Here is a 118,118-nt window from a genome sequence, read left to right on the forward strand (position 1 = left end):
GCAAAATTTTTCATACATTTTCTGGTTATTTCACATCTATTGGGCGGTAGGTACTCGCGCGTGGTAAACGGGTTCCGCGTAAATCCCCCTTTCGCGAGAATCCCGGGACAAAAAGTAGTCTTCATATTGCACATTATCCACAACCTACTCTATCTTTCAGTAAAAATCCCATAAAAATCGGTTTAGTCGATGATTCGAAAACATTTTAAAATCGTTTTTCAGTTTTTTAGTATCTAAATAACTATATACACCTGAAAAAACAGTTATTTTGATATCACAGACAGATACTTTAATTTTACTCATATGTATAGATCAAAATAGTCCTGCTACTTCGTATTTTTCGCTAATACTTAAAAAATTCCTTATCAATATTTATACATACAATTGACCGAATTCTGTCAATAATATCAACTACAAAGATTCCATTCAAAAGAGTAATTCTTTATCAATACAGATAAATAATAAAATTGATAAAAACTAATAGTACAAGCTTTATAACTAAAAAAAAAACATGTTTTGTAAACTAATTCCAATGCTCTATTTATTTTATACTTTTCAAACCGACTTCGTAAAAGGAGGCTCTCGATTCGACTGTACTTTTTCATATGTTGTTACCTCATAACTTTCTCCCGGATGTACCGATTTTGATGATTCTTTTTTTAATCGAAAGCCGGTGCTTGTCGTGTGGTGCCAATTAAATTAAATCGAGGTCTGACGAGTACTTTTTTATTTATCTCTAACAATGTGTATGTGACTGTATATCCGACTACCTACGTTGTATTACTGTTCCACGTAGTTTTTGAAGTAAAGTTGCAGATGAGCGTTTAATATCCGTGCCTATTGAAGACTAGAGTATTTTTAACCGACTTTTAAAAGGAGGAGGTTTCTCAATTCGACTGTATACTATATTTCAATTTTTTCGTGTGTATTCGCGGATAACTTTGTCGTTTATGAACCGATTTTGATAACTCTTTTTTTTTTGTTTGAAAGGAGATATTCTATGGGTGGTACCATGATAATAAAACCAGGATCTGATGATGGCATCTCAGAGAAATCGAGATTTTTGCCGTCTACTTACGTTTTGTATTACGTGTCGATGTAATTGAAATCTATTTTTTTTTTTCGTTTGCTAGCTCAATCTTAAGTCTTGTTGCTCAAATGTTAGGCATTGTGAAGATAATTGTTGTATAAACACAGGCGTATTTCTGTGTTACGTAATCTTGATGGACTGACAAACGGTTTGTAAATATTATTACTATCTTTGTTTATGCCATGTATTGTATGTGCCATGCGGCATTACGTTAATATGAAGAAAAAAAAATAACATAAAAAATAGCTTATAAGCCTCGGTAAATGAGCCACCAAACACAAAAATAATTTTTCAAATTGATTCAGTAACTTCTAAGATTAGCGCGTTTAAATAAACTTTTCAGCTTTATAATATTACTAGCTGTGCCTAGCGATGTCCCTCGGTTTCACCTGTGTTAATTTGAGGCTTACTTGGTAAATGGGTTATTCAACACGAAAATAATTTTTCGATTCCAACCAGTTGTACCGGATATTAGTGCATTTAAACCAATAAACAAACTTCAACTTTATAATATTAGTACAGATAGATCGTAGTTCAGATTTACCCACTAAAAACCTAGAACAGTAATATAAACTTAAAAAAAAACCACTTATTTCTTTTGAAAGAGATTAAAAAAAATATATAATTATAATATTTGACCTCGTTTGCTCGTGCTTCCTTTTTATTAATTATTTTTAAGATATTTTTAAAACAGTTTCATTTTAATTTTTAAATTCCAATTTCAAAATATTGTACAAAATTTTTCATCTATTAATATTACCAATGCAACTGATTACAATTTTTTATCACTGACGCACACAACCACACACTTGTATACCTACATATACATACGCAAACACATTAACACAAAACCTACACGCTCATCACTATTTTACGCGTTCCAAATTCAATTAATTTTTATAAATATTTTATTAATACACTCAACACTATTCAATACGTTCGAAATTCAAATTTAATTAACATGACAAATCTAGCGTCCACAGCGGTGTACACCTGTAAACTGACTGAACGATAAACAGATAAGGCGAGTTGATATCATTTGTACACAAAACATTGTGTATGTTAGGACTTGTTTACACTTACGGTACGTATTTATTACAATATAAAAAAAACTAGCTCTGTCCCGCGGTTTCACCCGCGTTGTTATAAAGCCTATTATATATATTATAGGCTCCCTTCTGGTCTCTGGCTAGGCAGTCTATAGCCTTCCTCGGGAATTGGACTATTTTTATTCAGGAAATGGAATTTTTCAATTTGAACCAGTAATTCCTGAGATTAGCGCGTTTAAACAAACACAATTTTTTTGTGTTTCATCTTCAGATTTATAATAATATTAAAATTATTTTACTATTATTTATTTATTATTTGTGTACTTTAAGCGACTTCAAAAAAAAAAAAGAAAAAAATGAGGAGAGGGTTCCCAATTCAAGTGCATTTTTTTTTATATTCTTTATACAACTAGGTCGGTAAGCGTACAGCTCATCTTATGGTAAGCGATTATCGTAGCTTATAGGCGTCTGCAACACCAGAAGCCTAACCTAACCCTCGACGCTCCCTAGGAACTTTCAGAACTCACACAGGAACATCACACTACTTGAAAACAGAATTATTTAGCTGTAATCTTTTGTAAGATCGAGGTACTTTCACAGTCGGGCAGCACTAGATTTTCAGCAGCTCTTCTTTCTGCTGTGCCCTTCAATTTTTATTAATACGATTGTGAGTTACAATGATTGATGATGATTACTTTTTATTTTAGTATTTATTTTAAAATACTATAAGAATTTAGGCACTCAATTGATTACCTGCACTCTCTCCTCTGGTCTCGCTCTCCTATTGGCTAGCGACAACCAATCAGAATTGAGTGTGGTGGTAGTGTTGAGTTGGTATTTTTCGTTCAAAGATTCGGAGACGGTTAACTAGTTAGTATTCTGGTACCAGAGCTCGTAACGAGCAGTATTCTAATATATTCTATTATATACTGCATTGGATTAAATTTAATCTTCTTATATATAAAATTCTCGTGTCACAATGTTAGTTACAATACTCCTCCAAAACGACTGGACCGATTTTTATGAAATTTTGTGTGCATATCGGGTAGCTCTGAGAATCGGCCAACGTTTATTTTTATACCCCTAAGTTATAGTAGGGGGGGGGGGGGGGGGTTAAGGGAGTTTATAACATATATGGCAAATAACGTTTGCGGGTTCAGCTAGTAAGTTTATATTAAGGTGTTTCATTTCATAAAACTAGTATGCTAAATAACCGTACGATCCGCCTGTGAGGTAACGGTAACCAACCATAGACTGCACCCAACACTACGACCATCAAAGGGAGTTACTGCTCTTGACAACATAGCGCATCTCCAGAAGCTGTCCACAACACCACAGGAATACAACGCTACTTGAGGAGCAGTTTTATTTAGCTGTGATCTTTTGTAAGTTGGAGGTACTTCATCAGTTGGGTCACTCCAGATATCGAGCAAGATATAACTTGCTGGGCATGTACCCATGATTTATAGAGTGCCAAAGTTAACTCGAAGAAGTCCGACATAGCTGTCTGTATGCTTAGATCTTTAAACTACTCAACGGATTTTGATACCGTTTTCTTTAGTAAATAGAGTGATTCTAAAGGAACATTTATATGTATAATACATGCATAATATAGTACAGGAACACTGATAGTTTTTACAACCGTGCGCAGCTGGGGTATGTCTATAGTGAAATATAAATTGCCATTAAAATACTTAAATAATCTACATACTTTTTGTTATTGTAAAAGATCCTATATTCTACGTGCCCAAGGGCTCCATAGATGGCAACACAAGAACAGACAACAGACGACAAGCACAGTTTTACCACGCCATAAAACATGTCTACCGAATCTTAAGTCCCCACTTCCATTGTATTCTTTATAAGTAAAATGAATGGCTATATTAATGTTATGTCTCTGTACATAATATATTTATACATAAATAGCTGGCCTGGCGAACTTCGTATCGCTTTTTTTTCTTAAATATAATAATTACATATATCAAAATAAAATATAGCCTATCTTTCAAGTTGGATCAAACCGCGCACGGTGTGCAAATTTGATTCAAATCGGTTAAGTAGTTGAGGAGTCCATTGCGAACAAACAACGTGACGCGTATATATTAAGATGTCTGTCATAAGTTAGTGTTATCAGGGGCGGCTTTACGGCACTCAGGGGCGCAGACACATCCACATACATACATAAAAGTAAAAAAAAAACATATAATATATTGTTGATATTTGCGTCGCAGATTTTAGACTGAGCTTTTCATTCAACAAAAGCCAAGGCGCCAAGGAATAAAGTGCATTTCCGAGCGCTACATAGGTCAACCCCTGTGTTTTGTGGCAGTTTTAATTATTATATTGATTTTATTTTGTATTATATTGTATTCAAGCTTATAAGATGCTGCCAGGGCCGGATTTAGAGGTCTGGAGACCACGGGGTAACAAAGAAGTGGAGCCCCCTTGGTCCCAAATTATTTTCCAAATAAAATAAACAATTTTTTTAAATGTAAAATGCGAAAGAAATATGAAAGGAAAAATTGTTTACTAGTGTTTACTAGTCTGAATTTAAATTTTTTTCCGAAGTCGGGTAAATTGTAGGGTCTCTAATTGTCTCTTTTATGGAGGACCCGGGCTGCCCCGGTTGCCCTAAGTAATTGAATATACTTCAAGTTGGAACTTCAGATGGCCAAGCATTTAGAAAAAAATGTTTTAATGCAGCTCTAGTTAAATAAAGAAAATCAATTATAAGCCCTTTGCTAACGAGTGGTATATATGTATACAGAACATGTACTATTATCTCTTTAGTTGGTGTATTATTCAATATAAAAAAAAAATTATATAAAGTGTACTTACAAAGCCGCTTTTTGCTTTCTCATGGCGGGACATTTTTTTTCTGTTGACATTCAGGTGCACCATTCTAAAAACAGAAAAAATATAATATTGTCAAAAAAAAAAATACATTACAGTAGCCATTTTAAATGTTTTTAGTGACAATAAAAATCGATCTTATATTTCTAATAAAAAATGTGGCCAGTTCTTATTACGTATTATGGTTTTACAAGTTTTTAAAAGAATAACAGTTGAGAGTTTTATCCAATCTTCTCTGCAGAATCTACATTCCGAATTGGTTACTACATTAACTATAATCTTATATTATTATCTTTTTTTGGCTTGATTCGGCCTGTAACATCCCACAGCTGGGCGTAGGCCTTTCTCCGTGCAGAAGGGTCTGAGCTCACCTCGTTGTTTCAAATTGTACATATTAATTGTAACGAAAATATAGTATCGTCAAAACTTTACAATAGTGTCTGAATGGATATACAGGAGTCTGTGAAGGATATCTAGTGTAACATAACATTATTTGAACATAATCTGGTATGTTCTAATGCAGTGGCAAGATTCACGCCTATTTCGCACATATACTTAATTCGTTGTTTGAATTGTCATACATTGTTTTTGTGTGGTTGTCATTTTAAAGATTTTAAAAGATGTTAGTCATAATATAAGTGTACATTTTGGATAATCGTGATTCGTTCGTTGGCACTGTTTATAGTGGTCCTGTTTTCTGCTCCGGGGGTTGTGGGTCCGATTCACTCTTAAACAAATTCTTCAGCTTTACAATATCTATTATATTAGTATAGATTTATCTATTCATTCTTATATTGAATATTAGCCATTCTTATGATGAGGAAAAAGGATAATTTGTGACTTATTTATATATCTTAAAATTAATTAATAATAAGCTAATCATGCTAACTATGACTGTTTTGTCATTATGTTTATTTGTATGTTTATTTGCAAACTAGACGTCCAGTACAGTTTTACATATGTTTACAAGTCTTAAGTTTAATTTTTAGTCATTTATAAAATAAGATTCATTTAAAAATAATACTTTTTCATATTAAAAACTTAAGTCTATTTATTTAGGATGTTTCAATGATAGTAAACATACTTTGACCTTTGAATAAAATTCTGTGTATTTTAAATATTTGTTTGTAAGATATTTATAAATTTTATAGCAAAATCCAACAAAATAATATAAATATATAAACGAATTCCGATGCTAATAAAATATGACATTAATATATAGCGTCGAAATCTTTATTTATTTAATTTGCATCGCATCAATAAATAAAGTTTTGTAATAAAAAGTTGCAATATCGTTTAATTGACGCAACCGAAGGCTATGGTCCCGCCAAATGTTCGTACAAATCGAGGTCGAAACGTAAACGACCAACAAAACTTCATATCCTACTGACAGAAAACTAGGTTGTATATCTCAAAATATACTATATAACAGCAAAAAAGAAAGAGCTAAAGAAGTATATACGGGTCTATTATCATCTAACGGCCTCGCCCGTTAAGTAACGCTGTGTTTTCTATACTAAAAACCTAAAAACACGACTACATACTCGACTCAGGACTAACCCAGTCATAACCTAAACAAACTTTCTTGAACAAAGTATTTATCATATCACTAGATAAAGGCTAGATAGTATGTGTACTTTACCACTAAATAAAGCGTGATTTAATTTTAAATAACTTCACAAACATCACTTTTTGATAAAAACATGATAGATAACACAAACAACGGTTAGATTACACACATAAGCACGAACTAGTGATGTCATACTTTTTTTTTCATTACGAATTTACGATACGATTTCTGATTCGTCAACCGTCATCGACTTCATAGTGACATTGCATAGTGATGTCTCTCATGTCAAATTACGTCAGTATGTCAAATTAGTGTATTTGTGAAGATTGTTACTATTTCAGAAAAAAGAAAATAATTTTTATAGCGTTAAATATTTTTCTTTTGTATTGGATACTTTATTAATAGGTTTTCTTTTGTTTTGTCGCTAAAAGCAAATTTTCCTTTTATTTAATTATATATGTTACTAGCTGTGCCCGCGGCTTCGCCCGCGTTGAAAATAATATGTCACAAAGTTTTCCCAGCAAACTTCCAGTGAAACTCTCATCAAAATCGGCTTAGCCGTTCCGTAAATCTTCCTCTTGCCGATGGTGGAGCCCTCTCTCCAATGGTGCAACCGCATCAAAATCCGTTCAGTAAATTTAGAACGAATCGATCACATACACTTTTAGGGACTTTGTTTTATAATACACTAACAGTTGCCCGCGACTACGTCCGCGTGGTTATGAAGATATGCATTACTATTACGATGCTTAACGCAACTTATTTTTTTATTTCAGTCACTTAAAATGCTTATCAAACGGAATAACTTTTTAAAAGGCACAATTTAGTATAATTTAATAGTTATTTTTATAAAACCTCTCGATACACCACATTTTTGTTTTATTTTTAGGCTGTATAGGTTTCATACAAACTATCAACCCCAATTAAACCCCCTTAGCGGTGGAATATCGTAAAATCCGTTCTTAGCGGAAGTCTGCTAACTATAATCTACCTCCCTGAAAAATTTTATATTCGTCCAACCTGAATGGATAGACCATCCAAAGGTTTTGGAGTTCTCGTTATGAGTGAGTTAGTGACCTTTCTCTTTTATATATATAGATTACGATGCATTATTTGGATACCTCCTCACCATCTACAGAGCATATATTTTTTTAAATATCAAGTCTCTTACTTCAAAAACATAAGACTTTCATACAAACTTCCGACCCCCGTTTTATCCCTTTAGGTGTCGATTTTCGTAAAATCAGTTCTTAGCGGATGGCCCTATAAGGAACCTACCTGCCAAATTTCAACTTTGTAGCTGTTATAGTTTTGGAGATTTCGTGATGAGTGAGTGACCTTTCGCTTTTATATATATTATAGATTATAGATTATTCAGACATAATAAACTCTTTACAGAATAAGATTCTCTTTTTAAAAAACTTCTCAAGATTTTTCTTTTGTTCTATTTCAATTCTTTCATTAGATAGAAATTATTTGCTGATTCACAATTTTTCGGATTAGATTGTTTTTATAAATTTTAAAATGGATAACACTAATCAAGAAACCAAAAAATGTTATTGTGCCCGATGTTTTCTCCCAATAAATTCAGAAGATAAGGTTGATATTGAAGATCAGAATTTCCACAGAATCTGTAGTATGTGCTGTAAGTTTAACAAAAGATTTTATTTTATTTTTTGATTATCATGTACAATATAGGTACATTTTTTTATCGGAGGTTAAATTTTTGTTAAACCCCGCTGTAACCTTTAAGGTTAGAGTAACGCTTGGCTCCGGCGCTGCGGGAAGTGCAGCCCTTCCGCCCTTGCGTGCGAAAGCACGCTCACTCATGCTCCGTTCCGCAGTGACTTCAGCGACCAGCCTCAGCCGCTCCTCTACGCATTCGTTCGCGCGCTTTCGCACCTCGGGCGAGGGCTGCCCTCCCTCCGCGCCTCCGGCTTAAAAAAAAACACTCTAGGGGTAGGGCAGACCAAGACCACGTGGACAGTGGGGTGCTCCGATTCGGTTTTGGGTATTTTTCGAATTTCTAAACCTATATTCTAGCACGCAATGTTACTAATTTTATTGATATATTATGTCTGGCGCGTTATTTTGTTTAAAAGTGTCAATATGTCAGTCGTTAAAGGTCAGTTCGTATCGTATTTTGATCTTGCAGTAAAGATCGTTTTTACGTAAATATGTTCGAAAATAACGCGTGATAGTCGCAGTACGGAGCATGAGTACACTTACCGCAGCACCGGAATTAAGGTAAAGTCAGAAATAACAAAAATTTAACCTCCGATAAAAAAATCTACCTATACTCGTATTGTACATCATAGCCTTTTTTTATATATTGTTTCTAGGAATTACGATACTTATAATATTTTATAAAAAATACATCTACATATGTATTACATGTATTTATTTACATTGTGTATATGGTCAAAAAACTTTAGTCAAACTATATGCTATTAAAATAATAGTGCATATGTATGACGCCGCGTTGGCGCAACGGCAACAGCCATGGATTGTACCTGTTGCACTGGCGGTTGCGGGTATTGGCTCTACAGGTGTTTGCTGTGGTCTGCGTGTTTACGCAGTCCTTGTGGGTCTTCCCCACCGTGCCTCGAAAAGCACGTTAAGCCGTCGGTCCTGATTGTTATCATGTACACCTGATAGCGATCGTTACTCATAGTAGGGAATATATCTGTCAACCCGCATTGGAGCAGCGTGGTGGATTAAGCTCTGAGCTCTCTCCTTCTCTTACATTGGGAAATGTAAACTTAAAGGTCCTTTTCATCGGTTGATAATAAATTTAAAAATGTTCAAATGTTTTAATAATAATAATGTTCTTTTTTGTATGCCATACAGAAAATTTTAACAATACAAAACGCTTATACCGTATTTAGTGAGCCCTGAGATAAAAGATAAATAGAACATAAAAGGGCACTTCAAAGGTGCCGACTCTCCATAAGAGCTGTGCCAACCTTACTCACCACAGGAACACTTTTTTTACATACAGTCACGGTCTTTTATTCCTAAGGTAATTATACAAACAAATAAAACACCCAGACTCAGGCCAGAATCGAACCCACAATCCCCGGTCTATAAAGTAGGGCCACTACAAACTGCGCCAATGGGCTAGTCATAATAGTAAGATTAGAATACCTTTGCAGGTGTTTGTCGTACCATACCAAACTCATTAAAAATGTTTTACGGGCACGTATTTTGTAATGACTGTTTTAAAATCCACGTGATGTCAAGGTTTAAGAATGACAACCCTCAGATGACCTCCAATAGCTGGTGGACGCAAGACGCCCCAGGACCTCAACCTCAAGAAAGTGAAAATAAAATAAACGAAGGTAAAATAAAATTATTTTTGTGCTCGATAGCCCATCTACCGAGGAAGCCTAAAGATCTTTCCCCTTAAAGTAACGCGTGTGAAATCGCGGGGCACAGCTAGTAATATTATAAAGCTGAAAAGTTTATTTGTTTGAACGCGCAAATCTTAGAAAATATTGGTTCAAATTGAAAAATTATTTTTCTGTTGGTTAGGTTAATTTAAAGAGCAGCTTAAGTTCGTTTGTAGACACATTTTACCTCCAAATCAGTTGGGGTACTTTTTTTTGTATATTACGTTAACTGATAATGCACAAAAACTAATCATTACGATTTTTGTTTTTTAAGATAATGTTCCTGAAAAACCAATGGACGAGCCACCAAAGCGTTTTATATGCGCTCGGTGCTTGCAATCGGTGGAAGAGAACCACAGAGTTACGATTGGTGATCAGAGCTTTCACGGGCAATGTGCTAAGTGCTGTGAGTTATTAGACCTTTTTATGTATGAATATAAAGAGACTGACTGATTAAAAAAAGAACAAAGTTCTAAATTGGACTGTATTTTTTCACGTGTTTTCTCATAACGTCATCACTTTTTTACCAATTTTGATTATTCTTTTTGTATTCGAAAGTTTATTATTTACTTGAAAAATGAAAACTTGAAACTAATCATGCATTCAGTAATAATTAAGCAACTTACATCCAAAGATAGAGAGGGAGTCGTGAAAAATGTCTTATTTATGTAATTATTAATTTATCCAGATTTCTGCCACAAAGTCCCAACATCAAATTTGAAAATATACTACGGCCAAGTATTTTGTGAGGAATGTTTCCACCGCAACGTTCTCAATCGCAACCAAGACAATCCATCTGAATTCTTTAAGAACTGCTTCGAGCAGTGGCAAAATAACGCCCAGTTCGCTGAGAGCATGAGGGAATTTATGTCTGGTAATAAGGACACGACGCCCTTCATATTCATGATGCAAGGACATCAGCCCCCGTTCTGTCGATGTGGTACTGGTCCTAAAGAGTGGTGTCAACAAAATGAACCTCGTAAATGTAAGTATTAATTTGTTTACTTAAAATTTTTGTCGTAAAACGGATACGTGATCCTTCTAAATGCAACTGTTCTTTTTTTTGTTTTTTTTTTACCGATTTTGATGATTTTTATTCTTAAGTTGGTGTTTTTTTTTTTTGTGCCCACTTAAATATGAACGAAATCATACAAGTAGTATTTGAGTTGTCCCAAGTAATTTAAATAGTTTGTATTGTACTATACGTGACCGTGTAAATTGCAGTCGGTTTTTTTTGGTTGAGAACAAACCCAACTATTCATCATGAAACTGTTTCACACCCAAAAAGAGTAAGCTTAATTTATTGCGTTGATCCACGATCCAATTTTAAAATATGAAATAATAAAACAACTTAAGCAGTTATACAAATAAATAAAATTGGAGTGTCTGTTTGTAATATTAAAATAACTGCTTTTTACTAAATGCATATGATGTATACACGATGCATATACCAAAATAACATTTTTTACAATTTTTATATGTCTCTCTGTCTGTTTGTTCCGGCTAACCTCTGAAACGGCTGGACCGATTTTGTCGGGACTTTCACTTGCAGATAGTTGATATAGTAAGGAGTAACTTGGGCTACTTTTATTTTAGAAATTTACTTAGTTTATTACTCTGCTAACTAAATAATAACTTTTTGTTAAATTCCATGCGGACGAAGTCACGGGCATAGCTAGTTGTATAGTAAATCTTCAATTTATCATTCACTTGTAAAAGGAATATTATTGTATTCTAGGTGCGTAAGCGCTGATAAACGAAAAATATTTACAGCTGCTACACTAAACACACCATTTTTGGTGCAAGATTTCATCGAAAACTCCATTTTCAATGGAAAAAATATAGAAAATTCATTACCCGTTGATGGATCAGCAAATCAAAAGAATTTTAATACGGAGGCAGCTGAAAAAATTGAAAAATTAACAAAATATCTACATAACAGAGGCATGCGACAAGATGTCGACAAAGCATGGGAATTTGTAGAGAAAAAGTCAAAAAATGTCACTTCCTCTCATTGGACAAATTTACAAAATAATAAGCTAAATTCATTCGAATGTCCGAAATGTTTGTGGCAATGTGGCACTATTTACGTTGATCATAAAATTTGGAAGCAACTATTGTTTGCGAATATAGACAAGTTTGAATAAATTGTGTTGTCAACAGTTTATTTTTATTTAGCAGTTAAACTGTACATGCAAAACAATTTAACTTTAGGTTCTTAATTTATTTTGTTAGTTATTGTCCTTTATTTAAATAATTCTACTATAGAGTAATCTATACTAATATTATAAAGAGGTAACGTTTCTAACTTGTTTGTTTGTGGTGGGTTATCTTCGTAAATACTGATCCGATCATGAAAAATCTTTCACTAAAAACTTAACAGAAAGCTAGACTATCCAGGAGTTTTAAAGGTTACATTTATTCTTATTGAACAAAATATTCAGTAAAAATAATAGTAAGTATATGTAAATCAAGTCGGAGAAATACGGGCGAGATGAAAACTTTACTATCTATTTACATCAAAAATAATAACGCCCAACGAAAGGGGCGCGGGTCGGCTAGTGTAATAGAAGACGTTAAGGTGGGCGAAGTTTTTCGTTTTGTTGATAGTGAACAACCAATGAATCTAGTGTATATAAAAACGAATAGTCGATATGTGTGTACACGCTTCCGAACTACTAAGCCATATTGAAAAATACTTTTTAATAGTATAAGGTTTGCAATAAGAGAAAAAAAAACGAGTTTGTCTTAGACTACACGACTGAAGTAAGCTTGTTTAGCAATAGACTTGCACTATGTCTTAGATATACGAAACGTAACTGGCTATGAGAGAAAAAGAAAGAAAATGTGTGCTCGCACCTCTCTCGTTACGCATTCACCTGCTTACCATAGCTGCTTACTCTTCAGTCACCAAGTCAAGCATGCGCAAACAAGTTTTATTTCAAAAACTATATTTGAGAACAAAAAAAAAACGGTACTGCCCTATTGAAAAATTCCAAACGGATCCCATAAGATAAGATAAAGAACCAATAAATATTTATTGGTTTCCAAGTGATTTTTCTTCTGGCTTTTGTCGCTTTCGATGGGATCCTATTTGAATTTTTTTTATAAGGCGCGTTAGCTTTTGCGTTATCAGACGATTAAAAAAGAAAAGTAATCCTTCTTAACCTGTATAACTAGTACAAAGTCAATTTTATTGTTGCGTAGGCATACAAAATCAACCAATTCAAGAGTAAAATAGCTTTACGTTATTTTCTACCTACTTCAATTTAAAAAACTGGATAAATATAGAATGAAAGTGTGAATTGTCAAATTAAATTTGTATTTTTTAACGGTTACTAAAAGTTTTAATACTATCTGTGTTGTGTTCTGTATATCTGACAAGTCACAAATACCAAACAATCCGCAGGTGTGGCTAGCGAAATTTTAAAACGATGAATTTTAATTAAAAATTGCAATAATAAATTAATCAATAGATGCAAGCGACGTAAAATTATCTATAAATTCGCGGGTAACGCTGTGATGCTACTTATATATCGCTTAAAATAATATTCGAAGTTAAGGAGTTTGTTTTGGGCGTTAACCGTCTAAAAGCTTACAAGCAAACATGTACGGAAGAAAAACACCAACAACATACCGCTCCACACCATCAGTGTACTCTCATTACACTGGAAAGTAAGTTTAATTCGTGTATTTTGTTTTAGTTTATAGATAATTTCAATTTTTATATCTTTATCGTTATATGTGTATGTCATAATCGAAGTTTGTAATGAAAGCTACATTTATGCAGAAAATTACACATTTATCAAGTATTGGAGACTTTGATATAATTACAGATATTCCATATTTTACAATATATCCTTTTATATATTGTACAGTGCACTGTTAAACTGCTAATTGTTTTTGCTGCACTGTTTATAACAAATTGTATCTACTTTTTTTCTGTAAATAAATAAATGCAATTAATATGAATTACCTCAATTTTCGATTTTGTAACACCTACAATCATACACTCTTGTATGTCCTAAGGACTGGTAGAAAATAAATATTCTTAGCATTAAGCCGGCCTTTCATACAATTTAATTAATTCTGTGGATTTAACAAAGCATGAAAGATAAGTGTTTTTAAAATAAGAATAGAAAAGTTTGCTTGGAAACTACAATGAAATAAAGAGAAAAATAGGAACATTCTAAATATGAGCTGTAAAAAAAAGAAAACCAACTAGTGTAACGTCTTTGAAAAGGAATGTCACTCAGTTCTATACATACTTCATACTTCATCAACTTATAATGATTAAAATATTTTTTTTTAACTATTATATATTTTATGTGGTTATTTTAAGATCATCAACGAATTTGCGATCATCAAAATCAGTGAGGTCACTAAGAGTGCCATGGTATCAGAAGCCCATTCTGCATGATGCATTCGTGCTGGACCTGCAGAGGGGATCCTTACTGACTGCTAGTATATCTGTTGTAAGTTTTAATTTGCTATACATAAAAATGACTTAATTGTTAATTTTCAATTTCAGAATACGTTTCTTAGAAATTATGATTTGCTGGACCTTGTTTCTAATTCACACATTTAGTATTAATTTACTAGAACATTCTTGATTCGTGATGCATAAATGAAATTTTTTTTTTTTGAAATGAAATTTTAGGTACATTAGGGTAAAATTTTTACAGATGAAACGCAATAATAATAATATCAGTGTCACAAAGATGTGCCACATTTTTGTCAAACAACAGAGCCACCTAGCGTGTTCTGTAGAAACTACAAAGGTTGTTACATTAATATCAATAGTATTACATTGCAAACTAAATAGATGGCGCTGGAACAGAAATCTAAAGCTTTAGATTTTGTATAAATATAAACGAGACTTATAAATTAGTTTGCCAAAGAAGTTCAACTTCTGACATGTGTAATCTGTACGCATGCACTTGCATGCACTTTCTTATTTCTAAATGACTTTTAAAAAAAAGGAGATTTTCAATTTGACTGTATTTTTCATGCATGTTAACTTTTTACTGGGTGTAACAATTTTAATTATTCATATGGTATTTGAAAAGCTATATATAAGCATATTACATAATACATTCTGTAATTTTTTGTATAGTTAATATTGTTTATGATGTGTATGTATGTATGCATGTATATTTGGTTTTCTTCCTGTTTTCTTTTATTTTAATTCTGTACACCTTTCCACTTTTTTCACATAATCTCCTCCAAGCTGGTTGTCTGGAAGAGATCGCTGTTTAGCGATAAGACCGCTTGTTGTACATTTCTTATTGTGAATTATTTTATAAAATGTAAACTTCTTTTTATGTGTACAATAAAGAGTAAATTAAATTAAGCTAGTGCTTGTCGTATAAGTAGTTCTTGAATTATCTGCTATAGAGTATTTAAAGTTGGTTTTTTTACTTTAACTATTTTGATGATGTTTACATTTTGTTACTTGTGTATGTAATTAGTCATTTTTTTTTGAGAACAGACATTCAAGGTAGGAAATGTATCCATCAACCCACAGTGGAGTAGCAGGGTGGATTAACCTCTGTCCCTTCTCCTACATGGAGAGAGTGCCCACCACAGAGATGATATAGGGGGACATCCATTAATTATGTGAGCTCAGACTAGGGGGGAGGGGTCTAATGAAATCTGATCAAATCTTATTTAAACCGAGGATGGGATAGTCGAAAATCACACCTCTACTTCAAAATCTGTTTTTGCTTTAAATTTTATTTAATTTAAATTAACTATAGTATACCTGAACGGCTTATTATTTTCCCGAATAGTAAAAGTAAATTTAGTTTCAAGTGTTTTAGTGTCAATCTCACGTAACCCCTTAGGGGGGTCCAAGCAAATCTCAATAAATCTCACCTAAGCGGGTGGGGGGGGGGGACTGGGAGGGTCTAAACTTATCGAAAATAGCTCACGTATTTAATGGCTCTAAGGCTGAATCAATCAATCATACTAATTATAATTATTTCTTATTTCAGTTCATAGCATTATTCACATTCGCACAGAGTGTGTTTGATTTGTACTGCATGGTGCTGGCCACCCCCGGGGCAGTTCACTCGGGCTACTATGTGATAAGTTTTCAGTTTGTTTACGTCGGCAGTGCGCCTGGTAATTATTGTTATTTACTATTATTTGACTTAACTGCTTAAGAACGGTATAAAGCAGTGGTATAACGAATATGCTGAGTGAAATCTAATACTTAATGTGATGAGAGTGGTATTTTACAGTACCTCTCCTTTGTCATCAAAAATAAGCCAAACAAAGACCCTCCACCTCCCTTTGGTGTTATGTAATTGGTGAATTTATTTACTCTTTGCATGAAAGAGTAACAAATATGCATGTATACGCTTCAGCCTGTAATATCCTACTACTGGGCATAGCCCTCTTTCCCCATGTAAGAGAAGGATCAGAGCTTAATCCACCACGCTGCTCCAATGCGGGTTGGGGGATATATTCCCTACTATGAGTAACGATCGCTATCAGGTGTACATGATAACAACCGGGACCGACGGCTTAACGTGCTCTCCGAGGCACAGTGGGGAGACCCACAAGGACTGCACAAACACCCAGACCACGGCAACACCCGTATGGCCAAAACAAATGTTTGTCATGTGCGGGGATCGAACCCGCAACCGCCATCGCAACAGGTACTATCAATGGCTGTAACCGTTGCGCCAACGCGGCGCATGTATACATACTTATTTCATTAATTTTTGTAATTTTTCTCAATATAAATAAATATAAATTTGTTAAATGTCTTGCCAAGCAGAAAACTCGAGAACGATTGGAACAATTTGGCATATTCTTTTTTTAAAGTTTTCAAATCTGTGAAGGGCTCTTGTTGAAAGATAACAAGCGTACAACTCACCTGATGGTAAGCGATTACCTAGCCTATAGACGACTGCAACACCAGAAGCATTGTAAGCACGTTGCTGACCCTACCCCCAATTCCCCCCAGGAGCTATGTCTGCCGTCTGGTCATCTTACCAACAGAAACATAACACTGCTTGAAAACATTATTCTTTAGTTGCGATTTTCTGATCTGTAAGGTCGAGGTACTATCAAATGTAATATTAAGTATAGATTTATCTATCCATCCTTATGTTAAACACTAACTATCCTTGTGAAGAGTATGAAGTGTTATTTGTGACTTAACCTTATTCAAACAAACGTTTCAACTTTATAATATTAGTATATATAATGTGTAAATGATATTTTGTTTACAGTTCGTAACGTTCTCATCGTATTCTCTCTCTTCTCTTGGATCGGTTCAGTAGCAGTGTTGGTGACAAGCATCATACTGATCATAGCACTGAGGAAGGTAATATAGCCTGATCAATATATGAATGTAGATCTCTTACATAAGTTCTAACGTGATGGCTTCTAGTCTATAATGTTCATGAGTTTTTTAAATATTTTGTATTATAAATGCACTGGGATAAGTAATTATTATAGTCTGATCATTATATGAGCGTAGAGCTCTTATATAAGTTGTAACATGATGTTTTATAGCCTATAGCCATAGTAAGAACTAATCGAAAAAAGAAATTGTACTTGATTTTGAGATTATCAATTTTAAATGCTAAAGAAATCATTATAAAGCTTTGTTATGAATTTGAAATAACACTTTTCAATAGTTGTTAAGATATTAATATTAAAATAAAAATAGTACAGATCAGATTTATTTTGTAACTTACCAAGGTTGTCATTTTCGAATCGGGACAATGTAATTTTAAATCAGGCAAAAATATCGGCAGGTACAAAATGACAATCGGCAGTAAGTTCCATTGAATGAAGAAAGTGTTAAATTCTAATACAGCTGAGATTCAATCAACCGATATATCAAATTATTAATTTTATAGTCACATACACACAGGGGCGAATCCAATGTTGTAGAAATGGTGGGCATGCCCACAACTGAAACTTAGCCGTCAGCTGAAACTTTTATCCATTATTTTAATTTTATGGAATTATGCAATGTCTGGTCTAAAATAAAAGGTCAGCGGGAATATATTCCAGATATATCCCTCGATTATCGTATCGACCCGGATCTCCCCACAACTCTAAATTAGGTCTGACTTCCTCCAATGATTATTTCCATATCTAAGATGCGCGATAAAAATGAAATAAACAAATTCAAAGTCTATTTTATGTCATGATTGTTCGTGAGCGGGTTCTTACTCCGACTAGTACTTCGCTGATCTTAGGCTGTGACGAAAACCTTTTCAAAGGAATCCACTCCTGTATACATTGAAAACCTAGCAGATATCATACAACCTCAAAAAAAAAAAAAAAAAAAAAAACTAGAAGCCATTTCTAACTTTCAAATCGTAAATCCTTCTCTAATATTCTTCAATTATTGTTATTTAATTAAATATTCAGGTCTTGGGGCCGTCTGTGAAATACGTCACGTAATTGTGTCGCAAAAGCTAGACCCCCCCTCCCTCCTATAAATGATTTATTTTTAATCGAAAGGTGGTGCGTGTCGTTTGCTCCCATTTAAATTTGATCGAGATCTGACAAGTGCCTTCTGAGCTATCTCTAATAATACGTAGTTAATTGTCAATTTTTTCGTCTCCCTACTTGTCGATGTAGTCGAAGTCGGTTTTTTTGTATATCACTAGGTCGGCAAACAAGCGTACGGCTCACCTGATGGTAAGCGATTACCGTAGCTTATAGACGCCTGCAACACCAGAAGCATCGCAAGCGCGTTGCCGACCCAATCCCCCTCCCCCAGGAGCTCTGGTCACCTTACTCACCACACTGCTTGAAAACAGTATTATTTAGCTGTGGTCTTCTGTAAGGTCGAGGTACTACCCCAGTCTGTTCGTCAGTTCTGCTCCAGATTTTGAGCAGGAAATTCCTGCTGTGCCCTACCTCAGTTATTTGCGATCAAACACAATTATGTAAATTATATTTTTTCGAATCATGAAATTCGTTATATGTGGTTAAATGCATCCCTGCTGTATGTTAAAAAAATGCTTTTTTTCTCAATAACTAAATTTAATCCATTGAATTAAATCATTCATAATTCCTGTTTTTTTTTTTAATGCTACCATTCTGTAGTTAGTTCTGACAGGCAAAAATAAGGTATAAATGTCATACATTCATTACATTGGCTTTCTATGGTTTTTTTTATTATTATTATTTATCAATAAGTTTTCATTATGTGTGTGATTGTGTGCTTTTCATTATTATTTTTTTTGCATGAAATTTCAATTCTCTTTAGTTTTCTAATTTTTTTTTACTCATTAAAAGTTGTGTTAACAAAAAATTATCGTAAATTTTGCATAAAAAATCTAATCAACAGTAATGATAAAGATTAGAAAAGTTGTTTTCCTGTCTTTGGAATAGTTTTGAAATAACTAAGCTTCGTTTACCCCGCTTTAATAGGAAAATAGTTCTTTGCCCGACTCTTGGACGTTTTCAGGAACAATTTAAAACTTGAAAGTAGTAACTTTATATTAAACTAATAAAGACGTTTATAATGAAATATTTTCCGTCACCATTTTGCTATCAATTACACGACAAGCCCCATATTATTTTTCGAACTGGGGCAGAAACTTGTCATGGTAGTTTTTAGCTATTGAGATTAATTTTTGAAAAAAAATGTTCTGTCCACTCAGACACGGACTAAAGTTAAAACAGTCTGAATAGTAAGACTTTTAACTAATAATTAATTAAACCGCTCCATTGCGGTTTTTAAGCCGCTATACTTCGAGTGGTGTACCAATAACCCCCCCCCATTTTCGGGGACTGTACTTAAATAATACCATTTCGTCGTCTAACTCCTTAAATTTTTACGTTACAGGAATACGAAAAGCGAATAGTTCCCTGGTTGTACACATTCGGTGTGTTCATTCTGTTTCGCACTGTTGCGTTCATATTCGCGTCAATTGTGAATGATATGATATTCGCATATAATATATTTATATGTCTCTGTTGGATCGTGTTCTGTGCGGTTGGAGTGTATGGCTGGCTGCTGGTGTACAGCCTGTACTTGGAGTTAGCCGATTTGACGAAATTGGAGGATTTGGCGCATTTGAGGGTATGTTGGTTTTTTTACGACTTAGTTAACAAACAAGGCGTACGGTTGACCTTATGGTGGGCGGTTACCGTAGGCTATAGACGCATGCAACACCAGGGTACTGCCCCCGAGCCTGTCTATCTTATACAGAAACACGACACTGCTTGAATGCAGTGCTATTTATATTTATTTGTGCTGTGATAGTTTGTCAGATTTTGAACAAGACATTTCCTGCTGTGTGGATAAATGTGTATAATTAAATATATAAAAAAATGCATTTATTTTTTATAATTCACCAGTGTTGTGATACAACAAAATACAATATTTAGATAAGCCAATTAATCTGAATGAATGAATAGATTACGTCATTGACGACCGCTCTGGTGTAATGCGCCTAAACACCGAACGGCCGCGGATTCAATTCCCGCTCGGAGTGGATGATTGTATTTACACAAACATTTATTTTCGGTCTGGTTGTTAGTCCATGTGGGGTCTCCCCACGGTGCCTCGGACAGCACGTTAAGCTGTCGGTCCCGGTTCTTATTATAAATACCTGATAGTAATCATTACTCAGGGAACATATTCGCTAATCCGCATTGAAGCAGCATGGTGGTTTAAGCTCTGATCCTTCTCACACATGGGGAAAGAGGCCTATAGGAGTGAGATATTATAGGCTTAAGTTAGCATTAACAGCAACCTGTGAAACCGTTTCTTAATATTAAAAACATACTAAAACATATAATTATTATTTCAGATGGGAACGATGGCGTCACTGAACGCTTCTTTAGCTGGCTCCAGACCGACAACTCCACACTCGACTGTGTCTACGATGCCTGCCTCACAGATATGACCCCTCGAGGAAGCCGTGCCTCTAACAGAGACCCTGGAAACGCCCGTGTGATAGACAAACACACAAACATAGTTACATCATAGAACGTTTATAGTGCAGTGATCAAGATATAATAACATTTATTGTTTATATTTATATATATATTAACTGTACTTATATATATTATAAAGTTGCAGAGTTTGTTTGTTTGAACGCGCTAATTTCATGAACAATGGGTTCCAATTGTAAAATTCTTTTCGTGTTTGTTAGTCCAGTTATAGAGAAAGACTATAGGCTACATAATATTATAGTATGTATTTTCCTTAAATCAAAGCAGCTGAAACCGTCGGGTACAGCTAGTATTAATATTAAGACAATTTTGTTACTCAACTAGTAATCACGAGATGGAATCATCTGCGGTTTTAATGTTTATAAGAATCTATGGTCTAAATAACATCACGGTAATATTATTTAAGAATAGGGGCCACCTATAAGTTACGTCACACCATAAGGGGTAGGGGTCCATGAAGTGTGTTAAGGGATGGGGTGGGGTACAATATTTTATTACATTAAATATCGAAAAATAATATAAATAACTGTTAGTATTAAAATAATTATTAATTCATACTTATATTGGATTAATAATGATTTTATTGAAATTAAATGGAAATAAATACAATACTGAAACTAATGATTTAATTTAATAAATAATAATTTATATTGGTAACACTAGGTAGGTGTGTCTAATAAATGTGACCATATCTGACACATACATCCGTGTGACGTCATTTATGGACCACCACTTATGACAAGTTAATCAAAGTATACACTAATGTTGTTTTAAAAACAAATCTTTTATCATTAAATGTCGGAAGTGGAGTCATAATCGCAACTATTAGGAACGCCAGCTCTTTCGGGGCTCAACAATTACTATGACTCATGTGATGATATAATGTGGAATTTTAATATTAGAATATATACAAAGAATATTTAGAAAATCAATATATTAACGAGATATAAAGGTGTTAAGTCTTATCAAATATGTTCAAAACATTAATATTTTACTTAAATTAAGTCCTTATTTGTTATATCTTCGTCCATTAGTTTTTAAAAATTTATCTTATTTTAGATTTTAATTTTTATACATATATTTTTTTTAATCTATATGTTTTAAACATAATTACTATATTATGTATGAGTAAGAATTAATAACTATATGTAATACTAAGTGCAAAACTAGAGAACGACTAGATCAATTTGTCTTACGTTTTTATAAAATTATTCTAAGAATGAATGAAAAATGGAAGAAATTGAAAAAAGAAATTATTTAAACTACATATCTTTTACAGTTAGCAAGACATGAGAACACCTCTGGTTAGATAGAGTTGTAAATTAAATAGGAATATACAACGTATTGTTAAACTGACGTCCTTCCGTTTAGCACCATATGTATGTTGTATGTAAGGCATACCATAGTCGAAATTAGACATGCAAAAATTTGAGTAGTACAGCTAGTTATTACGTTACTTTAAAATCGTCACATTTGAAAAAAAAAGTGCGTGCGTATAAAGTACACATGTCAGAAGTGAAACTGGTAAACTAATTGAAAAAAAAAAAAAAATTAAAAACGAATTGAAGGTGTAGCGGGACACGAGGCGGGTGACGCCTGTACCAGACGAAATAGGCGGTATCATAATTAAAAAACGTTGCACATCAAAACGTCGCACATCTTCGTGACGTTTCATTCGTAAAAAAAATTACCCTCAAGAAGTTTCACTTCAAAAAAATGTTGAGAGTACATGGGAAAATTTGCTATAAATAACCGTTTTAACTGTAAAACTCAGGTGACTCGGTCATCACGACACTAACGTACACACGACGGTAACTTTATTATTTTTAGTAAAGCGTTTGAGCGAGTAAGTTCCATATGAGGTTATAATATCGATTCTGATATCGCAGTTAAATGGAAGGACGCCAGTTTAATAACACGTATATGCGCACTTTTTCAATTTTTTAACCGACTTCAAAAAAGGAGGAGGTTACTCAATTCGACCGTGTATATATATATATATATATATATATATATATATATATATATATATATATATGATGTATGTTCGGGGATAATTTCGTCGTTTATGAACCGATTTTGATAGGAGATATCCCAAGTGTGGTACCATGATAAGGAAACCAGGATCTGATGATGGAATCCCAGAGAAATCGAGGGAAAACCTCGAAAATCATAGTGACGACTAGTGCGCTTGTTAATTTTTTTCGTCTACTTACGTTGTATTACTTGTCGATGTAATTGAAGTCGGTTTTTCTTTTCGTTTGCGAGCAAACACAATTATAATAACTATAATTGATAATTTTATCTGAGCGTTTACATATAGAAATATAAAAAGAATACAAGTATATTTATTTACCTGTAATTCTAGGATAATGTACATTTTTTCATTTTAAAAGACTTAAAAACTCCGTCCATATATTATAAATATGTTTTATGTTGTTGATTTACAGATAAAAATAAAGTTATATGTAATATATACATATATCCAACAGATAAATGGTATTTATAAATTATTCTTTTTACCATCAAATACTACGATATTTATGAGATATTTCTATTTACAAATGTAAATTTAAAATTTGCAGTTTATTTATTGACGTGAAACGGGTCCTAATGACCTCTTTTACTACTAAAACCTATTCGTAACTTATGTGCTGGATAAACTTTATACACAATATCGATTGTGACACAATGTCGAAACAGGCCCTGATAAATAATTGTATTTATGATATATTTCGTTTAATGTTATGTATAAAGAGTTGATGAAAGCGAGAGTCATTAACCGTATTATGCGTATATAATTATATTGCTAGAAGAAAGGAATGGTACTTGTCGCGCTCATCACTGAAAATCAGCGTTGGTTTTTGCTTTTATGAAAGCCAACTCCAAGCTGAGTGATATACCTTTTTGGGGCACAGCACTTAGCCGCAGGCGGTATTATTTTGGTCATATAATCACACATTTTCACATTTCTTGTCTACTCGTCTTTTTTTCCATAACTTTTTTGGAATTTTTTATTCACATTTTTTTTTACTTTTTTTGATGTTATAGTTTTTTGTAGTCTATATTACTGGTCTTGTAAATTTCTTTTTTCTATATGTACTTATTTATTAATTATTATTATGTCTATTTAACTGTGATTTTTTTGTGTAAAAACTGTCTGCGTTTTTGAGTGATGCTCCGAATAAATGTGTTTCTTACTTTCTTAACAACATATACATACCATTTACAAGCCATGTACAAAGCATCAGTCATATAGATGTCGTTTACGTTCACTCGTAAACCTATTTTCTTAAAAGTGGTATGTAGTATGTGTGTTTTAATTTAATACCTCTAGAATCTAGATTGTATTCACTCTGTATACAAGTATCTGTATGTTATTGGAGTTTACTCCTTTGAACAATGTGACTGTGGTATTAAATTAATATCAGGAGTGGAGTCGAGTGAAACTACAACACTGTCCAGTCTTGAGAGTGACGCTACTGTACAGCCTCTTGCGAGACAGAGTTAAACATATTTTTAAATATTATAATCGTTCTTAAGGAGCTGGCATATAGTTTTTTAAATGAAATCTCAATACTTATGAAATATATTTTATTTCATAGAATTTACACTGCCTTAATGTGTGCCTTTTTAGCACTTATAACTTAGAAATTATGGTTAGTTAATATATATATATATATATGTGATAATGTTAGGAAATATTGTCATATAGTTGCATTTTCTTAAGTTAAGAGGCCTGTATCACCGATTGTGAGTAAAGTGTTAAGTGTAACATGCACGTAATCACGAAATATACCATAAATATACCGGAATCAGATGGCTAAAAATAATAATATATCATAAACTTTTATCCGTTGAATACTACAATCTGTCAAATAGCGTCGACAACCTGTGAAACAGGTCCCGATTGAGTGATAGAATGCTTGTTTATATAAATAAAGTCAAAATTATTTAAGATTGTTTTCTCGACCGTACCGATCAATTTCCTCCGTGTGAACTCCACACTACGTGACATTGGCGGAATTAACCGTGTTCCACTGGCTAGTGGCGTAGGGGGGAGGGGGGTCAAGGAGCTTCATGTCCCGGGCGCACAATGAGGCGCACAAATGGTCCGCAAAACAGAAAATTGCTGGGCATGTAGGGGGGGGGGGGTTAAGCCCACTACGTTACTGCAACTGGCACAACTGAAAGCCATTAAAAATAATCTATATAAGAATACTTTACAATAAGAATAATTATTATTAATAGTTTGTGTAATGTGTGTTGACTTACTGTAAACCGTCCGTAGAAATAAATTTTTTACACCAATTAATGTTTTTTGTTTCATTTCATTCTAGGTATTTTCACTCTTTAATTGAAATAAAGTTTTTTCGAGTATAATTCATTTTTATTACAGCACATAGGTTTCGATCCACATTCCATTAAATAGAATCGGCTTCCTAATGAAGAAATATGATTCGCCATTGTGCACGGAATGCGACCGAGTAAATGATACATATCACATGTTTTAAGAATGTGTGCGAATCGAAACTGAAATAAATTTGATTATTATTCAGTACCCAGTTTATAATTTAAATAATGTGGGGGTATTCAATGGTATCTTGGCTTCACCAACTTCTGAAGAGGCTAGAAATGTTTATAATGAATCCTAATATATTTAAAGAGACGGTGATTTAGTTAAGAACGATGGAGGCGATATGGTCACTGTTTGACAAATCCTATTTTTTTAAAGAATAAAAAAAAACATTGGTTTTTATTATACTTTGTTTATTTGAGAAACAGACACTGTAACAGAGTTATGAGTAAGTATAAAAACTATTACATAACTTCCTACGTAAAAAGTTTCCATAATATATCTATTACAATGGCGATCTCTGTCTGTCCATATTTTCTTACACAATAAGTAATCACCAACATATCATATACTTAAACCTTATCCAGAACACGCTGTACTAATGGTATAAATATTATTCCGGTCGGTTCAATAGTTGTCCCAGTATAACTGAACAAAAAAACCAACTCCATTTATTAGTATCTAATACCTATAGATATAAATAAAATTGAAGTGTCTGTGTATTTTCAAAATAACTGTTTTTTCAAGTGAATATGGTTATTTACACGATACCAAACAACTAACAAACGATTTTAAATTTTTTGTCTGTCTGTGAAGATAGAGGAGGTTGTTTAGCAATAGGAAGGAATTATGCGAGAAAACGTGTTTACCGCGCTCGAGTACCTACCGCCCAGATATGAAATAACCAAACGTTATCTATTATATACGATAATTTTTGCGAGGAAATCTCAACACATTTAAAGTAATATTATAAAACTGAAAAGATCGTTTGTTTGATTAAACGCTGTATACCCGCTATACTCAAACTGCGGCCCGCCGGGCTCTTGTTGTTGGCCCATCTGAAGTTACCCATTTATAGTAAACCAATTTAAATTTTGTGCCCATTAGAAAATGGGCGTTCGAATCAAAAATTTGAGACGATCCAAATTGTAATTACTCTGACTTGTTCGATGAGTTCATTGAGTTTAAAAACGACACTAATCTTGAAGTTGTGTTTAAAGAAAAAAAGGGAAAAATAGAGAATATGTAGAATTTTTGAGAACCAAAAGTATAAAAACTTCCAAAGATGTGCGCAAATCCTACTAACATTTTTTTATCTACGATCTACGTATGTGTGTGATCGTCTTTTTCAAAAATGAAATACACAAAGGACATTTATAGAAACAAACTTACAGATTCTCATCTGGAAGATGTAATAAGAATAGCAAGTAGCGCTAAACCAGACTTTAAAAAAGTTTAAAAAGTGTTCATAAATACAAAAATCGCAATAAAATACGTAAAGATCTCTCAAAAGATCAAAAAAAAAAATCAAAAGTAAAGATCTTTGTCAAAGCTTATTTTTTCATTAATAAAGTAACTACATTATGGAATTACGTTTTAATTGAAACCTAAATAGTTTTTGCTTGCGGCCCGCGACACCATGACTAAAACGTGTTTGTGGCCCATATAAAAAAATGGTTGAGTATGGCTGCTGTATACAAACGTGATATAAGAGAAAATAACTTTTCTATGGCACCTTAGAAAGCTATAAACGTAAAATAGAATGCATTAAAAGTTTAATTCATAAAACTCAAATTATAAACTTAAATTTTGCTACAAATAAATCGTTTTCGTTATTCCGACAGCAAACGGATAATACAAAATTAGTCTAACTATTACTCAATAGATGTCGCTGTGCAATTAAACACGAATTCTACATCGCGCTGGCTAGATTCTATTCTATATAATGACGTCTCCTAAATAAAGTAACTTGGGTATCGCTTCTCGGCCTTTTGGCTAAGATCAAAGTGTAGTATCTGTTCTTTTCAGCTTAATATCTGAAAGTTCCCGCACTGTGGGACCAGTATATTAAACTGATTTTTGGAAAATGACGGGAATTTAGGGGCTCGCTCCACTCCTGTCACGGGTCGGCCCGGCATTGCAGTGTCGCCGGGATTGGCCCACACATATTATGCTATGAAACGTCATTAGAACTGAATAAATATCCCTTAGTTTTCGTCATGTAACTTCAGATAAATTTGATATTTAAGTTGATCACACTATGGCGATGTAAAAAAAAGTCCGCCTGATTATTTGAAAGAAATTTGAATTTAAATATTAAAGCCTTTTCAATTTTAGTTTGTTTCAGAAACTGCCCAATTTTAATGGGCTTGATAAGCACCAGTTTTCGATCAATATAATTATATCAAAGTTATGAGGTAGGTGCAAACCAACGACGGTCTACGAAAAAATAGTCTATTAATTTATTAATATGCATTATTAGAGATAGCTCAAAAAGTACCCTGCAGGTCTCGATCAAATTTAAATAACCACATGACAAGCACCACCCTTCGAAAGTTTTGAGGTAACTAACATACATAAAAAAATAGTCGAATTGAGAACCTCCTTCTTTGGAAGTTACTTAAAAAGTTGAAAAGTTAAAGTTGTAAGTAAGTAAACAACGTATGTTTTTATTTTATAACTAGTTGCCCGGACAGACTTCGTTCTGTTAAAAGTTAATATTACAATTATTTTTTTTTATTTTTTAATCGACGTCAAAAAAAGGAGGAGGTATTCGACCGTATTATATATTTTTTTATGTATGTTCGGGGACAACTTCGTCGTTTATGAAGCGATTTTAATAATTCTTTTTTTGTAGGAAAGGAGATATTCCTAGTTTGGTACCATGATAAGGAAACCAGGATCTGATGATCAGATCCCAGAGAAATCGAGGGAAACTCGAAAATCCGCATAACTTTTTACTGGGTGTACCGATTTTGATGATTTTTAATTAAATTGAAAGCCGATGTTTATCATGTAGTCACATTTGTATTACTTGACAATTTTTTCGTTTACCTCGGTACGTTGTATTACTTGTCGATATAATTGAAGTCGGTTTTTCTTCGTTTGCCTGCAAACACAATAATTTAATATTAAAACCCTCCGTGGGTCTTAAGGAACATACAAAAAAAAAAAAAAATTAGCCGAATTGGTCGAGCCATTCTCGAGTTATGCGCTTAGCAACATTCATTTTTATTTATATAGATATAGATGAAAATATTTTCTTTGTAGGTTTGATGAACATATTATTATAATGATGTCAAATAAAGCAGACTGAAATAACTTTTTCAACATGTAACTAGGTATATTAGTCCGGTCAATTTAGACATTCGAAGTTACCTAAATTCCCACCAAGCTAAAAATCGGTAAGATTGTTTAAAATATCATTAAAAACAAAATTTGAAAGTTCCCCATCTTTCCCCTGTAAGGAATTTTTTTTATTCAAGGTCAAAGGTAAAAAAATGAGTTTTTCGCGATTTTTAGCAAAACGGTAAGTTTTATCATAAAAATATTTCAAACAAAAATTGTAGATCATAAAATTATCTACAAAAAATTAACTAATACTTTTTTTTCTACGAGCCACCGTTTTTGAGATATAACGATTCAAAAAGTTGTAAAAGTTGTAATCGTCATAATATGCACACGTTTCCTCGCCACCTATGAGGTAGTGTACGTAGCGCGTTTTTTTTTTGTGGTTTCCCCAGTAGGCCTATTCCACGGGTCAGTTTTGATCCTGTTTAATTTAAAACTATTGAAAAATAATGGATATTAGCAGAGATTGAAAAGATAAAAGCAATTTAAGTTAAAAAAAAAGTAGTGAAATTTAATCGTCCGAGTCGTAACTTTCAAAATCTTCTTCTTGTTCTTGATCTTCTTGTTCTTGTTCGTCTTGTTCTTGTTCTTCTTGTTCTTGTTCTTCTTCATCTTCATCCTGAGTGCATGTAAACTGCGCGTAGCGATGTATCGCATGTTGCCTCGTTGGGATCAAACGGATCCTCTACTGTTGGTGATTCAATATTAGAGCACAACCGGCCTTGACAATGTGTACATGCCGGAGAACAGAACAGTCCGACTTTTTTGCAACCACATTTAGCACTGCATCCCTTTTTGCAGTTGCAAAAAATCGAGTTCAGCAGTTTTTCCGGCGCAAGTGGAAGTAAAGTGTACACTGGTTCTAATAAATTGTTAACCAACTTCCAACCCCAGTCTGTAGGGTCTAGCTGATAACCAAGCCATACTTGAACTTGGTAATATATCCTAAAAAGATGTTGATGAGCAGCAACTGAGGTTGTTTGAACAGGGGACAGATGTTTTCTCAAGGTTTCAATGGCGTATAAATTAAGGGACTGGGCTTCATTTTACCTGATATTCTTATAGTTATAACTTATGTATATTTTATATTAGTAGTGTAAGTTACAATAACCGATAGAAAAATATTTTAACATATATTAAAACTTTAGAGATGTATATATACGTGGCGTATTCATGCATATTATGACGATTACAACTTTTACAACTTTTTGAATCGTTATATCTCAAAAACGGTGGCTAGTAGAAAAAAAAGTATTAATTATTTTTTTGTAGATAATTTTATGATCTACAGTTTTTGTTTAAAATATTTTTATGATAAAACTTACCGTTTTGCTGAAAATCGCGAAAAACTCATTTTTTTTTTACCTTTGATCTTGAATAAAAAAATTTCCTTACAGGGGAAAGATGGGGAACTTTCAAATTTTGTTTTTAATGATATTTCAAACAATCTTACCGATTTTCAGCTTGGTGGGAATTTAGGTAACTTTACTCTTATTTTTGGTCTAATTTGACCGGACTATATGTATTTGTTTTTGGCTTTAATTCTACGGCCAATATACAGATTGCTATTTCGCGATTGCTTCAGTTGCCCACAAGTGAGTTTTGAAGTAAATTTTTTTTACGTACGCTTGACTTGGGGAGTAAACTGGTGAATTCGTGACGGTTACGAAAAGTGTGATCGGGCGAGGCGAACGGAAGTAGGGAGCGGGATATTAGTTAGTGAAGATAAAAAGAGTTACGTTTCGTAAGTTTTACTTCAGTCGTGTGCTTGTGTTCCTATTATATCCGAAAAAGACAGTAGAAGATTCTGGATCTTTTTCACCGGTTATGGATAAAGTTTATCTTGCACATAAGTTACGAATAGACTTCAACAGCAGAAGGTAGAATAGGCTAATAAGATCTGATTTTCCTCAATAAATAAACTACCACTTTAGGTTCACATTTGTGAATAGAAATATCTCATAAATGTAGTGAAATTCGTTGGAAAAAAATTATAAAATATTATAATTTTTTATCTGTTGGATACCATATCCGTCAAATAGCGTTATCACAATCGGTGAAACTGGCCCTTATTACTATGTTTTACGTTTGCCTTTTTTGTTTGTTGAAGACGTTTGTTTGAAGAAGAAGAGATTGTCCTCCCTTCTACCTTATTATGCTTCTGGTGTGGTATACAATAAAAGACAATATTATTTAAATCTATACTAATATTATAAAGCTGAAAAGTTTGTTTGTTTGTTTGTTGTTTGTTTGAACGCGCTAATCTAAGAAACTACTGGTCCGATTTGAAAAATTCTTTTAGTGTTAGATAGCCCATTTATCGAGGAAGGTTAGAGGCTATATATCATCACGCTAAGACCAAAAGGAGTGGAGCGCCAATGAAGAATGTTTTTAAATCGGGGGTTTTCTTTTCCTTTTGAGAGCTTCCGCTGCGTGCGTTGTGAAAAAAGTTAAAGTTTCGCAAAAATCATGTATAACAGAATTGATCCTATAGCATATATCTATCTTTTAAGGTTGGCTCACTATAACCTTTTTTAAGCTAACTAAGTTCGTTCTAAAATAATGCATTATTTGCGAAGATGTTTTTATAAACGTGATATTAATCCTTATCTAAATAAATACGTTATTCATCACAAGTATTTAATTCAAAACAAAAAAGCCTGTTACATAATTCGATTTCGATGAGTATCTCAGGAGATATCGCAGTTTTAAAATAACATCGCAGCAAAATAATGATCAAGTATTGCACGCGCCTCTGTTCCACGCGGATGAAGTCGCGCGCAGAAGCTAGTTATTTATAAAATCCGTAAAACATTTAACCGTGATAAGACAATTTTACAACGTGTTCTTATTTAAATTATAGTGCTAATTTCAATCGTTAATTAATAATTTACACGCTTTATATATCATTAATTTTAACATTTTTACTAGGATAGCAGGAATATTTAACAAAATCGTTTGATTTACAATAATTCTAAACGCGATGTTCGCCGTCATTGTGACATTTTTTCCTATCTCTGACGTTGACGTTCACGGCTTAAGCCAAAGAGTATAAAAGGTAAGCGAGAGCGACTTGAATTCTGTCGTCTTGTAATCATTTCGGATTTGTCGCTACTCACTAATTCTCTAATTCTCTATCGAAATTCGGTACCGGTCGGTCGTAGTTATATATCTCTGGACGCTCTAGAAAAGGGCGTAGCACTATTTATTTAAAAGCAATATTTTCCCTTATTGCGATTCGCCGCGTTGTGGGCTATTTTGAAGTAGTGAATAAAGTTTTCTGTTAAATATGGGTGCAAAAGTATCTAGAGACGATTTTGAGTGGGTACATACAGAGGAACCACATGCCACTCGCCGGAAGATCATCCTTGGTAACAAAATTACGTCATTTATACATATTTAAATTAGTTGATACCATTTTTAAGATATTTAATCGCCTTTAGACATCACCAATTAAGCATGGGAGATTAAGTTCAAGCGTACATTTTATGAAATAGAGTGATGTATAAAAAGTACACTAGGTACGCTAGGATTTAACAATTTTTACCGTATTGTAGGAATACCTATTCAATATATATATTTTATTATTAGTATAATAACACGACGACGCACCGCTGATAGTATGGACTTTGGATGCAACAACTTTTTAGAAAAAAAAAGGAAATAAACGTTGTATTTATTATGAATTAATATATAAACTATGTAGTGACCCCTATTAAAAGTATTTCTGATAAAAAAAAATATATCAATAATTCTATAATATAAAAATAAAATAAATATGAACAATACATACATTTAAAATACATACATACATATATTTGTTTGAAAATTTATTGTTACTATGTTTTTTTTCAATTAGAGAGATAGCTATATTCGTTTTCCTCTAACTAAATTATCTTAAACTAAGGAAAAGTCACCGTGTGTGACATCAGTTTAAACAAATAAGTATTTAATGGATTCTTGTTACACCTTGTGTCAATGTAAAAAAAAAAATAATGAAATGCTATGTTTTTAAAAATAAAAAATAAATTTACAATCTTTATAAAAAACTTTTACTTAGCCTTGCATTTATGTATTATTTGGATATGTATATCTTATTTTTTACTAAATTATTGTATATTAATATTAAAAGTAGTTTGTATAAAAAAAAAACTAAAAAACAAAAATATCTATTCAAGAAGGCTTGAAAGCACTTGAATCACTTTACACTTTACAATTGTATAATTGAAATAATCTTTAAAGAATAAATTATTTTTAATATAAAGCCACCACCAGTTCATAATGTAGATTCTGGAGAGGATCTCAGCATGAAACTTAGTAGTTAATGAATACTGTCTATTGTTATAAATTCTGATATGTCTTGCAAGATATACAGCGACATATCAACACATCTTTATTAATAATCCTACTACTAATATCATTGTATTAAGTATTATATTGGCTAATTACTTCAACCTATCGCAGTCCACTGCTGGACATATGCTTCCCTAAGTTCGCACTAGACATTATAGCACGAACTCAGGTCACTCGAAGTTCCAAGGTGGTAGTGGAACTTTGTTATCCCTTAGTCATCTCTTACGACTTTCTATTTCAAAGTATCTCAAGACTCAAGCATTCTTGTGCTATTCCAAAAAACCCTGTATCAAAACTCTTTTGAGATCTTATTAGCCTTTCATTGTGGTTACGACAGTAAAGAATATAGCCACCCCCTATTCCTGTGGGTGTGGTAAGAGGCAACTAAGGGATAACAAAGCCCCACTACCACCTTGAAACTTAAGCTGACTGAGTGACCTGAGTTTGTGCCATAATGTCTAGTGCGAACTTGGAGAGGTTCATGTCCAGCAGTGGACTGCGACAGGTTGAAGTGAAGTGAGTATATTGTGAGTGATAGCTCAAAATTACTTGTCACATCTCAATCAAATTTAAATGGGACCACATGACAGTCACCAGATTATATTTAAAAAAAAAATTATCATATTGAATCACCTGTGAGATGTTATGAGGTAACATACATGAGACAAAAAATTACAGACATATTGAGAACCTTAAAATATATACAGATATATGTAATGATAATTTTATCTTATATTTGCTAAATAATTGTGATAACAACAAGTTTACTTTGACCTTGTGGGTAATGTAAAGGACATACTAGGCTAGGCTACATATAACTGAATCACTTGGAGGGACTTCAGATTATAAGTAGATATATATATATATATATGCTAGGTTTGGTCATCTATTAATCACATTGGTGATATGTGGTGAGGTTTACGACTATTCCTTCCTCTGCCTATATCCAAAAATCACGTGTACTTTTTTGTGGCAAGTAAATTGAAGAATTTAATTCTAGAATTGATTTGATGTAAAGCTTTATAACAATAGGCAACTAGGGTTCATAACACGAGTTTCAAGATTTTTTTTAGTTCAAAGATGGCACACAAGCTTACGACCCTCTTGATGGTAAGCGGTTACTTCAACTGACTGTTTTGTTTAGTGTGTTTTACCTAATAAGTTTCTATTGGATGTACGAATTTTGATGATTTTTTTTTTGAATCAAAAGCTTTGCCAAAGACAAACACCAGTTTTCGATTAAAACAAGAATCATCAAAATCGGTACACTCAGTAAAAAGTTATGAGGCATAATACAACGTAGATGAACGAAAAAATTGTAAAGTAAATACGCGTGAGATATAACTCGAAAAGTACTTGTCAGATCTCATCTAAATTTAAATAGGGCCGCACCGCCACCACCTTTCGGTTGAAAAGAATCATCAGAATCGGTCGACCCAGTATACAGTTCTAAGGTAACATAAATAAAGTTATAGTCTAAATGAGAATGTCCTCCCTTTTTTTGAAGTTGGTAAAAAACCATAAAATGAAAGAAACCTTTGTAACTAAGTACAATTTAAACATACACATACAAACACACAAACATAGTATAATAACACATAAATATTTTCATTATGAATTTATTACTTGCGGTCACGTACAACTTCGCGCTAGTATTACGCCTTTTGTACATTCCTTTTTTTTTGTTATTATTATTATTATTTTTTCTCGCTTGTTTCTTTTTCTTTTATGTTACTTGTATTGTTTTTGGTTGTACAATAAAGTATATTTGTATTTTTTTTTTCTACTGGCCTACCCGCGTGGTTTCCGCACTTCGGCTATAATGTCAATTGCTTCTAAATGTCATAGCTCGATATTAATAACAAACAACTGTTATTTTAACCGACATAAAAAGGAGGATGTTTTTTTAATTGGATTGTATTTTTTGTGTTACCTAAAGCTTTAATTTTTACCCGACTGCCAAGGAAGGGTTATGTTTTTCGCGCGTATCTTGTATGTATGTATATTTGTATGTAATATTCTTTACTACCTCATATTTCCAGAACCACTGAACGGATTTACATAATTGAGGTATCGTTAGGTTCGTCTTAGCTGCCCAAGTGTTCTTAGATAGGTGACATTAAAAAAAAATCAAACATGGCGGCTGCGCGAAGCCATTGTAGTTAATGAAAAAAAAATTTGTGATTCTTTTTTTAATCGAAAGTTAGTGCTTGTCAAGTCCAATTTGAATTAGAGCGACATCTGACGAATACTTTCCCAAACAATTCGTGTTTTAATTGACTATTTTGACACTAGCGAAGTTGTATTGCTTGTCTATGTAAAAAAATTGTTAAAACAGTATTACGTGTTTCCAAATTACCTCCCACATACTTACAGTCTGTTGTTATCAATATAGTTATGTTGGACCAAAGCATGAGAACAGTAGAAGTAAATGCTTAATCAGCGGAATAGGAATAACAAATGATTTCTCACGTTGTCTCATGCTTTGGGATCATATGTCTTGAGAAAGTATTATTAGAATTAAATCGGTGATTAATCCAGAGCATGTAATTCTGTTCGGACGTGTCCATTGTAATTTTAATTAATTTTTAATTAAATAGTTTTAGTTTAATTAATGTAATATTTTTTTAAAAAGCCCTTTCGCGCTCCCGTAAACTTGTCTGGCGCAGCCGGTAGGATTGTTTCAAAATAATTACAGCCTTCGTTCTTAAGAATTCGTCTTCAAAATCAGCGAATAATTGGGCTTTCGAAGGTCTGTAAGAAACAATCCCGAACCAAATAAATAAGACAGTGATCGAGGAGTCCAGGAGCTGGCGATGCTGGTGACCGGTTGGTGAGTAGAACTTTTCACCTTCCTTCTGTCTCTTGTTATTTTGGGATAAGACTTCTCCTATTATAACGTTTTCTGGTTTTCTTATGTTTTTTTGTTGATAATTAATTTAAATATAAAAAAATATACTTGTGATAAAAAGAATTTGAATAAATTGTTTAATATATTAATTTAATATTTCAATTCAAAATCATTGAAATATTATTAACATAATTTGTGTGTAAAATTAATAATTTTAGTTATAAAACTTTTTATTATAAATAATTTTAATTTTTATTAATAAAAAAAAAAATGGAACAAATAACTCTGATTCCAAACGAAATATTAAAATTAATCCCTCTTTTTGGTGGCGATAAACGTCAATTAAACTTATTTATAAGAAAATGTGAATATGTAATCAATAAATTTCAAGGCAGTGAGGAGCAAAATATCTATATTATGCATAGTATCACGAGTCGCTTAGTCGATGACGCTGCCGCGCTTATCAGTGAGCGTGAGGATATTGTTTCATGGAGTGAATTTAAAGATTTATTAATACAACATTTTGGAGATCCGCGAAGCGAAGAATGTATCGCAATAGAATTAGAAAATTTAAAAATAAAATCAGGAGAAAGTTACCTTGATTTTTGTAATAGAATTCAATCAGTGCGTTCTGTTTTATTATCTAAGGTTAATCAAATATTAAACGAGGATATTAGGCAAAGTAAAATAGTCATTTACAATAATACATCCCTTAACGTTTTTCTTTATAATTTACCCGAAAATATGGTTAGAATAGTTAGATTAAAATCACCGACATCGTTAGAATCTGCGTTAAGTATTGTTTTAGAAGAATTAAACTTTTACGAACAGTATAATCAACGTAACGAATTTTCAAATTTATTAAATTCAAAATTAAATTTTGCTACTAAACCTAATATACCTATGCCATTTAATTCATACAATCAACAACCTCAATATAAATTTGGAATACCTCAAGGAAATCAAAAGGCACATATGCCAATGCTTACAGGCTTTAGTCCAAATTTTTATCAATTTAAAGATGAAATTCCGAAAGAACCACAAATACCAACACCAAGAGTTAATCCTCAGTACGGACATCGTCCTGTACAACAATTAGGGTATCGTCCTTCATTTAATAATAATCATTATAAACCCCCGACACAATTTGGTTATAAGCATAATTTTAGAACAGACGGACAAGGACTAAATGACGTTTCAAGGAGAACGGTAACTAATAATAAACCGAGTTTCCCGATTAATAAAACATATATTCATGATTATAACTACAACATGTATGACGTAACATACAATATAGAACAAATAGACGAGCTGACTGACGAAGGAAATTCTAGTGACTTTGATAATGATGAACAGGAAGAAAATTTTTCCATATGTATAAACTTAAATGCAATAGAGTCAGATGATAATACTTCTTTGTCAGTAAATGTTGATGATAGAGAATCTCAACTCCAAGAACACTTACGTGACGTGACAGAGACAGACACAATGTTAGAATTATTCCCAAAATGTAATACAGACGATTCTAGAACTTTGACTGGACCTGACTCGGAGGCGACAATATCAGCAAGTCCTAGAGATTTATCTGAAATCGAACCTCCAGATCATTCTGATTCTAGCACTAGTATTGAGACAGTCCACTCAAATGTAGAACGTGATTCTTTTAGTATTCCAATTTTACATGAAGCTATCAATACTAAGTCTAATCAGATATTAGTATTTTCGTGGCTTAAAAACGAAATTCAGGTTAAAGATTTAATAAGGTCAAAACAGAAAATCCTTGAAGTTTTCTTACCCTTAAATAATTTACAATTAATAAAACAATTCCTTAAAGAGTATATCCGGCCCAAAATTAAATATTTTATATATTTTGAACACCAGGAACATAGGAAAGATTTTGCAAATATAATAGTTTCCTTATTTAAGAAAGGTACTATTAATATAAAAGAATGTATCAAACGTATAATTAATCGTAATTTAGTGCCTGTAAAGATTAGAAAGCGGAGAACTAAGGTTCCATTAAAAAATATAAAACGACCTCCACAGGTTGTGTTTAATCGCCCTGGCGATGATGAAGGAGACCCAATCCCTTCAACTTCAAAAGATTGAAGGTAACCCAGGCCTGTTACCTGTCAAACAAGGTCAGGCCTATAAACAAGAAAATAAGTGGTTAATTATAAAAGTATTAGATTTAAGTTCTATATTTGTCGATTTAGAGTTTAATATAAATAAGTATAATGATTTTAATAGAGTAATTAATATAGATAAACCTTATATGTATGAATTTAGTAATATGAAAATGCAAGTAGAATATTTAAAAGATATAACTATAGAAAAGACAAAACAGATAGCACCAACAAAAAGATTTCGAAGAGGTTTGCTTAATCCCGTAGGTTCTATTATAAAATCGATAACTGGTAACTTAGATCACGAAGACGCGCTTTACTATGATAACCTTATTAACAAATTATATAACAAACAAAATTTAATCGATAATAAAATTACCCTGGTTTCCAAAATGTTGGATTATTCTATTAATAGTACAGAAATTTTATATAACAATTCTTTAATTATTAATGAACGTTTAAAACGCGTAGAAAGTATGTTGAAAGACATGGTGACAAAAGAAGAAAACTCAATATATTCCACTTATGTTTTGAGTATATATAATACGTTTATTAATAATTTCCGTTCAATATATATAACACTCAGTGAAATTGAGACAGCCTTAGCCTTTAGTAAAATTTCTGTGCTACATCAATCAATAATTAATTCTACAGAATTGTTTTACATATTTTCTTCTATAGAAAAATATCATAGTTTATTGTATCCTGTAACAGAAAGTAATATAATTAAAATAGAGCGAACATTGTCTGTTAAGGCGTATGTAAAAGGAAACCAGATAACATTTATAATAGAAGTTCCTCTTACAGATAATAATACGTATAATTATTATAAAATTTATCCATTGCCTATTTTTGATCAAATTAAAAACAAAACTTTCATTATTATTCCCGAATATCCCTTCCTTATGGTGAAAGGTTCGAAGTACTTGCCGGTCGCGTCTCCGTGTCAACATGTGTTCGGCGATAATCAGTACATATGCACTGAACATAATTTTATCCCTTACTCAACGATAACGTGTATGGAACAATTGATGCAGTTTCACAATGACTTAACTCAATGTCATAGACGAGTAGTTCATATCGAAGAAGTTAAAGCACAACGTCTTTCTTCTGCCCGTTGGATAATATATTCACGAAATAAGGAAGTAATGTCTTACAAATGTTGAAACGATATAACAAAAACATCTATGATGGGAACTTATCTCGTTCAAATAGATCCTGGCTGCGAGATTCTACTTAATGATCTTCATTTATATTATCTTCAACACACATTGGAAAAATTTGAATACAAGGTGACACCTATTATTAATTTACCTCAGCCAAAGAAGGAAATCCCTATTCCTGTCGATCCGATTGATATTAAGGGAATTAATTTGGATGACATAAAGTATCTATCTGCGGCCTTAAAAATGAAAAGTTCAAGTGAAAGTGAAAGTGAAATTAAATCAATAATAAAAGTTAACAGTGTCAGTGTAGGAACTCTAATTTTATATCTTATATTAATTACTATTTGTTTAATTTTAGTTATAAAAAGTGTTAAGAATAAAATTTTAAGCAAGGGTCGAAACCTTCAGAAGTCAAATTCTTCCGACGGTTTCGAACTTAAGGGGGGAAGAGTTATGTTGGACCAAAGCATGAGAACAGTAGAAGTAAATGCTTAATCAGCGGAATAGGAATAACAAATGATTTCTCACGTTGTCTCATGCTTTGGGATCATATGTCTTGAGAAAGTATTATTAGAATTAAATCGGTGATTAATCCAGAGCATGTAATTCTGTTCGGACGTGTCCATTGTAATTTTAATTAATTTTTAATTAAATAGTTTTAGTTTAATTAATGTAATATTTTTTTAAAAAGCCCTTTCGCGCTCCCGTAAACTTGTCTATATACACTAATAAAATAACATTTTGTATTTGATTGAGTGAGTCACTATTGCTGAACGCGAAAAAAATTTAAATTAGGTAGAGGGTATGGTTCATGATTTCCTTAATTCAATTTATATGTCGCAGACTACTAGTTAATTCTGTATTAGAAATTATAAATTATATATATATTTTTTTAAATACAACTAAATCGGCAAACAAGCGTACGGCTCTCTTGATGGCAAGTGACTACCGTAGCTTAAAGACGTCTGCAGCACCAGAAGCATCTCAAGTGTTGCCGACCCTATCCCCAGTTCCCCCAGGAGCTTAGCACCTTGCTCACACAGGAACACAGCACTGCTTGAAAGAAGTATTATTTAGCTGTGATCTTCTGTAAGGTCGAGGTACTTCCCCAGTTGGGCCGCGCCAGATTTTGAGCGGGATATCTCCACCTGTGAGACCCCCAGAGGTGGGGACCTCTAAAAGTTAGTTTATTTTATTTTTATTTTATTTTATTTATTCAGAAAAACTTACAGCTATACATAACAAATTAAAAATACAATTAAAAAACTAAAAGCCATTTATAAGTTTTTACAATTAACAACTAAAGAGTGCTGTACTAAATTAAGAGCTTGAGTAAAACAAAACTTAAACTTAGGATGGTTTGAGAACTTAGCTGGATCATTAAACTGCATAGACATTATTAACTATCGGAAGAGAAGTATAAAAACATTAGTTTATTAGTTACCTTTTTTTTCTGTTTTTTAACAACTAATCGCATAAATGTGACCGTCTGTCACAAGGACGGCCGGTTAAAAAAAATCTTGAAATTCCCGAGACGTTATTTATTGATTGGAAAATATAAAAACAAGAAACGAATTGGCCGAGTTGGTCCAGTTGTTCTTCAGTTGCGCCTAGAAACACATTTTGCGGCCACTGTTCAGTTTTCATGAGCTATATATATTAGAGGTCGAGGTCGAGGTTATATATATATTAGCTGTGCGCATCGCGGTTTCACCCGCATAGTTACCGATCCCGTGGGATTGTCGTCATAAAACATAGCCTAGTAACAACTCTGGATCTTCAGCTATAGTTTTTGCGTGAAACGATAGCACCCATCCTCATCATATTAGTAGGATAAGGTAGTCATAATGTTTTTTATTACGAGAAGTTCGTCGTATTTCGGGAGCAAAATGGACGAAATTCTTCCCAATATCACTTTAAACTAGTCGGAATTGTTTATGGAAAAAAAACCTTTAAAATATTTTTAACGTAATATTAGCAAAGAGGCTGTACAAAGTGTGCACAGAGATAAGTAAGCTTATTTTTTTAAATAATGAACATTATTTTTAAGAATATAAGGTGTAATTTTGCATGTGTTAATAATATTTTATAAATATTTTACACCTTGTTGTGAAGCGGTAAAAACTAGTTTAAATTAGGACCCATTGAAAGTGAGACGATTTGGACTGTTGTAACTATTTAAATATTTCGTAAATGTGACAAAAGTATCATCCCTAAATTTGGAGGAATTTAACAAGATAACGGTTAAATCTCGTAAAGCCCCTAAATATATTTACCTCAGAAATATTGAATTAATATTACGCTATATATTCTATAATATGTTAATATTAATACGTAAAGCAAAAACTTTTTACCCTTTTTTACGAAAACTGCGCGGACGGAGGAGTATGAAATTTCGCAGACTTACAGTTTATAAAATTATAAAATATTTATTTAATCATTTCTGATTAACTAAATCAAAATACGAATTACTTGGTACTAAGTAAATTTATTTTTCGCTTTTTAGTTTCCTTTTTGAAGTCGGTTTTTTTTTGTTAAAAATTATTTTTAACGATTATTTTTTATTAATATAATTATTATAAAATATTCATTTAATCATTTCTGATTAACTAAATCAAAATACGAATTACTGGGTATTAAGTAAATTTATTTTTCACTTTTTAGTTTCCTTTTTGAAGTCCGTTTTTTTTTGTTAAAAATTATTTTAACGATTAATTTTTATTAATATAATTAGCTGTGCCTGCGACTTCGTCCGCGTTTTGGGAATTTATTTATTTAACGTGATTTTTTAAATCGGTATAACTTTTTTATTTATGAACAGATTGACATAAAACAAACACTAAATGTTAAGTGGAGCTTTATAACCACATCTAAATCAGATGAGCCGTTTCTGAGATTACCGTGCACAAACGCACAGACTAACAGACAAAAATTCTAACAATCATTGTTTTGGGTGCTATTTACGTTAATAAAGGTCCCAATACCATTTATTGTCATATATCTTCCATGTACAGATAACGATGCGTTACAACTTTATTATACGTATTGATTAAATATAGCTTGTTGTATGTATGTATTACTGTTTGGTTAGTAAAATATTTATCCTGTAAACATGTTAAGTACCACTATTTATTCAGTCGGTAAATAATAAAACAATTACCTCACTTACTGAGATGGTGCATTGTGATGTCATCGAAACATTCATTCTTATATAAATAAAATTGAAGTGTCTGTCTGTGATTCAAAATAATTGTGTTTTTTCACAGACAACCGCTGTGGTGTAATGGCGCGAGTGCGTTGTCGGTAGCGCCTAAATACCGACGGTCGCGGGTTCGATTCCCGCTTGCAATGGATATTTATTTATTTATTTATTCTTTATTCTTTATTGTACACCACATAGAGTAATTTAATACAGAATTGTAAAGAAAAAAAGTATAATGCACAATGAGGTGGCGGATATTTGTGTTAATTAGAATATTTATTTCTGGTCTGGCTGTTAGTCCTTGTGGGTCTCCCCACTGTGCCTTGGAGAGCACGTTAAGCTGTCGGTACCGGTTGTTATCATGTACACCTGATAGCGATCGTTACTCATAGCAGGGAGTATATCCGCCAACCCGCATTGGGGCAGCGTGGTGGATTAAGCTCTGATCGTTCTCCCACATGAGGAAAGAGGCTTATGCCCAGCAGTGGGATGTTACAGGCTGAAGCGTGTTTTTTTCAAGTGAATATAGTTATTTACAAGATATAATACAGATATACCTACGACCGTCCTGTAATCATTATTTCTTTTATTGCTTTTATGTGATAAAATGAAGACCATAAAAAATTTAAATGCGGAAGGGCTACTAGGCACTAGCAGTAAATATTATTAAGGCAAGGTTAGGGGTAGTTCGACTCTGGGGCGAGGTGGCGAATGCTAGCGCGACCCCATCTTGCCTCACCCAGGCGGACGACTGCTCACACGTGGCGGTTTTTTAGTCAGTAGGAGCCTGACATAACCCTCTGGTGCCCCCGCGCCAGGAAAAAAGAAGTAGTTCGACTGGGAGTACGTCGACCTTACAGAAGATCACAGTAACATGAGACTGGTCACAAGCTGTGTTTGGTTTCTGTGAGAGTAAGGTATTAAGAGTCCTTGTTAAGGCTAGCTTGCAATGCTTCTGGTGTTGCAGGCGTCCATAATCTACGGTATCCATCGGGTGGGACCGTACGCTTGTTGACCAACTTTGGAATAAAAAGTTTGTGTACATATGCATACGCACGTAAGAAGTTATACTTCATTGACTAGCCAACATCGCGTTGCTAACTTCTTCTTCCTTGACTAGTTAACTACAGGGTGTCGGTTTTTTCTCTCATCATTTTCCCCTAACACGCCAAAAGAAGTAGAACTTCAAAAAAAAAAAAAAAACAATAATATATTTAATTGACTTACTCGTATAACGTTGTAAAAACTGAGAAGTACTTTCAAAGTTTGTAGTGTAACTAGACTTTAGTTAGCTGAAACAATTGTTAATTAGCGCAAGTTGTCGAATGAGTTCTAATGAAAATAATTAACGTGTTTAGTGATTCGCGAACGTGGGAACTGCCATTGACTTATCTGAATATTACTTTTTTTATTTCAAAAATTACTTGAAAATTATTAAAAAAATTACTAAATACCTAATTGTTTGCTCGTAAACGAAAAAAAAAAAAAAAAAACGATTTCACTTATATCGACAAGTAAATAGCTGCTATATATGTTACTATATATAGTTTTTAAATGTACGTCCTGTGCTGGCAGCATTTGTAAAGGTGCGGACTGAAAAGCAGCTATAAGCTGAGGCTACAACCTTTTCACCAGCATTTTTTTATACAATCTCTGTAAATTAGACTAAGAAATCTTTTGTTTTTTTTTATGCTTGGTGAATAAAAGTCTTTATTATTATTATTAAATACAATACGAAGGTAGACGAAAAAAATATTTACTGATCCTAAAGTATGATTTTAAAGTAGTACAGCCAGAGCCAGTGATACCTCCTGGGGGGATTGGAGATTGGGTCGGCAACGCACTTGCGATGCTTCTGGTGTTGCAGGCGTCTATAAGCTACGGTAATCGCTTACCATCAGGTGAGCCGTACGCTTGTTTGCCGACCTAGTGACAAAAAAAAACCGATATCAGAGAGTTTCCTAAATAGTAAAGTGTGACTAATGATGTCGAAAGCTTTTGAGATCAATAAAAATTCCCAAAACTAGCTGTTTTTCATCAATCTTATTTTTATTGCAAGTCAATCGCGCGATGTCTATTCACCTTATCGCGAATTGAAAAACACGTTAAAAAGATTAGAAACACCTGGCAAACGTTTTGAAAATAAAATGAATCCGTTTAACCGATTATTTCATCACGGAGATATCAGATATATATTTTTTTATTATTGTGATAAATTATCAAAAACGTGACCGATAGGTGAGGATAAGCTTATATGAAAGTCGGGTTAACAGTTCATACTGATATTATAAATGCAAAAGTAAGTAACTGTCTGTCTGTTACGCTTTCACGTCTAAACTTCTGAACGGATTTTGATGAATTTGGTACAGAGTCAGAGCAGGTCGTGGTAAAGGACTTATATAAGCCGTATAGGCCATATAAGTTCAACCTTAGTTAAGGTTGGTCGGTAGTGCACCCCCAAGTGCTGAAGCCGACATACGGTCTAGGAATGCCTACCCGGGCATCCTATATCACCCGTAAATGGGTTACCCTGCGATATCAAAAAAAAAACCTTAGTTAAGGTTGCTGGATAAAACTAGGTACATTACCTAAGTTTGTAGTGTACCTTATGTGAGGATGTAACTATTGTTTTTTTTTGTTTTCTGATTCATTTGTTAATTTTATGAAAATTTAGTTTTTTTTTGGACGTTCGCTAAGTGTATATATCCTTATGGCAAAATAAATATTTTAGATAATGTCTTAAGACTTTTCTGATTGGTGCTATTTAGTCCTACTATATTTAGCGCAAACTAATTTACACACGTGTGTGTACACACGTACACACACGTGCCCACATGCACACGCACACGACATGCACATGTTCTAACTACAAGACCGTCTTGAATATCTTAATTATTTTGTTTTAGTTTACTTTTAGTCCTATTGTTAAGTGTTCTCTGCGTTGACTAGTGGGTTGTTCAGTTAGCTTATATTAAACTAACGAATTAATTTAAAATCATACTTAGGCTGAAGTGATGATGATGGTGATACTCCAAACTTACTATACAATAAGAAAAGAAAAAAGAAAAACTAATAATCCTCCAATTTCAAATGAAACTTAACTCCAGCTAATAGGAATATTTTTATCGATTTTTTATTACAAAATTACTTGAGTTCTAGAAAGGAAAACTTTGTGTCTACGACCAGATACAATCGAAGAAATTTTAAATAACAGCTATCCAAACATTACTTACCATCTTCGAAAAATAGATGTTAAGCCAAAAGTTAATTATATTCCTTAATAAAAAAAATTCTCATTCTGTTTTCAGAAAAATATCCAGAAATAAAGAAGCTCTACGGTTTCGACCCCATGTTCAAGTGGGTGGTGACAGGAATGGTGTTGATCCAGTTCGCGACGATGCCCATAGTGCAGCATATGAGTTGGCCGTTCGTTATACTCCTGGCATACTGCTTTGGAGGTGTTATCAACCATTCTCTTATGTTAGGTAAGTTATATTTGTAATTTATGGGCCAATATATCAAATATTGGCCCATAAATAACATTTTATTTTTGAAATTTGAATACCAGGAAAACCAGTCTATAGAAGCTATGTTAATGCCGTGTGTCATTTTGAAAACTGTCAGATAAATGCGGTGTGTCAGAAAAAGTTTTTGAAGAAAAAAATCGTGTCTAGTCAAAAGTCAAGGAAGTTAATATTTGTAATGTTTTGAATAACATTACAAATATACCATGTATAACATTACAATTAAGCTTACCGAAGAGCACAGCTAAATAATACTGGTTTCAAGCAGTATTGTGTTCCTGTTGGTGAGTAAGGTGACCAGAGCTCCTGGGGGGATTGGGGATAGGGTCGGCAACGCGGTAAGGTACGTAACGGGCAAGGTACGGTAATTGCTTACCATCAGCTTATCCATATGCTTATCATCATATATATATATTGATAATTTTGGTCCGTAAATTACTTTGATTTTGACATATCCGGTTTATAATTGTTTGCTCGCAAAAGAAAAAAACCGATTTTAATTTACATCGACAAGTTATATATGAGAAAATTAACCATAGGTAGTCGAAAAAATACTCAATTAAATAAACTTTATTAGGTATAACTAAAAAATTACAATTCAGATCGACTTGCTCAAATTTAGTTTATTAATTTTAATTTATTTTTTATTTATACACTTTAAAAAAAAAATGAAACTGATTGAAAAATCGATACCTTACATATAAAACGTCGATCACCAGGTAAAACTCATAGAGTGACATTTATGAGTGTATTATTTCGAGTGTCATGTTATCCGATAAGCCTAACGTGTGTACACATGCTTGACTGAATGGAATTTTCCTAATGTTATATTATAATTATGATAAATTTACAAAGTCGTGGTTAACAATCTAATATATATAATTCTCGTGACGCGGTGTTTGTAGTTTAACTCTTCCGAAACGGCTTGATTGATTGTCATGAAATTTTGTGTGCATGTTGGGTAGATCTGAGAATCGAACAACATCTATTTTTCATCCTCCTAAATGTTAGGGTAGTCCACCCCTAAATATATTTTTTTAATTTTTAGATAAATTATTTATTGTTTATTTTATTATGATTTGGCGTTAAAAAATACATACAATCCTAAATTTCCACCCTTCCACCAGCAACCCCTATTTTTAAATAGCGTTTAGCGGCAAGAAAACGTTTGCCGAGTCAGCTAGTAACATTACAATAATAAAGAAATGTTGAAATTGTATATATTATTTTATTTTCATTATTTACAATATAATAATAGAGAATAGAAAAATGTTGAAAATAAATAAAGAAAATAAATAGTAATACAGAAACACCGTCGGCGTCGGACCACGTCCTAGCTTTACTGGGTAGTCAGACCGTCGATCAATACAATACAATACAAATATACTTTACTAGCGGCCCGGTACGTGCTTCGCTACGTATAAAGTGAAATAATAATAATAAAAAATTTACATCAAATTCATTTATTAATAATACAAAAAAAAAATTTTATTAATTGCTAGCTATTTTAGAACTTAATCCAAAACATTTAGATAAACAATATTTTCTGTTTTTCCATTTTGAGTATGAATAAACAAACGGCTCTGGAACAGACTACATAAAGTTGACCATGTGAAAAACATGATTCCTCCAAATTCAATTATAACGTTATCGATTTGATCAGTAAATCAATATATGTGCGTGCGGCAATCCCCTTTTTTGCCATTCGATGGAGTATATATGGCAACGCACCTCTCCAACCTTGTACTCTGTAACCTTGTCAATTGTCGGTGCATTGAATCGCCTTGCATGCTCTCCTAAAGGTGTTCTATCGGCCCTTATTACGATTTTGTGATTATCAGATGGCATAAGATCGAGAGCAATTTTGAATAATTGAACTAAGGCGTTTTGCTGATGGAAAAACCTTTGTAGCTTACGAATAATTTCTCGTCTTGTATTCAAAACAATTGCACAACGTTGATCTAATTCACGATTTTCATCACCAATAAAATAAATTTGCAAAAATTGATGATCAGCGTCTGGCCCAGAATCTGTAACATTTTTTAAATTAGTTTAATTTTTAAAACTATCGAATACTTTATGATTCAAATTGATATAAACATGGGACATTCCTATTGAAGTATTTACCTTAAACGTCGACATAAAGTTATCTCTAATAATTTTTGTAGCACCAAAAGAGGTCATTTGAAATGCCGAATTTGTTTGAATTGTTGAATATGACTCAAAAAGTGCTTTGACGTTTGAGATGTCCCAAAAATTAATGAATACAATGGTTGGGGTGGAGTTTCTAATGCTGGCAATCTCACTTTTCCATTAGCACAAAACATGCCGGACGTTTCACCTTGAAAGTTAGCCGCATCACAATGTGGACATATTGCGTCTATCATTCCGATGTATCCGTACATACTAAAATCAATCTGACTGTTGTAATTAAAAGTAGCACGCATTATTTCCGCCAAAACAGCACGACGTATTCGTGATCGCCGTGCAAGATTCAGTACAGATACAGGGTCAACAGATCTATTTCGTGCATTGCGTTCACGCTGCGATGCATTAGCTTGTGCGCGTTCATCTGCAGTCTGTGATCGTCTTAGTAATGCCACATCATTTGCATTACGCGTTCGCCGACCTGTGTTTGCTCGTCTGGCCCGTGGCATTTTTCCTTCATATAAAAAAGAATAAATCTAATTAAAAACAAATTGCTACATTAATAGTGGTGTATCAGTATTTACACTTGAGCGTATATTTTTGTATAGAAATATATATGACTGCATACATCAATGTATATAAAAATGTCATTAAATAATTCATTTTTAAATCGACGTGCTTCCATCGGTTACAAATGAATAAAACACCTGTATGCGCATAATATGTTTGTTCAAGTAAAGAAACACACGTGCATACGTGTAATTCACTTCAACAGCTCTAAACTTACCGTTGTTTGAAAATTTAATTCAAATAAAACCCGTAAACGATATGAAACACCGATGACTCGCTAAAAAACTGAGAAAAGTACACGCACATAGTACATTTGAACAATTCAAGACTCATCGTTTGTATGAATGCACTCAACAAAATGTTTAAAAATATAAACACAAAGCAATAATTATCTATTTGCTTTAATTTTGCGAAGCACGTTCAAAATTAAATGACCTCATTAATCACATAACAAAATGCTTATACTGTCAACATTGAAAAAAGTTTAAATTTGACAGCACAATCCCCATCTTAAAAAAAGTTTCAATTTGACACAAAAATCTCCATTAACAAAAGGATGATGTTACAAAAAATGTGATAAATAAAGAACCGCTCGACGGATTTTGTGCAAACTTCACACATACCATCTTCTAAATAGTCCGAACAAAGACTAAAAATTTGGTTTGGATAGATGAGCTCGTTCTTGAGTTATAAAATTACAACGAAAAATGGCATTGATTTTTATATATATAGATTGTACAACCAGAAACAATACATGTAACATAAAAGAAAAAGAACCAAGCAAGAAATAATAATAATAATAATAACAAAAAAAGGAATGTACAAAAGGCGGTCTTATCGCTAAAGAGCAATCTTTTCCAGACAACCTTGGATATGAATAAGAATAAAGCGTCGATCTGTAGTTTTAAGTAATAAATCGCCTGAAGCTTGTGTATTGTTTGTGTGTTTCCTGGACCTCCGACATAGGAACAGATTCTAGAGGACACGATATATATATATTTCGAATCGGATTCAAACGAGGGAGGACAGGGGTGCTTCCGTGACCATGGTTGATGTATCCGAAACGTCGGGTATTTAAAAAAAAAACTCAATAAATTACGATAAAATCCGAAAAAAGTTATTTCATTTTAATTAAATGAAATTCGAGTAAGAATTAGAAGATATATGGATTATGTAAATATAATAATGTGATTTGTGTTGTTTCAGCAATTCACGAAATAGCCCACAATCTAGCATTCGGCCACAACCGACCGCTCCACAACCGCCTCTTCGGCTTCTTCGCGAATCTCCCAATTGGCATCCCCATCTCGATTAGCTTTAGGAAGTACCACTTGGAACATCATAGGGTGAGTAGTTTTTTTATTATTATTCATTTATGTGTGTGTGTTTTTATGTCTGAAAGTAACGAGCTCGTGAGAAGAGTTCTATACTATTGTTTTATAGAGAAAGAGGCCAGATATTGCTGGCCGAATCAATGAATATCTTTATTTTTATTTGGGAAACATATAATTTTATACAACATTATTATATTATGACTAATTACAAGACTGAAATCAATAAAGTTTCCACTATTAGCTAATACATACAACAGCACTTATAACATTGCGTGAAACATAATGCTTGGGAGAAAAAAAAATTAACAAAAACATTGGAGAAAAAAATTTTTGTTGTTAAAAATGAAAATGAAAAATCTCTAATCTAGGTAGGCATATATTTAAGCATTTCCTTAACGTCCCACTTGTATCTTCCTATTTTGCAATTAAAAATATCAGTTACCTGTAGGGTGCTTGTTATAGAAATATGTAGAACGACATATAAAATTGTTGCCAGTGTACTTTTTTTTTGTGTACTTTTGTTAATTATTGTCTACATGTAGATTGTTATTCTCGAGTTACGGCACAGGAGAAAATAATTTGAAGGAGCCCGTCCGTGGAAGTACCTCAAACTTACAAAAGATTACATTGAAATAACACTGTTATCAAGGAGTTTTGGGTTACTGTTCTAAGATGGTCAGAGTTCCTGGGGAGGGTAGAAGCTTACTATCAGACGGACCGATCTCTTGTTGGCCGTCTTGTAGTAAAAAATAAAGATTAGAATAATTACTAGTTTCTTAATTTTAATATCCTTATATTTTTGTGTACAATAAAGAATATATTATTATTATTATTATCCTCAAAAGCCATTTTATTTATTTATTTATTTACACTTTTTTTGCACATAAAGTTAATTATGTAAACAAAAAAAAGTTGGATTAACTGCAACAGCCGGCCTTATCGCTAAAGCGGTGATTTCTTCCAGATTTTCTTCAACTTTTGGACAGAAGACTAGAATTGTTAGTAGAGAGAGGGGTTCAAAATATGTAGTATCAGACATAAAAATAAATACACATCTATACTTCTATACTAATATTAAAAAGAGGTAATGTTTTTAATGTTTGTAGGGGGTAATCGTCGCAAATACTGACCTGATCATAAAAAATCTTCCACTAACAGAAAGTTACACTATTCAGGAGTGATATAGGCTATATTTTATTGTTATTGAACATAAAATTCAGTGAAAAGTAATAGTATACGTAAATCAAGTCGAAGTAAAAAAAAATGTTATATATTTGCATCACAAAAATAATAAACGCCCAATGAAGTGGGCTTTAAGATAATATTTTTCCATACCCCAGCGCCCTCTTAGGCTTTGCTTGTGTTCCAATCATAAGTTATCAAAAGGTCTATATTGAAATGTATTCGAATTGGCCAGTATTAATGTTATCTCGAGTAGTCAGTATTGTTCACACGATGTTATCAATTTTTTTTAACACCTGTCCGATTGCTGAATTTTATGACAAATGGCATTCTAGTAACAAAAGATAAGGTAATTGTGTTATTGTCTACTGATTCACTTTTGTATATAAGTGACAAGTGATCTAATATATAACGCCTTCGATGATAATGAATGAATTATTTTTTTTTGAAATAAAAAGTATCATATTCCTATCATTTATTTTTGTGTTATCCACACATTGGGGAATTCTAAACATGTTATAATATCATATCAATAATCGACCTCCTGATGCGCACAGCTAAGGAATGGAACTCGTTACCCGCGTCTGTGTTTCCCGAACGATACAATCTGGGTGCCTTCAAGGCCAGAGTGAATAGGCTGTTATTGGACAGGCATGCTCCACCTTCGACCGCATCGTCACTTAACATCAGGTGAGATTGTGGTCAAATGCCTGCCTATTTGACATAATAAAAAAAAGACCGTTCCAGCGGGGATCTAACCTCCATCTCCGACTGACCGTGTCGGTGCTCTAGCCAACGTAGCCACGGTGGCAGGGAACCGAATATAAAATCATCATATCAAAAATTTCGATCTAACGGGTACATAGCTTAATTAGGTTATAAAGTAGTAATAGGAAGTAATACCTATGAAATTGCCGTTTTTGATGAAATAACGCACATTTTTTTTTATATTTTTAATTTTTATTATTTAAAGTAATTACCCATGGAATCAATGCATTTGTGCCAACGTAGTGGTAACTTATTGATTGATATCTTTCTTGGAAAACTCTCCTGGCCGGGAGGCAACAAACTCTTCAAAGGCATTTTGTACTGCCTCTCGAGTATTGGATTTTTTCCCGCCAAGAAGCTATCCAAATTCTGGAAAAAGTGAGTCTGTTGGGCAAGATCTGGTGAGTACGGTGGATGACGGAGAACTTCCAACCCCAGCTCCTGTAACTTGAAGACCGTCTGCTGTGCAGTATGAGGTCGCGCGTTGTCGTGCAGGAGCAGTGGAGCCGGGCGATTGACCAAAGCTGGTTGGAGACGTGCGAGCTTCCCCATTATTGTGTTTAGTTCTTCACACTACACATCTGCAGTAATGCTCATGCCGTTTGGTAAGAAGCTGTGATGAATTACACCGGCGCTAGACCACTAAATAGTTACTATCACTTTCTTAGGGGTCATTTTTCGTTTAGGGCATAGTTTAGGTACTGAATCAGGATCTAACCAACTAGCTGAGCGCTTGCGATTGTCGAATAGAATCCATTTTTCGTCACAAGTAACAATGCGGTTCAATATGCCTTCGTTTGTGTGGCTGTTGAGCATTGCAAGGCACGTCTCGACGCGTATTTCGCGCTGGCGTACATTCAATTCGTGAGGCACCCATTTGTCGAGCTTCTTTACCTTGCCAATTTGATGCAAATTGACCAATATTGTTTTAGTGCTTACTTCGAAAGCTGCTGCTAATTCAGTTGTAGTTTGAGAATCATTAGCCTCCACAATCGCCTTTAATTCGTCATTGTGGACCAACATTTTCGGCCGACCACGTGGTTCATTTCTTAGGTCAAAATTTCTGGAACGAAAGCGAGCAACCCTATAACGGGTGGTAAGATCGTTAGTAACGTTCGCACCGTAAACGTCGTTGATGCTGCGAGCCGCTTCTGTCGCTTTGCTACCACAACGGAACTCATATTCCATAACCACTCGGATTTTTAACATATCCACGATGACGAAAAACGTACAAATGCGATGTAAACAGAACGCTAACCATTAAACAAATGACTAATTATAAGAAAAGAATTCTATGTTTTTAAATAATTTGAAATTTAAGTTCTTAGCATTTTTTTTTAGTTTTGAAATAGCCAGTACGACGAAAAAAGACATATTATAAGAGATTTTCACCTATATATTGCCTCATCACGACATCTCTGGAACCATAAGGCGTAGAGACTTGAAATTTGGTAGGAATATTCCTTTCGCTGAGTAAAGGTTAGCTAAGAACGGATTTTAAGAAATTCCACCCATAAGAGAGGGTCGCGGGAAGCGTAAACAAAGGAAAATCCCCGTTTTTAAACTATAGCTCCTATCGAGATGCCAACTGAGGTAGGGCACAGCAGGAATTTCTTGCTCAAAATATGGAGCAGCCCGACTGGGGTAGTACCTCGACCTTACAGAAGATCACAGCTAAAGAATACTGCTTTCAAGCAGTATTGTGTTCTTTTTGGTGAGTAAGGTGATCAGAGCTCCTGGGGGGGATTGGGGATTGGGTCGGCGACGCGCTTGCGATGCTTCTGGTGTTGCAGGCGTCTATAAGCTACGGTAATCGCTTACTATCAGGTGAGCCGTACGTTTGTTTGCCGAACAAGTGATATTAAAAAAAAAAATCGACTAAATTTGGTAGGAATCTTTTATAGAAATGATCAAAGAGCGGATTTTATGATCTCACGTTCCCAATAAGGATTGCGGGAGTGGGTGTCAATGAAAATTTTAAATGTACGAGGGGAGGTCCAAATAACCAATAAATCTATTTTTCCTTTTCAATATAGTCACCCTTAAGCTGAATACATTTATTGGATCTATGAATTAATCTTTCTAAGCCATCGTAAAAATATTTTTTACCTTTTGCATCAAAATGAGCTAAAATTGCCTCCTTTACCCCATTGTCGTCGGAAAATTTCCTTCCCCTTAAGTTTTTTTTTAAATTAGGAAACAAATAAAAATCACTTGGGGCCAGATCTGGACTGTAGGGTGGGTGGACTAGTGATTCGAAGCCATGCGTGTGCAGAGCAGCCATTGCAACTCTGCTCTTGTGAACCGGCGCGTTGTCTTGCAAGAGCAACACACTCTTAGTCAATTTTCTTCGACGTTTTTCCTTTATGGCCTCCCTCAATTTTCTAATATCGTTGCGTAATATTCTCCGGTTATGGTCCTTCCCTTTTCTTTTTAATCAATCAGTAATATCCCCTCACAATATCAAAACACAAGAGCCATCAACTTTCCAGCCGACTCCGACACTTTGAATTTCTTTGGCGGTGGTGTCCCCTTTTTATGCCATTGCATGGACTCTTGTTTGGACTCAGCCTCAAAGTGATGAACCCATGTTTCATCTCCGGTAACAATCCGCTCCAAAATCTGAGCAGGTTCGTCTCCACACAACTCCAAAAATTGTTTTGCGCATCGACGCGTTGCTGTTTCTGAAGCGGCGTAAGCATTTTCGGTACCCATCTTGCACTGACTTTTGTCATACCCAGGTGGTCATGTAGGAATCGCAAAATGGTAGTACCTGATACTCGAACTAATGCAGATAACTGTTTTTTCTTCAAACGGGTGTTCTCCAGTACAATTTTTTTCACTTTTTCGATTATGTCTGATGTGGTGGCCCCAACTGGCCTTCCCGAGCGGGGGTCGTCTTCAATCGACTCCCGACCATGTTTAAAAAGACCAAGCCACTTGTCATACATCATTGATGTACGAGGGCACTGTTCCCCATAAACGGTTTCCATTTCATTCAAAATGGTCTGAGCGCTCTTTCCCTGCTTGGTAAGGAATTTTATCACAGCACGGTGTTCAATTTTCTCCATAGTTTCAGTTTTCTTCCGGATTTACTTGTTTAGCAGCCGAGTATTCGTAAGCGAATGACGCAATAGGGCTGAAACTCAGTTTATATACTAATAATGAGTCCCCAATTAATATGACACTAAGCGAGCTACCATATCCCCACTCCATCCCTTCCATTCCACGAACTTTTGGACCTCCCCTCGTATGTAACTCCGAAACTATTGAACCAATGTTTATAAAATTTTGTAAGCATCTGTAATTGAAATGAAATGAAATTTATTAAACATAAACAAAAACAGAAAATAGTTTTTACAATTTCAGACATATATATGTTGTAGTTACGTTATAAAATACACACAAAACAGTATATATGTATATAAGGAAGCTCTATTTCTAATCTATTCATCTATTCATACGTATTTCCTTAATCCTATAATTTGTTCTAACTTGGGAGATAGGGTAGTTTTTGTCCTAGTATAACCTAATTAAGTTATGGGATTATATATATATATAATCCCATAAACTCTTAAAAACTTATGTACAAAGTTTCGTGATGTTCTGTTCAGTAGTTTTCGTGTGAAAGCTTCGTGTGAAAGCGTAACGAACAAACTTACATTCACATTTGTATTTATTAGTAGGGATTAATAGCATAGTTATAAGAATAAATAAAAATTTGTTTGTCTAGATACTTTGTACTTTATCACTACTTTTTTTAACATCATAATTTAGACAGCGAAATAGCACTGTTTTCAAGAAGTGTTGTGTTCCTGTGGTGAGTTAGGTGACCAGAGCTCCCCCCAGGAGATTGGGGGTAAGGTCGGCAACGAACACGCGATGCTTCTGGTGTTGCAGGCGTCTATAGGCTACGGTAACCGCTTCCCATCAGGTGGACCCGTACGCTTGTTTGCCGGCTTTTTTTTATCTTACCCTCTAACTTTTGACTGGGTGGACCGATTTCGATGATTTTTTATAAATCGAAAGGTTGTGCATGTTTGTGGTTACATTTAAATTTAATAGAGATGTGACAAGCACTGAGATATCTCTAGTAACGCGTTTGTTTCTTGACAATTTTTTCGTCTTCCTACGTTGTATTAGTTGTTGATGCAATTGAAGTCGTTTTTTTTTCGTTTTGCGAGCAAACACAATTATTCCATACCTTCAAAACGTTAGTCAATAAAACATAGGTATTACAATGTCTAACCTAGGAACAGACGACCGTGTGTATGTGAGAAACACTGATTTCGCTTCAGCCTGTAATATCTCACTGCTTGGCATAGGCCTCATTCCCCATGTAGGAGAAGGATCAGAGCTTAATCCACCACGCTGCTCCAATGCGTTCGTGCGGATAGATTTCAGGTCTACATGATAATAACCGGGACCGATGGCTTAACGTGCTCTCCGAGGTACGGTTGGGAGTCTCACAAGGACTAACAACCAGACCTGAAATAAGTATTTGTATAAACACAAATATCCACTCCGAGCGATAATCGAACTCGCGACCGTTGGCATTTAGACACCGCCGACACAGCAATCGCACCATTACACCGATAGCGGTCGATAATGACGCTTATTTTTCTCCTTTTCCAGTACCAAGGCGACGAAGTTATCGACGTCGATCTACCAACGCTTGTCGAAGCGAAGTTATTCTGTACGACAGGGGGGAAGCTAGTGTGGATTCTGTTACAGCCATTTTTCTATTCACTCCGACCTTTGGTCGTTAGGCCTAAACCGCCACAGCCCTTGGAACTGGTCAATCTGATCATTCAGCTGTTCTTCGATGCGATAGTTATCAAAGTTTTCGGTAAGCTCGATTTATTATTATTTTTTTTTACCCAACTAGTTCGGCAAACAAGCGTACGTCTGACCTGATGGTAAGCGATTACCGTTGCTTATAGACGTCTGCAACATCAGAAGCATCGCAAACGCGTTGTCGACCCCATCCCCAATTCCCATAGGAGTCCTGGTCGGTCCTGTGACCAGAGCTCCTACGGGGGGCAGGGGGAGGTGATAGCGTTGACAACCCGCTTGCTTCATGCTTCATGCTTCTGGTGTTGTTCTATGCATATTAAATATATATATATATATATATATAATATATAAAATTCTCGTGTCATGGTGTTAAACATTGAACTCCTCCGAAACGGCTCGACCGATTTTAATAAAATTTTGTGGGCATATCGGGTAGGTCTGAGAATCGGCCAACATCTATTTTTCATACCCCTAAGTTATAAGAGGGGGGGGGGATTAAGGGTGTTAATAACATATATGGCAAAACAACGTTTGCAGGTTCAGCTAGTATATATATATATATATATATATATATATATATATATATATATATATATATATATATATATATATATATATCATTATCTAAAACTTCTCTACCTCGGGAATGACATCCTTGCCTTTATGTCAAACATACTCTATTTATTTTGTATATTAAAATAAACTTAACTTCAACAATATTTGTACGATAACTTATCTATAGTTGACACTCGATTGCTTATCAATTAATTAACAATTTATTTTTTTAGGGTGGAAAGTGATGGGTTACTTATTGATTGGGTCATTACTGTCAATGGGGATGCATCCAGTGGCAGGTAAATATGGCTATCTATTTTATATATTATTCTTTCTCTTATACTATCTATATATATATAATAAAACTGTAGAAGTCGAATTTCTGTATAATGAAAAGAAATGGTAAAAACCAAGTCGGGGGGATGTAAGAAGTGAAATAGAACTAATGGTAAAAGATGCGATCCCAAGCCGATCTTCACCGAGCCAAAAAACCAGTATTATTTTAAGCAATCCATATTTAATATTGTCTAATGTACTAAATTTATTATATAGTATGTTTCATTCTATTATCAGCTCGGTGAAGATCGACTTAGGTTCGGATCTTAGACTATAATGTAGATATTTTTCAAATTTGTTTTTGTCTGTTTGTCTGTCTGTTTGTACGGCCTGCCTGGCCCGATTTAAACAACATCAACATATAGAATACTTTTGATCTGAAAAAATTAGAGTTCATTGATTTGGGATATTTAAATTGGGATGAGTTGAAATAGTTAAATTGAAGGAATAATAAATTGACGCACGCGGATGAAGTCGTGTGCATCAGTTAGTCAATTACTAAAAACCACGGATTGTCCCATCGTGCCGTATTAAGCATTTCTCCATGTCCTTCGAAATGAGCCGCTTTCGTCGTTCTTATGCTGTGTGGCTACGGCATTAAAGAATATAGCCACCCCCTCTCTTCCTGTTGGTGTCGTAAGAGGCGACTAAGGGATAACACAGTTCCACTACTACCTTGGAACTTATAAAGCCGACCGATGGCGGGATAACCATCCAACTGCTGGCAATGAAATACACAGGCCGAAGACGGGCAGCAGCGTCTTCGGTGCGACAAAGCCAGGCCTACGGTCACCAACTCGCCTGCCCAGCGTGGTGACTATGGGCAACACACATGAGTCCACGCCATTTTTGGCTTGAACTTGTGGAGGCCTATGTCCAGCAGTGGACTGCGATAGGCTGGAATGATAATGATGGTGATCGGTGCTTTTTGTTTAGAAATATTTATTTAAAGTATGTTTTTATATGTGAGTCATCCCGCCGTGCTTTGGAGAGCAAGTTAAGCTATCGGTCCCGGTTGTTATCATGTACACCTGATAGTGATTGTTACTGATAGTAGAGAATATATCCGCCAACCCGCATTGGAGTAGCGTGGTACATTAAGCTCTGATCCTTCTCTTACATGGGGAATGAGGCCTGTGCTGAGCTGTGGATACGTTACACAAAAAATTAATATATACATATGTCCCATAAAAATTTAAATAATCGCTTACAAAATAAAACATTTCCTCCCACAGGTCACTTTATATCAGAACACTACATGTTCCGTAAGGGTTTCGAAACGTACTCCTACTACGGACCCCTAAACTGGATCACATTCAACGTGGGCTACCACAATGAACATCACGACTTTCCCGCCGTCCCCGGTAGCAGGTTACCTGAGGTAAGTTTCGTTTATTACAGGTAAATTTCGATTATGATAAAAATTTTTAGGCTTAAAGAACTTCATTTCATCAAGAATGATCACAGCCGGCCAGACTTGGGCCAGGCTGATTAACCCAGACTCGGCCATGCCAATGATCACCCAACCTTGCCCAGCCTTGGCCATTCATTGGAGATCCAAGCGTGGGCATGGCCCAGTTCTGGCGACCAAGCCTGGCCCATCGTTATCATTCCAGACTTCCACCAAGACTGGCTTGCAAGCTTGGCCCAGAGTTCTACATAGTTGGACCAAGCCTGACACAAGCTTGGCCCCGTGGTACTTTCCTCAATGGGGTATTATAAATTTAGATCCTTATTAAGTAAGATATACAACGTGTAATTAATCTGGCGTCCTTTCATTTATCTGCGATATCAGAATCGATATTATAACCTCAATATGCAACTTACTTGCCCTAACGCTCTAAAACAGTTGTGTGTGTGTGTGTGTGTGTGTGTGTACTTATGAACTTACGTAAGAAGTTATGCTTCATTGGCTAGCTAACTTCACGTTGCTAACTTCTTCTTCGTTGACTAGCTGACTACAGGGTGTCGATTTTTTCTCTCATCATTTTTCCCTTACGCGCCAGAAGAAGTAGAACTTTTCGACTAGCCCGTTGGCGCAGTTTGTAGTGATCCTGCTTTCTGCTCTGAGGGTTGTGGGTTCTATTCCCCGAGTCTGGGTGTGATATAAATATTTATTTATATATGTGTTATTTATAAGTATGTTATATACCAGTCGGCTGTTACCTGTAACAAAAGCATTAAGTTGCTTACTTTAAGAACAGACGACCGTGTGTGTATTGTGTAGATAACACGTGGTTCAATAAGTCCCGAGACTAAGTACTAAAAAAAGGTCTTTTTTATAAAATTAATTTTTATTCATCAACATAGTCTCCTCCAAGAGCGATACAGTCCCTCCAACGCTTTTCTAACTTTTCTATCCCATGTGTGTAGAACGATTTGTCTTTGGCTTCAAAATAAGCCTCCGTTGCTGCGATAACTTCACTATTTGAGTCAAATTTCTTACCCTGAAGCATTTTTTTGAGGTCTGCAAACAGCCAGTAATCGCTGGGGGCCAAGTCTGGCGAATAAGGGGGATGAGGAAGCAATTCGAAGCCCAATTCGTTAATTTTGGCCATCGTTCTCACGGACTTGTGACAAGGCGCGTTGTCCTGGTGAAACACGACTTTCTTTTTGTTCATGTGAGGCCGTTTATCCGCAATTTCGTACTTCAATCGCTCCAATAAGCACATGTAATAGTCACTATTTATATTTTGTCCCTTTTCAAGGTAGTCGATGAAAAGTATTCCATGCGCATCCCAAAATATAGACGCCATAACCTTACCGGCCGATTTCTGAGTGTTTGGACGCTTCGGGCGGCTTTCACCAGCCGCTCTCCACTCCGCTGCCTGCCGATTGGATTCCGGAGTGAAATGGTATATCCAGGTTTCATCCATTGTTACATACCGACGTAAAAAATCCTTTTTATTATGATTCATCAGCGCCAAACATCGCTCTGAATCATTGATACGTTGTTCCTTTTGATTAGTTGTAAGCAAACGCGGCACCCACTTAGAAAAAAGCTTTTTCATGGCCAAATTTTTATGTAAAATAGTGAAAACATTACCAGCTGAAATCTTCACTATCTCGGCTATCTCTCGCACTTTTACCTTCCGATCTTCCAATACGATTTTGAGGACTTGGTTAATATTTTGTTGAGTTACTGCTTCATTTGGACGACCTGAGCGTTCCCCATCATTGGTGTCCATGCGACCGCGTTTGAAGTCGGCATACCACCGACAAATGGTTGCTTTAGAGGGAGCTGATCCTGCATAACATTTTATAAGCCATTGCTGTGCTTCAACGGTATTTTTTCCCATTAAAAACAATGTTTTATCAACACGCGAAACTCGTTTTTTTCCATTGTATCGAAATTACAACCGTAGCGTCACTTAAATGTTTCAAAATCAATAATTTTATTGTTCCATTTTTAAAAATTTGACACATATTCTTGTATTGATAGCCAGTACTTTTTAAAAATCAAAAGAGTTTTTAATATATGCGCCATTTCCAGGTTAGTCTCGGGACTTATTGAACGATCTAGTACTTAGATATATAATAAAATTGCGCATTAAATAATTATCTTAATATATATAAATTACGCTTTGTTTGTTCGCGATAGACTTCCTAAACTACTTGACCAATTTGAATCAAATTTGCACACCCTGTGCAGTTTGATCCAACTTGAAAGATAGACTATATTTTATTTCGATATATATACTTGTTATATTAGAAAATAATGAGAAGGCGGTACGAAGTTCGCCAGGTCGGCTAGTTATTTATAAAATTGCCGTCGCGTGCACTTTACTCTCGTGTCTATTCTCACGCGTCTTCTCAAAAATATATTTTTCATAATATTAACTTTCGAATCGAAATGATAAAGAAATTTGCATTGTTATTATAATTATCTTCGGTTACAAGTGAACAAAAGCGCGATTTAATTGTATCTTAAATATAAATGCAAGAGATTGTGATGGATCTTTGTTACTCTTTCATGCAAAAACCACTTGACCAATATTAATAAAACTTGGTACGTACATAGCTGTAAATCTTGAATATCACATATGCTACTTTTTATCTTATTATTATTTCCTCGGGATCGGAAATTAAGCGGGTGAAAGTGCGTGGCGCGGCTAGTCTTGTTTAAAATTGTATTTCAAACGTACTAAAATACTATATAGCCTATACCCATAGCCTTCTTCGGTAAAAGGGCCATCCAACACAAAAATAATTTTTCAATCCGTATCAGTATTTCCTGAGATTAGCGCGTTCAAACAAACAAACTTAGCTTTACAATATTTGTATAGATTCCTCCTTGTCACACATGGTCATTTATGAGACCCCCCTCCTACCTACCCACCTGGCCCAGCAGGCGAGCCGTATACGCTTGTTTGCCGACCTAGTTATATAAAAATTAAAGTCCGTTTTTTTTAATATTTGAATAGCATTCCACCCGGGCTTTGCACGGGTATTTAAAAAAATTCAAAATAATTTTTTTCCTAATTTTTTCAAAACGTAATATACAGCATACCGCCCGCGGACAGTGTAGTTTCCTAACAGTGAAATAATTATTCAAATCGGTTCAGCAGTTTCGGAGCATATTCAATGCAAACAGACAAACAAATCTTTTACTCTTAATAATATTAGTATAGATAACAATCATAATTATTTATTTCGAAACTAAGCCAACAAAAGCACTCGGATACTACAGGCGTATTTAACCGATAAATTGACATTGACATAATCATGGCATTGGCTATGTCTCGCCAGCCGTGAAATCTATATATAAAAATTAATTGCTCGTTCGTTTGTCTCGCTAAAACTCGAGAATGGCTGGACCGATTTGGCTAATTTTGATCTTGAAATACCTTGAAGTTCAGGGAAGGTTTGTGAGAAAAATAAAAAAATTAATAACATTAAATAGTAAAAACGACAATTTAATTTTCCAATACAAAATGTTCCTAACTTTGAAACGTTTGATGACATCAAAAAAAAAAAAAAAAACTAATAAATATAAAAAAAATTGTCACTTGGTTGTCAAATATTTATAGATGCGTGGTGTTTTGTCCATATTTTTCGCAAATATTTGCAGTTGATACTAAGATCACCCGGTCATCTAGTCAATAATATTATTAATTTTTTACCGTCTCGATTTTCATTGCTAGTCACCTTAGCTAGTATACCTGGTTCTCATTTCGACTAAATTTTTTTATGTGTCAACCTTATAACTTTTTACGAAGTCTACCGTGTTTTAATGATTCTTTTTTAACCGACTTCCAAAAAAGGAGGAGGTTCTCAATTCGACTGTATTTTTTTTTTTATGTATGTTACATCAGAACTTTTGACCGGGTAGATCGATTTCGACAAATTTTGTTTTAATCGAAAGGTGGTGTGTGTCAATTGGTCCCATTTAAATTTATTTGAAATCTAACAACTACTTTTCGAGTTATATCTAATAATGCGTTTTTACTTGACGCTTTTTTCGTCGACCTACGTTGTATTATATATTATACCGCATAACTTTCTACTGGATGTACCGGTTTTAATAATTCTGTTTTTGCTGGAAACGGATATCCTTAGTTTGGTACCAAGATAAGGAAACCAGGATCTGATGATGGGATCCTAGAGAAATCGAGGGAAACTCTCGAAAATCCGCAATAACTTTTTACTGGGTGTACCGATTTTGATAATTTTTGATTTAATCGCAAGCTGATGTTTATCATGTGGTCACATATAAATTTTATCGAGATCTGATAACTACTTTTTGAGTAATCTTTGATAATGCGTAGTTGCTTGACTATTTTTTCGTCTACGTTGTATTACTTGTCGATGTAATTGAAGTCGGTTTTTTTTTTCGTTTGCGAGCAAACACAATTATTTATTCAAAAGTCGGTGTCAAGTGGTTCCATTCAAATTTCATCAAGATAATACGAGTAATTTTTGAGTTAAAGAGATTTTTTTTTGTGTTATATATACTCGTAGTGTATATAAGTTCAATAATTAATTATGTTTAAAATAATAATTTTCAGGTGAAACGAATCGCACCAGAGTTTTATGACGACCTGCCGCAGCACACCAGCTGGTCATCAGTCATTTACGATTTCATCATGGACCCCGAGATCGGTCCCTACGCGAGGATAAAACGTAAACACCAAGGTCTAGAGAGTTAGGTTTTTAATGTAAATACTATTTCAATATTATATATATATTCGATTAATGCAGATTTTTGGTAGTTAAAATTTCGTTATAAATAGCCAGTTTCATTCTGTAACGAATAATAATGGTTTGTTAAACAAGTATATTTTTAAAATGTCAAAAGTAATATCAGTCAGTCGTTTAAGTCTGTTAAATCTCTTATATTGTCTTAAAAATAGAATATATATCTATATATTTTATTACTTCATAAAGGTACTGAATATATTAAAGATCGTATACTACTACATATGCAAATACTTATGTCGATTTACTTTTTATTTGTATTTATAACAGCTTCCCGCGACTTCGTCCGCGTGGAATTTAAAAAGACTTATTTTTCAGTTCGCAGAGTTACAAAATAAATAAATTTCTAAAGTAAAAGTAGCCTATGTTATTTCTTATTACATCAGCTATATATCAGTAAAAGCCCCGTCAAAATCGGTCTAGCCGTTTCAGAGATTAGCCGGAAAAAACAGACAGACAGACAAAAATTAAAAAAAAATGTTATTTCGGTATATGTGTCGTGTATACATTCATATACATTTAGTAAAAAGCGGTTATTTTAATATTACAAACAGATACTCCAATTTTATTTATTTGTATAGACTAGATGTCCGGATAGTTTGCCAGAAGTCTGTCAAAAGTTAATAAAAAAATTATTATTATTATTTATTTTTTTGTATTAAAACCTTCTGTGGCCCTTAAGGAACATAAAAAATAATTACCAGGTCGATTTTTTGAGTCGAGCCATTCTAGAGTTATGCGCTTAGCAACATTCATTTTTATTTATATAGATTTGTCTAAAACGCTGTTTATTTTATTTAAAAAATGTTTTTAACATTTCTTATTCACCATCGAACTCGGTACACGTCTGTCAAGCGAAATATCAAATGCTTGAATTTTGAATAATTGCTACATTTTTTTTTAAATCAAATTTTCTGTGTAATTTTTCATTCCATAAGTACCTTCCACAAAGTGTTACAAAATTTAGTAAAGTTATGGCGTGGCTAAAGTGAAATAGGGTTTTTTTTATATATATATATTTTTTTATATGTCTGTTCAACTTGTATTTGGTAGCTTAATAAAATTAATGAGATTTATGTTTTAACCATAAAGAAGAATCTGAATTGAATATTTTATTTTGACCCAAAAATATAGGGCAAAAATAATTTTTTATTCGGAATTCTTAAAATACTTCTAACGGACCTAACCCGTCTATTTGGAAAATTGGTTAAACATAACACCTCTACAAGTGTTGTCATGTGTAACGATTTTTAATAGACTTCAAAAAGGAGGAGGTTCTCAATTCGACTGAATTTTTTTATGTATTTGTTACCTCAGAACTTTTGACTGGGAGGACCGATTACGATATTTTTTTTAAGCGCGCTAATCAATGAAATAATTTATTGCGCATTTACGTTTATAAATAAGTCAATCCTTTTTTAGAAATATCTCTTATTATTCGGCTGAATTTTTTACTCCTTTTTTTTGTTAATAAGTAAAAAAAAATTACAACAAGCTAAATAAATATGTACAAAGATACGCGTAGGAGGATTAAATTTATTTCTTTCAGTCCATTAATTTTTTATTTTTTCGGCTGTCAAATTAACAACAGTAATCTTATTTATAGCGAATAAAAAGAAAATTTATTTTAATTTTTTAAAACTAGAATAATGCATTTAATGCAGAGGTGATATTTGAGATATTAAAAAAAATGTGCACGCATTTATAACATGTTACAACATGTTACGGCACTCAGGTAACGTTAACGTTTAGATGTTGCTTTTTAAATACAATTGTAATGTATAATATTTTAATTAAATGATAAACACGATTTTGGTATATATATAGATAAAAAAAAAAATTGCTTCTAAATATGTATGGATTTATTGCGTTTTCTTTGCGTAAGTTGTTATATTTCTTGACAAGTGTTATCGTGTGGCACAGAAGTATGTGGGAAATAGTTGTATAGTCAACTAAACTGGTTTGAAGGTTGTTTCAGACGACCTTTTTTTGTATACCTTTACATTTCGACACCAACAATTAATACTACGCCAACTCAAAATTCGATAAGTTGGTTTTTTAATGAGAACTTAATAAAATGTGTTTTTATATGTAATGAAAAAATTGTGAAATTACAATGAATCAATTAACTATTAAAGATATCAAATATAAATAAGTATCTTTATTAATATAAAAGGTATCACGTTTCCCTTTTTATAAACCTTTATTGAAAAGTTCACTTTTATGAGTTAGCTTAGTATAACGTGTTAAGTAATGGCCTTGTTAACACAAAATAGTATATAAAATTAAGAATTATTATAGCAATGTATTATATAATACGCGGGATAACCATCCCACTGCTGGCTTTGAAATATACAGGCCGAAGACGGCAGCGTCGTCGGAGCGACAAAGCCAGTATTGCGGTCACCAATCCGCCTGCCCAGCGTGGGACTATGGGCAACACACATGAGTTCACGCCATTTTTGGCACGAACTTTTGGAGGCCTATGTCCAGCAGTGGACTGTATTAGGCTGAAGTGATGATGATTATATAATAATTCTTAATTACGTATTGATTCATACATAAAAATTTAATCTTAAAATGTGTCTGCTGAAAAACTTTGTTTAAAGTAACTTAACCCCTTTCTACTTCATATATAATATAAATAGTATGTTCAAAATTGTATTAAATTAATCGTATTTTTAATAAATAAAATTTTATTAATTGTGAACATTACTGTTAGTTATTAATTATTTATAAATTTCACGTGTATTGCTTTGATTGTTTATAAATAGTAAAGAGCTTACATACAAGCGCTATTTTTATGTAATATAATAAATTAAATGGTGAAAAAACTCGTGTAGTACAGATTACTATATATATATATATATATCTATATATATATATATACAGGGTTACAGGAAAAGTCGACCTAGATCCGTTAAGGGCGTGTAGTACACACCATTTCTGAATGATTTCACTATGGAACCCCCCATCCTAAACTTAACCGTTTTCGAGATATTCGAGTTTTAATTTTTTTTATGAAAATGCCCAATTTTTCGGCTATTGAATTGAATATTTTGAATTTTTTTGACTCTTATGATTATTTTTTTGGTTTTTTACATGAAGAATGAGATGCTTAATGACCTCAATGACTAAAATTGCACGTAAGTTAACTAAATAGGTCGTTGTAGACGATCGAAACTTAAGAAAATAAGTACAAATTATAAAAAAATATTTTTCTTTTCTGGATATCTCAAAAAATTATTATGGCACTTGCTCTGCAGATGTGCTTAAGAACATCTACATTTTATCAGCTATCCAACGAAGTATAACACTCTAGGTTATTTACTAACCTCAAAGGTGAAACTTAGTTTCTAAGGCTACATGGCAGTCAGAATAAATAGCGCTTATTTAATTAATTTGACTTAAGTTCAGCATCATCATCATTACAAGATCGTCGGTGATTGTAGTAAGCTAAATGAAACAATAAATCAGTTCAAAATAACATTTATTCACCTAATGTTTTTGAGGTTCATGTTCCACGTGTCCACCTCTATTTCGCACACATTTTCTCATTCTTTCACGTAGTCCACTTTTCACTACACCAATGGTTAATGTCCTTCTTATGTCGTCTTATGAGAACTTCCACTGACGATATGGGGTTGGGCTCACTGTAAACGAGGCTCTTCATGTGCCCCCATACATAAAAATCCATGGGGGTCAGATCGGGACATCTGGCTGGCCAGGGTAAAGGCCATTTTGAGATGTCCAGAAAAGAAAAATATTTTTTTTATAATTTTTACTTATTTTCTTAAGTTTCGATCGTCTACAACGACCTATTTAGTTAACTTACGTGCAATTTTAGTCATTGAGGTCATTAAGCATCTCATTCTTCATGTAAAAAACCAAAAAAATAATCATAAGAGTCAAAAAAATTCAAAATATTCAATTCAATAGCCGAAAAATTGGGCATTTTCATAAAAAAAATTAAAACTCGAATATCTCGAAAACGGTTAAGTTTAGGATGGGGGGTTCCATAGTGAAATCATTCAGAAATGGTGTGTACTACACGCCCTTAACGGATCTAGGTCGACTTTTCCTGTAACCCTGTATATTCATATTTTCTTTTAGAATCAAGTATGTGTGAAAGAAATACTCTGTGTAAGGTGCAAATATGAGTCACCCGAACGAAAGAGGTCGCCATTCTTTTATTACGAATGAGTATTCTTTGTTAGTTTTTACCCCCCCCCTCCCCCTCCTTATAGGAAAAAATTAAAAGTTGTCCTACAATATGACATATTACAATTAATCGAATAAAAATAATTGAAAAAAAAGTTTAAAACAAATCTGAATTTATTGAATATCACCACTTTCTAATTGAACCTAAATTTAGAATAAAAATTTGCAATAGGGACAAAAATTGTATAAAATTTCAACTAAATACAGTTTTTTTCGAAAAATACTCTTGAAGTAACCACTTTAATTTTTTTTTATTTGTTTGTCGATTTCTGTGTATGTGTGATAGATCTGATATTGTATGTAATCTGTACTATTACATAAGGCAAGGTATAATACAGGTGTGTACAAAAGTGTTTTTACGTGTAAAAAATATATAATGTTTTAATAAATGTTTACTTAAGTACGTCTTTGGTATTATTTGCCGACGAGGAATGCCGAATTGGCGCAACGGTTACAGCCATGTATTCTACCTGTTGCGCTGGCGGTTGCGGGTTCGTTGCGGCGTCGTTCGGGATAGCAGGTATAATTTATTTAAACCGACCCGGTATTTTACTTTAAAGTCCCGGTACCGGGTTGCGACCCGGCAAATGGGAAAAGCAGCCGTAGCCTATAGACGCCTGCAAAACCAAAAGCATCGAAAATGCGTTGCTCTACCCCCGACCCCCCCCCCAGGGACTCTCGACCACACTCACTACGTGAAGACGACACAGCTTGAAAGCGGTATCATTTACTTCCCGCGGGCTGCTACAGATTTTGGATAAGACATGAAATTAAATGCAAACATTTATTTCGCTATAAGGTGATACTCACACGTAACGTAGATACGTCAAAAATGACATCATTTACAAAAAAAAAAATTAAAGGAAAGTTAAGTTAGCAAAAATATCAAACAAAATAAAAATTTACATTTTAACATTAGGTATATTACAAAACTTACCGAAACAGAGATGCCGACACCATCTTCTGAATGGTTTATCAGCATCACATCTTTATTATCTGTTTTGCAGGGTAGTTACTTAACCAATACAGTTATCGTACAAACTTATGCTTCTAATAATATAAGATTGTATTGATTGTAATTTTATAAGGTTGTAGTATTTTTACTGTAATTATCATTTGTTGAAGTAACGAAAGAGCGTAAACATGGAGACACCATCTTCCGAATAGTTAATACTAATTTTAAAAATGATAATTTGTAAGTGAAGAAGTAGTTTTGTTTAATTATTGTGCGACTAACGGTGCTAATCGATAAGTGGCGTATAAGTAATTAGTGTGATAACATATTAAATGTAGTTAAAAGTGTGTATTCTAAATGAATAACTATGACACTAATACCAGTCGATGTCCAAATTATGACTGGTCATGGAGGTTTCGCGGCGTACCTGCATCGCTTCGGGCTTAAAAGTAGTCCCTCATGTGTATGCGACCCGGAGTGCGAGAAAACGGTGATCCATATTCTTTTGGAATGTCCACGGTTTGGCCAAAGAAGACTGGAGTTGGAAACCCAGCTATAGATAAAACTAGACCAAATTTCTCTCCACACCATCTTGGAGAAAGAGACTACAAGATCGCCTTTTCTCAAATTCGCGAGAACGGTCGCTCAAATGGCTGCCAAGGCAAATGGTTCGATCGCCGCGCTATCTCCCGTCCACGCAACACAGCCCACACTACAGAATGCAGCAGCTGCACAATCCAGCATTCCCCGAAATCCAATTATGAGGTCACTGCGAGCTGTCCCTAAAATACTGCGGAGACTTCTTGGGAGGGCAAAAACACCGACACCAACAACACACCACACTCTACGCGACGGTTGAAGAGCTAATTAGAGAAAGGTGAGAACGTGGCGAACCAAGTATAATGACGGGGGGTGTAGCCCTTTTCATGAGTGGCACCGCAGAAAAAATAGGTATAAGCTTTTGTCGTTCGGAGGATCGAGTGACGGTGTCGCCGGCGACAAGATTGATGCTCTGGACTTGCGGATAGTGAGTGGCTCGAACTATCGATGCGTGCAGCTGCAAGAAAAGATTATTGTACTGTTCGAATGGGGCGAGGAGGCCTCATTCGCGTGGGCACAATGCTCTCAAAACTCTGCGGAGAAGTCCAAGACGGTAGTAACGGTAGTAGGACTTATGTCCATGGTAAAGATCCTCATGGAAGCCACAGACGGTACAGTTTTTTTTTTTTTTTTTTTTTTTTAGTTATGTGATATATCCACAGGCTTATTATGCCCGTGCTTTTGTTATTCCATATATTGTTATTATTATTTTTTTTTTAACATGCATCGGTACTTCACCGCATTTTAGAATCTAGAAGCCTTAATAACTAGTCTTAAAATTTCAAATTTCTAAAAGTCGACGCGAGTCCACTGACCAAGACTATTCTACATATTGCTTATTTTATATTCTTATATACTAATTATTTTTATTATATTTACACTTATTTGCTAACTACAATATATGTACACTTATTTTCTAACTACAATATATGTACACTTATTAGCTACTTACAATGTACACTTAACCTATGTTATTGTTAGTAGTTATGTACTTTTTTTTTTGTGGTTAGGAATCGTTTTATCCATTTAAATTTCATTTTTTTTTTAATTTTTATTAATATATTATATGACTAATCCTATCTTATTAAGTAAATATATAAAGCCTTATCATTACAATTACATTATCCTATTCCTATACTATTACATTCAATTTTATTATTTATATTACTTACTTTACACTTTTATCTACGCATAATTTATACTTACAATACAATGATGTCTTCACACCTCTACATTTTTCAACATTTTGAGCACATTCTCAACGACGGCAGCATCTCTATGGTGAATGGCCATCTTGAGACTATGCTCAAGGATTTTCTTGTCCGTCATCTCCGCTGCCCTCGCCACAAAGCGACCAATTGCGTCGTCACGGTCGTCGGTGTAATAGACACAGCAGGGCTATTCTGTAAATAACAATTTCGATATCGAGCTTCACCTGAGTGACAGCGCTAACTTCGAAAGCGAACCCACTTCACCTTGGTTTGGAATTATGTAAACATTCCGTACGCACAAGCGATGTGAAGTGAGTGTCGAATCGAAGAGCGACAATTTAGAGCTGTGTTTATTTTATCGATATTCTTTTCTTATGACTTTATTTTAGAATATGTGCATGAAGTCAAGGGTCGAATCAAGTCTCGAATTGTGATGTGTGAAGCGGTAAATCCCCTTACAGAATACCGAATTCATACTATTAAATGTCAACGTTCTCACGCAACAGAGTTCGACTCGTCGCCGCACTCACAAATGTGGCGATACGGGACTGTCGAGTTTTAATGAATACGAATTTGATATCTCACCGCGGATTCCGCTGTCGAGACACGAAAATGTTCTTACAGAATAGCACTACAGGTGTTGGTGTGTCTAGTCACCGCGACTACAGCGTGCGAAACGCTGTCGTGGATCTTGAGCCTCCTTGTATTTGTCTGGAGGACGATGACGTCCTCATAGGTCTGGCCCTGCGCCTCATGAATGGTTAAGACGCGCGATCCCTCACCGGACCCGTATCCCTGATCAGTCAGCAATCTCTTCTCCTCTTGCGTAAATACCAGGTACAGGGTTCGGTCCCTTCCTACAGGAATGCGCGCGCCTGTGAGACTCTCCACTCGCAAAGATCGGATCTTTGTGCTTGAGCTGTACACGGACTTGTAAACCTCACTGATGGCAAAGGCGACATCTTTGGGGTTACGATGCGTGCACGACAACTCGCACGAAATAGTCGTTATAAGGGTTGGTCTACAATACCGCATCTCGAACAGGTTATCCCTGTCGATGTACGGCAGTTGGTTTATGTCTCCGATGAGGACTACCTTCTCAGCTCCCGATAGTCGGGCGGCCATTACTATGGCTCCGAAATGGTTCATGAGGGCTTCGTCCACCGTTAGGCGGTTGATTTTTGAACCCTCACGGAAGCCATTTACCAGAACGGAGGCCATAGTACGCACCCTTTGCTTGACCTTGTTGCCATAGCGGTGCACCAGTTTTTCTTTTAGATCTTTAGCCGCCTCGACTGTGGTCGTAATCACGACTTCTGTGTCCCCATCGAAGTCCCTGACTATTCGGGTTGTCTTGCCGCATCCCGGTACCCCGTTTATCCACTCCAGTGATGGTAGTTCCCAGGTCACGTACGGTAAGCCGGCTTCGGCCCGGTCGCCCGTGATGGTTTTTGCCATCCGTAGCATCCGGTCACCCAGCATTACTTTCGTGCATCTCGCCACTACCACCACCGGGTCCCCTTCGGGTGTTTCAAAGGTTTGTGACTCCTCGTCATTACCCTCAGACTCGACCGCGCTCACGAAGCCTGCTGTGATGTTATATGCGGCCATATACCTACCCGACATCTTGCCCTTGAGTATTTGTCGGGTATCACTGTTGTATATGGCTGATTCGGCTTCTTCGAGTTCCACCTCCAGTAATCTTTGGTGATCGTACTGGTAGGCCTGCATGATCTTTTTGCAGGTGGCCAAGCTTACCTCGCGGTTTGCCTTAATAATGGCCAGGAACTCGATTAGGGCGTTTTCCGCGTGTTGAAGCGGTGTGGACGCCGGTCGATGTCTCGGTGGTGATACTTGTCCCATATCGGCCCTAGTTCGAGCGGCCGGTGACGCCGCTGGGTGCCTCGGACTATTGTCTTTGGTGAACCTGCTCAGCGCCTCCGATAGTCGCTCTCCCTGTCCAGCCTTTTTGGGAGAGGGGTGATGGGGAAGCTTACTTTGCTTCGGGGAGATGGTTGCCTGGATAAATGTCGCCAATGACATCGAGCTCGGCTTAGATTTGGGTGCGGCCGTTGCCCTACGTTGTTCTACCTTCTGGGCCTCGACCTTTAGTTGTAGGCGCTCCGAGTCGCTCGGTGCGGCTTCCCCGAGAGCCGGCGATGCAGAGGGTGAAGGTGATTTTGATTTTGGTCTTAAGTAACCAAGGTCCTCCCCCCTGTCTTCGTAGACAATGACCTCACTGTTCTTGGAGGCCATTAGGCAACCGTACCTATCTGATACGTCGCCTCTATCATAGCCGACTCTCATCGAATCAATACTGATTCTTCCGGGGATTCCCCCGGTGATCTCGCTCATCCGCTGTAGCCACAAGCTGGACTGCGCGAAGGCGGACGTCTCTCCCCATTCGAAGAGTGCGATCTCTTTGTTTTTTAACCGCAACAAACGATAGGTCGGGTCGCCCTCCTGTTCTTGCGCTAGCGCTGTGATTTTTGTGCGCCTTATGCTTGTCTTTTGAGTGCTACCGTTTATCAATAAGGCGAGTCCCGGCGAAATCGCCAGCCGATTGAGTTCTTCGGAGCGACAGAAGCTTATCCCCATCCTCTCCACTTCGCTGTCCATGAATAGAGCCACGCATCTGGTCCTAATACCAACTTCTCCACTTCCATTCACTTCACTGGGCGAGGATTGTGTCATCCTGCTCTGAGTCGGCTGCGGAGGTGCGTTTTGGTTGGCTCTATTCCTGAACAGGTCCTGGAGTGAGGGAGACATGGTCCTAGTTATTTGGCCCAGAAGGGTGCGGCCAGGAGACATCCGCGGAGCTGTTGTGTTATCTCGCTGAGCGGCTTGTTGGACACGGTTTTGCTCTATTTGTGCTTGTGTGTAGTGTATCTGAGTGTGTGTTGTATGAACGACGGTGTTGGCACTCTGCGCAGGTGTTAAAGCCGGTGATGGAGAAAGCGTGCTGTTCCTCTTTGCGGCTGTATTGACGGCCTTTCTCGCGAATGGGAGGAAGGACGTTCTGCTGGCCTCGCTCTCCAGGATGGTATGGAGCGATGGCTGGTCCAGTTTAATCTGGAGTTTGAGTTCCAGATCCAGCCTTTCCTTGCCGAACCTCGGGCAATTCAGTATAATATGCAGAACTGTCTCCTCACAATTCGGGTCGCAGATACACGAGGGACTGTCAGTGAGGTGGAATCTGTGAAGATACGCCGCAAATCCTCCGTGGCCGGTCAGAATTTGCGTGTCGACAGATGTTGGTGCCGATTTCCTTACCAGTCTGTAAGCGGTCTTTACATCCGGTAGGAATATTTTCGTGACCGAGCCAGTCTTCGAAGAATTGTATCTGTCCTGCCAGACCCTGACAGTCGCTTCCCGGATCCGCCTTCTGACATACGAGATTGGTACTCTGTCGTAGTCAGGTGCCGTATTTTTTGTTAAAGCCGCCCTTTTGGCCAGCTCGTCCGCTCTCTCATTGCCCGGTGTTCCAAAATGGGCCCTCAACCAAAAGAACCGCACTGTCTTATTTTCCTCCCGGAGCTGTCTGATTCGACTCTTCATTTCCACGGCCAGAGGGTGAGTCACTGAGGGGCTCCTCAGCAGATCCAAAGATGACCTCGAGTCGCTCAAGATGTTGATGGAGCGTGACTTTGAGGTTTTTGCTATTTCCACTGCTCTGAAGAGTGTGTACATCTCGGATTGAAAGACAGTGTTGTGCGGCTCTAACCGGAAAGTGGAGTATCTTACTTCCCTGTCTTGGTCCCAACATGTGAGGGCGGCTCCAACTTTACCCTCTATTTTGCTTCCGTCGGTAAAGATAAGAGGCCCGACGATGCTGTGTTCCTCAAGGACTTCGGGGTTCAGACTCTCTAAGCGCTCGTACTCCGTTGTCATGAGTAGAGAAGGGTGGGGGTTTTGCATTGGTCCCACCTTGCGCTCCAGCTCTCCTCCCGGTGGAAGAAGGTCCGTGCTGTAACCCTTTTTGGTCTCAAATAGTATGGCCGCCTCTCGAACACGAAGGTCTAACGGGAGCAAACCTGAGAGGACTAGTGCCGATGTAAGCGACACCGTTCTGTACGCCCTGCACATTTTCAGAGCAAATCCTCTCTGCAGTGAGTTTAGTTGCTTTCGTACCGTCAACTTCTCTGCTGCAGAGGACCATACGCTCGCTGCGTACAGAACAATGGGCTCTATCACCGCCAGATATATGGTCCGTACGATCTCTCCGTTCAGACCCCAAGTCACTCTCGCCGCGCGCGCAAGCTGTTTATAAATGTCCGCAGCTTTTTTGCATACTGCGGATACGTGCGCGTTGAAAGTGAGCTTTGAGTCCAAAATGAGCCCCAGCAGTTTTAGACGGTACAGTTAGGACTATTTGCTTTTCGCATAAGATAAAGAAAACAATTAAGTGGAAGGCGGTAGGATCGAACTCTGAAAGCAAGTGAAAGGTCTCGTGTGTTAAGTATAATTTTTCAGAACCACGAAACATTTGGCGGTTTATCTGACAAAGTTCGGTACCACAAGCCTTTATCCTCAGATTTATCTTGAAAATATAAGTCCCAGGCCGAGTAGGCTCTTTTCTTGATTAGACCCAGGAAATCAGTGTAGTGGGGAGTCACGTCGATTGGAATCCCATCATATGATGCTGTTTTTGCCAAGACGTCGGCCATCTCATTGCCACGAATACCGACGTGAGATGGCACCCACTAAAGTCGGACATTTACCCAATTACGTATTAATTTTAAAATACACTTAATAATGTAGAAAGCCTCATTTCTTCCTAATCCGTCATCGGCACAGGAAATCAAATGGTACTACTTTGGGAATCTGAAACTATAAGTACATTCTTGTATTCTGAGCTTTCTATATATGACAGAGCCCCTCGAATTGCTATAAGTTCCAGACTAATTATTGGAATATGTGAATTTGGAACAGTAAATTTGGCTTGAAAATTGTTTTTTGAATCAAAAAAGGAACAACCTTTTGAGTCATTAGTTATCGATCCGTCGGTGTATATATGAACATAGTCCGGATACGTTGTTTTGAGGTGAGTTTCAATTCAAGAGAGTGAGTTCAAAATTCTTTTTTGAACTAGTAAAGAAGGTATAGTTGGTAGGCAAATCGTCCTAAGTGGAATTGTAAAATTTTGTGGAGAAATTTGAAAGGAGGGGCATATTTCAAATGAGTTTATTCGGCATTCTTTTAAATATATATGACTGTCAATTATATAGGGCTTGCCATGTTTATTCCAGTAAGGACCACCCGATTGAGTCAAAATTTCTAAATCTAAAATGAGTTTGCGTAAATATTCATTTTTCGTAGAGGAAAGTTTCAGATAGTATTTGTCAGATAGGTATTTTCGTCTGGAGAATAATGGCGGTATACAAAGTTCGTTTTCCATGACATGGACCGGAGTAGATTTTATGAATCCACCGCAAATACGCATGCTTTGATTTTGAATAACGTCTAATTTCTTGAGTAAGTTTTTACTAGCATTTGCAAAGACACAACTTCCGTAGTCTATTCTACTCTCTACTATACTTAGATAAAGTCTCCTTGGGTGTGTAGGATGTGCTACAGTTGTAACTACCGGTACAACTTAAAATATTAACATATTTAGAGCATTTAAGTTGAACTTCATTAGTATGTTTACTAAAATTTAAACGATAATCAAATCATATACCTCGAAATTTGATGTATTTGACAGCTTCAATTATTACGTTGTTTACTTTTATATAAATAGCTGAAATCTTGTACTTTCTAGTAAATATACATAATTTAGTTTTTGTTAAAGATAATTGCAAACCGATTTCTCCTAATAGCATTTCAAAATCATTTAAGGTTCTTTGCATTGGTAAAACACAGTTGTTGATGTTTTTGTTGCTGCAATAGAATACGAAATTATCAGGGCACTAAATTATTTTAACTTGGTTGTCTAATAGTTCATTAAAATGTATTGTAGCAATGTTAAATAAGGTACGAGACATCGGGCACCCTTGGGCTAATCCAATTCGACACACTCTAGTTACCTCTTTGCCATTTGACAGTTCATAAATAATTATTCTATGTTTGAGAAAATTGTTGATATATCTACACAAATGGATATCAACACCAAATTCCAGTAACCTACTTATAACAACTTCGATGGAAATTCCGTTATAAGCGTCCATTATATCAGTAAAACCACACAACATCTATTCTTGTTTCGAAAAAGAAGTTTCTATATCCATTGAAAAACGTGACAAACCATCCTGACACGATAATCCTCGGCGAAACCCTATCATGTAGTCCGTAGAAAGTTTTTTGCTCTCAAAGAAATGCTGTCAGTCGGAGACGCGGGTTCAAACCCCGCTGGAGCGGTCAATTTTTGATATGATATTCAAAAATGCTGTAGTCGTTTTGAAATCATAGAGTTTAAGATTTTACAGATACAATTAAGTAGAGAAATAGGTCGATGTTTCACGTTTGTCCCGCTTCGTTTAGGAATAGCTATTACTTTTTTTACTCCATTGATGGGGGATTCTACCAGTAGTGTATATTAAATTGTAGATTTTCAATAAGATGGATTTAGCATTATCTAGGAGATTGGAGATCATTGAATATACTATGCTATCGGAACCGGCGCATGTATCTTTTCTATTTAAAACGGAAGTAAATTCATGAGCCTGAAAAGGATATTGAGTGTAAGTTTGTTCATGTTTTTGTGTAAGTTTGTAAAATTGAAAAGGAACTGAGTCGGCACAATCCGGATTTAGACTAGTGACAAATTGAATAGCTTCGTTTTCTGATAATCTATCCAAACTATTTCTATGATCTTTTATCCATTTTAAACTGCGCCACATTTGATTACTAGTAGTTTGAAAGTTAACATTGGAACAGAAGATTTGCCAAGACATTCTTTTTGCTCGTTTAATTAGTTTACGGGCGATGATAATTTTATCTTTTAGAACCAAGTAATTGTCCTGGGTACGATTTTTGCGAATATTTTTGAGAGCTAACCTCCTTTCTGCAATTGCCCTGGATAGCTCTTGGTTCCATCACGGTTTGGTTTTAATTTGGAAGTCGTTGGATTATAGTTGGTGTGTACGTATGGGATATGAATATCGGCCAAACTATTGATTATATCAAGGAGTTGATCGTAGCATTTTTGAACGTCTGGATCCCAAATAAAACTATTACAACTTGTCTGGATTGTTTTTTGCATTTTTTTCAGTCAGCAATTTTGACATTGCGTTTTTTAGAATGTATATTTTGACAAAATATATTTTATTATTCTATTGATTTTTATAGCTATGATTAGATGATCACTACCTAAAGTTTCATTCGTGACTGACCAGGTACAATCTAGAATCAAATCAGAACTCGCGAAAGTAATGTCAGGGGAAGTGCATATAATCCTGTTTTCAACGTTAGCGATTCGTGTAGGATTACCGTCATTATGGAAGCTAAAATTAGACTTTGAACTGCATTCAGCCAATAGTCGACCTCTACCGTCCGTGATATGTGAGCAAGCAGCGTGGTGGGCATTAAAGTCACCAACAATTAAAGTTTTATGATTAAAACACCCAAACAGCTCATAATAATGGTGTCTACTAGTTTGTACGTTTCTTGGCGAATAAATGTTTATGACGAATTTAAGTGAAATGTTATTAATTACCTCAGTACCTAAAAAATCTAAATTGTTATGTGGCAGGGAAAAATCTAAAAGTTTAGCTCTAATGGAGTTATGAACAAAAATTATCAAACCTCCGAAACCATCACTTCTATCCTTTCGAAAACAATTCAATCTAGATATACTTACATGCTTATCCTCAGACTACCGGGACTCCGAACATATACATATGTAAATATTTTCCTTAAATAACACTCCAAATCAGTAAGTTTCGGAAGTAGACTACGACAGTTCCATTGTATCACATTGAGACTCATTATATTGATTAAATAAAAGAGATGTATTTGTAATAATTTCACACTTGCGAAGAAAATTCGAGTTTTTTAATGATGCGGTTTATCCGATTCTTAACGTTTCTGGACGATAATTTTGATATTATTTCCTTCAGCGTTTTTCTAAGACTATCAATATCCTCAGTATAGTTAAAAGTTATCTGTAGAATATTTTCTTTTCCGAATGTTTCGTCAAGGTAATTTTTGGATTCGTCAATTGACAATGGGTGATCACTGGATTTTAGGATATTTTTTATCGCGTCCAATTCTGTAGGTTGTATATTAAGCATTGGTATTTTTTTTTGGTTTTTTCGAAATATTTTTATCTACCATAATATCAGAACATTCTGTCGAAGTTTTACTTAACTCTGAGTCACTCAATAATGTTTCCTTATTGTCTGGAAATTTCTTTAATGTATTACTTTCATAAGATTCAGTTGAAGGTGGGTGTGGTCTTTTGAAAGAGCCAATGAGTTGGAATTCAGGAACATCAGATGTTAGGTCCATGTTCGTTGTCTGCGGTTTGAAGATAGAATTAGATTCATTAGGACACTTGTTGGCTACATGTCCTTCTTTTTTACATATGAAGCAGGTCAAGGTGTCCGTAGAGGTATATATCCAGTAGGGAGTGTCATCGTGTTCTATTTTTGTACGATCAGGTAGGTGTTTAAGATCAATATTAACAAATAAAGACATACAAGATGTATTGATTCTCCTACATGTAAGACACGATAATAGAAGAAATTTTTGAAAACATGATGTAAATACAACAAGTAATGATTATTAAATAGAAATTGTAATGTAAAAAAATTTTCAATCAATCAATCAATCATTACAGCCTATACAGTCCACTGCTGGACATAGGCCTCCACAAGTTTACGCCAAAAATAACGTGAACTCATGTGTTTTGCCCATAGTCACCACGCTGGGCAGGCGGGTTGGTGACCGCAAAAAAATTTTAACTAGCAAATTTAGAATGACATATTTTTATAAGAAATGACTAAAATTTGTTTAAAACTTAACAACTGCAATGACTAATAATGAAAAATGATATATAACATTGAAGAAAAATAAATGTGGGTGGAGAAAAAAAAAATTTAAAAATAGGAAGAAAGAAATTATAAATTTAAATATAAAAAAATATACGTAAAGATGCAGTCCAATAGTCAAGTTCGGAGAATTTGATGCCTTGAAATTGTACAAACCAAAAAAAAAAAACTTAATAACTTAAAATTGTGCATATTGTTACCTATCAAATTTAAATGTTTTAGTAGAAATTTTCAAAATTCATGTAATACAGCTTAAAACATAACTTAAAAATAATATATAATGTATTTGGATTTGGAATCTTACATAATAAAAGAACTTTAATAAGGAGATGTCTATTGACTGCTACATGTAAAGATGCCTGATGATGGTCCAATAAAGGATCGAAACGTCGCATGAATTTGCAATTAGTGGTTTGATTGGCACCTTTTGTCCACTTTCCTGCGAACCGTCAAAGATTACTTATAACAAATGGACACAACAATAAATAATTAATTATTATTATTAAGACTATCAATAAAAAAATCCAACGCCGGAAAACTTAAGCAAATACAAAACTTTGCGGAATCTCTGCAACAAACTGTGTAGGGATACTAATCGTCGCTACATTCACAACACACTTGTGAATCTTAGCCAAACGCAAGTGGAGATTCCTGCGGTCACTAGGGGTGGGCAAACCCACTGAAGATTCCAAGAGCACAATGGATCTAGACTTGTTAAATTCGCACTTCGTTACTCCTCCTATAACATTAGACTCCAGCGTCAAGAACACTACATTGTCATGTGTCTCTCTTGGGTAATCTTGTTCCCCCCGACGTGGCTCAATTTTCCTTCAAACCAGTTTCGGCGGAAAAAGTAAAGAAGTATGTCCGTTCCATTTCAACGAAGGAGGCCAATGAAAGAAGGAGGAAAGGAAAGGTAGTGACAATCTCTCTTTGGAGGTGGTTCTTCCGGTATTGGACAACATTGCATCTGTGGTCACTCACATTATCAATTTCTCACTTTCATGCAGTGTCTTTCTAACACTGTGGAAGAAAGCAATTGTCATTCCACATCCTAAGACCTCTAATCCCCCCAGCCCCGCTCAATATCGTAAAATTTCCATTCTCCCAATATTATCCAAAGTCCTTGAGTCTATAGTACACAATCAACTTTATTATTTCCTTAATTCCAACTCTCTCTTATGTCCTTACCAGTCTGGCTTCCGTCCGTCCCACAGCACTGTTGGAGCGCTGCTGAATGTCACAGAGGATATTCGTTGGCCTATGGATAACACCAAGCTCACTGCAATGGTCTTGTTGGACTTCAGTAGTGCCTTCAACTCTGTTGACTATGACATACATCTTGGCTCACTCCGTGCAGCTAAATTTTCACCTGCTGTCCTTGACTGGTTTCATTCTTATCTTTCTGGACGCCAGCAGAGAGTAACGTCCGATGATAACTCGTCCGACTGGTTGGATCTCACCGCTGGTGGCCCACAAGGCGGCTTACTCTCTCCCTTATTATTCTTTGTATTTATTAATAATATCTCTCGTGTTATTTTTTCTCCCTACCACCTGTATGCGGATGATTTTTTTTTTATGCCACTAGGTCGGCAAACAAGCGTACGGCTCACCTGATGGTAAGCGATTACCGTAGCTTATAGACACCTGAAACACCAGAAGCATCACAAGCGCGTTGCCGACCCAATCCCCAATCCCCCTAGGAGCTCTGGTCACCTTACTCACCAACAGGAACACAATACTGCTTGAAAACAGTATTATTTTGCTCTGATCTTCCGTAAGGTCGAGGTACTCCCCCAGTCGGGCTGCTCCATATTTTGAGCAGGAAATTCCTGCTGTGCCCTACCTCGGTAAAGATTTGCAAATATATCGTCATTTTGAGCTGCATGAGTATTAAAACTCTAAACGAAGACCTTTCAGCTAAGATTAACCTATGGGCTAAATCGTTCGGTCTTCTTATTAATCCATCTAAATCACAGGCAATAATTGTCGGTAGCAGTCGCTTAAGAAACCGAATCGATTGGAGTGCTATTCCTCCCGTTTTGTACCGTGGCACACCTATTCCTTACTGTGACAAAGTTGGAACTTGGGCTTGGTTATAGACAACAACTTATCTTGGATAGCTTATGTCAGCGAGGTTAGCAGAAAAATGCACCATACCTTTCACTCTCTGAAGCGTCTCCAATTCTTTTTACCGTTTAAAACCAAAATTTTGCTTGCGCAATCCCTTCTCTTACCCATTCTCGACTATGCAGACGTGATACAGGAGCTACTTCGTAAATTGGAGCGTCTACAAAATCTGGCTATACGCTTTATTTTTGGTTTACGCAAATATGATCGTATCTCCCACTTTCGTACTAAACTTAAGTGGCTTCCTATCCACCTTCGCCGTGATATGCACATCCTTTCTTTCCTTTATAATATAAAGATCTAGGAGATCTAGGAAAGAAGGAAGGATCTAGGAAAGGAAGGAGAAGGATATCTTATCAGCTTCTTTTTTAAGTTTGGTTGTGAGATGCCGTATAAGCTTTGACGGTTTCATACTCTCACGTGATAAAAAATCGCCGCAAATTAGACATTGAGGTTTATTGTTTATAACTGTGAACCCGTATTTCAAATAACTGTCATCGTAATGTCTATTTTTTTTCGGGTTTGATTCACCACCACCGCTATTTACACTCGTACCAGATGTTGAAGGTTGCGATCTCTTGAGAAACTTATCCATTTTACAAACGCGCGGAGTGAGCGAAAAAACAAAAGAATGACGTCCGTTCTTAGCATTGACTGCGCTTAACTGAGTGAGATGAGAGTTGAAACAAAAGAACATTGCGGGCGGCGGCGGGTGGTGCGCGCGGGGCACTTCCTGTCGCCGCAAGAACAATACGGTGTGGCAACGTCGCCGTCGCAATTTGGCTCGCGCGAGTTGGCATCCACGTAGCTTTACCAACTTACCTTAAACCTACTTTCAACTCTCGCGGCTTGTAAAGTAGATTTGAATATAAATAGATAAATGTACAAAAATAGAAAAAAAAAAAACATTAACGTGTTCTTTTAATTAAATTATATTATTTCTTAGTCTTCTTATAACACAAGGGGTTCGCCAGAATTTTTCAACTTGTAAAGGGGTCGCGAAATTAAAAAGATTGAAAAACACTGCATTATAACATACTCCATGATCAAAAATCTCCTCCTTACCTTCGAATTCGTTTCAAATTGCTTCCTATCCCCACCCGCTCTAGGCGTTCTTGCATAACAACAATGCTTGAAGTTCCTAGGCATAACACCAACTTTCGATTAAATTTATTTTCTGTATATGCCGCTAATCTTTGGGAGAATATCCCAAAATTCATCCAAGAAAGCTCATCGCTATCCACTTTTAAAAACAATCTTAAGAACTATCTGCTTTCCAAAATCAGTACAGATGTATGAGATGTATATATATATTATACTAGCTGTGCCCGCGGCTTCGCCCGCGTTGAAATTAGTGTATCACAAAGTTTTCCCGGCAAACTTCCAGTGAAACTCTCATCAAAATCGGCTTAGCCGTTCCGTAAACCTTCCTCTTGCCAATGGTGGAGCCCTTTCTCGAATGGTGAAACCGCGTGAAAATCCGTTAGTAGATTTTGAGCGAATCGATCACATACACTTTTGGGGACTTTGTTTTATAATACACTAACTGTTACCCGCGACTACGTCCGCGTGGTTATGAAGATATGCATTACTATTAAAATGTTTAACGCAAATTATTTTTTTATTGCAGTCACTTATCGAAACGCTTATCAAACTGAGTAACTTTTTAAAAGGCACAATTTAGTATAATTTAATAGTTATTTTTATAAAACCTCTATACACCACATTTTTAGTTTTATTTTCAGGCTGTTTAAGTTTCATACAAACTATCAACCCCAATTAAACCTCCTTAGCGGTGGAATATCGTAAAATCCGTTCTTAGCGGACGTCTGCTGACTATACCTCCCTGCAAAATTTTATCTTTGTCCAACCTGGATGGATAGACCATCCAGCGGTTTTTCAGTTATCGTGATGAGTGACCTTTCTCTTTTATATATATATAGATTACGATGCATTTTTTGGACACCTCCTCACCATCTATAGAGCATATATTGTACATTTCAAGTCTCTTACTTCAAAAACATAAGACTTTCATACAAACTTTCGACCCCCGTTTTTTGGATCGATCCCCCCTTAGGGGTCGATTTTCGTAAAATTAATTCGTAGCTGTTTACACTCTATAAGAAACCTACCTGCCAAATTTCAAGTTTGTAGGTGTTATAGTTCCCGAGATTTCGTGATGAGTGAGTTAATCTACCATCCCCCGTTTTAACCCCAAAAGGGAGTTGCTTTCTAAAGATACATTATTTGGTCACCTTTTTACCATCTATAGAGCATAAATTTTAAATTTCAAGTATCTTACTTCAAAAACATAGGACTTTCATACAAACTTCCAACCCCCGTTTTACCCCTTTAGGGATCGAGTTTCGTAAAATTCGTTCTTAAAAGATGTCTACACTCTATAAGGAAATTATCTATCAAATTTCAAGTTTGTAGCTGTTATAGTTCCGGAGATTTCGTGATGAGCGAGTCAACCTATCATCCCCCGTTTTAACCCCATAAGGGAGTTGATTTCTAAAGATACATTATTTAGACTCTTTCTCATCATCTATAGAGCACACGTTTTAAATTTCAAGTCTCTTACTTCAAAAACATGGGACTTTCATACAAACTTCCAACCCCCGTTTTATCCCCTTAGGGATCGAATTTCATAAAATCCGTTCTTAGCGGATGTCTACGACCTATAATGAGCCTATTTGCCAAATTTCAAGTTTTTAGGTGTCATAGTTTCGGAGGTTTCGCGATAAGTGAGTCAACCTACTATCCCCCGTTTTAGCCCCAAAAAGGAGTTGATTTTTAAAGATACATTATTTGGACACCTTTTCATCATCTATAGAGCTTACATTTTAAATTTCAAGTCTCTTACTGCAAAAACATAGGACTTTCATACAAACTTCCAACCCCCGTTTTACCCCCTTAGGGGTCGAGTTTTGTAAAACCCGTTCTTAACGAATGTTTACGCCTTCTAAGGAGCCTATCTGCCAAATTTCAAGTTTGTAGGTGTTATAGTTTCGGAGATTTCGTGATGAGTGAGTAAACCTACCATACCCCGTTTTAACCCCAAAAGCGAGTTGATTTCTAAAGATTCATTATTTGGACACCTTCTCATCATCTATAAGGTATACATTTTAAATTTCAAGTCTCTTACTTCAAAAACATGGGACTTTCACACAAACTTCCAACCCCCGTTTTACCCCCTTAAGGGTCGAATTTCATAAAATTCGTTCTTAGCGGATGTCTACGCTCTATAAGGAGCCTTTCTGCCGAATTTCAAGTTTGTAGGTGTTATAGTTTCGGAGATTTCGTGACCAGTGAGCCAACCTACTATCCCCCGTTTTAACCCCAAAAACGGGTTGATTTCTAAAGATACATTATTTGGACACCTTTTCACAATCTATAGAACTTACATTTGAAATTTCAAGTCTCTTACTTCAAAAAACATAGGACTTTCACACAAACTTCCAACCCCCGTTTTACCCCCTTAGGGGTCGTTTCTCTTAAAATCCGTTCTTAGCGGATGTCTACGTCTTATAAGGAGCCTATCTGCCAAATTTCAAGTTTTTAAGTGTTATAGTTTCGGAGATTTCGTGGTCAGTGAGTCAACGTACCATCCCCGTTTTAACCCCAAAAAGGGGTGTATTTCTAAAGATACATTATTTGGACGCCTTCTCATCATCTATAGAGCATACATTTTAAATTTCAAGTCTTTTACTTCTAAAACATAGGACTTTCATACAAACTTCCAACCCCCCGTTTTACCCCCTTAGGGGTCGAGTTTCGTAAAATCCGTTTTTAGCGGATGTCTACGCCCTATAAGGAGCCTTTCTGCCAAATTTCAAGTTTGTAGGTGTTATAGTTTCGGAGATTTCGTGATCAGTGAGTCAACGTACCATCCCCCGTTTCAACCCCAAAAAGGGGTTGATTTCTAAAGATACATTATTTGGACACTTTTTTACCATCTATAGAGCATACATTTTAAATTTCAGGTCTCTTACTTCAAAAACATAGGACTTTCATACAAACTTCCAACCCCCATTTCACCCCCTTAGGGGTCGAGTTTCGTAAAATCCGTTCTTAGCGGATGTCTACGTCCTATAAGGAGCCTACCTGCCAAATTTCAAGTTTGTAGGTGTTATAGTTTCGGAGATTTCGTGATGAGTGAGTGACCTTTCGCTTTTATATATATTATAGATTTATGTTTTATGTATGTAGATGTATGTATGTATGAATGTATGTATGTAGATGTATCTGTGTATGTTTATATATGTTTATGTTTGTGTGGTGTATGCATTTTATGTTTATTATTATTATTATTATTCTATTCCTGCCCTACTTTGCTCCGCGTTTCACATTATCACTCATTGCTATGGGTTGACTGGAAGAGATCTCTTTTAGAGACAAGTTCGCCCTTGCCAACTTCCTATATATTTTTATGACTATAGTAAAATTTGCTTAATGCAATAAACAATATATTATTAAATATGAGCAAGATACAACAATACACCCAACAAAATCGCACCCTGAACCTGGCAGAGGCTGAAGACAAAGGAAAAGGAAGGAGCCACACCCACCAGCGCTTAAATACCGTTGAGCCTACCCTACTCAGTGGACCCCCACCTATGGTTGCTTACGCACAACCCTACGTCACAAGCAACACGCGAGAATACGCGAGGACACGTGCTAATAGCGACAACGCCTAGCCAATTATTATAGTAATTACAAATTAATTTTCAATTAGAAAATGAAATATATGTTACATGGAGACTGTCCGGCTCACCTCTGAACAATCCCGACGACGCCATGTCTAGCAGGAACGGGTTCCCATCCCGGCCCAACACGGGCACAGGGGCGTTACTGGAGGCGCATTAAGTAGCGCCTCCTACGCACCCCCGTTCGTCGCCTACGGACGAAGAATCTGTGTGAACCCTATTTTTTTTCGGTTAAATCCAGGTTATTGAATAACTTTGTATTAAATTACTTTCTAATTATTGTCTTATTTAATTTCTTCAAATCCAATTTTAATTAGCTAACTATAAATTTTTTTTACCTCTCTAGTTTAGTTCGTCGCGTAAGAAAAACTATAGTCTCCTTCTCTCTTAATCTTATTTTTTTACGTGCGACAAATTAAGCATATATTTTTTTAATTTCTTCTTTATTATTTATATATAATATTATTTATTTATTTTTTTATATATTTAATTATTATTTATTTATTTATACTTTTTAATATTTTAAGTACTGCGCATGTGCCCCTGCCTGTGCATGTATGCCGTGTGGTGTCGGCCGAGTAGAATAGCACCACCCCCTTTCTACCCATGGTTCTACGTAAAAGGCGACCGAGGGATAAACCTGGCTCAAAATCATTAAGGCCCTGGAGAAGGAAAACTTCATTTGAAACCCGGAAAGGGGTCTCCGTCAAGCTTTCGTGGCATAGCCATAAAATGCGAAAGACTCCTGCAGCCGAACTGGCTGCACACGTATCGACTTGTCGTTACTGTGGGCCTACTCAGTGAGGTCGAGAGGGTGGCGCAGAGCTTAGGCAACTCTGCCTTTTCCTGAAGAGTGTCCTAGGCGACACAGTGTCTGACTGCCACTGTCTAAATCGTTTGCAATAGACGGACTAAGGCCAATGATGATGAAGCGCATATGTATGTATTTTTATGGATTGCATATATTATATAATTATATATTAGATTATATTTTTAAGCAGCATCGCTTCAGCCTGTAATATCCCACTACTGGGCATAGGCCTCTTTCCCCATGTAGGAGAAGGATCAGAGCTTAATCCACCACGCTGCTCCAATGCGGGTTTGCGGATATACTCCTTACTATGAGTAACGATCGCTATCAGACGGCGTAACGTGCTCTCCGAGGCACGGTGGGGAGACCTACAAGTACTGCACAAACACCTAGACCACAGCAAACACCTGTATGGTCAATACAAATGTTTGTCATGTGCGGGGATCGAACCCGCAACCGCCAGCGCAACAGGTACAATCCATCCGCTGCGCCAACGTTGGCGTCAAAGCTGCATAAGCCCCTTAAATTTAACATGCTCCTTTCTGGTGGGTAGTCTGGAAGAGATCACTATCTAGTGACGGGACCGCCCGTTGCATGCGATGTAATTATTTTTACTGTCTACAATACAGTTTTTATTGTTATTTATTTTTAGATGATTTACATCAATTTGAATATAATTGATTTCGACAGGACTTAGGGTTCTCTAAGAATAAAATAAATACAAGTTCATAAAACACCTCTTTTTATTTCCAACAGCATACGATAACAATAAAAAATGTATTCCACAATATAATGTCCTACGCATTTTGCTATGGGGCAATGCAGCTAATATTAACGCTGTATTCGTTCTGCAGAAATATCCAAACGGACTATCCGTTATATAAAATCCGTATATAAAATGGGGTGTCAAGAATCTCTGAGAGAGAAGTATAAAGATAACAATATACGAGTAGACCTTTGCATCGGTGTATATTTATGAAAATATTATGTGTATACGTAGAAATAGGCATCTGTTTGTTAGCCGTAGTGATCGACATACCTTAAGTAATGTTACACTCAGGAATCCCACATACTAAGGTTTCCTAAATCATCATCATCATCATCATTTCAGCCTATTGCAGTTTACTGCTGGACATAGGCCTCCAGAAGTTCGCGCCAAAAATGCGCGAACTCATGTGTGTTGCCCATAGTCACCATGCTGGGCAGGCGGGTTGTTGACCGCAGGGCTGGCTTTGTCGCACCTGAGACGCTGCTGCCTGTCTTCGGCCTGTGTATTCCAAAGCCAGCGGTTAGATGGTTATCCCGCCATCGGTCGGCTTCTTAAGTTCCAAGGTGGTAGTGGAACCTTGTTATTCCTTAGACATTATCCTCTTACGACACCCACGGGAAGAGAGGCGGTGGCTATATTCTTTGGTGCCGTAGCCATACAGCACAGGTTTCCTAAATGCCGGCTTATAAAAAAATGTCATTATTTTATAGGAATGTCTATTTTGATATACCTATAAATAAGGTTCCGGCTGCGTTTCAATCTCTGCTTTTACAGATGTTTAAAAAAAACACTACTTTCTACTTGTATAAAAAAGCTTATACGATATCAATGAATACCTTAACGATGAATAGGTATGGAATTAAATTAGGCTTGACCAGGCTTTCTCTATATACCGCCGGGGCGAGGTGGCGAATGCTAGCGCGACCCCATCTTGCCCCACCCAGGCGGACGACCTCTCACACGTGGTGGTTTTTTAGTCAGTAGGAGTCTGAGATAATCCTCTGGCCTCTCCCCCGCGCCGGAGGGTATCCATGATTTCTATATCCCATCTTTTTCTATATCTCGCCCTGTCATTAGATATATTTCCAAATAATGTAAGCGTATCGTGATTTTGGCTCACACGATTGGCTCGTGTTTGTCCTGGTCATTTTATAGTCAAAATGTAAATTTTGTTTACTTTTTCAACCGACTTCCAAAAAAGGAGGAGGTTCTCAATTCGACTGTATTTTTTTTATGTATGTTACCTCAGAACTTTTGACCGAGTGGACCGATTTCGACAATTTTTTTTTAATCGAAAGGTGGTGTATGTCAATTGGTCCCATTTAAATTTATTTGAGACCTAACAACTACTTTTCGAGTTATATCTAATAATGCGTTTTTACTTGACGCTTTTTTCGTCGACCTACGTTGTATTATATCGCATAACTTTCTACTGGATGTACCGATTTTGACAATTCTTTTTTTTTTGTTGTAAAGGGGATATCCTTAGTTTGGTACCATGATAAGGAAACCAGGAGCAGATGATGGGATCCCAGAGAAATCGAGGGAAACTCTCGAAAATCCGCAATAACTTTTTACTGGGTGTACCGATTTTGACAATTTTTTCGTCCATCTACGTTGTATTACTCGTCGATGAAATTGAAGTCGGTTTTTTTTCGTTTGTGAGCAAACACAATTATTGTCTCTCGATCGAGTGATAGCATATGGAATGTACTATTATCACGTCCAAGATGTTTTGTTATGACGTTATCACTTTAAATTATCGTCCGTAAACCAAAACCAGACAACCAATTTTTTTTCAAAGTAAAAACTTAAAATAATAGTGAATTTGAATATTTACCCAATATCAGATTACAAGCTTAGGAAATGTAGGCGATGTGCCGTCACGGCAACTCACTGATGCGCTGGCAGATACGAATTAAATCGGGATTGACGTTCAAGTACAAGCTGTTTAGTATTCAACATTTATTTTTTACGCATCTATTTAATCTAATACCTTTAAACGAGGAAAACTTTGTACATATATGTAGATATAATCTGAATCTCGGAAACGGCTCCAACGATTTTCATGAAATTTAGTATGCAGAATGTTTCAGGAGCCATAAATCGATCTAGCTAGGATTCATTTTTAGAAAACGTCGTTTTGTTTTCAGGCAATAAAAAACTGCTACAATAATATTTTGCTGCTACAATAATATGTTTTCAAAGTTATAATAGCTAAAGTGGGAAATCGACCGGTACCGTAACGAACCAACCCCGGTTCAAACCCATATGTCTCCAGATCGTTTTTTTCCTTTTTTTTCTAATTGTACCCGTGGTTTTTTATTTAAATAAGCAGTTCAAATTTTTTATTGTTATTTCGATAATATCGAAAAATATCATTCATATTTCATCAGTATGATATTAGTTTTTAAATATAGTTTCGAAAAAACACGAGTTGCTAAAAAACCGACAGAACCGAGTCACGCTCGGTCACCCAGGAACTAATCGTAATTCGAACATTACATTTAAAAGTAATAATCATTAACCAATGTGCTTTATGAATATTACATTAATTTGAACTGTCATCACCTTTGAATTTCGTACCAGTCGTGTCTAGAATTTTACTGATTTTTTAATTAGGTATTTAGGCTATTTATTTCATAGTTTAAAGCCTAGGTAATGTTATTCTTCTATGATCCGTGATACGAAAAAGTACATTTTTGTAGCGATATCATAAGGTAAGTCATTTATTCAAATTATTAAAATAGTTGAACAAAAAATCTTCCCTTGTGGAACGCTTGATTTTTATTAAATTTTAGCATTAAAATAAAAGAATTGACGATTAAATCTAACATGAAATAGTAAATTTATATTGTGTTACCAAGCTACATTTATTATAAAATAACAAAACTACGTTGCGTTGCAAAGACTGGATAGATCTGCTTCAAACACAATGCGAGACATCGATGAGATAAATGCAGAAGCACTGAACGAGAATGCAGCGATCAAACAGGCGATATTAAGTGGTGATTCTAATGTGCAGAAGTTTTATGATAATGCTGTAGTGTTCATCACTGGCGGATCAGGATTCATTGGCAAACAGCTAATCGAAAAACTTCTAAGGTAAGATAATATTTTTTTATCTTTTAAACCACCTTACAAAATCGTGTAATCCACACAAATCCAAAAAGTTAATCGAATCTTAATAGTCGACTGAATGAACGTTTTGTTTTATTTTACTTCAGTACCCTTTGGTGCACGTCTAGGTTACCAATAGAGATAATAAATAAATAAATAAATATTTTTATTTTAATGAAAAATAAATTATAGTTTAAAAAAAACTAAAAAAACCACGCTTTTATAGCTGTATATTTTAAAGCTAAAATATTTTCTACTTTTTAGTTCGATTAGCTATAAAAGCGTGGTTTTTTAGTTTTTTTAAACTACAATTTATTTTTTTATTTTTAGGTCGATTTTTCAATTAATTATTTGCGGACATGGGATGCGCAGATAGTGCGCTAGCTTTATCTCTCTAACTTCCTTACAGAGGATCCACGAAAGAATTTATTAATCTTAGCGGCCCTAATAATAATGTTGGGAAACTTTTATTGAATTATTGCATTGTCATCGATCCTTGATACGAGTGCAAAGTTTCAAATTAATAAAACTTCTGGAAATTGGTGAAAATCATGCTCAAAGATTCCATTACATACAACCCAAGCTAATAAAAGCGTGGTAAAAATGATATTGCGACCGTCAATCTTCAAATAGACAAAGCGCTCAACGTACGACTTAAATTAGTGATATATAATGTACTCCTAGGATGGAGATTTTCTTCAGACCTAAGAGGGAAACTATGTGCAAAGTCTAAGAAATAATCGTGTTCTTTTAAATTGGAAGTAGATTGATTGATAGAATACAGTGCATGGTATTGGTACTCATGAAAACGAACCAGGTCTGAGTAGGGAATTCGGTACCATGTTCATATTTCTTTTTTAATCGGAAAAAGGAGAAAATTCTCAATTTGACTAGTTTTTTAGGTGTGTGTCACCCAAGTATCACCTTATAACATTGTACTGGGTGCGCCGTAGCGATTTCGATGATTTTTATTTCATTTGAAAATATTAACTTATATTGTCAAATTTCATTAAGCATTTAAACTTTCGCCGTCGTAAATTTTGTGAGAGTCATGAAGATGATTGTACGGAACATAAAATGCTTTCGCTAGAGCAGTGACGTATTCTTTGGTACATGGATCTGCCCTACGATATAATAAAAATAAACAGTAAGATTGATTGCCTGCATCTAGTATCTGAAATAAGTTTTGGAAGTTCCTCAACGTTATTCAAATTATTTAAAAAACTCGCTGCTACTAAGACTACCTGTTGGCTTTCTAAATAAATAAATAAATAAAGTATAAGCTTGATTTTTCTACAGGCGTTGTATTGCTGTATGTCTTAATACCATTTTATGTATTAATACCTGCATGACTTTTTTAGCACTTGATGAGAAGAGTTATTACGACTTTAGCAAAGAAACACAATTTTAACTTTCGAGAAGTTTTTTCATGATTTGTTTATTGATTTTCAGGTCATGTAATATAATGAAAATCTATGTTTTATTACGAGTGAAGAAGAATAAAACGATTGAAGAGAGACTGAAGGCTCTTCTGGACGATCCGGTACGTAATAAATAGTAAATGCTAAAATATAACAACAATAAAATAATGTCTCGTCTAATGGGTATAGAGTTATTCTCCTATAAAGTCCCTCTCTTTTCTCGTTATCTTGAATTCTAGTAAGTCTAGCAACCTGTAACACGCTCCACTACAGACACATAAGTAGTTACAAAAAGGACAATTTAACAATGAACAATATTATATAATAGTATTTGTATTTTTTCAGGTGTATGACGACCTTCATAAGGAACAACCTAACTTCGTGCATAAAATAGTTCCAATAGAAGGTGATATTGAGTCTCTGAAGTTGGGAATTGATGACGAGAGTTGGAAAACACTTGCCGAGGAGGTAAAGATGTTAATCTATTTGTCACAACATCTGCTTCACTTGTAATGAGTCACTTGTAGTGGCAAATATGAGAATTATTCATTCGATTTGTGTTTTTTTTTTCATTGTAAATACACGTTGCGCTTCACACTAATCAGACTCTAAACGTTTGAAACTTTGTGTAAGGGGCTCGGAGACACAAAACACTTAAACTATGCCAGATCACCATCGTCAATATTTTGCTGATCACGCGTAGCTTCTGTTTAAATTTCCAAATTTTGTACCGTTTTAATAGTTCCGGTTAGTAACTGAGTATCCTTTATCTTCTACACTCTACAGTGAAATATCCCTAATCGGATTTCTCCAAGCTTTGCAGAAGGTTACAGACAGATAACATTCTCGAACTCATACGGCCTTTCGCTAGTTTGTCATCCTTGAAACATTAAAAGATTACAAAATATTTCAGTATTTTTAGCATTTGTCTAAAATTCTTAATAAATTTTCCATATTAATAAAGTTACTAGTTTTTATTAATACTATTGTTTTAGGTTAATGTAATAATCCACGCCGCTGCTACGGTAAATTTCAACGAAACAGTTAAAAAGGCTACTTTAACCAACGTTCGGGGAGCAAGAGAAGTACTAAAATTAGCGGAAATATGCAAGCAATTAAAGTAAGCCAATTATTATATTATTTGAGAACTATTAATAAAAAGTTAAATATATATATATGATGCTTCTGGTGTTGCAGGCGTAATAAAGGTAATAATAGGTAACCGCTTTCCATCAGTCCTGTCGTACGCTTGCTTGCTACTTTAATCGTATCGTATCCATTTGCTTAATTATGCGAGACTAATAGCGATTACCATTTTGGCAAGTTACTTATCAAATACGGTTAACCGACGACCATATGACGTTGGTATTTTAGCTTCTTATATATATTTAGGTATAAATAGTAGTATAAATATATATGTGTAACATACACATAGTACACACACACATGATACATACACACACACATGATAGTCTGTTCATAAGATAAGCTATTTAATGCTTGTAATATAGGTAACAGCCGACTTATATTATTTTTATACTGTTAGTAAATGTACCTAAGTACATGAGATGTCACCAACCCGCCTGCCCAGCGTGGTGACTATGGGCAAAACACATGAGTTCACGTTATTTTTGGCGTAAACTTGTGGAGGCCTATGTCCAGCAGTGAACGGTATAGGCTGTAATGATGATGTAATGATGATGACATGAGATGTATAACTCCAGATGTCACCCCATCTTCATATTTACTATACCTAGATCGGAGTCGAGCCGACAATCACGCATCGGAGAGCAGAGTCGCTGCCAATTGCGCCGATTCCGCCAATAAATCAATCGAGTCAATTATAAATATTTTTTCCAGGGTCTACTACTATAGTATTAGTTCTTAATATTCTTAAGCGATTAATATTTTCAGATCTCTAGTGCACTTGTCAACAGCTTACTCGCACGCTACAATAAGTCGTGTCGGAAAAGAGGTTGAAGAAGACTTCTACGAAAGTCCAATATCACCAGACATCTTGATAGAACTGGCTGAAACAATGGACAATGAGGTTCTTACCGCTATGATAACTCCGTAAGTCTGGGGACATTGTAAACGTCTAAAATAATTTCAATTTCTTTTAGGACTTTTTTTCGAAGTAAGACACTGATGTCACAAATATGTTATATATTATCAACATAAAAAGTGGTAGAAAGTATCCACCAACTGGCATTGGAGCAGCGCGGTGCATTAAACTCTGATTCTTTTACGTCCTACATGGGGATAGAAGCCTATACTCAGCAGTACGATAATACAGACTGAAGCGAAGCGAAATAAATAAAAAATTGACAAATGTTGGTCGACAATTTTAGAGAATTTCGATAACTGTCGAATTCGACGACTAGTCGCAGAATATTCCTTTCTAATGCCCGTTTTCAATAATTTCTCTATCTCTGGTTGTACTTATCATTACTAATAGATTTTACATATATATTTGATATATTGAACAAGTTCAGAGATAGATACGATATTGTAGCTGGCCGTGGGCCATTGTTATTAGTCGCTGATCATTCTAACTAGCCTCTCGAAGTCAAGTGTGGTCTTTTCGAATGAAAACTGAAGATAACTAGGGGCTTTTAACGTAGGGCATAGGAAGAAATCTTTTTCTCAAAATCTGGAGCATTTTTTTTGGGGAAGTACAATCATCTTACACTTACATCAATCTTACAGAAGATATCAGTTAAATATAGCGTCTCTCAATTAGTATTGTGTTCCTGTGGTGAGTAAAGCAGCCAGAGCCCCTGATGTCATCTCAGGGTTGCCTCTTTGGCTTTGATTTAAAATGAGTATAATTCTCCTCTAAGATCTTCTACGCGATATAAGGTTGCGTTTGCAAATTTAGTGCGATATATATTTCAGACTCACGAAGGACTGGCCTAATACTTACACATTAACAAAAGCAGTCGCGGAAGAGCTCATAAGAGTCCAGGGAATAGGACTGCCTGTCTGCATTGTTCGACCAGCTTGTGGTATTATTTTGGATTATGTGTTATAAATAGGATGTTAGCTGTTTCTTAGGTTATACGATATTTATTTGTGTAGTCTGTATTATCTAAAATCTCTCTTTTTTTAAAAGAGTAACTGTCGAGATTCTCGCCGATTCTTTTCTGCAGAATCAACATTCCGAATCGGTGGCAGAAGTTACTTTTAACAATAGTTAAAAAAAAAAATTATTCAGGCTTTGTGGTTACAGCAGCAAAGAATATAGCCACCCCCTTTCTTCCCGTGGGTGTCGTAAGAGGCGATTAAGGGATAACACAGTTCCACTACCACCTTGGAACTTAAAAAGCCGACCGATGGCGGGATAACCATCCAACTGCTGGCTTTGAAATACACAGGTCGAAGACGGACAGCAGCGTCTTCGTTGCGACAAAGCCAGCCCTGCGGTCACCAACCCGCCTTCCCGGCGTGGTGACTATGGGCTACACACATGAGTTCACGCTATTTTTAGTCCAAACTTGTGGAGGCCTATGTCCAGCAGTGGACTGCGATAGGCTGATGTGTGTGTGTGTGTGATGATTCAGAGATGTCTTTGAAGCCTACTTGAGTGAAGTTATTTTTGATTTTTATTTTGAAACAACGAATCAACGATAACATTATTTTTAATTCTTTTGATTTGTTTTTAAATTAACTGAAGATCGTAGAATAATAAATAATAAAACAGATATAATATATTGCATTTCTATGATTTCCAGTGATAGCATCTTACAGAGAACCATGTCCCGGTTGGGTTGACGTCAGAAATGTGTATGGACCTAGTGGGGTAAGAAAATATCAAAATATTACTTAAAACACACGCAACACACAAGGCACAAGAATAAATATCTTGCTCGAAATTCGGAGCGACCCGACTGAAGAAGTACCTCCACCTTTCAGAAGAATAAACACGTAGCTAAATATTATTGCTCACAAGTAGGATTGTGTTCCTGTGGTGAGTAGGAGGAAGCTATAGCTTTTGTGAAGGGTCACAATAGGTTCAGCAACACGTTTACAATAATCCTGGTGCTATCTTCTGTAAGGTTGAGGTACTTTCCCAGTCAATTGCTTCAGATTTTGAGCAGCATACATATATCCTCCTGTGCCGTACCTTAAACTTGTATATGTACCTTTTTCTTAATTTCAGCTTGTGCTTGGAGGTGGTCTAGGTGTTCTGCATACTTTGCTGGTGAAAAATAGTGTTAATGTAGATTTTGTACCAGTTGACATTGTTAACAATATCATCATTGTGGCGGCTTACGAGACGCAAAGTAAATACGTTTCAGGCAAATGTCAAATAAATATTTATGTTGCAACTAAATCTAGAACTCCAGCTCCTATCGGTGAGGATTATTTTATCTTTTAATACTTGATCAACACAGTAGAAGACAGAATAACTTTAATTCTCGACGCTGAAATAGGTGTGTTATAAATTTGACGCCAATGTTGAATCCTCACCTTGTACATTGCATCGCATATCATCATCTAAGAGACGGTCAAAAACATACGATATGATTCAGCGTGTAACATGCCACTGCTTGGCATAAGTCTCTTTCTCCATGTAGGAGAAGGATCAGCTTAATCCACCACATTGCTACGCTGGGGGTTAGATATATTCCTTGCTATGAACATGACGTTTATATGACAACAACCGGGACCGACACCTTAACGAGAGTACACCGAGGCACAATGGGATAACTCACATATAAAAACATACTTTAGATAAATATTTTTAAATAAAAAGCAATAGCGATAGTTGAGTTAAAACTATAACAGTGTCGAAGGTGGCCCATTTCAAAGAATATAGAGAAATGCTTAAAACGGCGGCACAAGGATATAAAATCGTAACTAAAGCTAATAAGTTAAATTTTACTTCGAGGCTTTAAATTTTTATTTCTGTATACAATATGCCTATATTCGGTGTTAGTCATTTTTAGCTCCCGATATGTCAACACAATTCAAAGCACCATCCTTACGGGAGCAGTGCAGGTCGTGACCTTTCAATAAATATTCAGTTTTGCTTTTATATTTTTAAGGGTCGTCCATAAATCACGCGATGCTCTAAGTGAAAAAACAACAACAAACACGCTACAACCTTAATGCTAGTCTAGAAATTTATATTACAATGCCTGATTTTGCAAAATTTATTCAGCTTATGCGTCAGGTGTATTTACAGATAACATGTTTTGAAAATTTCAATTTACTTTACACAAAAAAATACAAGTAATTTTTGGTTATGTGGGGGGGGGGTGTTGTACAAGTAGGAGCCAGGAATCAAAAAATTTCTAAAACACATCACTTGATTTATGGGCGACCCCTGATACGAGAAATTTATTTATTTTTTGTATTTCAGGTGTTTTAAGCTCAGCTCTGCGTAATGAAGCGATGAACATCGTTACGAGTAAAGCTATTTGGTACTGTTTCGCAATTGCGACGCCCTACAAGTTCATTTATCGAATACTAACGTGGATCTTGCATTACATTCCTGCTGTCATGGTCGATGGAATCTGCAGGTTATTTGGACAGAAACCAAGGTACTGACATGCTTATTTTTGTTCTTTTTTAGAAAGAATTATTTACAATCGTTATTAAAATTTCAGATTACTCCAAGTGTACAAAAAGGTGTCCTCACTGTCATCGGCTCTCCAGTACTTCCTTAATAATGACTGGGTATTTCAAGACACTAACACCCTCAGCATGTCCAACAGCTTGTCACAGACGGACAAATTGATTTACAATTGTGACTTAGCGTCTGTAAATGCACGTGAACTATATTATATATGGGCCTATGGCATAGGAAGATTCATCGTCAAAGATGACGCCAAGCTAAGAAAGTACGCTCAAAGAAAGCAGACTGTTTTGAAATACGTTCATTATCTAATCTTACCTCTTTATTTATATGCGTTGCTTAAAATAGCATTGATGGTAGTAAAGATTATATTACATGTTACAAAAATTGATAGCTATATATTTTAAAATGTTCAAAAGATGTACATTGTGTTAGTAAAATAAAACACAAACAAATGTTCTTAATGTTAAGTGGAGGCGGTTATTTGTTTAATAAACTGTGTTTCCTGTGTGTTATTTCATTATGCGTTTGTTTGAAACGTTATCAACATATTTTTTACACAACTATGTAGTTCAGCAAATAAGCGTACGGCTCACCTCATGCTAAAGATACCGTAGCCTATAGACGCCCGCAACACTACAAGCAAGCGTGTTGCCGACCCTACCCCTGACCCTCCCCAGGAGTAGTTTTCAACTACTCTAAAATCCACACATAGACAATGCATGGGGTTGCTGTCGGCAGGAATGTGCTTCAGATGATAATTTTATTATTTGTGCTAAATGTTGTCAGTTGTTAGCACAGATATCACCTCCGACTGGAACTGTCCTAATTGCAAGATGAGTACTCCGAAGACTGCTAGAACTGACAACACACCCTTACGGAATGTCTCTACAAGCAGGGGATGCAAAAGACCTGCTATAAATTCTCCATCACCGCCAGGTGCTACAATTGGCGAGAACAATCTAAAATCAATTATTCAAGAAATGTTACAGATTGAATTTGGCAATATGCTTAAGCAGTTCAACGATAGTCTGAAGATTGCCATTAGTGAAGAACTTGCACCAATTAAGCAGGAGATGAAAGATATGAATGAATCAATGTCTTTTATAAACCAAAAGTTTGAGGAAATTAAAACGAAACAAGAGGCTACAACCGAGAAAGTAAAAAATTTGGAGGTGGAAAATAAAAAGCTAAAGCAAACGGTTGAAAGTCTTAACACACGCATCAACTACTTGGAGCAACAGTCACGGTCTTCGAACTTGGTGATTCAGTGCGTGCCTGAAAAGAAGAATGAAAATTTGTACACTATTGTAACCCAACTAGTCAAGACAGTACACAGCGAAGTAAAGAATACAGATGTTTTGCATTGCACTCGGACTGCCAGGATTGCTACCTCGGGCTCTCGTCCCCGATCAATAATTATACAACTGGCTTCCCCAAGAATCCGCGATGAATTACTTGCATCTGTTATAAAGTACAACAAATCTAATCCTGAAGAACGACTGTGTACTAACCACTTAGGTATTATGGGACCTAAATTGCCTGTGTATGTTGTTGAGCATTTATCACCTTCGAATAAGGCTCTTCATGCTGCTACCAGAATAAAAGCAAAAGAAATGGGCTATAAGTATGTGTGGATTAGAAGTGGAAGAATTTTTGTAAGAAAATGTGAGACCTCTGCTTATATATTAATTAAGAACATGGACACTTTAAATAGGTTAACTTGACTTTAGTACTTTTTTCTTTATTATTTGTATGCTGATAAAACTTTTAATATTTACATTCAACAGTCTAAAAATATATTATCAGAACAGTAGAGGTTTAAGAACAAAAACTAATTTATTCTATAAAAATCTGTGCTGTAGTAACTACGATATTATAGTTCTCACTGAGACTTGGTTAAATGAAAAAATGATGAGTAATGAATTGTTTGACGACAGGTATATTGTTTATAGGAGAGACAGAATGAGTTCCAATTTTCTTAACAAAAAGGATGGAGGAGGTGTATTGGTTGCTGTAACAAGAGAAATAGTCTCAAGGCGTGTTACTCAATGGGAAAGTAACAATGAGTGCCTGTGGATTATTTTTCATATTGGGAGATCTGAGGCCTCTCGTCAAATAGCTTTATCTGCGACTTACCTTCCACCGCCAGTAAACCTTTCTAATCTCGAACATTTTATTGATAGTTGTAATTACGTCTTTGACAACTGTAATGTTAGTGATGTTGTTTTGATAGGTGATTTTAATTTGGGGGCTATTGACTGGGATTGAGGTCATCGCGATAATTTGCCTTCTACATGCCAAAGTCTCCTTAATTTCGTTGATATGAATAGACTCACTCAACAAAATATGATAAAAAATTTCTCAGGGCGCATACTGGATCTGGTATTAATTTCGGAGTCTTTGTTAGGTCATATATGCGAGGCAGGTAGTTCTTTAAGCGCGGTCGACAGGTTACATCCACTCGTAGATATAGATCTGTCTATTAAGAAAGAGTTCAAACTTTCATATGATACCTCAAATGTAAGACCAAATTTTTACAAAGCAGACTACAATAATATAGTTAAACGCTTAGAGGAGCAGAATTGGGAGTCTCTTTTTGTGGATCTTGACGTTAACAAAATGGTTGACGTATTTTACGATGTTTTGCGTGGAATTATTCGGGAATGTATCCCATTACATAAATCAAGGTCTAAAAGGTATCCTTAGTGGTTTAATAAAGAAACAATAAGATGTTTGAAAGAAAAGAATACATTAAGATGTCGTTACAAGAAATATAATAATCCTATGGATCACCTTCAGTTAAAATTAATCAGTAAACGTTGTCAAAAACTTGCCAACTCTTTGTATAATACATATTTAGAAAGTATAGAGGCAAAAATCAAACAAAATCCAAAATTGTTATGGACGCATATAAAGAACAAACGTGGTGGTACTAGTGCTTACCCTAAATATATGACTGACGGGTTAACGGTATTATCAGATAGCGTTGAAATATCCAACTTATTCGCTGACTACTTCTCTTCTATGTATTCCCCTAAATTGGAAAAGGACCTCACTTGCTCTAATGCTTTCCTGAACTCACTTCGCAACAATAGTCAAGTTTTAGATATTCCGAACATAGATCAGGAAACCGTGCTTAAGAGATTGGAGGGCATTGACTCCAGGAAGGGTGCGGGCCCTGATGGAATTCCACCAATTTTTATTAATTCATGTGCATCATCTCTTGCACTTCCTTTGACTATAATATTTAATAGGTCTCTTTCGTCGGGTATATTTCCTACCGCTTGGAAAACCGCTAGAGTGGTCCCAATACACAAAACAGGTAATAATGATCTAATTTCCAATTACCGTCCTATCTCTATACTTTCTACTTTCGCGAAGATTTTTGAGTCATTGATATGTCCTTTTATCCAACACCATCTTAAACTATATCTTAGCGAGGATCAACACGGGTTTGTACGACTGCGATCGACTGCGACCAACCTATTAGGCTTTACCGAATTATTGGTGCAATCAATTGACTCCGGTGAACAGTATGACGTCATATATACTGATTTCACTAAAGCCTTTGATAGGGTTCCACACTCATTATTGATATATAAAATGTCGGTTTACGGTATCGAAGGCACATTACTCTCTTGGTTCACTTCTTATTTATCTGGCCGCTCTTTTTCTGTCATAATAAATGGATCCCAATCTAAAGAATGTTCAATTTCCTCCGGAGTTCCTCAGGGCTCGCACTTAGGTCCCGTTTTATTCAATTTGTTTTTAAATGACGTAGTTAGTAGCTTTTTGTATTCGCGTGTTTTCATGTATGCCGATGACTTAAAATTTGCACGGCTCATCAAGTGTGAACATGACGCTAAACTACTTCAATCTGATTTAGAACGATTTATGGAGTGCATGTGCAAAAAAATGCATACATCTCAAGTTTTCGCGTAAATTACATACTATTAATTCAAATTATCACAGGGGCGAAGAATTGTTAAAAGAGGTAGAAACGGTTCGCGACTTGGGCGTTGTTTTTGATAAAAAAGTTACGTTCATTCCACATATTGATGGTATGGTGAGTAGAGCAGTCAAAGCTCTGGGGTTTTTTATAAGAAATGTAAGGGGTTTCCGTCATACTTCAACCAAAATTTTAGTTTACAATAGTTTAGTTAGAAGTATTTTAGAATATTACAGTGTGGTTTGGAGACCACATTATGCAACGCACTGCTTAAAACTTGAACGTGTACAGAAACGTTTTCTCTGGCATCTTGCTTATACCGTGCAGAAGACCAGTCAGTTGCGATCATACGAATCTCGACTGAAATATTTTAATATTGACTCTTTGGCACTTTATAAATTAATAAGAGGAATGATAGATAGTGGATGTTTGCTAAGTCTTTTCCGATTTTACGCTCCATCGAGGATCCCTCGCAGTACCATAACTCCTCTCTGCCCTCCTCTGCGAAAAACGGTATTGGGTTCAAATTCGCCAGTGTGCCGGTTTTGTAAAATTTTAAACTCTTGCAGTGATATGGTTGATATCAACTTTGACTCGTACGGAATGTTCTATAGAGTTGTATTGTAGTATTTAAGATCCAATTTATAGATTTATAATTTTTAATATTTTTTTTTCCATTTTTTAACTTACTACTAGGTATAGTTGTATTAAACATGCATGCAATGATGAATTTTAAATTTGATTTAATTGAATTTTTTTTTATTTGATTTCATTTTTAATTATTGTTTTTGTTTTTTTTTTGTTTTGTTTTGTTATTTTATTTGTTTTAAACCAAAGTGATTTCATTCTTAATTATACGTTATTTGATATATTATATTAATGAATTTGAGATGAGTGAATGAATAAATGAATTACATATTAAGAACTAAAAGCAGAACAGGGGAAATAGGTTATATTTACGTATCACTGTGCTATTCTGAAGTGCCATGCCCGCGGAAGTCTAAATAATGAGTCAGTCTTATTGTTTGGATTTCTGTGGCCATGCCACATCCAGTCATTTTTAATGCATGTTTTGTCCGCAACATATTATATACACTGTCGATCACTGCTGCTTACATTCTACCCACCAAGTTAAGATTATTTTCATTAAGTGTGAATTTAGTATGTGACTTATTTTTTTCTTTTTTCTTTCTTTTAAATTATTTATTATGCTTCTGTAAATTGTGAAACGCGAATACTTGTGTCTCTAATGTACTATGAATCAATTTTTCTTGCACACCCGTTTCTATCAATTGTGAAATTTTTATATTGTAATGATGACACTATGATGTGTTCTTGTGTAATTCCCAAACTGTATCTGATATTAAGTGATTATTGCTGGGTTATTATATTATCTAATGCAACCATAATCTATCTTTCACTGAGTGCAACGATGATTTGTGCATGTGGTGTTAGCCTATAAGTGGTTGTTGCACTTGTGCTATGTATTAATTGTATTTAAATATTAAATGTCTGTGAATCAGTGTAAACAACTGTTGGCTAACCTAATAAATAAAATAAAATAAAATAAAAAATACAAAGAACTTGTGATATTGGGAGACTTTAATACCTGCTTACTCAGAAATGATCATTGATCATCCAAACTTCGTGCAATTGTTGATTCAGTTAACTTGGAATTTCTACCACTTTTACCTACGCACTTTACAAAAAAACTCCTGATTCTATTTTAGACCTTGTCATTTGTTCAGATATTACACGTGTTTGCAGATTTGGCCAATACCCAGCCCCCGCTTTCTCTCATCACGAATTAATCTACGTCTCTTACAATCTTAAAACCCCAAAGCCTAAGCCTCCTACTTTATTTCTAAGGAATTTTGGCATCCTTGATATTGAAAAATTATCTACTGTGGCGTCTTCCATTCCCTGGGCTTGTGTTTACGAGATGCAGACTATTGATGCTAAGGTCAATTTTCTTAGTTCCAATATCACTTACCTTTATAACAAGCACGAACCTTTACGTAAAGTAAGAATAAGGAGGCACGGGACAGCTCCCTGGATTAATTTGGATATACGAAAAGACATGGCCAAAAGGGACAGTGCGTTTCGATAACTTAAGCTGGATCAATCGGAAATCAATTGGTTAATCTACAAAGCTGCTAGGAATAGGTGTAACTAAATGTGCAGAAATTACAAGCGCCGATTTATTTCGGATAAAATATGTAACTCCTCAACTACAGTCACTTTAAAATTTCTCAAATCTTTAGGTATAGGCAAAGACACTAACTCTAATAACAACATTTCCGTAGATATTGATGACCTTGGCCGCCACTTTAATACTTCTCATTTTCTTGATGATGACACCAAACATGACACTTTATCTACGATTCTAAGCTTGCCAAAATATGAAAAGTCCACATTTAGTTTCTCACAAGTAAGCGATGCCGATTTACGGAAACGTGTGTTGTCATTTAAATCCAAAGCTCTAGGTTGTGATGAAATTGGTCGCACAATGATTGTTCATGTTTTGGAATCTATACTACCTGCTGTTACTCACATTGTTAACTTTTCTCTAACTTCAGCTGCCTTTCCGGATTTGTGGCGACGGGCTCTGGTACTCCCATTAACAAAAAAATTTAATGCATCCCTTCCAAATCATTACCGTCCTATTTCTGTTCTCCCGTTTCTCTCCAAAATTCTCGAATCTCACACCAGCCACCACACATCACCACAGCTGAATATCTTGCAACTTATTGAATCATTTTCAATCCGGATTTCGTGTTGGCCATAGTACTACTACTATTCTGATTAAAGTGAGCGAGGATATAAGAGAGGTGATGGAGAAGAAATCCGTGACAATTCTAACACTTAGATATAGAGATAGATTTTAGTAACGCTTTTAACGCGGTGGTCCACGATTTGTTACTCGCTTTAATATCTCGAATTAACATCTCTGACGTTGCTCTTCAGTGGTTTTCTTCATATCTTTGGGGACGCAAGCAAGCGATATGCATTGGCTCTAAGCGTTGTGATTGGTGCGACGTTGCTGCGGGCGTTCCTCAGGGTGGAATTTTCTGCCCACTACTATTCTCACTGTTCATTAATTCTATCACTTCTATACTTTCCTATCAGTACCACCTTTGCGCTGATGACTTGCAGCTTTATGTACAAACTAGCATCGACCATTTATTTATTTATTTATTTATTAAACTTTATTGCACACACAAAAAAGAAAATACATTTTAGAACGATTTGATACAAAAACAAACAATGTATGCAAAGGCGGCCTTATCGCCATCCATCACCATCTTGATGATACCATTGCTAAGCTTAATGATGATGCGAATCTCGGTCTGGACTAAAAATTTTGGAATTAATGTCAATCCCTCTAAATTTCAGGCTATGATTGTTGGGAGTTCTCGTCAACTGTCAAAAATTCAACAACCTACATCACCTCTCTTTTTCAATAACGTGGTTATCTCGTTTTCCTCTAAGGTTAAGGATTTGGGTGTGACTTTGGATTGCTCTCTCAGTTGGGCAGATCAGGTTAGTGAGATATCTCGTAGGTTTTATGCATTCTTTCATTCTATCTTGCGCTTTAAAAAATTTCTTCCCACGAAGGCCAAGATTTATTTAGTAAATTGTTTTCTTTTACCTATTATTGATTACGGCGATGCTTGCTACCCTGATAAGCGAGGAGCTCCTGATCAAGTAGCAAAGACTGCAAAATACTTGCATTCGTTTCATTTATGGCTGCGCAAATACGACCATATTTAGTCCTACCGGTCTCAACTGCAATGGCTGCCGATTAAACAAAGGCGAAAATCGAGAATTCTTTGTACCCTCTATTCTGTAATTTCCAACCCTTTTGCTCTTTCTTATTTAAAATCTAAATTAAGTTTCTTTCTAACAATCATTCTTCATTCTTCTCATAACCTTACTCTATGCTTACCTTCTCATAAATCTGGTTTTGTGTCTAATTCTTTTACAGTTGATGCCATCAGACTGTGGAATGAGTTACCGGTAAACATCAGGAGCTCTCACTGTCAACTTTCCTTTAAAACCCAGGTTAAAAAGTGGTACCTAAAAAAACTCTGTCAATAGCCCCTCCTTATTTTTTTTTACTATCTTCATCTTAGGCTTACATTAAATATAATTTCATGTCATGACATTTCTTCGTGTGTTTACTTTTGTACGAACGTATTTTTTTTAATATTTTGTTTGTAGTATGTATATATGTATATATATAAGTATATCTCTGTATCTATATGCGTATGTTTATTTTGCTTGTACTGTTTTATAACATAACATAACATAACAATACACTTTATTGTACAGCAAAAAAGAAATAATACATGTTATGGACTTAAACAGAGTATCATCAGGCACAAAGGGCGGCCTTATCGCTAAAAAGCGATCTCTTCCAGGCAACCTAGGGGCAGAGGAGATGGTATTGTGCCAGTGTAGGTGTACAAATTGAGACATAAACGTTTGAATATATTTACTTATTTACATACATACATAAACACATAAACACATACATAAATACATACATACGTACATACATACATATATACATAAATACAAATATACATAAACATATACATACACAAACACATACATACAAACATACATACATACGTATGTATGTTTGTATGTATGGATCAACCTATTGAAAGGGTGTGGGAAGCACGTAACCTTGGCTTACAGATGGACTGTAATCTTAGATTTGAGAATCACATCATTGGACTAGTGAGAGATTGTTTTTACCGCTTAAAAATTCTTTACAATGTGAGAGATTACCTGGGAGTAGATTTACGTATTCGCTTTACTGAGTCACTGATATTGTCCAAGTTGAATTACACAGATATTGTATATGGACCTCGTCTGACCGCCAAAACACAGAGACTTGTACAGAGAATCCAGAATGCCTGTGCTCGCTTCTGCTTCGATATACCCTTTAGAGGACACGTTACTCCTTACTTAAATGTACAATCAATTTTAAAAATGAAACACCGTCGCAAATTTCACTCAGCTTGTCTTCTTTTCGATCTTTTAAGGCGTAAGGAGCCGTCATATTTGTATGAAAAGCTCACTTGGATCTCAAGCCATAGGACTTGTGAATCGCGACAATGTTCCATACAACTTGTTGTACAAAAGCACAAGACAGCCTCTTTAAGGGGCAGCTTCCGCTATGCTGCCTCCAGGTGCTGGAACAACATACCCCCACCAATTAGGAATACACAAAATTTTCTCAAGTATAAATTAAAACTGAAATAATATATTTTACATTGCCAGCAAAGCCAGGAAAATTTTGTGCACGATGTAAGTGTAATTTGATAATTTGATTTTTGTTGTACTGTACATCATTAAGGCTTATTGAATTGTGTTTGATCCGATCGGTACTACATGGCGGACTCGTATATAAATTGCTCGATTGATTAGAAGTAGTTCGTTATATTAGATAACCTATTATTTATTTTACCTAGCAAGCGTTATTTATGTTGAAAGAATATTTTTATTACTTACTTTAGAACTCAAATGTAAACAAAGCTGGATAATACTCTAATGTATTGGAATAAGAACGAAATTCCTTTCAATGTCCAGAGCATTTCACTTTGCCGTATAATATATTAGTCCCATGTATACTTCATTATATCCATTTAATTTTCATTTTTCTTTTTCTGTATTCCGATTCTGTATGGTATGTGGTGTTGGTGCGACCGTGTTGTCACCCGACGGCTCAAGCGGAAGATCGGCGCTGACAGCTCCGCCAGCATATGCCGAGCTTGAGACCGGGTTTGCGATATCCTTATTGTATAATTTAATTGTTTAGCTTAATGGATATGTAATATTGATTTGTGTGGATGTTGCAAATAAAAAAAGTATTATATATATATATATATATATATATATATATATATATATATACTGACAGCCTTTTTAAAAATAGAAAGCGGTTGTACACGTCTAATATGCAAGGGTAAAGAATTCCAAAGTCGAGAAGCTTGAACAGTGAAAGATTTAGTATAAAAGGAAGAGGAGTGAGGGGGAATTTCAAGAAGTAAGGTATTCTCAGAACGAAGACTGCGTTTATGGATATCACTAAGAAATTTAAATCGTTGCTTTAGATAAGCAGGTGCAACAGGGTTAAATACAATAGAGTAAAGTAAGTTAAGAATATGCGTATTTCTGCGAAAGCGAATTGGGAGCCACTTAAGTTTTTTACGGAATTCAGAGGTATGATCATATTTACGAAGTCCAAATACGAATCGTATACATAAATTCTGGATTCGCTCAAGTTTATTAATCTGCTCTTCAGTAATGTCAAGATAACATGTGTCTGCGTAGTCCAGAATTGGTAATAGAAGACTATTTGCAAGAGCAATTTTGGTGGGAATTGGAAGTAGATTACGCAGCCTGCGAAGAGATCCAGCCGAAGCAAAAACTTTACGAGTGACTTCACAAATCTGCGGGCCCCATGATAGATGTTGATCAAAAATAACGCCTAGATTCTTCACATTTTCACTATATGGAATTTCAATACCATCAAAAATTACAGAAGGTTTAGATCGATTTATACGGCTAATTAATTTAGAACTTCCTATAATTATAGTCTTAGTTTTGGTTGGATTTACTACTAATCCGTAAGCTTTACTCCATGTAGTAATGGCAAGTAGATCACCATTTATACGAGATACACATTGAGGCAAGTCACTTACAGTAGAATGAGAGTATATTTGGAGATGGTCTGCGTAGAGGTGGTAGAGAGAAGTTATAATATTACAAATGGAATTAATAAATATAGAAAATAATAGAGGAGAGAGCACACCACCCTGGGGGACACCAGCAGCCACCAATGACCGGTTTGAAAATGTGTCATTCAATTTAATTCGTTGCCGGCGACTCTGCAAGTAACTTTGAAACCAATCAGTGGCCTCTGGAGATATGTTAAGAGAACGCATAATGTCACAAAGTATATCAAAGTCTACAGTGTTGAAAGCGTTACTAAAATCAAGCAACGTCAATACTGTAACCTCGCGCCTGTCCATGCTAGATCGTATATCGTCACTTATTTTGGCGTGTACAGTAGTCGTACTATGACCAGGACGGAAACCGGATTGCGAGGTATTTAGGAGACTGTATTTCAAAAGGAATAGGTTAAGTTGATTATACACAAGGCGCTCAAAGACTTTGGATAAAAAGGGAAGAATAGAAATGGGACGATATTCGGATAGGGATGATGGATTAAGTTTTTTCGGGATAGGTATAATATCAGCATCTTTCCACGTAAACGGAAAAGAGCCAGTGGAGATTGAAGTATTAAAAATTTTGGTTAATATGGGTGCAAGTAAGTTAAGGAGAGGAATGATCATCTTACGACTAATGCTGTCAGATCCGACGGAGTTGGACTTAATAGCTAAAATGTTCTTCTTAACATCACATTCAGCCAGCTGATTAAGAAAGAAAGTGGGAGTATTAAGAGTTGCCAAGGTTGAAAGTCGATTTCTTGTCAAAGATTTAGTCACACTATCAATGGTAACAGATGAGGAAAAATGGAGATTCAACTCGTTAAGGTCTAAATTTTGAGAGCGATAATTCTGATGTGCTTTGCCAACTCCCAGTGATTTTAGAAAGTTCCAGACTTTACTAGAATCTTCTCCTTTGATGTCAGATTTATAGTTGTGGCGTCGTTGTGCATCTCTACACACCCTATTACAACGATTCCGAGCCTTAATATATATCTCCCTATTAGCTTCACAGCTTTTCAATCTGTATCGTGGCTTAGCGCGAACCTTTTTCTCCTGTAATTTTCTAATTTCAGGAGTAATCCATGGAGCAGGGTGATGTCTTATCCTTCCAGGTCGAATGGGTGCGTGTACATCGTATAGTTGAATTAACAGAGAGTTAAAAGCAGCCACTTGGTCGTCGATTGTATCTGCATTACAAACAACCGACCAATCGATTTTCGCTGCATCATTCTGGAGTCTATCTAAATCCATCCCACCAAAATTCCGTCGCAGAAGAATTCTAGATTTTAGTTTAGGGGGCTTGATTTTGTACGATAGATACAATAAATCGTGAAAGGAGAATGCATCGGCAGAACATTGACCGTGTTTTTCGACATGGTCAACGGAAAAAACAATAATGAGATCTAAAAGAGATGGAACACAATTAGGAAAAGCATGAGTAGCAAGTAAAGGCAGGATATGAAGATTTGACGCATTAATAAGAGTTTTTAGACGGGAAGACCGGTGATCGTTTTTGAGCAGGCAGGTATTAAAATCACCCATGATCACTGTGTGACTACAAAGGAGTTAAATTTTGAAGTAAAGATTCTAATGAGTTAAAGTAGTCAACAATAAGGCATGGGCTATAGAAAACACCAAAAAGAAGTTTTGTATGAGAAAAAATCACCTCCACAAAAAGATGCTCTGCACCACTGGTCTGAGGTTGCGAAGTGTCAATGATATTAAAAGGGATATGAGAGCGGATATATATTGCAACCCCTCCAGCAGCCCGACCAATGCGGTCGTTACGAATCAGGTGGAATCCCGGTAAAGAGAAAGAAGTAGAGGACAAACAAGGTTTGAGCCAAGACTCGGACACTAGGACACCATGAATATTGCCATTATTGAGAGAAGACAACAAGTCTGGATAATGAGCAGGGATACTCTGTGCATTAATGTGTACTAAATTGAAGTTCTTAGGAGTATTCGCAAAACAGGAGTCTAACGTGTCGCTTAAAGATGGAATACTATAATAACTGTCAACACTACTTCAATCATCGGAAGCAGAAGATTGCGATAAAAAAGCATCACTACTATTAATGAATGACATGATATTAAAGATATATAAATAAATTAATGAAATAACTAAATAAAATATTTGTGATGTTATATTTCTAAAAATATATTATGATAAAATAAATAAAATAAATAAATAATATTTAAAAATAATAATTAAAAAGTAATATATATATTAAAATTAAGAAATAATAGGTTGATATAAAATTATACGTATATATATTATAATAAAATATGTGTAAATACCGTTCAATGCACCCACCAGCTGTATGGAGAGTAATTTAATATACTAAAAATAACAAAAGATTAAAAAACATGAGTCGTAACTAAAATCATTACAAAATCATCACTAAACTATTCATGTACTTACTATGAAAACATATACATGTATAAAATACGTCAAACGTCAAAGTCGCATAAATTTGCTTTTATATATTTTATACGATTTAATTAAAAAATACGTTATAAATTATTTAAAAACCGTTGGTAAAGTGTTATAAAAAGGCCTAACTTTCAGGTTATATATTTGTCTGTGTACAAAAGGGTGATTTTGAATGTTTGATTTAATCAGAAAAACACCAACAAATTATATTTCTTGACATAACCGAAAATGAACTTTAATAATTAAAAACTAATACAATATTCATAGAAGAAATCAAACCGAATGTAAAAAGAACGAAAAGCGAATTGAAATAAATAGTAAATGGTGTTTTACAAATTAATGTCTGTAAGCTAATGTGTTGTGAAAGTGAGTGGTAATTGCGGAAAAGACGTGAATTGCGTATGTACAGGGGTTTGTCTACAAAATAAGACTCTTCCAAAATAATAGAATTTAGAAGACTATATAATAGAAGCCAATATTTATAACGTTTTTCAATATGGCAAACACTTTTTAGGAAAATAAAATATATATATAAAAGTGACAAGCAGGCTCAAATGCGGTTGCTAAGGCCGCCATCGGTCTCTTCCACTGCGTCCAATTGCAAGACCTTTCGTAACGCTCCCACGTAACGACGCATGCGTCTTGTCTAAACAAGCAGCCGTCATAATTTGACTTTGACTTTTTATTTTTAGTGTAGTAGTGTAGTTTTCAGTGTTAATTTTATGTGACTTTATTGTGTTTTTTTTTAAATTTGTTTTTAAGTTATTCCTTATTTTTATAAATATATTTTGAATGTTTTAAATGCAGTCCGTGACCCAATCTTGTGATGGCACGTCGAACACGACCCATACATGTACACAGTGCAACAAGACATTCAAATCTTTAAAAGGCCTCAACATACATACAACAAAAACACACAGGAAATGTATTAGCCAAAACAGTTCACCTTTAGACACCCATCCCATTATTCCGAGTGCGCCAACTTATGTAGCCAACGATGCAACTCCTTTCCACACATATCTTAGCCATTTAAAAAATAGTATACCCATAGTTAAAAGAATCCTACGAGGAGCTCGAATAACAGTTGCTACACATTTGTCACAATTAATCAAGAAATGTTACATTAGCTGCTGTGTGGCTACGGCACTAAAGAATTTAGCCACCCCATCTCTTCCCGTGGGTGTCGTAAGAGGCGACTAAGGGATAACAAGGTTCCACAACCACCTTGGAACTTAAGAAGCCGACCGATGGCGGGATAACCATCTAACTGCTGGCTTTGAAATACACAGGCCGAAGACGGGCAGCAGCGTCTTCGGTGCGACAAAGCCAGTACTGCGGTCACCAACCCGCCTGCCCAGCGTGGTGACTATGGGCAAAACACATGAGTTCACGTTATTTTGGCGTGAACTTGTGGAGGCCTATGTCCAGCAGTGGACTGTATAGGCTGTAATGATGATGTTACATTAGCAATTGTACTCAAGACTGGCAGAACCTATTTTTATTTTCATACAGCACACTACATATAATAAAAACTGATGAACCGAATTTGTCGTTGACACAAAAGATCAAGAATAACTGTGCTGTAAGCTCCTTCTCCCGCACCTCCAATCAAACACGATGCCCCTCGTAATCGCAACAAAGTCATCGAAAACAAAATCTGTGACGGAGATCTCAAAGGTGCCGCTCACCTTTTGTTCTCCAACGACGTGCTATCACCAGATACCCCTGACACCCTTCAGGCCTTACGGACAAAACACCCTCCAGCTCCAGTAAACACATTTTTTCTCGACCCACCAACAGCAGGGCCAGAATGCCTTCAAATTCAAAACAAAGATGTCACGGATGCTATTTTATCTTTTAAACCAGGTTCGGCTGCAGGTTTGGATGGAATCTCACCCCAACATTTGAAAGACTTAACATCGCATTCTGTGGGTGATGCAGGCAAGCAACTTGTAAATTCGATCACTAAATTAATTAATTTTATGTATTCCGGTAATGTTAATCCAGAAATTGTTCCCATTCTTTTCGGCGCGAACCTCATCGCCCTCACCAAAAAGGACGGAGGGGTGAGACCAATTGCTGTTGGATCAACACTTCGACGTCTGGCCTCCAAAATTCCTGTTCGACATATTTTACCAAAATTAAATTCGGAATTTGAACCCGTACAGTTAGGCTTCGGTGTAAAAGGAGGTTGTGAGGCAGCCGTCCATGCCCTACGCTCTTTCCTAACATACGGCCAGGCTGACGTGTTGCTCAAAATTGACATCAAAAATGCTTTCAATTCGGTAAATAGGGATACCCTGCTGACAGAAATAAAACAGCATATACCGGAAATATACAATTATCTTCTTCTCAGTTACGCTGACCCAACAAAATTATTATATCGTTCTAATGAACCGTCCTCGGAAGTAGGTTGTCAACAAGGTGATCCCCTTGGGCCTGCAATTTTTAGTTTAGCTATAAATCCGATAATTAAAAATCTAAGTTCTAAATTCAACGTCTGGTATTTGGACGACGGAACCATAGGAGGTGATGTGGATACTGTGTTTTCGGACCTTTTTTTAATCAAAAATAAATTTGAAGCCATTGGTTTGGAACTTAATTTTAGCAAATGCGACCTTTTTATAAATAACTGCGACTTAAATTTAAATGACGTAAAACAAAAATTTAATATTTTGGTTCCAAATATTAAAATAGTTAACAGTAATTCCCTTTACCTTTTAGGTTCTCCAATTTTTGATGAATGTATTTCTGAATATATTAATAATTCAATCACTAAATTTCAAAATTCAGTTGACCGTCTCCTTAAAATTAGTCCACATTATGCACTTTGCATCTTAAAATATTGTCTTTTCGTCCCAAAATTTACGTATGCGCTCCGTTGCTGCTCATTTTGGAATGACCCAGATCTTTTAACACAAGTAGACGACTTAATCAAAATTAGCTTAAAATCGATTCTTAATATGCCACTGAACGAGCAATCTTGGACTCAAGCATCCCTACCTATCCGTTATGGTGGTTTAGGGATTCGAAAATTTCCAGTGTCGCTTTACCAGCCTTCCTATCTTCTGTCCATAGTTCAGCAAATCTCATAAGTAAAATTTTAAGGGCATCCCCTTCAAACTTTGAGATTGCTGGCTTTGAAGAAGCTAGAAACGCTTTCTTAATTGCATGCCCAGGTCAAAATTTTCCAGTTACTCCAAATTCACAGAGGAGCTGGGATGACATAAACTGCAAATTGACTTATGACAATCTTTTAAGCTGTAGTACAGGTTCGGCGCGTGCTAGGCTTTTGGCCGTGGGTACGCATGAGGCCGGCTACTGGCTTCACGCGTACCCTTCGTCAAATACAGGAACATTTCTTGAGCCTGACACGCTCCGAATCGCAACCTGTCTACGGCTTGGGGTTCCGGTCTGCGCTCCTCATAATTGTCCCTGTGGCAGTGATGTCGACAAGCTAGACATCACGGTCTGTCATGCCTAAAAAGTGCAGGCCGCTTCTCGAGACATGCCGCACTTAACGATATCATACGTCGGTCCCTTGCCACCGTCAACGTGCCAAGTCTACTGGAGCCGACTGGTATTGCAAGAGACGATGGCAAGAGACCGGACGGCATGAGTTTGATTCCATGGAAGATGGGCCGGGTGCTGGTATGGGATGCAATCTGTTCAGACACGCTGGCCCCTTCCCATCTACATGGAACCAACAACAGAGCTGGTGCGGCTTGTGAAGCGGCTGAAAAAACAAAAGCAGACAAATAGAGGGGTCTAGGCTCCGAATATGATTTTGTCCCATTCGGTGTCGAGACCCTTGGTCCGTGGGGTCCTAGCGCTACAAGACTTTTTAAGGAAATAGCAATAAGGTTATTCGACGTCACAGGAGACCGAAGAGCTGGCAGCTACTTCGGACAAAGAATTAGTCTAGTTATTCAAAGGGGGAACGCTGCCAGTATCTTCGGAACCTTGCCTAAAGGGACTCCTTTTAATAATATTTTTTAGTTATAATGTATATATACTTAAGGTTTTTTTTGTATATAAAGAAGTCTTAGTAAAATTACGCAATTTCATAGACAAAAAACTGTTATCAAATAGCAGTAAATGCATCTATTACCTGTGCACATCGGGTAACACTATCAACTAGCTATCAAGTATCAATAAGTTAAAATAGCGAAAAAAAAGTCATAATTTATACTGAGTAACAAGATATTTAAATTAATATAAGTTAATACAGCAAATTAAATAATTAAATACCGATGACAATAACAGGACTGGAGGAGATGCCTGTCACGGTGTGAACTACAAAACACAAAGCTATTTCTTTAACCCCCGTTTTGGTCGAGATGTAGCCACCTTGCTTTCCGGCTGTTTCTGGACGGCAGTGGTGTTTTTAGACGGCGACTTAGATGCTTCTGTCGAACTGGATCCTGGGATTTTATCGAGGTCAGCCAGACACTCTGCCCGATGCCGCGTTCCGTCCGGGGTAATTACGAAGATTGTGCCTTCACGTGTCCAGCACCGACTGACACCAAACCTCTCTCTAGCCACAAGGAATGCATCATGACGAACCTTAGTTAAGAATTCTGATTGTGTGACACCAGTTCCTTTCAACTTCGTCTTGGCGTACCAGACTTCACGGACTGCGATATCTCTAAAGCGAACCACAATAGGACGCGGTTTCCCCCCAGATGGACGGCCTATCTATACGAGGTTTTGATGCTGGTACTAGAGAAATTGGCTAGGTTCAAATTCTCACCAACAATGCCGGCACGCGCCGATGTATCTTCACCCTTGTCTTCAGGGACACCGTAGAAAAGAATCAGCTTGCATCTAGTCTTCATCTCTTGACGGTCAATAACTAGGGTCAAAAATTCGACTTGCCGCTGGAGTGCTGTGAGAGCAGAAAGAATGAACCTTTTGAAGTTGTTGAAGTCTGCAGCCAATGATGTGGTAGTCGCAGGAGGCGAAGTCTTCAACAAATCTTGCTGAAATTTATACATCTGGGCTTAAAATGTTTCAGTCAGAGATGCCACTGTGTCTTTCAAGAAATCCATATTGATAACGATGTTTAGGGGTGATTTTTAGTGAGAGGAATTACTTGCTGGTGGGTAATGGAGCTTAAATATCAAAATTAAACATAAATATTATAATAATTAAACATAAATTGTACAGTTAAAACAAAGATTACTATTTTTAAATAATAAAAGTCTTAGCACAAATTTTTTTTGTTACTACTTATTTGGCACCTACCCACGTTAACCCATTAACCATTTATAGTCCTACTTTAACACTTACTTTTTACTATTTTTACGTCTTAAGGTTGACTGGTAGATAAGGCTGTACGGCCTTAAGCTACGGTAATCGCTTACCATCAGATGAGCCGTACGCTTGTTTGCCGATCTAGTGATATAAAATAAATAAATAAATAAATAAAATTACAGATTTTACAATTCTACTCATGTAAAAGATACGTTTCAAATCAGTCTAGAAGCTTTTGAATTATCCATTGCTATCGAACAAATAATTAAGTTTTTACGTTTATTAAATTTGTATAGATGAATTTATATTCATAATAAAAAAATTTATATCCTACTAATATTATATACGCGAAAGTTTGTATGTATGGATGTATGGATGTTCGTTCCTCTTTCACACATTTTTGCTTTTTACTTAATTTTTATTGATGAAATAAAAGATCAATTAAACGTTACTTTTATTACTAAGTAAAAAATCAGCAAATCATACGGACAAAGCCTCAGACCGAATGTTAGTACAATGCGTAATTTAATACAGGTTTACTGACCACACTGACGGGTGGGGTACGGCAGGAAATATTCTGCTCAAAATCTAGAACAGCTGCCCACCGAAAATAAATAAGCCGAAAGCTAAATAATATTGCTTTTAAGCAATGTGGTGCTCCTGTGGTCAGTAAGGTGACCACAGCTCATCCCTCCCCAGGAGTTTTAAGTAAGTATTTTCGTAATGCTTCATCCTATTCCGATTTGGGTTAAATCACATATTAATGGAAAATCAACCTTTATCAAGTGTATGCGCTACTCAACCTACACCTGTGTAGTGATGGTGACCCAGTGCATCTTCTTTGCGCACTCGCAACATTACTGAACATGACTGAAGTGAGGCTGGGGTCCAAATTGATGCAATGAAACGTAGTCGAGAAGAATACCAAAATTACGTTTGCTTAAAGCAAAATATTATCAAACAATTTATTTCTTTTTTTAACAAGTTTTTATCATAGTTATAGTCATGGATGTATTTATTCTAGTGCAAAAAGGCTACGGCTAAGAGCAGCATCCTGAGAGGGGTAGCTCAAACAAAGAACGAATCGTGGCGGCGTAAGCCTAGCATACGTCCTAGGAATGTGAAAAAACAATCGATTTTAAGCAAAGGTACCTAAAAAAGGTCAGCTAAAAATGCTCCGGACGTTTTCCATTCCATTATTTCGGAATTGTTGGCCTAAAAAAACAACCAATAATTTTTTTCGTACACGTGTAGTATAAGTGGTGGTAGAATGAAACGAGTGTGGTTCATATAAAATCCACACTATCGAATTGGGCATACTCTGGGGAGGGTCAAGGGTCGGCAACGCGCTTGTGATGCTTGTAGTGTGCAGACGTCTATAGGTAACCGCTTCCCATCGGGCCTGTTGTTGGCTTGTTTGCTACACTAAGGTATCCTTACCATCAGATGAGCCGTAAGCTTGTTGCCGACCTAGTTGTTTAAAAAAA

At 35.6% G+C, this 118,118-nt stretch overlaps 4 protein-coding genes and 1 non-coding gene across 5 annotated transcripts; all 5 read left to right on the forward strand.

The window, feature by feature from the left end:
• The first annotated feature begins 8,086 nt into the window (after nt 1-8,086).
• Nucleotides 8,087-12,116, forward strand: LOC123668195. Its single transcript, XM_045601984.1, has 5 exons — nt 8,087-8,207; nt 9,718-9,915; nt 10,259-10,360; nt 10,643-10,939; nt 11,693-12,116. The coding sequence occupies exons 1-5, from the start codon at nt 8,087-8,089 to the stop codon at nt 11,698-11,700; spliced, it is 726 nt and encodes a 241-aa protein (XP_045457940.1). The 3' UTR covers nt 11,701-12,116.
• Nucleotides 12,117-13,561: 1,445 nt separating this feature from the next.
• On the forward strand, nt 13,562-20,873 carry LOC123668196. Its single transcript, XM_045601985.1, has 6 exons — nt 13,562-13,629; nt 14,297-14,429; nt 15,951-16,080; nt 17,199-17,293; nt 19,784-20,020; nt 20,754-20,873. Exons 1-6 carry the CDS (start codon nt 13,562-13,564, stop codon nt 20,847-20,849), a joined length of 759 nt encoding a protein of 252 aa, XP_045457941.1. The 3' UTR covers nt 20,850-20,873.
• Nucleotides 20,874-27,230: 6,357 nt separating this feature from the next.
• On the forward strand, nt 27,231-27,423 carry LOC123668327. Its single transcript, XR_006745564.1, has one exon. It is a non-coding gene; the product is annotated as a U2 spliceosomal RNA (small nuclear RNA).
• Nucleotides 27,424-31,640: 4,217 nt separating this feature from the next.
• LOC123668193 (sphingolipid delta(4)-desaturase DES1) lies at nt 31,641-63,699 on the forward strand. The gene is made up of 7 exons (XM_045601983.1): nt 31,641-31,977; nt 45,613-45,789; nt 49,753-49,892; nt 56,466-56,679; nt 57,416-57,481; nt 58,754-58,899; nt 63,527-63,699. The coding sequence occupies exons 1-7, from the start codon at nt 31,896-31,898 to the stop codon at nt 63,665-63,667; spliced, it is 966 nt and encodes a 321-aa protein (XP_045457939.1). The 5' UTR covers nt 31,641-31,895; the 3' UTR covers nt 63,668-63,699.
• Nucleotides 63,700-82,496: 18,797 nt separating this feature from the next.
• On the forward strand, nt 82,497-98,757 carry LOC123668136 (fatty acyl-CoA reductase wat-like). Its single transcript, XM_045601928.1, has 12 exons — nt 82,497-82,627; nt 90,533-90,583; nt 91,119-91,217; nt 92,685-92,775; nt 92,999-93,121; nt 93,649-93,773; nt 94,568-94,726; nt 95,552-95,661; nt 96,388-96,455; nt 96,816-97,011; nt 98,022-98,202; nt 98,269-98,757. Exons 1-12 carry the CDS (start codon nt 82,497-82,499, stop codon nt 98,642-98,644), a joined length of 1,710 nt encoding a protein of 569 aa, XP_045457884.1. The 3' UTR covers nt 98,645-98,757.
• The last annotated feature ends 19,361 nt before the right edge of the window (nt 98,758-118,118 follow it).

This window comes from Melitaea cinxia, chromosome 30, assembly GCF_905220565.1.
Source record: "Melitaea cinxia chromosome 30, ilMelCinx1.1, whole genome shotgun sequence".
Lineage (NCBI taxonomy): Eukaryota > Metazoa > Arthropoda > Insecta > Lepidoptera > Nymphalidae > Melitaea > Melitaea cinxia.

Excerpts from the sequence above, each read along its gene's own strand:
- LOC123668136 (XM_045601928.1), top strand. The coding sequence starts at position 82,497 with ATGAGAGTTGAAACAAAAGAACATTGCGGGCGGCGGCGGGTGGTGCGC. Across the intron at positions 93,774-94,567 it reads GAAATATGCAAGCAATTAAA|ATCTCTAGTGCACTTGTCAA; the intron begins GTAAGCCAATTA and ends TAATATTTTCAG. Across the intron at positions 97,012-98,021 it reads TAGAACTCCAGCTCCTATCG|GTGTTTTAAGCTCAGCTCTG; the intron begins GTGAGGATTATT and ends TTTGTATTTCAG.
- LOC123668193 (XM_045601983.1), top strand. The coding sequence starts at position 31,896 with ATGGGTGCAAAAGTATCTAGAGACGATTTTGAGTGGGTACATACAGAG. Across the intron at positions 31,978-45,612 it reads TCGCCGGAAGATCATCCTTG|AAAAATATCCAGAAATAAAG; the intron begins GTAACAAAATTA and ends TTCTGTTTTCAG. Across the intron at positions 56,680-57,415 it reads GATAGTTATCAAAGTTTTCG|GGTGGAAAGTGATGGGTTAC; the intron begins GTAAGCTCGATT and ends TTATTTTTTTAG.
- LOC123668195 (XM_045601984.1), top strand. The coding sequence starts at position 8,087 with ATGGATAACACTAATCAAGAAACCAAAAAATGTTATTGTGCCCGATGT. Across the intron at positions 9,916-10,258 it reads AAACGAAGGTAAAATAAAAT|CACCAAAGCGTTTTATATGC; the intron begins TATTTTTGTGCT and ends CAATGGACGAGC. Across the intron at positions 10,361-10,642 it reads CGGGCAATGTGCTAAGTGCT|ATTTCTGCCACAAAGTCCCA; the intron begins GTGAGTTATTAG and ends TAATTTATCCAG.
- LOC123668196 (XM_045601985.1), top strand. The coding sequence starts at position 13,562 with ATGTACGGAAGAAAAACACCAACAACATACCGCTCCACACCATCAGTG. Across the intron at positions 14,430-15,950 it reads TGACTGCTAGTATATCTGTT|TTCATAGCATTATTCACATT; the intron begins GTAAGTTTTAAT and ends TTCTTATTTCAG. Across the intron at positions 16,081-17,198 it reads TTACGTCGGCAGTGCGCCTG|TTCGTAACGTTCTCATCGTA; the intron begins GTAATTATTGTT and ends TTTTGTTTACAG.